We start from the raw sequence: 121,896 nt of genomic DNA, 5'->3' as shown, positions 1-121,896 counted from the left end.
TTGAAGCATATAAACCAAACAAAAATCAATACTTTACCTTTCTACACTTGAATAAAATAAGGGTAATAAAGTAGCAGGCTCACAGTGCTATATAATATTGATCATGGAGTCTTTCAAGATAAATTACCAAGATTTAAAAATAATTCTTGGTAAGGCAGCACTACAGGTTTTTTTATCATTTGCCACAACAGTTTGGAGGAAATACGTGCATCAGTATGTGAGCTAAAATACATTATACTAGGTGTAATTCTTTGTAGAATTTGTCAGTAACAAATGTACTTATAGACCATATTTAAAACAAATACATTTTGTGTTTTTTCTTTGGGGAAAATAATGCAATTTTCATGATAAAATTAATTAATGATAGTCCAATGCTCTTGCAATATATGGCAAATCACATCTATCAGCACAGATTTGCATTCATCTGGAGTCAAATGGTGGTTATTAGCAGAAGAGAAATTTAGGAAAATAAAAAATGTTATTCTGAAGGCATTACTTTTTTAGAAAAAAATAACATTTCAAGATAGGCTTTTTTGGTCAATATTACAGCACAATCAAGTTCTACCTTTGTATTATTTAAAAAATATGTTTTGGAGAGAAGTCTAAGCTAACACATTTTTGTGCTTCAGCTTAAATGGCAACCTTTTGTATGTGGTCATTAAAGGATTGCTTTAAGAGATTTTTAAATTTAAAGTTCATTCCAATATGAATGTAGCTCACAATTTTATTTTCACAGTAAAACTCTAATGAATCATTAGCTGCCATTGAAATGTGCACATAAACCCCTAAATTTTAAATGCTGTTATTGTAAAGTTATTAAACAGTTTGACTCAGAGGACAATGAGACTAAACAGAAAATGGTTTTAGCAGACTGGAAGTGGTGGTATCTTGCTGAATATTATTCTGTAAAATAGATGAAAGCTGTTATCAGACCACCTCACTATAATTCATCTTAATGTGTTTGCTGGCCTCCTAAAATGCTAATTGCCTACCAATACCACAGCAAAAAATACGTAACATTGTAGCATGTGCTTTATCTTGATCCTCAAAGGACATTCTAGAAAAATAAGTCCAGCTGTAACTCTCAAGAATTATTATTTCTTAGCTTTTATTTCTTTTGTAGGAAATCTTTCTATCTTTTCAAGGACACATAAGATTTCTGGAGAAACTTGCTAAAGTATTTGGGAATTTTACCTGAAAACTGGATTCTTCCATTTACACAGGGTTATGTTGTGCTTTGCACCAAGTCCATGGCTAAATAATTTTTTTCCTGGATAAATTACTGTATAATGTGATGATGGCAAAACATGGCCTACAGTTTTCATGCTAATTACTCAATAAACTTGGAGGTAAGGTAACTTTTCTTGCTGATTTCTCTGAGATTAGTGCTGCCAGCTATTTTGGAGCACTTTATCATTTGACTCAAGGGCATCATTAACATTGAGCTCAGGACTGATACTGGTGCCAGAGCAGTCAGAGCGATACCCACAGTGGATGGCACTGGGGTTGGCGTGCTCATAACCTCAGTGCACAGCCTCTGACACAAGTCAGGCTTGGGAGGTCAGATTGTCTCAGGAAGGTGCAGAGCCTCACATTGATCTGCAGGAAGCCAACAAAGCTCAGCACAACAGTTCTGACTATACCAGTTCCTCCTCAAAGCTCGATGTACACACCAACCATGAGGAATCTTTTTACCATTTCAAAGGGGTTGCGTGACCTTTTACAAAGCTTACCAGTGCATACTAAAAGTGTCCATAAAAGGAGTAAGCTATGCAAAGAGTTTTTGCACTTTAGCTAACTGCAAACTCACTCCCCCAGACACATATGTCATTGCAATACTCTGAACGGCAATGCAACGTGCAAATACTTCTTTGACAGAAAACTTCATGTTCCACCAAGATTTAAACATTTCTTCAATGTTTTCTCTTCACAGTGAAAGTGGGTTCAATCCAGATAAGGATTTCTTAAGTCAAAATCCGAAAGCTTACTCACTTTTTCCTAGCAAACATAGAGACTATAAGAAAAAAAATCCAAAAAATTTACCCTCCAAAAGGAAAGTTTCATAAAAGGCTATTTGGCTTTGAGACTTTGATATAAGCCAACGTTAATATCAAATGAAGGAAAGCAGAATCAAAATTTCCAGATTTCTGGAAAATAAGAATTTGAATAAAACCCAACTGAATTTAGACATCTAAATGACAATTTCAAAACTCAAAAATTTATGTAATATAACAGAAACAATAAGAAGGGATTCATGCTATTTTGATGCCCCAGCAACAGCAAGTAAGGAATCTAAGTCTGGTGGATTCTTCATTCTTTTCTAGTGTAACATGCTTAAGAATTTTTCTTTTAAGGTATTTACAGAAATTTTCATTCTTTGTCATTACTATTGGCTTCTGACTGAAAAAACCCCAAAGCTTTAAATAATCTCCACATTTAAAGAAATGAAAATTGAGAGAGACAGACTACGTAGCCAGCCATGCTGATTTCCAGCAATTTTCTGTTGCAAGAGTCAGTTTACACATGAAGCTTTAAAACGAAAGATGAGAAGAAAGAGTCCTTATCACTTTAGGCTTTTGGATGCAATATTAGGGGATGGGGTGGGGGTGGGAAATTAAGTTCCAGTAAGTTTTATAGTCCATTTTTGTGTCTCACAATTGTAACAGATTCAGGTGTCTGGCACCCTGAGCTTGACAGTTAGCAGCTTTTCTTTTTTGATACATGCTTTGCAGAAAGCAGAAATTAAATTCAGGGTTATATTTACTTTTCTCAGCTGGCTAGTTTAATACAGAAGATATTGAAGTAAACAAATTTAAAAAGTCATAGGCAGAGTATTCTATCACATTTCTATTAAAATCACTTCAGCTTCTGAAAAAAACCCCACACTGTACTTTGCACATCATACACTATCATGGCCCTCACATAGCGAGCAAGGGAAAAGTGCCATCATATTCTTATGTAGAAATCTGGTCATGACTGCTATTGCTAAAATCTATTCAGCTCAGATAGTATTTAAGGAATCAAAACTAGTTGCATAAATTTTGACATAGTGTATCCTGATGGAACATGGTTCTGACCAAACTGGAATCAGGCAATAAAATTTAAGTGGAACCTTCTTTTTGACATCATCCTGTTTCAGCATTTCCAGTTAAAGTATCTCCATTGCTATTTCCAAAATTGCCCCATATTTTTCATTCAGTATTATCGGATCAGTTAAAAGATTAAATTAAAATTAAAATAAAGTTAAAATTAGTTAGCCCCCACAGAATAGGAAGGTAACAATTCCTGGAGTGGTTTCTGAAATAATTATATTTAGAGACTGGAAAACTTCCTGCAGTCCCAAGTAACACACCGTGGTAGTGGGCAGGCACGACACAATCTTGAGGCTACATGTTGTTCAGAAAGCAGAGACCACAGGAAATGATCCTTGGCAAAGGCGCTGTTTAATGTAGACGCTGGAGGAAGTTCAACGGAAAACACTTATCAGAAATTTCCGTCCAGAGAGGAGATATGCTGTTTTAAGGGAAAATGCCAATATTACTCAGCAGACCAAGGGCAAAGGAAATAGGAAATGGGCTAGAGAGTTCTCTGAAATAATCTGCCACTGAAATGTGAGAAAACATACTCGTGTGTTGGCAATTCTTTTATTTTAAAGCCTTCCACAACTCAAGATCCTTTTGCAGCATTGTGCCATTATCAGAAAGTTGGTTACTTCCAGTTGAAACTTCTTAAAGGTAGGATAAAAAGCTTAATTTTGTTCCTATCCTGACATATCATTTGCATGCTTATTATTTGAGCCTTTGGAATAACTCACAGAAAACCATGAGTTTATGACGGAAAGAAGACATCTTAGAAACGTCGCAACAGTTGACTTTGCTGCTTTTTACAGCTTGCAGAGAAACACCTATGATTCAGTCAGTCTTTTAGGAGCCTAGATAAAAGGGCAGAGTACACCTCTGCAAAGGGTGTCACCTCTGAGCCTGCCAGTGTTGGGACAAGGGGTGGAGCAGCCCTTTTGGTAGCAAATGCAGAGAAGAGGAAACATGCTCCTCATGCAGCACTAAACCTCTGTGTGGGTACAAAAGAATATTGTGCTTTGAACTGTATTTTTAACCTTGAAATACTTGACTACACAGGCACTAAGTATCAAGAATGCCTTAGTTACAAATAATAAAGCTGATTGTATGAATGAAGACAAAATATATGCTTATTAACATTTAATTATTGGTATTTTTATTGTAATATTATCAAATGAGCAGAACAGTAAGCCCTTATATAGGGAAATATAGTAAAAAACCCTGCCTGCAGCCATATCTTTTATTCTCTGCTTAAAACACAAAAAAACAAAACCTAAAACAAAAAACCCCAAAAAACAACCCCCCACCAACTTTCTCAAAGGTAAAAATGAATGCTAGAAATCATAGCTGCTGCAATTAGAGTTGCATTATCTTTTGGTCTCTGGTATCCTTGAGTTTTTATTCAAGAGAACTTGTAGTAATGCCCTCAGTTTGACAGATGCTTTCCAAGCTTATCTGAAAACACAGTGGGAAAGAGAGAGAGAAGTACATTATATGGAATATTCACACTGTTTAATTCCAGATACCAATATTATGAAATAAAATGCTCTAAATGCCTCAGCGGAAAAGAAAGGCTCCTCCAGAGGGTGATTTAGGGCAACTAAATTAGGCCCGTTGTTCTGAAGTGCACTCAAAAGGCTTATAAAGCTAGGCAAAGTGAATATGTCCTACAACGTCTGGTATCAAGAGTACATAAACACATTGCAAGCCAGGAAGAAGCAATGCGCTAGGAAAATAATCAGCATGATTGCAGTCTTGCACTCAACTGGGTGCTTGTCTTTGTACACCTTCTCTCCTGTCTCCATTGTTCACTGTTCGTATCTTTGCTCTCACACTACCTTCTGGCTTAAACTACAGTACTATGTGTTCCTTACCACTTCCTTAACTTCTAACATAGATAAATAAGTGACTTCATCAAAAAGCATTCAAATAGATAGTGTACTCGGATGCCTAAATGCTTATAACATTTCTGAAGTAGGCTTTAATTTACTGTACGTGAATAAAGTGTATCTTTATAAAGCGTTTCCTCAGTGAGGAAAAAACAGTTTAAAAGTATCTCATTCATAAAACGATAACATCAAAAATGCTAAAATGACCATGGCTGATGCAGATTAACGTGACAGTAAAATAGGAGGAATGCAACAGAATTGAAGAGCAGGGCACAAGTACAGAAGCAATTCAAACTTGTTTTGTTGGAAGAGAAAAGCACAAAGAAATTACATAGACTAGTTGGGAGATGTGATCACATCATCAAGCATTAAAGGTGTTCTCAGTAGCTTTGGTTTTATTTCTGTAAGTCATTTGCTTCACTTTGCAAGACTGGGAAGACTGAGAGGAGTTCCCTGAGCCGTATGGGCGGATCTCTGGGAGCGCGCCGATTGTGCAGGGCATGGATGTGCCCTGCAGCCCTGAACCTGCCCACTGCACACACTGGGGGACTGACTGGAGTGTTATAGTACTGGCTTGTTTTCCAACATTCCTTTGCAAGGAAACTTGAGTGCACAATCGAGCAGGGCACTGCAGTTTCCTCTCATGCAGAAGCAGGATGCAGCAGAGCATGCCTGGGGAGCAGCATGGGGAGTGCCTTAGGAGCTTCTCTGAAGTGTAGACTCGGCCTTTATCGCCAGTGTGTATCACAGCTCCACCACATCTGCTAATGAAAAGGATGTTGAAGTAACATTTATACTGCAATTTGTTTGTTGTTGCTGTTTTTAATTAATAAATAAGTCAAATGTCTTGGCAGGGAGGAAGGAGTTAAAAAAGGGAGAATATATATACATATTTGAAGAAAATAATCCTTCCAAGTTACTTCCAAGTTTCATGACACTTGTATATAATCAGAGAGTTCTATCTTTTTTATACACTGGGTATCTTAAAGCTATGTAGGTAGTGATGACAGCTAACTATTCATATGCCTACGTGAAGTGCGAGATCAGAATCAGATAAATTTCTCTAGCAGAGTTCATAACAAAAAAACCCCACCACCTTGCTGGCAGTGTCAATACAAAGCACTAATCTTGCCTAATTTTCTTACACAGTAGACCTGACCCCGGTTGGATCAGGTTTGGAGACTAAATTTGGGAATATCAAGGGGAGGAAGTTTGTAATCCTCTTCCTATAAATATTGCACAAATAACTGTAGGTTTAGGTTCAATTGTAAGAGCCACCAATCTGCTGGTTTATTTTTAAACAGTTCATTATTTCTACTATTTAATTGTTGGTAGATATATTGTGCCACCTACTGAAAAACAGCCAGTATATTATTGCTTTTTAGTCCTGCAATTAAGAAAAAGATTTAACTGTTTTTGTTAAAATCTCAACTATCTCAGACTGCAACAAGAACATATCACCTTTACTCACACTTGGAGTTTTACTGTCAAAAACCTAACAAACAAAAAATACCTCTCAAAAATACTTAGCATAGAGAAAGATAATGCATCATGTTAAGTATCAGTTTCTGCAAGCACCATATTTAATAAAACTTCTGTATTCATACGAGCATACTCTGAGGCAGGAAAACAAGAACTAAGTAACTACCTGTCTAGCTCTTGGGTAACACCATTTTCCATTTGGAAACTGCCTGTTAACACAATTGCAGCCATGAAAAGCAAGATTCCTCAACATTCTGTCTGTTCTGATGAAACATAATCGATTTAAACCTTTATGGAGTCAAGTATACTCTCTGTAATTATAAAGGGTCAAAATAGGCAGTGATGCTAGGATACGTGAAACAACTGAATCCACAGATGTCCATTTAGGAGAACAAGAAACTCTGGGGGCACAGAAAACGAGTAATCTCATAAGTGAATAAATAATAGTATACAATACACATATGTGATATACAGTTATTATAAAATTCCCAGTTAAACTCTTTTTACAATATGATTCTATGCTATACTCGTACTGAATAAAATACCTTAGAAGACATCATCCTATATTTGTCTTATAATGATACAGCTAAAGTATTTTTAAAAGTATTAAAGGGCACTAAATTGTCATGGCATCCTACACTTTATGCTGGACCAAACTGTGCAACACCTATTTTGCACAGCGTAGCAGTACCTACTTTGCCACAGACTATACAAGGATAAAGCAGTCCTTAGAGTCACTATGTGTTCAACAGCTATATTCAGAAGTTTGACACAATGAGTCTTCAAAACAACCAGATGAGGCAGGATTTAATTATTTGACTTCAATATAAAAAATTAAAATTGCATAATCCAAAGCGTGCAACATTTGAATGTTTTGCTCAGAAAAGGAACAGGATTGTCTGCTTTTTCTCTTATGAAAATATGAAGTCTTTACATCAAACTTTGTTTAGTACATGCTGGATAATTATCTTGTCAAATAATAAGACAGTGTCACTTTTGTTCCATTAGTGAACTGAGGTTACTTAAATTACAGGGCAAACGTCCAAGGAATAATAATATCTGGTAACACCATCCCTTGGAGGATTTTTAGTTTTCTTTTCCTCTCTCTCTCTCCATTGCATATGCAGTGTAGAATTTTTAGACAGAAAGGCCCCCAAATTTAGCCCACAGACTGAAGTGTGAATACCCAGAAGGGAAAATCAGCTCTACCAAAGTCTGTATGTCATATTATATTTACAACCAGATCCAACTGTATGATGACTGGTATAACATAATCTAGATCAGGCTCACTGAACAAGGTCAATGGGATGGAAGAACTGGCATCCCTCTCACTTGCTCTTACTGAGGAATATATACATGTATCTGTTACAGCAGCAGATAGTCTGGCCAACACTGTCATTTCTCCCTGTATGCAAGATCCAACATAGCACCTTTTCTCAAACACTCTGGAGTGTATACTACAAATAACTCTGTACTATAAATAACCTGCAAAAATATGCACTAAAAAAATTTCAGTATCTTAAAGCAGCAGTTTGCCTAGATTTGATGAAACTCTAGGAATTCTTAAATATATGACATTCTCTGAACTGAGCAGTGGGCTAATTTTACTCTGTAACTCAAAGACAACCAGTGCTGGATCAGTATAAATAAAATAAGCAGATAAAGCATGATTAAAGATTACAACATTTTTAAAGCCCTTTTAAAACTAATTTGTAAAGTAATAATATTCATAAATGAGTGGATTTGAAAGTCACTGAGAAAGGGATAAACCCCACTAACTGCAGCAATCCTGCAGATCCTGTTTCTCAGGGCAACCCTGAATTGTCAGAGTGTATTTCATGGGTCTTTGCAATTACATGTATAACAATTTAAATCATGAAATCATTCAGGCTACAAGGGTCTTCTGGAAGTGCTAGCCCAGACAGCCTAATCTTCCTGTTAAAGCAGCGTCAGCTATGGACTAATAGCTAAAATGAAATTTTAATAAAATAAGATATAGAGAGATGTATGAAAATAGCAGCAAAATGATGACATTGCAATAGATACTGTCAGATTTTCAATTAGCAACCTTTAAAAATCGCTGGCACACATTTACCAAAACTAGGGACAAGAATGTTTTCTCTAAAAAGTCTGAAGTCAATGTTTTTCCTCTTTATTTATACTTTTAAGAGCATAAGAATTGTTAAAGAGAACCAACAGTTTACCTGGTTTGCAGTCTTGCAGAGGAAAGCAATATGGTATCACACAGTTCAGACTGAAGTACGGAGACTTGTATCTCTTTGTGACTTATCTCAAACGTAAACAGTCTGGTTTACCAATACTGTAGAAAATACCCCATTTTAGATGCGGTCTGAAAAAGATTGATCAATGTTCCTAGTAGAGTGAGACGTTCTCCCTGTTCTTTGAACTACTTAGGTCATGTGTCTGGGAGAGCAAAACAGTTTATGACTCTCACAGGCAACCTGGTACAAGAGGATTTGGTGTAGCTTTACTGTCTGATACAGCTAGATAGAAAGGAACATCAATGCTCCCCGCCCCCATTCCCCCCCTTCCCCCCCAGCAAAATCCAAAGAGAAAAGCATACTGCAAAGCAAATAAGATTTAAGCTTTTAGTTCAAGGGATTTGAGTATCTTGTGGATAACTGGCTAGCTGAAAAAGGTCTCATAGACATAGTCCAGCTGGCTGGACAAAAATGCACATCGCTCTCAGCTTATCTGAAGTAAAGCAAAAGTTACAAAATAACAGGAAGACTGCGGTGGGAAAAGAATGTTGCAGGTGGGAACAGATAACTACAGAACAGAAACTAGGGGCGGACTTGATATTTAGGTAACTAACCAATAATGAGCTTAACTTTTGTAATATGTATGAGCTAATTATAACAAGGCATAAAAGGTGACTGTAAGGGACAATAAATGAAGTCTGCTGATCGCTCATATTGAGTGACTGTGTCTTCCCTCCGTCGCGACAGTATCTTAACTTTATAAAAATGGTTTTTTAACAATCAGATACTCAAAACTTGTATATTATAATCCAATACTCTCTTTCAGTTCCAATTTTTGCTTTTTTTCACTGTGCCTACTGTTCATGCTGTCAACACTTCTCTGTTTCATTTTGGTGTATCAGCATTTGTAGAATTATAAAAAAAATGTACTGTATCAAAAAGCCTGAGACACAGAATCTTGTATAACAGCTTATATTACACTACATCATAATGGAAAAGAACATGTGACACCATTACCAACTTGCAAGAGCTGATGTAACACACATTAAGTCTCTAGATACCAGGAGGATATTGAAGCTACTCATGGAACACAGCAAGCAAATTGTATGCTATTGTTTAGTGATAGTCAAAAATAATGGTTTACAGCATGCAAGATAGCTCGTTGCAGATAAATAAACTATGATGGCTAAGAACTTTTATATTTGTGAAGATATTTTATCAAGTAAATTGAAATACGATTAGATCCTATTTGAATTTCCATTCTTGTTTTGGAAGGCATAATGAAAAAGTGTCTTTTTAAAAAATAATAAATTTGTCCACATGCCACTTTTGAATGTTGATTTAATCCACTCGTCAATAAGTCACCAAAGTGCTTTTTCATTTTCAGTACATAACTATTCAGTGGGACTTCAGGTTAAACACTTTTGAATTCTCTGAGAGGTGAAAATCACGATGATATATCTATTTACTTCCTTTTCCCTAACAATGTAGTTAAACTAACTCATTTTTCTCAGCAATCCACTGTTTTTCATTCAGACTACAAAAATTCTTTCCCATCCCACTGGCTCCAAACCTTGTCATTCCGAATCACTCAGGACATCGCTCAACATGCCTGCCTGTAGTACTGTAATGTCTTTCTATTCACTGTCTTTCTCTGCTCATTCTCTGTATCAGTCTTGTACAATCTTTCCTCCTTTCTAGCAACTCCTCAAAGGCAACAGGCAGCTTGCAGAGGAGTAGAGGAGTAGGGAGCTGGGACAGAAACGTAACATTTTCTGCACACTTCCCAGTTTTACAAACTCCTAACGGTAGTAAACCATTTGGTATGACTGAAGTGAACAGAGATGCTGAGAGTGGCTGGCAATGAGTATCTCACTATGTAACAGTGTTAGGAAGAAAAAATGCTGTAAAGTTGAGCTGAGGTACAAAACACGTAAGAAAGGAGTTCTACATAACCCTAGAAAATGTCTGGAGGCTTTTTCTGAAACACGGTTTTCAGTATTGTTTCAGAAATTTTGTTCTTTGCTGACAGCAATATTCCTACCATTTGGAGCACAACATTTACTATTCATCTTTTACTCAGTTATTCTGAGTTATTATTATTCTGAGTTATTCTAAGTTATTCATATTTGGTTGTTTATTCATCTTCTATGGATTACAGCCTTTCACTAAATGTCAAGTAAGAATTTGAATGTATAACTTAGTTTCCTAAGTACCTATCCAGTACAAAACCTCTATTAAAGGAAAAAAGAAAAAAAAAGACCAAAAAAAAACCCTGCATGGTTTTGGAGAATAGTAGATCAAAGCTGCCTGTGAAAAGGAATGATGTCTTAATAAGAGAACTGGAATTGCTTTCCAAAGGCCAGTCTTAATTCTTTCTTAAAATTCATATATGGAAGTAAACTCAGGTCATGCTTCAAGTAAGTTATTTCAGCAATTAAGTTATGAAGTCTGAGTATTTATCTAAAAATACTAAACACGTGACCATAAAAAGCTTAAAACTGACTTATTTTAAATCCTAATGCATGACAGAGTATTATTTGAGATATTCAGAAAAAAGGGCCACGAAGATGAATGCAGTATTGCTGACAGTTTGATGACAGATATTTTGTAATATATCGACTTTAAAGAATTAATTTTTACTCTGACTTTGCTGCACGAGAAAAGCTGTAAACAATCTGAGCTCTCTAACTACGCATAGTGCAAGAGCTCATTTATTTGGTCATAAACATTTTCAAGATTTACACAAAGACATCATGTTAGAACTGGAAAACACAGGAAATAAAACTACTATCTCCATTTCCATTCCTAGTAACAAATTCTTTTGCTAGCAGTGAGATCAAATACATAAAATGTGCATAATGTAACCTACTGAAGACACTAAATGATTTAACAGCAAGTTGCGAACTTGGCTCTTTAATACTTATTCTCATGATAAAATTGTTTTAAGAGCTTTTTAGGAAGACTAAGGCTATTTATAATATAAAATATATTTAACTAGGCCTCTAGTGCTAATGCCATTCTTACAAGCAGTATTTTGATAAATAGTGTCTCCCTTTCAGTGGTTATGTACAGCAAAAACCTAAAACTCCAGCGTAAGGTATCATAAAGAAACAAGCTTCTAATCTATCCATTAAATAAAAGATTTCACTGTAACTACTGCATGAGTTTCTGCTCCTACATTCACTTTTGTCCTAGTAGATGCTCCAATTAACAAAAGACAATCTGCGGTTTAAAAGAATGGTGTTCTATCGCTTTTTTTCATATTGTAAGTGTATGCAGAATTAAACTAATGTCCCACTGCTTTCCGTTGTCTGCAATTATTTTACATTCAAACTTCTTTATGTATAGGTTCTTTCCATGGAGAATTTGGCTAGTATTATTAAAGTCAGGTTGATGCTGATGAAGTTTTACCAGTAAAGTGCCTCATCTCAGAATTTTGAAAATTTGTCTTAATATGTTACTCTGGATGATAAAGGACAGGGTCATTTGACAGCCTTAGATATTTGACTTCATTCAAAGTCAGATAAAAATTATAGTAAATGAAGAAGGGTAAAAATGTAGCTGTGTTTCCTTATTTACTAAAAGACCGAAGTAATCTATGTCATATGAAATTTACTTCCTCATTGTAATTTGTAATTCAGTAGCATGTTCATGAAGAAGGGAGATATTTAAGTCCTGTATTGCTTAACTAGATACTGAAAATTATTTTGCTGGTATCTGTTACTGAATTGCTGAAAGAGAATTAGCTTCCAAGAGGAATCAGTTGGAGGCCTTATTTGAAATTCTAAGAAATAAAGCCAGTCATTTAAGGAACCTATAAATTTTCCCTCCATATAATATCTCAGTGATGCTTGTTCAAAATGTATTTTGTTTGAAGAAGTATTTACTAGATAAGAAATAATAATTACATGTCTTTCATCTGTTTGGTTCATCTGCTTTTACAGTTAATTTCTCTTTCAGCATTTTAAATGACTGTCAGTACTCTTCATGCTGTAGGAAGCATTAAGTCAGAATAGCTTTATAAATGTTACAACTGTATTTTAAGAGGGGCCAATAGGGTTGTTATTATTATCATTATGTTGTAACAGCAAAAGAGCTAGCTTACGTTTAAATAGATGTATTCAGTTTAGAAAACTCACGGTTTGGAAACAACTTATTTTAATGTCTTTTTGAAGCATAACGCAGACCCAGGAAATGGCAGCACGCTCATGAAACCATTACCACCTGTCCCATGGTTCCCCTCATCTCATTTGTGCCCTGCTCTGAGAGTTCATTATCATCACACAGAATTAATGTGCTCTGTTCTGCTGAACTCACAACACAATATGCTGAGCACAAAGCTCTGTGAACAGCTCATGGCTGAGCTAATGAATCCAGCCTTTCAGCTGTTCCAGTGTTTACGGTGTAAACACAACCCAACTGTCCCCTTGTCCTTGCTTTGGCAAAGGATGTTAAGCATCAACGCAACACTAACTTCTAAACCTCATCCTGCTCCTTGCAGATCTTTTTCCCCTAAAACCTACTCCTGCTTTTTTGTAAGCTGTCTGGGTTTCTGTACCTCCTCCAACCTGGCCTGTTTTTAAAAGCCAAACAGAAGTCTCTGTCTCAGTAGACCTTTTTTAAAAGCCAAACAGAAGTCTCTGTCTCAGTAGACCTTTGTGTTTTTTAAAGTCATTGTTCACAAGCTTGCTGTCTCTGGAAGACTGTACAACAGTTTCCTGACAGCCTGTTTTGAAGAAGCTTCTCCTTGCTCCAATTTTTCTCTCAGCACCTTGGTAGATTTATTTCATAACTGATTACATTAGTGTTCAATTTAGACACTTCAAACTAAAAAAAAAAAATCATTAGAAAGACTTACTTTCAACCAAATCTTATACAACAAACATTATTACTGCATTGAAGGACAGTACAAACCTGGCAACAACTTCTTTACAAATTATTCTCCATCTAGCGTTATATGCCTTTGAAATTGGAATGATTAACCTGAAACATGAGAACAGACTACTGTTTCTTTCTTGTCAGAGATATAATTTTTATAAATTAACTATAATAGTTTTGGGGGAAACTGTTTTCAAAATGCAATATTTATCTATTTTACTTATATGAAGTTACTTCCAGAAAGTAAGACAAACTTGTATTTGTTCCAAATGCATTTGTATTATTTAAACAAACACTAATAGCTAGTTTATAATTTTTGTGTTTTAAAAAAACTCCAATTAGATTTCACAGCATTTCCTATTTAGAGAATCACACAAGCCTCAAGATACTGTGTTTATAAACAAGGGTACAGTTATTAAGAAGCAGCATCTGCAGGTTATTGTACTGAAATGCACAGTGTAGCTAAAAATCTGTTTTTAACGGTCACTGGAATGAAACCAAGAGTACAGCTTGCCTCCTTGTGGCAAATACTATCAAATAGGTACAGAGGTGTCATTTTTTTCCCCCATTTTATGTATGGTTTAGCGATCGGAAAATGAAGTGTCCACCTCTGGTCTTTTGCTTTGGAACATACTGGGCTAGTGACAGACTTTCTCCTTAACACTACTGACTGTGAAATATTTCAGTACTACAATCACTGCAGAATGACCTTGATGAAAACCAACTGAAAACCCAGGACCACTCATTCATTGCATCCCCTAGAGGACTTTTGTCTACCATTTCAGTCAGCTTCAACTTTGGAGAACATCCAGCTGCTATACCAGGAGGTGGGCAGTGCTGCAAATGGAGCTCCAGGAACCTCCAGTTCATAACATCCTTAAATAGAAAGGCCTTCACTGACAGATACAGACCCAGAGAAAGATGGTTTAAGATTTCTAGGATTATTAGTGCTGTTATCAGGATTGGTAATGCTTCCTTCTGGTTTTCTTTGCATTCTCAGGATTGAAGGAATGGTAGTAAGGGCAAAATTCCTTTTATTCAGCCAGATATATCCCCAAAATAATCCCAGGTAATAACCTGTTCAAGGACAGAAAATCCATCATTTTTTGCTGATGTCTAACTTAAACAAAGCTATTTAGGAATACTTTTGTCTGGAAACAAGCATGGCAATGGACCCGTCCAAATCTCTCCTCACTATTACAAATTTGATGGGCTAAATGAATGCCAGACATAAGCCTACTAGATGAATGCCTACAGAAAATGCCAGTGACTGAGTAAAAATTATTTCTGAGAGCAAAAGAACTGTTCCCTGGACTACGTCTTTGTTTCTTTGTCACCCATCCCTCTTGGTATGCGGGGTGGGGGAAAGATATCAGTGTGTGGTGCATGGGAAAGGGCGAGTCAAGGAAGACTGGAGGAGTCCTGTGAGTACAGGGCTGCTAAAAGCCTGTATAAATATAAAAGCAAGAATGATAATCGGTTATGTTTGGAACATTTAAGTATTTCTTGAATGAGATCCATATGAAAAGTTGAAAACACAAGTCTTGCAAGCCATGAGTTACAAGCCCAAGTCCCTTCTGAAAGATCTGTTAATCAGGAAAGCAACTAGGAGTATCATCCTGAAATCAGTTGAAATTGGATCTCTTTACAGCACAAAACAGATTAATGGTTTGCAGCAGCAGTTATTTCAAAACCCCTTCCTTAATTTCCATAAAGCAATTAATATTCTGAAAGAACGTTGTCTGGTATATTGGTGAAAATATAATTAACAAAATAAACACAGAATTTACATCAGTATTTGTTTTGATAAATAACAAAATGTACTGAGGACAATGTTTTTGGAATAAATTGTTATTTGTTTTTTTATGGATGGCAGGAGTTGGCCTAAAAGCTTGATTATCATTCAGGATTTTAATTACAGCCATAGCAACAAATGCTTGCAAATTCTAACAATAGCTGTTGAGGTTTTTAGTCTTAAACACACTTCCCTCATTGTAGGCATATTTTTTAAAAGTATTTATTGTTTAAACAGCAATCCACCCTACCTTATAGTGCAGGACATCCCTCAGGAAGATCAATAAAATCTTAAACCTAAGGGGTTTGACCAAGGCTGACCAGGAGATAAACTACAGATGATGCTCAGAACCAAAACAGTTTAGTATGAAAAACTAAATTAAATGTTAAAAAATATCATGGTAAAAATATTGCCTCTAAAATGCTATGTGTTTTAAGCTGTGTGGAGAATTAATGGCTTTCTACTCCTGAAAAGCGATAGAAGCCTCTCTCCAACTTGTCTATGGCAAACCCACAGAACATTTCACAGTCACGTACTGTTTCCATGTCTTTTAAATGTCTTTTTTTTGTTGACATCCATAATGATCATAATTTTCAATACTGTTTGTTCTATAGTAAAACCTGCTGAAGTCTAATATGCTCCACTAAAAGTACATTAGTAATTAATTTTCTACCAGTTGATACATTTTAGCAGTGCTTAAAGCATTAATCTTTAGACTCAGATGAAAGTCAATAAAAAATAGCAGGATTTCTTGTATTGGTACTCCAAGATATTTTGTTAGCCATCCTTCTACTTAGTTTGGTTTTGTTGGCTTGAACAGTGTCAATGTAACTAGAAAAAAAATTATAAATAACATTTCTGAAGTCAAGGAGGGAAGGATTTAAAAAATAAAGAAACCCCTGATATTTCCTTTGCTATGTTTTTTCAACTTAAATATGAAACATTTGTTGCTTTCATATGTATTTTCCAGATTGTGCTTAGATCTTTATTCTTGATCTAATTATTTTTTGCCAGATTATGCATTTATAAAATGTACATGGCCTACACCCAGGAATCTCAGAACTACAAGTTCCTTTATTTACTTTTTTTAATAGAAGAATTCAACACCTTTTTTTTTTGGGGGGGGGGGGGGGGGGGGGGGGAGGGCATGTCGTTAAACCAATAGCACCGCACAGTGAAATCTGCCTTGAGTTTCTCTTTTCAGTCCATAAATTTCAGTCTGAAATTAGACAGAAACATAAGACTTTGATTTCCTTCTGTTCTTATACTATTTTTCATTTGCTTTACACCGACCTGCTTTAGAGTTCTTGTTTTATTCAAGTCTGTCTTCAAACTACTGAGCAACTCCGTCACAGGGTATGCCACTGTGAGAACTACAGGATGGTCACTGGGCGCGAGGCCAAAGGTGTCCTCTTGCAGCGACCAAAAGCAGATATCAGGAAAGTGTGCAAGAGCAGAGCAAGCACACAGCTCAACATCCCCAGAGCTGGAAACGGTTTCTTGTGTTTAGTAATCCTAGTGCTTCTCCCTCTGTAAACTTGTCCAATCTTTCTTTAAGCCCATGTTAACTTTTACCATCCCTAACACCCTGTGGTAGAAGTACTACAGTCTAACTCCTTCTCATATACAAACCCCATTTCCCTAGTTCTGAATCAGAGCAGCACACAGTATTCAAGGCAAGTGAACCATGCATTCATTCCTTGGCATAATGTTTTCTTCTCTATTTCTTTTCAAATAATTTCTAATTATGTAGAAAATAATATTATTATTAATGTTAAAGATTTTATCTTTTTTGCCATTTTTGTATTTTCATGGGATTATCATCATAACCCTGGATCTTGCCTCTGTGTAGTAATACACAACTCAGAGCCCATCACTTCATCATTTGGTACTTCTCTGTATTGAATCCTATGTGCCATGTTATTACCCAGTTACTGAGCTTGCTGACTTTTTGTTCAAATCTATAATTCTTCACCATTAGGCCCTGACTTTGCTATCCTGCTACTGAACATCATCAGGAAATGTTAACAACTTTTAATTCAAATCCTTCTCCCAATTGTTATAAATATGCTAGAGAGCAAAGGTCGAAGCACAAAGCCTTATGTAACTACTAATAATTTCCTCCAAGGTTAAAAATGACTCCAACCTCTTGTTTCCCATTTTAGCCAATTATTTATCCATTTATGTACTTTCCTTATCCCATTGCTGTATAGTTTCCTTAAAACATTTGATGATGATCTTTGTCAAAAGCTTTTTAGGAATCTATGTAAACAAGAACATGCTTTCTGAATGCATCAAAAAACTTATGTGTATTTTGGGTCACAATTTCCCTTCTTTCCAATTACAGCAAATTTATTCATGTGTGTACTTATTCTATTTTTGGAAGTAATTCTTCTGACAAAACCATGAAGTACATAGGCCTGTATTTCCCTGAATCTAAAAGGTCTCAATAAGGCATGTAAAAAATAAAGCAGTCTAACTGTGCAATAGGGAGCAGAGAGAATGACAGATAAGCAGCAAAGTAGCGGACTGATTAATAAGCAGGATGCCTGCAGTCTAGTTATACACTGACATAGCTCTCTGTAAGAGTTTTCTGTTGTTAAATACAAGAGGATACGCAGACCAGGAAATATCCAGATGTGACACTTGGAAACAGAAAGCAGCAGCTGTAAACACATGGAATCAATAATTATTGGTGCTTGTGTGCATGCTTAATCTAAGGATAAATGAGTAATCAATCAGAAAGGGAGATGTGCAATAGGTCATAGCAGGTAAGAGAACAGAGGAAATGAAGAGTTGTAGCCTGGCTTCTCTAGCTTATGAAAGGTAGGACTTTCAACACGGTTCATCAGTCACACTGTAATTATTGCTACCTCAGATTCAACATCAGATGAATGTATTTCCATGGCAAATCCAACCCTGAATCAGGTTCTACTGTTTCTTTAAGCCTACCTAGTTTTTTCCTTGAAAAACTTTTTGGAAAAAACCTGACATATTTGAGCAAATGTTTTAATGATACTTAAAATACTGGCATCTAGACACTCTACAGGACTACTGAAAGAAAGAGTTGCGGGGAAGAATGCTATAATTCACTACCAAATGATTTTGGGAGCATCTTAGAATAGTCAAACAGACAAATGCAACTAGAAGTGTTTTTGTTCTGGGCTCTGTCAGAAAGCTGTGTTGCCCTCCGCTCCCTAGCTACAGGGTTCATATTTATTATTTCTTTTCCAGCTTTGTCCATTACTCTCTATTGACATTTCTATAAGCAGTCAACAGAAAGATTTTTTTTCCCCCTTTGTTAGGCATCTTTCCTAAATATCAATTAATATCAATTTCTATTTAGACTTTTTTTTTTTTTTAAGAAATCACTGTCATTTACATTGTTACTCCAAAAAATACTATTGTATTTTAAAATGTCAAAACTTTGCAAGAAATCACTGCTTTCTAATTAGATCATTTCTAAAATGTCAGTACTCATCAGTGCTTCAGCAAATATGGACTGGTACAATTCTCACAGCTCTAAGTGCTAATGCTTTTAGTAGTATATGACTGTCAAAGAAGTCCTTTGGTCATAGGAACAGCTAATCTAGAAACACATTTAGAAATTGTCTCACATAATATTTTCTGGCTTGGAGGCATTCAAGCATACTCCCTTGAATCAAAAAAGTAAATAGGAATCAAGGACAACTCAGCTTCTCCTTTGACTTTCATCTGGACAGGGCTAGGTTCTAATGCCTGAATTTTAGAGAAGATGGTAAGAGATGCTACCTTTGTTAAGATGAAGCTATTCCTGCTGAAATACAATACCTGCTTCTTCTAGTTACAATTTCTGTACCTTTCAGAGAGTTCTTACTCTATCATGTGTGTAAATCAAGTACAGCTTACATATATAATTGAATTAACATGAAATTCTCAACAAATAAAAAACTACCTGTAGTCAGACTTCCGAATAGAACCCTTGGTAGAAATGCAAAGATGGCAAGTCAAATACTTGCTCTGAAGTACCTGAGGTTCTCACTCAAAGTGCTGTTTTCTCACATATCTGAAACTCAGGATTCCTTACCACACAGAAAGATGTCTGACATCTATCTACCCACATCCTACTATAACATTATGAACCCCTTTTATATTCTTTTCGTTTTAATTTAAAACATGTTCCTGAAGAATAAAACCCTCCCTTTTATCGTGCCGGTTTGCTAAGACTGTGATGTTTCTTTCACCATTTATTATTGAAATTTAATAGCCTACAGATGCATCATAATGAACAGTAGCTATATACAATCTATCTTCAGGCTGTCCTACAAGGTGACACAAAGTCTTTACTTCTAAGTTGTATAAAATTGTCTTTCTTACTGAGCTGTAAGGTATAAAATAGTTCATATTTTGGCAGCTTATTTAACATGCTTTGCTAACTTCACAGGCAGTTTTGTCTTTGGCCATAAAGCAGTGTAACTGGAGTCAACTAGTCCCAGAAGGAAGAAAATAACAGAAATAATGATATAAAAAATAGTAAAAATGCATACACTATAAAAAGACAGAAAAGAAGCACTATTTTGTAAACAAATAAATAAATAATCATTTCAAGTTTATGCTTCACTTTTCCTCCTGCAACAGCTCTATCATTCAATGTAATTTGCTGAACGCTCTTGTTATTCTAAGCCACATACCATGGCTGTGTCACAATTTTCCTGTCTAATTAAATAGAAGCAGCTTTCTGACTCATATCCAAAGAGGCATTGCAGCCTTGTTAATACACTCTCACGTGCGCACATGTTGGAAAGGCTTTCACTCTGAAATAGCCTTTTATCTATTCTCACGTGGCTAAGCATCTCACACCTATGTCTGCATTTCTTTTTTGAGAATTCCCCTTTAACCCTTAGTTCTATATTTCATATAGTCTTGAAAAGCAATCCTGAACATTTTCTTTCATGGGAAGTTTTTTATTCTGTATATGACTTAAACTGGAGATTTAAGATTTTGCAGGGGAAAACAAACAAACAAACAACTTGACCAGAAAAAGCAGCCTATAGCTAAATTGATCTGAAAAACTGTTTCTGTTGTGCAAGAGGCAGTATTAAAGAAAATGCTTCTTAAAAGTAGGAGATAAATGTGGAGCCATCTCCATCAGATAAACAGTATATGAAAGGTTATCAGTAAGAAGTAGTATGCTAAGCCACAAAATATTAGACTTAAATGTTCAGACCTGTAATTACGCTTCATGATAAAAAAGGTTTGCTCAAAACTCTTAAAATCTAAGTATTCAAGTAGCCTGTGTATCTTGATTTTCTCTCTAGTAATATCTCAGGGTTTATGAGGATTTTCTCTGAATGTTTAATGTAAATATAACAATAGGTTGTATTTAAAACGGTATTCCTATGAATCTGTTCTTGAAGTTGTAATGGTTTCATTGTATACACAGTACAGCGATTACTGCAAAAATATGACCAGAAAAGGGGGGGAAATAAATGAAAAAAAACCACTTTAATTTTATTACTGGAGACAGTTCATTTTACACAATGAATATTTAGGAAGATCAATGAAAAATAATGTGTAGTCCATTTACTGTTTTAAAACTGAAGTTCCCTACACATTTAAAATACTGCTTTGTATACAACGTCAATATTTTGGAACAGCTGAGTAGCTTTCATTATACACTGAAGAGGCCAAGACTTTCAAACTGCCTGTTTTTTTAATCTTTCGTCCAGGAAGGAAGAATCTGGTATTCAGAACACACCAAACATAACATCTGTGCTTGTAGGTACAGTGCCCAGAAACATTCTCATTAAAAAACAGACCAGAATAGAAAAAGCAGTATTTGTGCCTGCTTTTCATACAAAACTAAGTGGTTAAAGCATTCCCCCCAGGTGTGATGACCTGTTCTGTGCTGCTTTTATCCTGATGCAAAGCCATCTTCCTAGGGAAGGCTTGTATATAACCAGATTAGAAACTGCTCTGGGGAAAACATCACCAGCGTTGCTGCAGCTAGATCAATGCACAATCAAGTGTATTAAATGGACAAGGAAAGAAGCAAGGCTTTCTGCAGTCATGGTGCTTATCTGGGAGAGGTGATGGACCTTTTCCACATTTATCTTATGATTGCTTAATAAAATACAGATTCTTGGAGAGCGGATAGGAACCTACAGAACACTTCCAAGACAATTCTCCTGTCCACTGAATCAAGGAATTACACTTTTCAACTACATACCTACTCTGGCCCAATATTGCTTATTTTTGGTAGCAGAACTGTTTTAATTGGAAGGTATCTGAGACCAAATCTAATCATGTACAGTACTTTTGTAGGAGAGGAGAACTTAAGAATTCCAACTGATAACCAACTCAAGGCTGTGACTAATTACTTACAGTCTTATATGATGTGTCCAAGAAAACAGCCTAACATGTTAGCCAGCATGAGGAAAGAGTTCCCCTGGTAAAACTCCCTCTTAGGTAGCACTCCATGTGTATGAAAGGTGCACTTTGCAGTCCAAATAATATTTAAGAGGAATAGACTTTATCTGAAATGAGGCTGATAACAGCTTCCAAGGAACTGCCTGCTTCATAGAAAAATGAGACAAAACAGCAAGGATTGTTCACTAACTGTACTCTAAATTCACAAAGTGAGATGGAATGGCAGTTAGAAGGTGTGGTGTTTTTTTTTTCAAATATAATGATGGTTCCTAGCTTCAGGAAACTTTGAACATAACAGATAAAATGATCAATCTGCAAAAAATATGTTGACTTTTCTCAGATAATAAACTCCTTTTCCAAAATATTTTTTTTTTTTTAAACTAAGAATCAATGTATCATACAAGAGGATTGAATCAAAGTTCTAACATGGTAGATTCACACAAATATAACAGGAAAAACAGATCAGATTGCAAAGCTTAACTTCAATTTGCATCTTTTGTGCAATTTCCACTTCAAAATCACAGTTTCATTGAACAAATTAAGATTTACTCATTAAGTACCATCAGGTATGAGAAACTTGGGAAATAACTGAGACTATTATGGAAAAAGAGAAAGAAATAATATGCAATCTTTCATATTAGTTAGCATCAGTGTTCAAATCCCTCTGCAGCCATTGTCATACATTATGCAAGTGTTATAATGAACTTGTATACAAATGTTAATTAGAAATTTCTTGGAAGTTTTAAGAACAGGAAGTATTAAGTGAGCTCTTACAAACCACATGTCCTTTTCCTAGCATGACTTACTGACTATTTATTCAAATACAGCTACAGGAGAATCCCCAATATGGATCAAATTTGGATCGCCCTGCTCATGCACTGAAGACTAAAGTTCAGATGTAACTTAAACTGTTACGTACAGTTATATTAGGCTCTATATGTGGCTGATACACCTTAAAATAGTTTTATATAGTTTTCTAAATGTCCATGCCAATCTGTTAGGAAATACCTTTGGTAGTACCTGTTTACCACGTTCTGTTTACCATGAAAAGCTAACTTATGGGAAGCATGACTAACAAAAGTAATTTAGAACTAACTGGGCTCGGTAACGTCACGGTCACCGTAGAGAAAGATGGCTAACTCAGCAATATGCTGGACATATCACTAACAGCTCTATGCTAACTCAAATATGGATTTATTCCTATTTACTAAAGTCAAATACAAACATTCTTCCAACTCAGATTACCAAACTATGTCAGCATGACTTTACTTGTCAATACTTTGCATAGATCAGCACTTCTCACATTCTTGTATAACTGTCCATTTTAACATTTGCCTTGGTCTCATCTAATTTCTTTACTATGCAAGGAAAGACATTCCTTTTGAGTAGTCCCATGAGTGTTAATTACTTGCTTAACTAATTTCAGTAAAGATAGGAGTCAGATATCTACCAGATCCAAAGTCTTGTCCACAATTAATTAAGCCTATGGAAGAGATATTAAAAGCTGTGCTACTGGCTAAATGTTCTCAGCAGTCTATATCCATGTATGTTTGCTGTCCCCACTATCACTGGTACACCAACCATCATCACCGTGAAAAGAGCTTTAGGTATATCTAAAAAGGCTTTTATTTCCTAGGCTTCTTTTGTTTATAGGTGGGGTGTTTGTTTTTTTTTTTAAACAAAGGCCAAAACTAATCAAAGAAACTACAAATCCCAATATATATCTCTGTATCTTACTCACTAAAGTGAAGAATTTAGAACATGGAGATGGGAAGCAACTCAGGAAGCACGAAGCTTCCTGTTGCACATCTGCAGCACATGCCAGTCACTGTTCCAACCCTCTATGTCATAGTAGTATACTTAGGAAATTGGTGTCTGCCTGCTGGGTAATCTGGCCTATAGTAATAAGAAAGCTTTGCAGTTGACACTTGCTTACATTGTAGAAAAAAAAAAAAAAATCCTTAAATAACAATAAGAAAGAATATTTCTGAGTATATAAATTAACTTAATATTTCAATTCTAATCACAAAATCACAAAAAACCTTATAGATCATGTCTACATTTAGATGTAAAAATATTTACAAAGAAAGCAATGAACACAAAGAATAACATACATTTCCATTAAATTTCAAAGCATTGCGTGCCACAAGTTTTAGCATGTTCTCTGCTTTTAAACACATTTTCTCATACATAGAAACAGTGTTTTGAACCATGTCCTTCAGAGAAATCTAAATTAACAGGTCAACGGACGTGTTGTTAATACCTAACATGTTAACATAGAATCATCAGCCCAACCAAACCCAAGGGACTTCTTTAGACTACATGGAGAGAAAAAAAAAGCAGATTTCATTATTTGTGATTTTATACAATGGGTGTGTATGTCTGAATTAAAATATTGCTGTATTATTTCCATCTGCTTATATACTGTATATATTCCTTCACAGACACACTTAATTGACGGAACAATTCTACTTGGCTTCAGTGATTTTATAATTTGTCGTAACCACCTCACTAGCTGTTGAGGAGACAGACTTCTTCCTCATATTGCCAAAACAATCCTATGAAATATGGTTTGGTTTAATTAAAGTATAATTAATGCCTCAAATTTTAATTATTTCTGCTGTGATCTGGAAATGAAAATATTCTTCTGCCAGAATAATACATTTAATATGAAATGGACACGCTTAGTATTAATACCCGCTCTTTATCAAGTTCAGTAATGAGTTCTTTTCATTGAACAGGCAGCATTTGGAAAAAAAAACCCACCCAAACCAAAACCTACAGCTTTTCTGCCTGTCAGAATATAAATGTAGTTGCTGAAAATGGAACTTAATTCATTTTACATGGCTTGTAAAAATAAAACTGAAATCTGTTTTTTTGAATGCTAAAGGCTATCTTTTAGATTTTCCTTTTTATCTAGTGATGTCACTTGGAAAAAATATTTCATGGTTAACAGGCATGGAATGTTGAGTGACATGTTGACATCAAAATATTTTTGCTAAATGAACTTGTTTTAAATTATAATTCTTTTTTGGAGGGATGTGAGAAGGGAAAATTCACCAATGAATTAAATCCAGAGCACTTCTTTCTCTTTAGAGTAGTGATCCCATGTCAGGTTACTTAGAAAATACAGTGGAAATATTTATTACACAAATTGTTAAGTGAACTCATAATTTGGCTGTAAGACACCATCATTGTCAAATATAACATGGTTAACATATGGTTTGCTACTGATGAGCAGAATTTAACAGCTGACAAAATACTGGAGCCGGGGAGGTGGGGAAAAACCCCAGTTCAGTCAGTGTTTACCAGTTTACCATTAGAGAAGCTTATATTTTTCCCTTTCTGAGCTTGTTAAATATTGTTCATTTAGAAAGAAAAAACCTATACCTTTCAAACAGATAAATAAAATAAATTTTAATAGCCAGTTACAGAAATGTAAGATTCTAAAAAAAAAAAATAAAATAAAATCTAAGATCTCCTAATGGCACCACCAGTTATCTGCTGGTGTGCTGCTTTTGAAGATTCATGGAGTTTAAGTGGTGCGTAATCCTTTCACAATATAACAACATGAGACATAGTTCTAGCTGGAGTAGTTAATTCAGGGTTTTTTACTGGCCAGAATTCATGGCTCAAAATTAATTTTGTGAATGGGAAAAATATGGTATTTCTACCAGTTAGAATGAATATGGAATATATAAAGGATTTATAACACACAGTCTTTTCTGTACTAAATCAATGATATAAAAAACCCCGTGTGCTATTGTTACCACCACCTTCCTTTCTTTCTTCTCATGCCTTTGTTTCTGTTTACCTCCTTGGGATTCCTTCATTTACTCCCAGAGGATAAGGCTTAACAATTAGAGCTAAAATGAATTCAAACAGTGACTGTAAACATTAATTCTCCCCAGGTTCAGAATGAAATACCAATATATGTAAAAAAACCTTACACATTCAGAAAAACAGAACTACAAACATATGCAGTGACATGTGCCTTAAAATGAACAGTAGAGTTATTTTATATCCTGAAATAGTTTTAATTTTTGAAGACAGAAAAACATCTTAAATGGTAGTAGCATCATTAAAAACCTGGCAAACTAAATTATCAAATGCTAAATATTAAAATTTATCACAAATGCAACAAATACAAACCTAACACAGCCCAGCAGTAATCTGTATTAAACCCAGATTACCTACTGTCTTTAATAAGAACTTTTCCTATAGGTACTGAATAAATGTGAGAATTGCAAAAATAATTGAAATATTCTTGGACATTTGGTTTAAAACTTGAATTTGTTCACACAATGAAATGCAAATATTACATGGAGACATATTCCATCTGCCTTAGTGTGCAAATGGAAAGTTTTTCTCACCTTGCTCTCCTCCTAAAACTGCTATGGCACCTGAAAATCTTCACTATGTCAGAGCTGGCTCAGATCCCCAGCAGTGAAGCAGCAAAATGCAGGTTCATTGCTCCAAAGCTGAGGAGCCGGGGCCTGTATGGTAAGGGATGGGAACATGCTGAGTGTGAAGCCAAAAATGACACTCAGATAGTCCCAGTGCAAAGTAAGAAGCAATTACTGTTTTTCAGTAAGCCTCCCCAGCTCTCGGAGTCACCAACATAAGTGCAGGCAAAGACAGCGGCTATATCAATTCGGCTTTACAGCGCTCTCATAGGCCACCTTTCACAGGGTTATTTTGCTGTCCCAAACAACCTCAGCCTCTGTGAACCTGATGACTTTTCCCGTCTAAAACTGTGTCCAGAGAGCACCAGAACTCAGCACTACTTTCATGGTTACATGGAAAGGCGAGTGATTGCATGGAAGACACATCTAACACAGGAGACTGCATTTAGAAGTTGTTTTGCTCATCCCCAATGCAGAGGGAAAGACCTTTGCTCTCTGTCCATTATTGAGATGTCCTGCACTTTCAAGCTGTACAGCTACGAATCTCCCAGACAAAACACTACATGCTGTGCCCTGGGTATAGGATGAGAGTTATTGAAACTGCTATAGAATCTTAAATAGCAAATTTTAAATGATAAAATAACTGTTGTTATACACGCATTCAATTATGAAAGCTGCTGGATTTGGCAGCCTTGCATTGGCTCCTATGAGACAACAAGTCCATTTATTTTGCCATGTGTTATTCTATATTATAAACCTCCCTAATATGAAAGACCTCTCTCTTAAGAAAGGCTAAGAAAAGACAGGCTTACCAAGGACTGCCACTCTCCTTTAGATCCCCAGCTGCCCAATGGAGCAATGAAGATCCATGCATCCAGTTTCCTAACAAGCACAAACAAAATTTGTGGTAGAGTGTCTTGTAGTTGGTGGGTGAGCCACTTCAGCTATGTAGTAAACAGCCGATTTTGAAAATGATTAAAAAAAGGAAATAAAAACTCTGAAAGAATGACTGATCTAAGCAATGCAATTTAGAACATGCCAGCCCTTGGCTTCTAATTTTGCTGCTTTATTTAGTGTAAGAAGCCTTCCTGGGTCAGCTGGAGGTTCCCTTGATATTAGGCAAGCAACTCTGATCAGCTGCTGCTGAGCCCCTCACTTTCAGCATCAATGCAGCAGCATGGTAGCAGTATCCCTTATAGCACTGGGACCCCACAGGGGCTTGCCAAATCCAGAGCAGCTTTCAGTAGGCTCAAAATCCTGCAGTGACAAAGGTGAATTAACTCCTCTGCTTACCACTGTTTCAGTAGAGCTAAGGTATAGCTCTATACCTTAGAGGTATGTAAAATTCTATTTTCATAATATCTTCCAGATAATGATTTCAGAAAAAAGAAAAGAACTATTGAACTTTTTTGCAGATTCTGCTTCCTGCAGAATGAAGGATATAAAACTAAGACTACATCTGCTCCTCAATAACTCAGAGAAAATATTACAATTTTGATGACTGCTCATCACTAAGGTTTTTAGCTTCCAAATAGCAGAAGTAAATTGAGAAAGAAATTCAGGTAGAATTCAGGTTTCATTTGTTCAAAAGTGTTTAAAAGTGTGAAATCCAATGAAATTTCCTATCCCTTCTACTATTGGATACCTTCATATCAAAAGTCAAGGTTTTATTTTAATTTCTTCTAAACAGCACATGCAATCAAACAGAAATTCTGCCAGTAATCCAATACATAACCTAGCAGTCTCTCCGCCTTTAAGCAGTAATCTTGTACTAGGTTTGAAAGTTAAATTCCCAGAACTACTCCTCCACACACAGATAAGCCACGGATTTATTTTAAAATATTGAAGTTTTTATATATATAAAAACATATATGAAAACATATGTAATATAAAATACATTAATATATAAATTAAATAATATACATTATACATATATAAATATTTCAGCTTGATAGATGTAGAACAGGAAAGTCAAATGATTGAAAAAAGATAGAATCTTACTGGTAACTCAGTTGACTCCTCTTTTACTCTTGTATTATGGATGAACCATAAAAAACAATGTCATGAGAGGTGGCATTTTATTAAATGGTGCCAATATTAACTAGATCATGAGACAAACAACAAAGGAATTTGTGTAAATATGAACCGAACCTTGTTCATATCATACCACTGAATGAAAAAAAAAAAACATTCAAGCAAAAAAAAAAAAAAATTTTCTTGCTGGCAGCAATAACATCTTATTGGAAGCTTTGATGCTTGTGGCAAATCGTATCAGTCGTCATTAATTAGAATGTCAGTTTTGCATTATTTGACACACATTTCTAGTTGGGGCTTATTTTCTCTGCACAGTTTGACAAGTGTATCACAGTACAAGTATTTCAAAACCAAGAAACAGTTTAGGAAGCAGTCACAGAGAGATGCAGAGCAGTAAGGGATTTGGAATAACTGCTTCACACAGAAGTCTGGAAAGTAGAATGCCAAAATAGATACAAATATTTCCAGAGCAATAACAAGCATGCATACAGAAAATGGTCCTTAAGATGTGGAAACCTGGGATATGAGCACAAGTCATGTAATTAATTCTGTGATTTTTCAGTTTTCTTTGTGGCCAGCACTGTGCTTATTTGTGAAATAAAAGCAAGAAAGAGCAGACGATACTGTGAACTGTAGATGTTAAAAATTGTCTGGACTGAGGATACCTCACTAAAACCAGCTGGCTAGATTTAATAAACATAACGCAGTAGTAAAGGGGTGGCCAACATGCAGCCCTTAAGGTGCATGTAACTCACAGCACATCTTCCATCCCAGCCTGGCACCCTGGAGACGGGTGCAGCTGAGGCTGGTCTGCTGGGCAATCTGCACCTCCTGCTGCGAGAAGTGACTGAGCTAACACTGGCTGCTGAGGCCATTACTGCTGTGTTACCCTGAAGTCTGTGCTAATTTTATACCACAGTGGGACTACTGCTATTATTTCTCAATGCTGAACAAATTATCCCCTCCAACTGACTAATAAGTTGGTGTTGGTCTTAGTCATAGGAAGGTCTGGGAAGGCTGTAGATCAGCTTGTTTGCTCTGAAGCCAGCCTAAAGATCTCCTTTTACTTTGAACTGAAGATTTGCAGTACCTGGTCTGAGGACAACTGTATTGTAACTGGATTCCAGTCTTGACTTCAATTCCTTAAGGACAGCACTGCCCAGACTCATCCAGACCATTATTCTCAATGCAGGAGAAACGAAGATGACAGCATCCTAAATTCAGAGGCTACTCTAGAACAAAATGCATAATCACCCTTCTAACTTAAAATGTCTGAACTGCCTCCACTCACGATAAAATACCCAATAGTTTAACGGAGATGATGAAAATTCAGTATTGAGAGTGTATTCATTCACCTTTATAAAGGAAAAGCTTTTTTTTCCCCCTCTTGTTTTTTGTTGGGTTTGTGGGTTTTTTTCTCTCAGATAGCTGTTCATATTCTCAAGCCACAACCTATTTTTGGAAGGGCCTGCTGAACTGTTTCAGGACAGAACATTTAATACCCTCTAAGGTTGCCTTCACCATTCAACTGTGGATGAACTGGCAGGAGGTTCAGTAATACAGTGTTAGATAATAGGTTGCCGTGGCAACATTTCTGCCTGCTGCCAAATTTTGGAGCTCAAGTTTGAAAGCTGATCTCAAACCAAGGTCTTTTCCAAAAAAATCTCTAAGCTCTTATTAAAAAAACCCAAACACACAACCATATTCCTCTCAAAAAAATTCCATCCCATGTAAAAGAATGCAGTCCTTTCTCCATCATTTACTTCCAGTGCTGTTACCCCAGCTCTTCTGACTGCAGTATTGGCTTCTCTTATATTAAAATGCTATATTTCCACTATGAATTCGCCTGCCTATAAATCAAGCATGCAGTATTTATATACTTCTATACAAGCAGTAGAAGATACAAATGCCATTTCTTAAGCAAGTAGCAGAGTTTAAAAAGCACTTCTTTTCCTGCAGGTGTTCAAAGCACATTTATTCACTGCCCTGTGCAGTCACCTGCGAACCTTAGCAGAATTAAAATAGAAATTTCCCAATAAGTAATTTTTCAGTTTCCTGGAAGTTTGGAAAAAGCAGTAGAAATGGTTGCCTTAATTTTATGGAATGTAGGGGAGTGTGAAAAAACTCTAGACCTATCAGGTTTTATGAATATAGGAGAGAAGGCAGTAATGAGTTAAATTTATAAAAGGCTTTGAATGTCATTCACAAACTGCAGCAATGGCACAATTCTAGCATTACATTCCAACTGTTAGAGCATTTGAATTTGGGTTTCCTTCTCCCAGCTCTAAGTTCTCAAACAGATAATATAAATTTAAACTGCATTGCAATGAAAAATACCCCAATTATCTGCAACAACTCAAAAACCCTATACAGAGAAAGAATGACAGGTGACAGAGTACATAAGGACATTTTTTTTTTCTTAAGAATGTCAATCTCTTTCCGCTTGGTCTTCAAAAAGGGCCCACATTTGGAAACAGCTAAAAATAAGAGATGCAGTTTAACAATCACTGGCACATCATATAAGAAAGCTCATCATCTTCAAAACCCCTCTCTGTGATGGATATGCCTATGGATTTTCTCAGACTGTTCACTGTCAAGCAAATGCAAATATTCCTACATCAAATGGCAAGGCATCTGCAGACCAAAATTTCAATACACACAGTCTGCCTTGCACATCTTGCTTTTTCATGCTAGAAATGAAATGCCTCCGTAGCACCTTTGCAGTGTTCAGCAGTTAGAGAATCCTACACCACAGACTAGCATCACATCTTAGCTGTGATAAGTAAAGGAGGCAGTTTGTGTTCTCTGAAAAGAGGAGCACAAATCAAAATGAATGTGATGACAATCTGCAAAAAGCATGCTCTACTTCATTCAGAAGGCTTCTCAACAGCAAACATACATGGATTCTGAATCCAGCATTTGCTCTTACCTGTTTTTCTCTTTCAGAACATGATGGTTCTGTATCACTAGAGTGCTTCTCTGCAGATAACATCACTATACCAAAGTCATGTAATGGACTACAGGGAAGTTCAATTTAGTCATAACATGAATGGTGAAATCCTACAAAGCACAAGGAAGTTGCCTTTAACAATTTCATGTTGTGCTATATAAACTTTTCACCAAAATTTTTAGATCACTGAGATCTGTTTCCTGCAAAAACAATATAACTGGGACAAAAATCATAAAGCACAACAGGTCTGGCTGATTCATGCATAAAATATAAATCAGATTGCCTCACAAAATATTTTTAAAGAAGTATCTTTGTGAAATACCTTATTCTAGGTGGTTTATCATACAAATACCATTGACTAAAAGCAGAATATCTGCTTTGTTTCATCTCTTTCTGCACTAAGTGCATGCATTATTATTATATATGCTTTCCTAAAGCAACCTGAATCTCCTTCATCAGCTATTAACCGCCCCTCCCCTGCCCCCATCTTTTAAACCACTCAAATCATAAACCTCCCTGATTCTCTGTTGTGCTATGCTTTACACAGAGGTCTTATACTTCCTATAATTATATGTCTGCACATTTCAAATGTGTTTTTTGTTAACAGATTATGGCAACATATTTGAATCTTTAGAGGAAAGTTCAAGGATAATGTTCCAAACACACAAGCAATATGAAAGAAGACTTTTTAAAACTCACATTTTTCCTCAGCAGTAAATTTTAGAAATTATCCTGACTTTAATACCTTAGTAAAAATCTTATGTACTTATAAATTCTAATGACATAGTGGTATCCACAAGTTTCAGTGCTTCCTGCAAATTTTTGAGCATGCAAGAGCTTTATAGATTTAGATCAGAGAGGAAATGACTTCAAACCTCCCAGAATATATTCTGGACTTCAAGTGAAAAAGTCCCTGCAGCATCATTTTAACAATTAATTTGAGAAAAGAGATCAGTAGAAATTTTAGCAGTTTCATTCACAGCTTTTCAAAGCAAAATAAAGTTCACCCTATCCCATAACGGAGCTAAAATTGTGGCATTTTAGAAAATTCTCTCATTACTGATGTAATCAGCTGCCAATGTCACACTGGCATTGTACATCAATTATTTTTTTTTATTTTTCTTTAACAAATGCACGGAAATCATACACAATACATTAATACTGAAGAAAGACATATTTGCCAAAGGAAACAAATATCTTCTAACTTTGGAGATGCTATGTACAAGTTTAACATGAAAGTAGATCATTTATTTGTTAATAAGAGCATGAAATAATAGCTACTTTACTTTTGTGGTCTTGATCATAAGATGGCGAAAATACATCTCGGAACCACTACAGCTATCCTTAATGTGGTTAGCTATCTACTGGAATCATTTGAATGGCTGATGGAAACACACAAAACTTCTGAGGATCTGCTCTTGTACAGCTAAGACTGAGTAAATCAGGGTGTTTGCAGAGCTGTTTCCCATTGGCATCAGCCATCTATGAAAGCACATGCACAGCCTGACAAGCTTGCATGACATTCTTCCATTTGACTAAAAAATGACTGAACGCGTGTTTTTTATAAGGGGAGATATTTACCCAGATGAATTTACTGGCAACAAATTTTTCTGAAATACAAAAGGATATCAGGCAAATATACACTAGTCAAAGAAAAGTGATGTAAAATTCTTCGAGTACCTTATTTTAAGAGTGAAAATTAGGTAGCTTAACAGTTGCACTAATCTGTTTGGATCCATTGCATTATTTTCCAGTAAATCAAATACTGCCTGCCCCCAAACCTTTCCACTAAAGTCACCTTACCCAAAGCCATGATGAAAGCATACTGATGAGACAGATATATTGCATTACTGTCTTTGGGGATTTTCTTCTACTCAGGTGTGTATTCTTGCTAGGTGTTGGTTACACAGTAAAACAGAATAGAGGAGGATTGGCTTTGGCATGTAAATGTGCACTGGGGGCATGGAAACCTTTTGGTATAGTCAATATGTTATCTTTCCCAAAGTACTTCCTTCTAGGATGATACACATATACAAACGAGGACAGTGGTCAGGCCAAATTAATTATGAATCAATCTGCTTTGTGGTCCCTGCTTTAATGAGAGAAGAGTCATGGAGACCAAAAGGATAACTTATATATTGTAGAGCAAAGACAATAGCACATTACTTTTCTAAGAAATCATAAGATTTCTGAAGAGGTTCTTAGAGCCTTAGATCAAAGATACTGAAAACCACCCAGCATGTATTATCATTGTAACTTTTAGACCAATACTGTGATATTTTTGGCAGAAAAATCCCAGAGTTTTAGACATATTGCTTTTGCTTATTAGGAACAGAGTTATGTTTTATCTGTGGCTGCACAAACCCACAGACCTGATTTTGTACCTGTACAAGAGCAGTGAGAAATTGAAATCTACCCCAAATACTTAAAAGTAACAGCAAGTATATGAAGTATCTTGTTACTTTTACCATTATGGCTGATAAAACAGAGCAAAATGTGTTCTATAGTTGTTGAGTACATGGTAAGCTTACTTCTCTCCATCCAAAAATGTTTTCACAACTGTGTGTAAGTAATGAGAACTGCACTGTAAACTAGCCAAGAAAGCAAGTGTGAAAATTACAGCTTTGTAGCACAGCTTCAGTAGAACAAATAATCACTTGAAACTGTGTATCCCTGACATTTTAAAATACTGTACGACATTTGTAAACCAACAGTCCATACCATGCGATTAAGAAATAAGACATTTGGCAAGATGTATGGGTTGGGGACAACCCACTGAAACCTAATAGGTTTTTGACAGGACTGGAAAAGAATGGAACCAACATAATGACTACAGCGGTGGACCATATAATTTCCTGACTAAGGAATTTGACAAAAAGTTTTTATATTACATTTATTTGCTTTAAAAACAAGCAATTCAGGAGACTGTCTCAAACTCCAAATGGAATTATTTATATTAGTTAGGCTATTAATGGAACTGTGTGGATTACATAACACAGGAATTTCCATATAGTTGTGTTCCTATTCTTCTGCTAAACTGAAGAGGTGGGAAATGTGCACTTAGCCTAAGGGGTAAACAATATAGGGAAAAAAAGAGGACTTTGAGGAAAAACAGGAAGATCAAGAAAATAAAAGAATAAAATATAATGCCTTGAGCCAAAAAAAAATGAAGTAAGGAAAGAGTTTAATCATGCTATGTAATTCAGTACTGAAGTCTTTATAGGAATGACAGAACAGCTGTGCACATAAGAAAGAAAAAAAAGAATGTTTAGTTTGCAGTTAAAGAAAGCTAGCCTGTTGATAGAAAATGTTACTTCAATGCTGTCTCTTTTACAGAGAAATGGGTGATCTATTTCAATTACTTTAAAGCTTCCTAAAAAGAACGCAATGTAAGGACAATTTCGCACTGACCTGGACTAGGTGCCTGAGATCTTCCTATTTCAGGTTGCCTCATTAAAAATTGAGATTGCAGCTCTGATCTATTTTACATCATTTTACACTGCTGACAGAGTATTTTAAACAGGCTTCAACAAAGAATCTAATAATTTTTTCATTTCTTTTTTCCAAGCATATTTTTTTAATTCTTGGTCTAAAATTATTTCAAATCTGTGCCTCTCAGCCCCCAGGAGGGCACATACAACATTCCTAATGGGGCTCGTTTCCACTAGGCAGAGCCTGTTTGCATGGTGATAACTTCAGGTACCACACAAGCTGTGTCCATTGGCTTGAAAAGTCTCTGAATTCTGCCGCTAAAACCCACATCCCTCTTTCTGAAAGACTCAGCTGAGATGTGTCCTGCACTGCAAAGCTCTCCATAGGTGTTAAGTGCTAATTGACAAAACCTGAGCTGAGCTGAGTAGCAGCAGCAGTTGATGAACACTAATTAAAATTTGTAAAGACTAGGACAGACTATTAGTTTTGCCTCAATCCCTCTTTAATTCTGTATTTTGCTGCTTCTTATCGGTTTCACGTGGTATTATGTGTGAATAACGTCTCAAACAGTTCTGTGCACAGCTATAAAAACAGTGACACAAAGTAAAGCTGATCCTTAAATATCATAGTGGCACCAAGTAAAACTACTAGTTCCTACACGTTGAGAATTCAAATGCTGCATTTGTTCTAAATATATTCTTCTTTGTCCTGCTCAAACACAGCCAGGCAATGAGCTTGCAGTTTGGTTTTCAGGAGGCAATGCCCTGCAATAAAGCCTTCACAGAGTTTCTAGCATGTATAGCTCAGGGTGCAGCTCTTCCGCTGTTCAGCTCTCAGTCTTGCAAAAGCTGATTTGTGTGTCTATCTTAATGAGTTAACTACATGCTGGCAAAGCATGTCATTTGCTATAGGTAGATGTTTTTGCAGGATTCAAGAAGCCTCTATTCCTTGCTTCCTGTGGAGGGGGAGCAAGGCCGTTACACACCTGCTGCAATGAAGGGCAAGAAACTGAGATGCTGTGTTTCTGCCTCATTTAGGCTCTTGATAAGGAACACTCTCAATGGTGAAGAGCCCAAGATCCTTTCCAAAGGTGTGCCTCTGAACAGTCCCCAGGACAGGGCCCACACTGACCCCAGCACTGAGGAGTCACTTCTCCGCAGCATTGCTGCACAGCAGGGCCTTCCCTCCTGCCCCGCTTTGTGCTCCAACTATTGCAGTTATTTCAGGGAACAAAAAATACCAATATTCTTCTTTTCACCTTCCCTGCCAAGTTTCTATTTCTGTCACCTTCCCCAGGCTCGCCACAGAGCTTCCCCCCACCCCGGCGCCGTCAGGGAGGGCTCTGCGGCCTGTCCCCTCGGGGCCACCCACCGAGGCTGCCTCAGTGGCCCCGGCTCTCTCAGGCAGGCTAACGAGAAGCGCTGCATGAACCAGAGGCCTCTGCCGGGCCGCAGCCCCTGGCCCTGCCTATGCCCAGCCAGCTGCTCCCAGCTGCAGGGCCCCGCAGGCTCCAGCCGCACGGCCTCGGGGTGCTGGCGGGGCAGGGGACCGGGTAATGTCGAACCCAGATGTGTGACAAAAGCTAAAAGGGGCAAACCTGGCATCGTATGTCATATATGGCGAGAGCAAGTTGGGTACCGACCAAAGAGTCTTACCAAGAGGGAACCAGAAAGTATCAGGAAGGTGTGATTTCTCCTGAAGGATGCTGAGGCAGTGGGCTGGCTTTGTGCTTCCTTTACTGAAGGAGGAGGAAAAATATGTCCAAATGTTTGCAACATGTTATTAATTGCAGAATGTGTGTAATGTACACACAATCCAAAACTCTGTTGTGTGATAACATAATGAGAGAAGAACTATAATTCTTCAGAACTCTCAAATTCAATTAATCATAGAATCACAGAATCATTTAGGTTATAAAAGATCTGTAAGATCATTTAGTCTAACCATAATCCAAAGATCTGTGCCAAAAAGAATAGAATAGAATTCTAAATATCTAAAAGTGGACTGGATAAGAAAATATGTCATTGTCATCTGTAGAAAGCTCAGCTATACATCTTGAAGCACTCGATTAAAGTCTGCAATCTTCACATAGTTGAAAAACACATCAGAAGATCCACCATCACATAACATAGATATGCTTAATAAACTTAAAATAGCTTACTGTCTGAAATAAACTACTTTGCAAGATATTGGGGGGAAAACTTATTTGTTTCTGAAGGAAGGATGTTCTGAATGGAAAGCTGATACGCAACACATTACAACAAATCATTGAGGTACTCAACAGACTGCATAGTAGCTTGTTTTATAAAAATGATATTGTCTTTGTTATAAAAAGGATCTCTTATTTTTGGAAATTTTTTTGTACAAAATTTTTGGGTTAGTGCAACAGATACATTAATTGAAGTTAACCAATACAGACTGTATATATTTACAATCTTAAATGTAAATTAGAAGTTGCTCTGTGCAAGTGAATTTACTTGTCTCCATTTTCAGACATAAACTATTGTAAGAATGAGACTTACATGAGTTGAACTTTACTTCCAGAAACACTGAATATCTTGGATTCACCCCAGTTCAGTATTGAGTGTAAGAGTACTGCCAAAGAATTTAAAATGCACTCAGGTCATCAATTTGATTATTAGCTGTATTTTTTATTTTTTATTTTTATTTTTTTTAACAAGCTTTCCTTCACTAGGCCTTAATTGATACTCCTGGAATAAAATACCTAAAAAACCCAACCAAAGTAGAATTAACAAGTTTCTTCAACATTTAATGCTTCATATGAATGTATTATAAGCATATAATTATATATATAAAAAACCTAAGAAGTAAAATAAAACAGAGAAAATAATTTCAACGTTGTACAAAAATTTTTGAGCAGTTAATGAAAATATTGATAAAAATAAGATACTTAAGTTAAAGAATTCTCCACTGTAGTACCAGGTGAAAAGGCAACTATTTTTGCAGGTTGTTGCAGAAAGAAAATAATTCTTATACTGGTGTAAAAAAACAGGCTGAGTAATCTTCATCTTTTTACTAAAGCTTCTTGGACTTCATCAAGTCCATGAAAAGAATATAAAGATCCTAATATATAAATGTTGTGAATCACACAACAGCTTTTTAGAATTTCTGTATTGCTTTCTTTGGAAGATAAAATATGTATTATTTTCAAGAGGACTATATGTCCTAGTAATACAGTAATGCCTTTTCTGTGGCATGTACTTGCTGTTATGTGAGAGGTCTGCAAGCCAGAATGATTAGACTGTGTCAGGCAGAAAAACAATGAGGTGTGTTCCAGCATACAGAAAGCAATTTCAGAGGGAAAAAAATACCTAAGTGGATTAGCAAGAAGGAGTTATTAAGTAAGGAGAGGCAAATAGCTTTTCTTTTCCCACTGGTTTCTCCCATAACATTTTCATTAACATGAAACATAACATTATGAAATAAAGCATTAAAAAAAAATCAGCAGCTAACAGTGATTAAGAAGCAATCATGTGTCAAAGCCTTTTCTGTATGTTTCAAGGTAAGCTTGTATTTTAAAGCATTTGGAATTTCATAGGGATGTTTTTTCCTGTGATCATTAATTCCACATTAACACCACCACAATTACAGACTTTGTTCTTTAAAGTCAATCGTATTTTACATTAAAATGGTGATAACATTCCTAAGCGTTCACTGCATCAAGAAAGTGTGAAGCCATCAGCTACTCACTAACAAGAGGTATTATCAGTAACTTCATTTAGGAAACTCAGTAAGCCAAAATGCCAACTGTCACTCTGTGTCAAGTATGCATTCTAAAATGTGTTCTAAAGCAAAGCAAAAGTACCTTATGACCCCTGCTGTTAAAACTGAGACTTCAAAACTATTTGATGTAAACAGCCTTTTAAATTGACATAATCAACCAAGAGCATCTCTTGTTTGTGGCATATGCTAAACTATATGAGTTAGATATTACCAATTTATTTCAGCAGAAGTTTAATTTCAGGAGGCTTGCTAGGCTTAATTTCTTCTAGAACAGTTCTCTGGTAGTTTATTTGCAATATGGTTTAATTTATTACAACAGAGCTCTCTTTGCTATAGAATTTCTATTGTTAATGTATGCAGCTGCAAGTATTTTCCTTAATTGAAGAGAAAAGGCCAACTTCCATTGCCAAATCTCATCAGTATACATATATCCATCAAATATGGGCATTTCTGTTCTGCATCCATTTGTACAGTCTGTCAATGGACCTTGCAGGAAATGGTGCTACCTGGCACTATCACAGAGGTACCAGAAATTCCTGCTGACCGGTACAGTACTGTAGGATTGCTGTCTTCCAGGTATGGAGGATAGACTATCTGCATCTCAACTAAAACTGAGCTGGAAACTTAAAATGGAATTAAAGCTTTTGTCATAAGGACTCCTCGTCTGCAGCTTTTAGCACAGAAACTTGGATTGTTATACCTACAGATAATCTTCTCACGTCATTGATGTCTGGCATGGCACAAGTCACAGCAAAATTTGTGTTTAAGATTAAGAGATATAGGACTGGATCAAATAAGACTATTGACGAGGCTTTGAAAAAAATTAAAGACAGTCTAATCTACACTGAACCAAGAGATGCTATTCTCCATCACACCCCTGTCCTAGCCTGTAACTGGATTTTTCAACGATTTTATGCTAAATAATCAGACTTAATGTGCTGGCTTCTGTTTCTCTTTCAGCAGGCTGTATTTCTCTCTTCCTTTGGGAATCTGTCATTAATAGGCTTTGCCTCAGAATACTGTATGTTATATTCAGTAATCTGTGCTTTCTGGAGGTTTCCTGTTATTCTCTCCCTGAAATGTGCTATCACTTGAAAATTTGACCACTATGTTTTTAGTACCTTTTTATTATTAATAAATATATGTGAAGATAAACCATACTGTATTTTACTATCGGTTCGTTGATTTTAATCTTATAATGCAGTAGTCATATGTACAACATCTATGTTTTTTCCCCAGAAAAATATGAAAACATTACTAAAAATTTCTTGCAAACCAAAATATACATGCGTAGCCTATCTATTCTAAAAATTGCAAACATGATTGAACCAAAGATTTTTGCATGAGAAAGATAGTACTTGAATGGTTTAAATATGGGTTTGTATTTTTATATTCTGGGCTAGCATCACAGAGTAAAAGTTCAGCCTCAAGGCGTCTTGGCAGCTGAGAATAGCTAGATCCAGGCTGAACAACAATAGTAGTGAGATGTGGATCTCTATGGCTTTTTGTCAAAGTATAAATTGAGTTATTGTGTGCTTTTACAGGTGACATGGCCAAAACGATAGTGTTGGGATGCTGGGAGACAGTTTGCTGGCAATATCTGTTTACAGCACTTCAGATGAGCTTTGACTGTGATGTTTATAATCATATGATTTTAAAAAAGTATTCTGTCCCTTGCATTCTTATGGCATCACCAAGGAGAGATCAGACATCTGGGAAAATTGGTAGGAAATCTGATGTCAACTGGGATGGAAACTGAAGGTAGAAAAGGTTGATGGATTATTAAGCTACAAAAACTCAATAGTAACAGCCTCAAAATTACTTGCCTTTTAAAAAAATGCCATGCTTCCCTGTGTTAATCTGAAGGCAAACCAGATGGTATACCAGAATACCTTGTTCCACACTTGTAGGTACAGCAAGCCAGCTTGTGTGAACTTGAGTATGTGTCTATGTTCGGATCAATATGTGTGCTGGAGGTTAGAGAAGTCATTAAGGGAGACAGACTGGAAGTGACTACCTTGGACCTCTCAAACACCTGCTCCAAGTCAGGTCATTTTTGCATGAATAATCAAAAAGCTTTGTAACCTCTGATGTCAATGCTTCAGAGGACATGCATGGCCATGCATTCTAAGCATTTTTTATTGATGTATACAATGCCTTTCATGAGTTTCAGAAGAAATTTGTGGGACTAAAAACCAAATACATGTAAGGTTCATTACATCCTACACTGCACAGAAGTACAACTGCCTTGAAGACCTCCTATCTTGGAATTAAAGACAGCATTTCTTCATTTATTAGTTTTTAAGGGACAATGAGCAAGTCTCACATTCAAAAACTTACCAGAGAAGGCTGACCTTGGGAATAAACCTTTATTCTGTCATGGCTTTGAGATGGCATATGATACAGCCCTATACTGACAAGTGTCCAATCTAAATACGAGGTTTTGTTGAGAGTATGCCAGATCTTTTCCATACTCTTTAATAGCCAATGATAACAATTGGTGGACAAATAAGGGTTGTTATTATCAGTAAATAAGAAGAAAATTTAGGTATTTTCTACATGAACATAACTATCATCATTGTTTTACAGTTATGGAATAGATGTCATCACATGCTAAGAATCAATGCTGGTTTCAACATGTTTGTTACATGTAATAAATGGTTCCATCTACTGTGCTACTACTTACTAGGTAAGTAGTAGTCATCTTTTACTCAGCACTCATTAGACCACATACGGCATACTGCCAAGTTTGCACACTCCCTTCCCAACAGCACAAGAAAGATACTGATAAACTGAAGTGAGTTCACCAGAGGGTCACCAAGATGGTTAGGAGCTGAAGCACTCACCCAAAGATTAAAGTCTGAGGGAACAGGGCTTGTTCAGTCTGCAGAAGACACAGTTTCAGCAGCCTCGCAGTGCCTACAGGAAGGTCATCAAGAGGGCTGAGCCAGGTCCTTCACAGAACATGTTAGCAGGAGGAAAGGTAACAGTCAGTGGGCATAAATTAAAACAAGGCAGGCTCAGACCAGTTATAAGAAAAACTTGTTTACTATTAGGACACTGGAATTGGTTTCCCAGAATTGTTCTGGTCTCCATCCTAGAGGTTTTCAAAATGAAAGCATATAAAAGCTTGAGTAACCTGCTCTGACCTCGTACCTTGCCCTGTGTTGATCAGAAGGTTGGGCTAGAAAGCTCCTGAGTTCCCTTCCAAACAGAATTATTCTGTGACACTATTGCAGAAAAAGGTAAAGATATGCTTTTCTGTGATACAGCCTATTATAGGTTTACATAATAACTATGGTGTTGTTTTGAGTATCTTCATAGCTCTCAGCACCATGTCTTCACAATCATGTTTTGTGGGTAATTGTTTTCCTTTTTGATTCAAATGATTAGTAAAAGAAAATAGTTTATGCCAATTCACATAGGAAGCAGTGTAGAGTTAAGCTGATAGTATCTACTGAAACAATGCAGATGTACTTGCATTTACTTCAGTTTCTATTTCTAATAATTTCTTTTGTAAATTGGAAACACTACCATCAGAAAGGACAATGTCATCTAAGTAAAATGGAATCAAAACATACAGCAACAGTTTGATTTTCACAGTATATGCCTCAATTTCCAATTGCTTCGTTAGTATATTTTTCCCCCTAAGGAACAACATTTTACATGAACAGCAATGAAGACAAACTATATTTAGATCATAGCTGCCTACCGAATGTTCAAGGGTAATGCAATATGGGACTAACTAGTTCATTCATGCATTTTGCCCATGACTTGTTCAGATCTATTTTCTTACAATAGAAAGGATTTGCTTACTTCAAACTCTACCGAAAATACTCTTGCAGAAGGTAATTAAGGGCCAGTGACAGAAGAACAAATATTATTTGTTCTGGAGTACTTGAACTAGTAGAATACTTCAAGAATAAACAAAACCAATAAAATACAAAATAAAAAAACAAAGAAACAAACAACCACCCACCCCAAAAAAACAAAACCAAAAATCAACAGACGTTTCCTGACTCCACGGTAGACGCATTAGGATTCAACTCTGCACTTATTCCTAGGACGTGTGACATCTGTGTGCTACTTGGGGTTAACAAGGGAAAAGGGCTGTTTCCTGCATTTCTAAAACTCAAGACATTTTTCCAAGTACTTTGTGCAGTTTCCCAAAAACAATTAAATATAAAATAATCAGTTGTGCTGAAAACAAAAGCTTGCTGTCCCCTCACACTACAAAGATGTGGCATGCTATATGGAGAGTTTAGTGATGTCAACACATTTCTTTTATGGGTTGTCATTAACTACTAAGTAGCAGGGAGGGCTGGTTTTATTTGGTTTATTTTAGATGTCAACAGGGGCAACAAGGCATCTTACACAAACTGCATTAAACAGGTCAAACTTGTGGTAATGTTTGGAATAAGAAATATTAGGGGCAAAACAAGTGCTGTAGCTTAAAAGATGAACTTTCAAGACACTGAGTTCTTACACTAGGCAATTACTAGTAGACTAATGCTAGAAGTTACACTGAAACAGGTAGTAACTAGTGAGAAGTTCAAATGAATAAAGCTACTTGCTTGAAATCTTTTGTGACAAAGGATTTATAATCCTTGATGTGATATATTTATTATCTACTACACCTATGAAATGGATTATATTAGAATAATATAGAATACTTTTATTGAACCCTCTGCCCAAAAAGAAGAGAAACTATGTCACTATATCACTCCTGAACTGAACTTGGCTTACTGATGATGGCTTCTACTACCTCCTCAGTTCCTTGAGAGATTATCCTTACATTATTTGCAGTAGCTATATGGTTACATCATAGCGTATCACACAGTTACTTAACAGCTTTATGCTAATAACAAAAAAACTTGATTGTCAAGATCCCACTCTTACTTAATTTAGGAGCTTGCTTAGGATACAGTAACACTGTAAACATTAGTTTTAATCTATATAGTTTATATTGACTGTCTGTGAAGTGACTGATTAGTATGTTGTTGATGTTAAAGCCATAAACGGTGCATGTCATGTTTATATCCAAGTTTCCTATTGATTTGTAACAGCATCTCTGTCATAATGTCTTTTTATACTGTGTTCTCCGTTGGTAAATGACCCTACTCATTGGCAGTAGGAAACATTGTAAAGAAATATTTTCCCTGCATGTCTTCTCTTTCTTTTTGGAAGTCCAGTTTAAGGTGTTGGGTTTTTTCCTGTTACAAATACAATGATTAGTTCTGTATTCAATTGTTTTGATTTTGCATAGAAGATATTTCATTTTGAATAGTTTTCCCAATTTTAGGTCATACATATTTTCGTTCAACAAGATTAATTTAACAACATAATTTATTTTAAAATCTGTCAGAACTTCGAAGCAGAGACCTATCCAGTCAGACAAACAATACTCTTAAATAATTAAGGCTAGTATCTGCAGACTATGGAGTTTTGCTCATACTTATTAGTAAAAGTCAAAAACAGAGCAATAGGAATTTTTATAATGTCATACAGTAAAACAGCTGTTTCTGAGATGTGCAGAACAAAACATATCCCAGAAATTTAGTTCTATCCCTGAAAAGCAAACCAGTATTAAGTTTCAAATTTCACCTTGGAAATTTCGTAAGGATTTTTTCATCTTGAGTATACTTAAAGTTATTTTAAGACAAAAGTTTCTTGTCTAACCCACCTGGAGAAATGCATTCTTAGAAATGGGCTCTTAGAAAGTCAAAATGCACCTATGAGCTTTCTACTCTACATATGATAGTGTGCAAAGCACCATTTGTACATGCAGCACTACAGATTGCCTTTTGCTGGTTCTGCTAGTCCTTCTTGATAGTTGGAAGTGTTACTTTTCATAAGGAGCAGATTTTCTGTAAGAGTAGTAGTTCTGTATAATTTCTCTTCATAAAAATTCCATGAGTTTATACACACGCTGTATCAAGAAAGTCTGCAGACTTCTTAAGTAGCCAGGGAAGGAGCTGAGGAAAACCGCCCGCAGCATACCTCGTTCCAAACTCTCATACCAGCTGGCAGAGATTTAGAACAGTCACTGCTCCGGCAGAAGGGATGCAAGTGTGCAGAAGGGCTGTGTTACAGCTGTACCACATACCTGCAGATTAAAAAGATGGATGCTGCAAACTGGCAGCACATTTACAGTACCATTTTCCCTCTTAGTGCTGGACAGGGTGAGAATCACAGAATAGATTAGGTTGGAAGAGACCTCTGGAGGTCATCTGGTCTGTTGTAAACCTTCAGGGAAAAGATAAAAGTTAGAAAAGATTGTCTAAACTGAACAGTATATTTAACTGTTCAACACAATACCACTTAAATAGTGCTTTGGAAAATGCTATGTTCCTGTTTCTGAGATCTCTCAAATAAGGCATCCAGAATCAGTAATTATTTTGGAAAATTCTGGCCCTAACCCTTTGCCACCTTTCTTCATTATTCAAATCTGTTGGCATTTATCTTTTCTCTCTCATTTACCTCAGTCCCTGGCAGCAAAAACCATATATTTTGGGGGACTGAAAAGGTTCATTAGCTTTGGCAACTGATATGATATTCTTGTATACAGCAGAAGAACAAATACGATAAAAGGCTACTTTCCACACTCTCAATAAGTTCATAACCATTATTAACTTTTTCTACCTCTTCCATCTTACAGTGTTGTATTTTTGTTCCTGATTCTACCAGTAGGTGATAAATAATGTTACAATTGGCTTTTCTTGGGAACGACATTTAGAAAAATCAAGAAAAAACATCTCAAATTTTACTAAATATTATAAAAATCAGTATGAAATATTTTTAATACTCCTTTGCATCTATCCGTAGTTTTTCCACTTTTTTATATCTTGTTCTTGACCTGTGACAGGAGTTTCTTTTAAAGTCATGTGTTTGAGCTTACTTTTGCTGCACTAGTATCATCACTTTCAAGTCCTTGTTCACATCCTTCCCAGTTGGCTGTGAAGTGGCTATTTGCTATTTCACTCTAATATTCTGGTTTCATTTTGAGAGTGACAGTGTTCTTCCTGTTTAGCAAGATCTTAATCAGACTTATTTATACCAGGCTTACTTCTCACATTCTTTTTCCTTGGATCTTGTAGAAATGCTGTAATTTTTTCCAGTTTTGGCATACAGCTTTGTAGGTGGGTTGCAATCTGTAGTACAGTTTCCAGTTATTTGAGGAAGCAATTGCATTTAAATGTGTCAACACTTTCTCTTAAGTAGATCAACCCTACTGCCTCCTTTAGTAGGAAGTATCTAAAGCAACTGATTGTCTTAAGCTGAGTTGCATTTGCTGGGATTCAAAGTTTTCTTTTAAAAAAAAGTTGAACTCTCCTGCAGATTTTAAATATAGCTATTTGTTTTGGGTTTTGTCTTGTTATTTTCCATTTAACTTTGACTTCTGTTAATGTTGGTGCTGTGCTATGCAGATGTTTCCTGGAACATCTCTTTTACAAAGGATGGACTAATGGGAATTCTCTTGAATATTTTCAAAACAGTGTAATAAAAACATTCAACTTCTTCTTTTTATCTGGCCTCATATGCGAGTACATAGGCTGAGTACACAAACTATGAAGACCCTGTAGAATACAGTGTTTGGGTAGAGAACGTACAGCTTTTTTTCATAGGACTTTAGTTATCAAAAATCTGTACATATGTAAATCTTACTATGATGTTTTCTCTAAATGCAAGCACTGTAGAGTATACAGTATTGGTATGAGCTTGTATTAACTTGTCTTTCTAAAGAATGTAATGTCAGAGTAGACACCAAATATCTTGAAAAATATGAGGAACCATTCTTAACCTTCTGTGCTTAGCTTGCTTTTTTGATTGTCTCACTCAGCATATGCAGATTTGTCCTATTTGGGTCAGTGAGCTTGGCATTGAAGACCTCTGGTCCAAAGCTATGCTTGACTTTTATCTAATAAAAAAAATCTGCTTTTTCTGGTCTGCTTCACATCCAGCAAAGATCTACTTCCTTAGCACTTGCTAGTAACCTATCCCTTGCAATACTCCTGGTTTCAGAGTCTGCAAATTGTATCTTTCTTGAATTATTCTACGAGAAAGTTAGATGATTCCTTTTTATTATTCCTTGCGAGGCTTGTGGGAACAGAGATTTTTCTAATAGGCTTTTCATACATGGACTGAACGAACGGCTCAGGGCAAACAGAAAAAGAATAAGAAATCATTTGCTATGTCTCTTTTGAGAGGAGAATAAACATTATGTTACTGCCTGAATATATTCCACTTGCTTAAATTCTCAAAAATTATTACTAAGTTATTAACTAGAAAATCCAGACCTTTTGAAATGTATTAGAAAACTCCTTACTGTAAAGTGTTTTGCTGGCAGATGAACATGGGCAGCAGCTGTAGCTAAAAGCAATTTTTGAAGCCTATTTTAAACATGGTTTATGATGGAAAGAAAATTCTCAATTTCTTCTTACGAGTAGTTTATGACAAAAGTAATTTTATCATTTGCTAATTCAAATATTGTATAGGTATTTACACTTGTAATCTTAATATTATTATAAACATCTATTTAGACTCTTACTATTAAGACCTTTCAGATTATCTAGTAGTTCAACAAGTTTATAAAAACCTTTTAAAATAATGCCAGATTTCCCTCTAGATGCCTGCCTGCCATCATATTTAGTGCAATTTCCTAATCTGATCAAAGATCTTCCTCAAAAGCTCATACCCATTGAATCGAATGGAGGTTTTTCAGAGACTAGAGGCTTCTTTTTTCCTCAGAGTACCAGCAAGCCTCCCGTGGGATGAGCAATTAGATACCCTCCCCAACTGCAGGCAGTGATACCGAGCTGTTTTGCTACCAAACAGGAGTTAAGGTTTCTAGAAATGTATCTCTTTTTCATAACTGACAACCACATTATTTTTACTTGGCTCTACTCATTACACAAACATCTCAAAGACTCCCTGGCATGTCACACAGGCAGAGGATAACAGGTAGGAAGGGACCTCTGGAGCTCATCTAGTCCAACCACGTGCTCACAGCCAGTCCAGTCACAGCAGTTTCACAGCACCAAGTCCTTTTGCCATCTCACTTTCTGTGAGGAAAGAGATGTCACAGCATCTCTTGGCAGCTTCTTCCCACCTGCTTGATCACCCTTATGAGCAGCAAGTTTTCCTTATATTTGATCAGATTTCCCCATCTACCAACACATGCCTGTTGCCTCTAGGCCTGTCACCAGCACCTCTCAAACAGCCCGGCTTTGCCTTCTCTGCGTGCTCCCACTAGGGGCCTGAGGGCAGCAATAAGCGGCCCCGAGCTTTGTCTTCAGAAGGCTGCACAAATCATATTCTAGCAGTCTTCCCTCATCCGTCATGTTCCAGCTGCCTGACCTTCTTGATGGCCCTGGATAGACTTGCTGTAGCTCTGTAGCTCTAGAAAATTCTGTTCTTTGGAAATTTACAACCATGGCGGGGGGGGGGGGGGAAGTTTCCATGGTGGATATTTTTCTAAATGACACCAAACATATTACATTGGAATGGTAATAACAGAAAAATAATATCTTTTCACATTTAGATGTTTGAACCCAGCCAGAGATACACTGAAAAACGTGTTAGAGATTTATAAAGGAATTGTCAAGAAGTAAACACACTGTGTTCAATTTCAAGGAATCTTAGTTTTCCCACCAGAAGATAGATCTAAATGATTATAAGCAGGTATGTGGCATATATATGTATAAACAAGGTGCAGCTTTATGCCACACACCTGCTTCTAATCATTTCAGGCCTGAAGTTTTGGATTATCAAATCACTTACACTGCCCTAGTACAGCAAATTGAAATTTTAGCTAGAATGGTAACAAGCTGTGTGAAAAATAATCTACTTATGCGCTACCTGAAACATATTCTGTGCTGACTCAAGCTGATTTCTTGAGCAAGGCAGTCTCTTCAGCAAATGTCCAGTTTTACTGTTTTAATTTTAGCTAGATACACTGTGAAAACCTGTACTGAGTTAGTAGGAAACAGAGTAATTCACAAACAGAAGTACTGTTTGCACAGTTCAAGTAAAATTCAAGGAATATGCTTTTGATGATAGCTTGGAGTAAAGGATGACTTCTGCAAAAGAGATTTAAGGAAAGCAAACCAACAGAAGCTTTGTGACATGATAAAAAAATATGAACATGGTAAAAAAAAAATAAATGTATCAGAGATGTTGCCAAGAGGAGCTGACAGAGCTGCTGAGATAGCTCAATGACCTGATTAAGATAGTAGCAAGAAGCCATGTTCTCTGTCCACCTTTACAAGATTTTATATAAATTATTTTATTAACTTGGTATGTAGAGATATACCTCCTTAAATTAGACCTCAGACTGCCATGTAGGCAATCCTGAGGAATATATATATAGATACCACTAAGTCTTATTACTTTTATGACATTGAAAAGAGTAACACCCATAGGCATGCAGACTGAAATGGAAAAGTGAAGAAACATTAAATTAAATATTACATAGCTGTAATGCAAGAAAAAATATCTGAAATATTTGGCTCTGCAGAAAATGTCAGATTGTTATAAATGCTTCATCATTTAGGTGTGAAAACGTCTTACACTGAGTAAGAGAGGTTACTGTATGTCCAGAAGTCAATGGCCAGCATTTTCATTTATTCATTCATTCCCTACAAATTTCTGAAATTTGGGAGCAACTTCTTTATTAGCCTATATTCTCAACAAGCTTAAATTGAAACCCTGTATTAAAATTACAAACAGGCCTTTATATACCTCTTCTTAATATAACGTCTTAGAAGTTGAACAAGTTTTCTAGTTTCTACCCATTCCAATAACACAGAAAATGAAGTCTTTTAAAAATATGTTCCTTTAAGAACACTTAACAGCCTGATATTCTAACACAGCAATCCTTCTTCTATTTCATTCTCAAGTAAATATTACAGAATCCAATCCATCTTAATGAAGCACTGCTAAACAGAGTATTACTTTTATAGGGAAGCTGCACTGATTTGGGATGGCCATGCATGACAGTGTGGCAGTCTTTGCTCTTGTGTAAATCCCAGCACTGGGAAGGGCAGCGGCAGAGCAGGGTGGTTCTTGCAGCAGAGCTGCTGGGACCCTGAGCCTGGTGCCTGAGCATAAGGCAGCCTTTGCTGGATGTCACGCGTGACTTTTAACTGAAGCAGCCAGGGCACACACAGGTTCCAACAACTGCTGCAAGAACAGTAGCCTGTAGCAGAGGACCAAGGTCAGCGACAGGAGCAATTACGCCAAAGCACTGCAGTAAGGCTTGCTGGGGCTTGCATTTTAGCTCCCACTAATACTTTATTTTTTCCTATAAGAAAAGGCTCTTTACCTGCAACCAAGTTTTTCTTTTCTGTCTGTCATAGACATTTATCCTACTATCAAAGCCACATACTAATGTACATTTTATTGCCATAGCTCAGCCTCAATGCTCTATATAGCAATAAACATGCATTGGCTAGGTCTGTCAAATATCTTTCCTCAGCTCCTTCCTTTCTGCCTTTTCCAGCCATTCCTCATAGGTTTTCTTTGTACGGTCTTTTCTGTCCCTCTATGTATCTAAATAGTATAATACCTTTCAACTATTTTACTGCTCTTCACTTGTCCTGTAATTTCTCTCACATACATCCAGTCCATGATACTGCATATCATTTGCTTGAATACCAGGAACAGGACAGGAGCTTGACAGCCCAGTATGAAGGTGGATGATTTCTCAGTCCTGTCCCCTCATTTTGCTTTTTCTTTTCGAAACTGTACTTCATTATTTCTCTGTTTGCATTGTATGCAGCCAAACAAAAAAAAAAAAAAAAAAGCAAAGCAGGCTTTAGTATTTGAAGATTCAACATCCCATCAGTAGAGTTTAGGAAAAAAAGAAGAAAAAATGACAATACAGAGAGAGAAAAAGGAGGTTAAAATGGGAAGGTCTGAAGAGGAGATGTAAGATGTATTGGAAAGGGGTACCCTCATATAGTTGTGAATCCTGTTTTACTGACTCTGTGTTACAGCCTTTTTTATTTCTGCACAATGCTTACATGATCTTGTATAGATCATCAGTAGCAAACTGTGCAGAATATAACATAAGAAAAAATAATCCAGTCCTTGATTATTTTCAATTTGCACACGAAAACATTCTGTGTACATTGTATCAAAGCACACAGGGAACAGTTCTCATGATCCTGCCTATTAATGAATGGATGGCATTGGATATATTTAATCTATTAAATTTGTTGAAAACATGTTACAGTGTACACTATCAAAAGAAAGGTGTTTTCTAAAAAAAATGAAAAAAAACCCCAACCCCCACTCATTTCACCATCCGTGAGAAATTAAGAGCAGGATGGCAGAGGGTGTTTACACAGGCACTTAGCCAGGAAACACTGTGTTTTCCACAGATACAGTCGTTCAGGGAGCACATCTCTGATTTTCATGAGCTTCCTCCCTCTGTTCTCATACTCCTGTAATTATATCAAGAAATTTATCTGTAGGTGAGAAAATACATACAGTTCTGCACAGTGTATTCTAATGCTGCCTCTTTCCTTTAGGTAAGTGCTACCACACTGAGGCCATTTGTAGGAATTTTACACAGCAAGATAAACAAATGCAAACAGCTTAAGGAAACACACGAACTGCAGGATAGTTTCACAGTGAATCGTTACCAAAAATCTCCGTAAGACAACTGTAAAAGAATTCTCTGTAAATCTTCTGTGAAATGCAGCATTGCTTGTTAGCAGGCTTGATGGAAAACCTCGTGAGATAGAAAGTCTTGTCACTTTATTTGTATGTGCTTTCCTGCATCTTAACTTGCAGCTTCGGATCCCTTAGGATCATGTGAGGCTCGGTTATATATTAGAGAGCTGTGCTATAGTGCTGTGAGTGTGTAAGCCTAGCAGCTGGGTAGTGTTATGGTTGCTGCTTTCCTGTGCTAAGCTGATTTACTTGTTTAAGGTCTGACCTCATCATCCTGTCAGTATGGATTCCCACCTATACAGTTAGCAGCAGCTTAGCATCGGCTTGAAGAGCTTGCAGTATATTAATCAGAAGAGAGAGGGAGAGAGCTACCGGTATTTGTTCTTTTGTTGTCTTTTCTTAAGAAGAGGAGTTGAAACACAAGAGATAACAAAGAATCTATTTCCTTTCTAAAAGAATAGGCTTTTGTCTTTTTTTTTTTTTTTTTTTTTTTTCCTTTCCTGAAAAAAATGTCCGTATCTGGAAAGAAAGAGTTTGATGTGAAGCAGATCCTGAGGCTCCGCTGGAGGTGGTTCAGTCACCCCTCGCAAGGCTCCACAGGCACGGGGGGCTGCCATCAGCAGGAAGGATATGAGCACAGAGGGACACCGGTTCAGAACAGGTTGAAGAACCACTCTCGGGACAGGAATGGGCTGAAGAAAAACAGCAGTCCTGTCCACCACAATATACTGGCACCCGTGCCAGGTCCGACCCCAGTGCACCACCGATCTATTCAAACCTGGCATCAACAAAATCTCATAGAACAGCTTCGATCAAATGAAGATATTTCCAAAACAAGCTCAGAGGAAAACTGTGTCAAAGAAGATTCAAGTAAAAACACACAGGAGTTGCAGATGATCACAGAAGAAAATTCAGATGAATCTGCAGAGAGGTAGGAGTTTTAAAGTCTGCACTTAGAAAGCCCTACTTCTATACAAGTTAATCACTAAAACTGTCTTCTTTTTTTTTTTTTTAACCAATGTTCCTGACTGCGTTAGTCTCACTTTATATAGGTACACACCCACACTCAAATGAATAGGAACACATTCACATTTAAAAAATGAACAGGAACATTGTCATGAAATTTTGATCTTTGCTTAAGATACATAACTATTCCATAAAAATAAAATCTGTCAGTTGGTCAGATTTTCTCTATTACAATTTACAGCATATTAATTTTTTTGTCTTGATTTATTATGTTGAAATGCAATGAAAAAATGAGCCTTCTAAAATATTGTCCTCATTCTGACTTTATCAATGGGTGCAACTTTGACAAATGGGAACAGCTGGAGGTGCACAGTCTGTGTGGTTGCCATCGAGCTGTCAAATTTCTCACTGCTTATTTTTACTGCCTTCTTGACAAGTATAATTAACCTTGAACTAAGTGGAAAGGAAGCATCATTACTTGCTTTTTTAAAAAGGTTTGTTTGGAATCACTTTCACAGTTTCTTTAGTATACTAAGAAAAATACTTTCTGCAAGGTCAGCCGAAAAAACATTACAGCTATGAGACCTTAAAGATATAAGCACAATGAAAGAGCTATTTTTAAGGTGTTAATACCCAGAAGAAAATGTTAATACCACTTATTTGACCAAGCAAGCTTTTTAATTTTGTTATGGGGTTTTGTTTGTGGGTTTTGTTGTTGTTTTTTTTTTTCTCAAGACTGATTTCAGTGTTATTAGTTCATACAGCAACAATTTTGCCTTACCTTTACCCCACCTTGGACTCAAATTATGCATTTATAATGTGATTATTTGCACCATTTGTTGAGATTGCCATTAGTCTTTGGGAATAATTTAGGTTTCTTACATTGTATTTAAAAACAAATCTATCTTACTTGAAGTTATAGTTTCTCCCAGTAAAACTAAAGCTGACAGTTTGTGTATTTTTAGCAGTTATTATTCTTCAAGTTATACATCTGGTGTAGGGAACATCTGCAGGCTAAACAGAAAGATGTATTTCAAAATGTCATTTTGAGAACAGTACTAGTAGTCAATATGTACTGCATAAAATTATCACACAATAAAATCAGTGAGGTATGAATGTGGTAGTTCTGTATGTTTACTGGTGTATTGGTTTGTAATGTGTAAGAAGCAGACTCTTAGTATAACATTTTAAATGACAGTACAAATTTCCTGGGGGGTGGGGAGGGGGGATAAAGTAATTTTAGGCACACCTTAGAAATAAAGTCCATTTCATTCGAAGAAAACAAGGAACACTGAATAATCAAAACAGGATTCTCTATCGGGTGAAGAAGGTGGTAAAAAAAGCGTAATCAATTCAGTTTGGAAGGTAATAAGACACTGTCTTCTAAAATAAGATATGACATTTTCTCCAGCTACATATAAACTTTCTGCTAAGACCTCATGATGTTTAGTGCCTTCAAATTCATTCAGATTTAAGTTCTACTCATGAGCTGTTTAAATGTACAGCTTTTAGAAGTTTTGCGTATGCGCATATCTTATAAATGGAAATGCACATATTTTATAAAATATTGTATTCAAATAAATGCATTTTCTGTAAAGTTATCAGTAAAGGCTTTTTATGCATGTTGAGGTTAAAACCTATCTTAATGCCTTAAAAGGCTGAATTTCTTAGAAATTGTTTAGAAAATGATTTATGACTATTAGTTTCTCTATAATCAAAATTTTATTTCAATAAAATAAAATAAATTTTTAAAGACACCTTCACATATCTCCATTTTCTTAAATATGTACCAACAGAAATAATTAAGGAAATCACTGTTCTCTTGCCCTATAGCATCCAGCACAGGCCACATGAATTAATATGCTAATTGACTGAGTAGAAACGAAATATTGAGAAGAAGAAATAAAGAGAAGCAGCCTTATATCAATATCTATCTATAGCTAGTTGCTGGATGTATTTTCATGTCTTCAGAATACCTAATCTTAAACATTTCAAATAATCTTTTAAAGTCATTTTGGGCCTCATTTTTGTTTGGAAGTTCTAAATATTCACAATCAATTGTAATCAATGGGATCTGCTAGTAATTAACACATCTGAAAATCAGGCATTTGCAACATCCCCAGAGTCCACTTCCTTACACCATTACAGCCGCTGCATAACAAACTATACAATTATTGCAGCCATATGCTCATTCACAGTCTTACCTGGGGACACCAAAGAATCTCATACAAATGAACCTTTTATTCTGTAAAAGAAATGACACCTTCAGAGTGTTGCCCCTAATCCAGTGAGTGCATCTGTGCCTGTAGAGGTCCCGCTTGCAGCTGGGCTCTAAAGCAGGGCACTGCTACCTGTCCCTTGGACACTGGAAATAGTGGAAGAGGGTAGAATAGAGTCTTGAGCAGACTATGAAAACAATTCCTACTAGCACCTTAGTGCTTCCTACAAAAAAACTTTAGAAACGTGAAAACAATATTAGTTTTCCCAAAAAAACTTGAGATGTCTTTTTCTAGAAACCTCAGGACTTAACGCTTTCAGTGATACACACAGAGCACCCCGGGGTTTGATGAAAATAAGGGTTGTTCATTGAGGAGGAAGCTAAACAAGAAAGTTCCAAACAACAGTTCCATTCTGAATATACTATCATCAATACACTTGTTTCTGCTTTCTTCAATCTTGTTTGGTACTCCTGTACTTTAAATAGTGCAAGACCTAAAGGAGCCCTTCTGGCCTACAAGTTTGCTCCTGAATGATGTCCTGTAACACATGACAAAGTAAACAAGGGCTTAAATGACCAACACTCATTAGTTTTGTAGTAACAGTAGCCAGTTAAGATGTGGCCAAACATAACTGCTACGTGCAAAACAGACAAATACATTGCTTATTGGCACAAGGTTAAGTCAAGCCTCCCACCGTGCCTGGGGACTGTCTCATCCAGTGTGGCTAAGGGAACATACTCAACAGGTACCAAACAGTCTTCTAGAAGCATCTAAAATGACGGGCCTTGACCTGTTATAAAATGCTTATAGAAGCTGCGTCCATAGTTTTGAAAAAGGCTGAGCAGTGGACGACACATGTTTCACTGACTTAGTCTGATTCTGACCATCCTCCTTGAATGAGGGCTGGGACCTTTTCACAGGTGAAAAACAGAGAAAATAGCTAAAACCTGCATAAATACCAAGCGATTTTGTTTGTTTGTACATTCTTTTTCCCACTATATAATTTTATGGCATTACTGGCAATGTCAGAAATCTAAATCAGTGTGCCGAGCAAATGAAGAGCAAAAGCCTTCAAAGATTTTAGGTTTGGCTTAAAGTAAGTAGGAGCTTAAATGAGTTCCAAGACAATGCATGGTAAATAAACTGCGAATTGCTTCTGGTTCAGAAGGCATGGTTGTGTATTTTTGCAGACTTTAGCTACCTGATGATCGCCTATGATCTCCTCTAACTGTCTGGAATCTTTTGAGGTTCAGGGTCCTCCATCAGGCAGACCTTGAAGCAGTTCCATTTCCTTCAAAGAAAGTGATCTGGCAATGGTCCAGAGACATCAGCAAAACCTTGGAGATTTGCTAGATTTTGTTTGGCAGTTGACAAAAAACTTTGCTCTTGTGTGCAACGTGTGAACACACACTTGTGCACACATAAACAGAAAAAGCACAGGTACCTCCTAATAAGAAGGATCTATGATCTTGAATTACCTTGATGACTTCCCTTGATAACATTTAGACTCACTGGCATGACTGTATTGACCTTTCAATACGAGCCCTATGCCTAGTATTTATTAACATTATGCTATATTTCCAGATCAATTTATGCATGTTTATTAGGAGATATGTTATGATTCTATAATATACTATTGAAGACCATGTGTGCTGGTAAAATATGCGTGTACCTCTTTTCCTCGTTGACCAAAGGCAGTTATATTTCAATGCTGAATGTAACTCCATTTATCATTTTTCTCTTACGCATTGTTTTAATTATATGGCTGAAAAATTGCTGACAAACTCTAGTTTGGCTGACAAACCTTAGTTTTGCTAAAGATATGTGCTTTCTAATTTCCCATATGAGAAAAAATACACTTCTAATTAATTTTAATAGAATCTTTTGATGTCATAATTCAAACAGTTGGTACTGATGTACATGGAAACATATCTGTGAGGATTATCCTCCTAACTGAGGCAATTTTCTGTAGCAACAGTTTATGATGTTCAGTTATTTTGATAGTTCATCTTAAGACAAGAAAACTCTTCTGATTATCTTTTTTTTTTTTTTTTTGTCAGCCATATGGAAATAGCTGACAGACCATTTCCCTTACTGTCTCTGACATAAATATATACGCATATACATATACATAACTATTTCAGATATTATCTCCTATATGAGGGTTTTTCCTGGAATTCTGTTTTTATTTCTGGTAGCACATAACAGCCTTGGTTCACATTCCAGTGTGAAATACAGGTACCACAAGGAAAAAAATACCCCTTTAATGGTTGCAGTATCCCAGGAGATATGAAACAGGTGGAAATGAATAAATCAGTGTGCGGTGCCTGACCCCAATTTCTTGCACATATGATGCCATTTTTTTGGTTGGCTAATGTGGCACAGATCAAGGACACATGCTGTCATGTTTCCTTCTGCTTAGCACTTTTTGAGGACAGCCATTACATTCATCACATCCTCTGAAGTTTGCAACAGATACTCACTGAAGTGATGTCTGCTTAATTTTTCAAAACAAAAGATCATTTCCAAAGAAGAAAATGTGATAAACTTTCTGGTGAAAATAAAGCATATAAATTACTTTATGAAATCACTAGTCAAACCAGTCAGGGAGCGTTTTTTGCATTAAGGGTACAGTTCTGGGTATCCAAATAAGCAGAATCCTACCACTGATTCATGAGAATGACTGACAATGCATTCAGTAAATGGAAGGGCTACGCTGTATCCTTTGCAGAGAACATGATGAAGCGCTGCTTTCAGAGTGGTACATTGTGACACTATTTTCCCCTCATGAGTAAGAATTCAGTTTAATGCACCATCTCTGATGCCTAAGGTAAAAGTTCAGAAATTATTATTCCTAATCTCACATAGCATCAGCCTTTATTTTTAAATGAAAACATAACTGTTCCAATTTAATTTTCACTAAACCTCCAACATTTTGAAAAAAAGCTTTAAAAAATCTTAACATTAACAAATAAAAGGTTTACAAACATAATAAAGAACACTGGACATCAAGTCATATGGCATGCCAGTCCTTCTTTGACAAAGTTGGATCAACTGTATTTAGGTGCTTCCTTGGTTACCTGTAGCGCAATTTAAGCTCATTATTTCCTTGATCTTTCCCCTATGGATATAGATAGCATATTACTCCCCTTATTCTTCTTATTCCCACACTATTCTTCTTTACAGCACTCATTTATATTTGAAAACTTCTGTAAGTCTAAAAGATGCAATTCTTGCAGTCTCTTTTTCAGAAGTCCAATGCTAGACAACTAATTTTCATTGCTCTCCTGACTTTCTCCAGCATGTCTGTCCGTACTTGCAGTACTGTGGTCAGATCTGAGTATGTTCTGGTTAAAGCCTGACAATTCTAGTGTAGAGGGCAGGATTACTTACATATCATTCTGACTAAAAATATGCTGGACTATCCTGCTCGGTGTTCTTTTTTTTTCAACAACATGGTGCTGTTCCTCAATGCCCAGCTTGTGATTCATGTGAATCTCCTGACCCTGTACCAAGGACCTGTTCCCTAACCATCTGTACATTTTTCCAGTCATTTGTTCCTAAATATAGTACTTTGCACAAATAAATTCCATCTTATGTTTAACAGATAATGTCTCCAATTTACTGATTTAATATTCAGTTTTGATCCTATGCTCCAATATAACTGCAGCTCTTCTCGGATCAGCCTGATCTTTAATTGTAATAAAGTTCCTAGCAAAGCTTTTTCTTTATTTCCTCCTCTCTTCAAATACTTCAGAAAATTTATGAAAAGTCATAGTGGAAAGTTCAGTGCAAAGTTCCTTAGGAACCCAGTTTGATTTAGCTTCCTATTTATCAGTGAACGACCGATAATTCCTTTAAATGGTATCAAACCAGTTTTGCACCCATTTCATAATGGTTTACTTCAAACAGTAGTTCAGGTTGAACTTAGTACTATCTGATATGAGACTGTAACAAAAAATATTCTCACGTCCAAGATTCAAATGCCAACTACTTCTTTTCTGTTCTCCATAATACCTTCTGCAACCTCTCAATGAAGGACTGAAATTTGTTTTGACATCCTATGCTTGACAAATTCTTGCTAACTCTTTGTATTCTTTTTCATTTCTAAGTGTTCAAAAATAGTATTACTTTTACACTGAGAATTTTGCAAGAAGCTAGAGCTAGGAGAAGAAATTATGTTTCTGTCTGGTAGAGAATTTTACGGTTTCTTTAATACTTACAACAATATATACTTCAGTAGTGTATTTTAAAAAGATGATTTTATGCCAGTCTGCTGTGGATAACCAAAATGCTTCACTGCTACCTCAGGGACAAGCAAAAACCAATTGTCTTCTAAAGATGACCTTTAAATAAAGGTCAAAATATGGATTTGAAGCTGGAGACATTTGAAATGGCTTATTAAGATACTGTAGCTGATCTCCTCTCAGAAGTGATGCTTGAAAGCTCATGTGGCCTTTCAATGCTTTAGTGCAGTGGAAGCGCAGTTTGCAGCAGGGGATTGAGGGCGATGTTCTAGGCAACGATGGCTGGGGAGCACCCCATTGCCATCCCTGAGACGCTGCATCTGCTACCAGAGATTAGTTGTACTTACGAACTGAGCAAAGGCACATGTAGCACATGAGATAATTAGTGACGTTAAACTGAATTTTAATAGCATTTTACAGCAATTCACTCATGACTGTATGGAAAATGATAGGTGAGAGTAACCAAGAAAATTTTCCTTTGGTATCTCATGTTTGCTAAGTCTAGAAAACTTGTGAAGTTATAGTAAGTGGCATCTAATGCAGGATTAAAATCTAAGGAGAATTGCCTTTTCCCAGAAGTAGATAATTCACAAGGAGGGATACGACTTTTTTAGGCCATGTGTGAATGTAATGAGCAGTGACCAAAGAAGTCATTCTGACTAAACAAATGCTGTTGCCTCACACAAGAGCTCTTGGTACAGGAATTAAAGTCAATATGTCTCAAAGGCATCATCAGCAGATTTTATTCATGCTTTTTCCATTAAGACATCTTATGAGGAACCTGAAAAAGCATATAGCATGTGAAATTAAAATTGGTTGAAACAGTTATTAAAAAATGAAGTAGGTTTGTATTTTGAAAATAATTTTATATTTAGCCTGTGGAAGGAGTGGCTATTTATGCATAAGATTTTTTTTTCATAGCTACATAAATAGAATCACAGAATAATTTAAGCTGAAAAGGACCTCTGGATGTCCAAGTATAACCCTGTCCACCCACCCCCCACCAAGTATAACCCTGTCCACCCACCCCCCACCATAAAAGCGATAATGAGAAATAATATGATTTACTAAAACCACATAATATTTCACAGGCCTACATTTGAAATGTATAGCTTTCAAAGATGAATTATTACTGGCAAAGGAAAAAAATGTCATTTAATAGTAATTTAAGAAACTAGGACAATTCTATTCATTTCAAAACAATTTCTTTATGATTCAATTATCTTCTCATTTCCACTCCATACAGCTCGCTCTTAGCAAAGACAGCTGTTAAATTACTTTTTAAAGAGTTATTACTGTTCTTAAAATCACTTCTTAATGTCCCCAGAAAAAGTTAAGGAGATGATTAAACACATGCAACTGACGCAGAGCAGTTTTTACAGCCATACTGAGCTTATGCAATTGTACGATCAACAGGGAATCGTACGATTGTTGGAGCATTCTTGGGAAGGGGGGAGAGAGAGTTTGCTTGATTTGAAAGTTATAGCTAGACAGTATTCTCTAAGAAATGTACCATTTATTTTCATTGTTGTTTTGTGGCTGAATTGTTTGCTTTGAACTATTTGAAATACCGTAATGAAGAATATTACTAAAATCTTTCACTTTTAAAGAAGTAATGTGATTTGTTTGTTATAGTCAAACAGCTAAGGTAGCCCAATATATACAAATTTAATTTAGCTCCTTTCATTCTGCTAGAATAAAATGTTACTATATTTAGAGAATGATTACATCCAATGATAAGTATAAGAATATAGCTTGGGTATGGCAGACCTATAGGCATGCAGGCTAAATGAACACCAAAATGAAGCTGAAGCACTGTTGGGATTCACAGAAAGAGCTTAAGGTAAGTATAGGACATAGACTTAAAACATAATCTCTAAACCAAAGCTAAAAGAAAATTTCCTCTGTGAAATCAGACTCTACCTCAGTGACTGTCGTCAGCTACCCTGGCACGAGAGCTTCCCACACAGCTGACAGCAAATCTTCTCCCAGTCCGCCCCCTCCCCTCCTTTTCCAAGCAAATGCTTAATAGTCAAAACTCAACTCAAAGCTAGTTAAAACAGATAGAACAAGACCTTAGAGCCTGGCTCTTTGCAACAAGTCTACCCATTCAATAATTATTAGCGTAAAACATCTTTCCCTTCATTCTAGTAACTGTTTCCATTCGATCCAATAAGTCAGGATACTTCACGAGAAGTCTGCTGCTCACAGGTCACAAGAAGGACAACTAAAAGTATTTCAAGGACCCTACCTTGTAGCCATTACTACATTTGAGGTTGAAATATATGATATGGTATCTAAATGACTACAGCCTAGAAATGTTTTATCAGGAAATAGGTGCTGTACTCTCATGCTGTGTGCTACAGTTGGATGAGGCTGCCTTATTTATGAATGTATATATATATGGATACATGAAGAGGAATAAAAGTTTGCTTTGTAGTTTTCTCAACTAAAACCCATTTAGGATAAACAAATATATTTATTGGAAAGGAAAGCAATGTGTGATACCTGGTTTATTCTTCAGGTTTGCTATACATATTTTGAAATTTTTTTGACAAGATTCTAGATATCTTACCTGTATACTAACATTTGATGTAATCAATTTCAAGACCTGTCAGCCTGCTTCTAACTTTTTAAATGTATGACTTTATGACTAGTTGTATTAGGATCTGGAAATCAATACCCATGGGTTATGTCTTCAATTTGTTGCTTGCTTCTTATATAAACTCAGAGAAATTACTTAGCCTCTTGTCACAGTTTATTCCTGGTTAAGATAACATTTGGTACCTATTTTCCTAAGGCCACAGTAAGAACTGATGAGTGTTTTCAAGTGTCAGAATTTGCCTGCAAATTGCTATTAAAATGCAAAGTGGAATACAAGTACGTTATGATTGATGCATTATACTATATAGTTGCATGGTTTATCTTCTCATTATAATAATATCACAAAAATCAAAGTCTACTGCTTTAACTAGAAGTTTCCCATTACAATAAGCAGTAGAGACCACCAATATACTTACAGTACAATATTTTGTACACCAAACAAAGGGAATACATTTGATAAAGTGGACAGCCACTGTCACGATTGGCTATGCTTCAGTTTACCTGATAAATTAGAAGTCAAGGGAAGGGAGGCATTCTTGCAAGAAATGAGCATTTTCAAAGCCTGTACATTTTAATAGAAGTTGAGAAAATGAAGAACCTTTTTGAACTGGGCAAATATACCTAGATTTAAATGGAAATTGTGAGCAAACCACTAAGAAATCCTAGGAGTTGGAGAAAAGCTATTTTAAGCTATTACATATGGTTTGTGTTGCTAGGGAAACCTCTTTTACAGTGTTCATTTAGCACAGATGCTCAGGAAAGCTCTGCGTCTCCATGTCATACCATTTCAGAATGCTTCAGACTGTGAGGGAATAGAGAAGCACATACACACACATGCAGACAAACATGTCTGTGCCATTTTTCTTAGGCACGTTGTACGTCTTTGGTGGAAGTTAGTTCTTTTTGTTTCTGCCATGACCACGGTGATAAAAGCTTTGCAATTAAAAAATCTCTGTCGCCAGACTGAGGATATTTGTTAAAACATTAAAACCATAGATTTTGATGTATTTAAGTTCCCGTTTTAGACAGTCATCTATTTGCCTTTACCATATACGTAGTGAAAATACAAGACGACCAGCTCTGGTGACACTACTTCTGGCCAACCATTTGACCCTGGGGCAGATGCGACTTGCCAAATCATATCATATAACCTGCTCCACGCAGGCTTTAGCGCCACAGCATCCTCTGCATTGCCCCTGTATCTCGTCAGTGCCCAGGCAGGAGAGAGCCTGGAAGGCAGCTGCCCTCTGCCACAGCTAGAGACATGCCTGCCTTTGCTGAGCAGGCAGGGGGCCGGACCCAGAGCATGAAAATGTGCGCTGCCTTTTCTTCTCTTTTTCAAAGAGCAACATCTCAACTAACTTAGAAAACACAGGACTTGAGTTATTGAAAAATAATTACTTTTTCAAATTTTGCATTATTTCAGTCTCTCAGTTTTAGAGATCTTGCGTATAGTTTGGGCAATGGCATGTAATTACTGTATACCACTATCCAGTGTTGGACCCCACTACAAAGAGAGTGCATTCTCACTGTCTGTCCAGGCAAGGTACCTCAACTGCACTGAAACAATTCAGGAATTCCACTGTGTGAATCGTAAGCCCGGCACAGGACAGAACTGCACATACTTGCAGAATCACATCTTGGGGACATGTGTACGTGCAGTCACATAACAGGTATATAACCGGTCTCAGGAGCGTGCTGCAAGCTCAGGAAGCAGCTTTTCAGAGTTTTATTGTTGGACCATACGGTATGCCAGGAACCAGTATTTTGAGTACTAAACTTCTAAAGTCTTGAAGTTTTACTTGCAATTAAACAATTACCTGTAGTTTAAACCCCTCAATAAAATAAAATTATTAAAAAAACAGAAAATGGATTTATAAGAAAATACTTTTCAGAAAGATAAAACTTAAGCCCATCTATGGATGTGCTACTAAAGGTTCTTGACTTTCATTTATTCAATACACCAAAAAATACTTGCTGATAAAGAAGAGAATAAAGATAGACTGTGAACAAAAAAATATTGTGTTCTACAGTTTGAAATTATGTTCATAATGGATATATATTGATCTGACCAAACTTTAACAACTTTAGTACCCAAACTGGCCAGTGTTCCCTATTTGTGAACCATACTGTTATTTACATACCAGAGGGTAATGTAAGAGAAAGAAAGAGATAGTGGGTCAGAGATCTGTAGGATCTTAGCAGTACCAAAGTTTAGTTTAGGCTAGGTAGTAAAGAGGCAGAAAATGATTCTTGCTACAGAGTGCTTTAACTGGAGTAATGAAATCCTTCAGTTACTTCAGATGTCACAGCCACAGCTTCCTGCAGAAAGTTCACTATTTTGTCCAGTACACTGGAGAATTGTGTGCTTCTTTTCTGGGTCATGAAGTGTAATTCAAAACATATGTAAACACTGAACTATGATTATATCAAGAGTTTTAAACCAAACATACATAAATATCTTTTAGAACAATACCTTGTAAAAAACATTTAAAGATTAAAATGCTTGTTCTACATCATGATTTTTGTGATGGTCTCAGGACATTCATAGAAGACTGCCTCCAGTCTCTCCACTGGTCAGTCAGTTTACAGAAAACTACATGTAAAGCCAGAAATTCCCTCCTACACCATTACTTATACTTCCCCAAAACCCACTTCTGCATGCTAGTACAGTGGCTTAGGATGGACTTTTGATCTTTCTGTCTGAGATGCTTGACCTAGTAAAATCATCCAGCAGTGCAGCCAACTCCATTTCCTGATATAGCTTGTCGTAGTGGATTTACAAGCAGTGTAAGACAGCTGCCTGGGAAGTTACAGCCTGGTGATCGTGCAGTAGCCAGGCTGTTCACTCAGAACACAATGAAGCAGTGAGAAAAGCACCAAAAGGAACAAGATTGTAAGTCAGGACTAATTTTTTATCTCTTTTTTTTTTTTTTTTTTTCGTTTTTTTGTTTTTTTCATTCACTTAAAGGATCCCAAATTTGTCTATGAAAGAAATACAGAGTGGCTTTGTGTTACAATATACCAATGAAGTTGCTCAGCATGAAGCTCCCATGGGATGCCACAAAGCAGTAGAGCTCATCTGTGCCTTTTACTCCCTCATTCAATATGTAGCTCAATTACTAGTTAGCTGTTTAAAGCTTCCTTATACTTCTTCTCTTAGTGTTATAATGAATTTGAACCTGAACTTAACACAATTAGTAAAAGAACAAAGTCAGGACTGGAAGGAAAGTTTGGCTTGTTCAATGGAACAGTAAAGCTCTGACACATTTACTAGCATGCTACTAAAGCTTTTATTCTTCATTTGGAATTATTTCCTTATATATTTTTAACAATACATCAGATTGATACGTCATCTTTGACTTTTCACAAGTTGTTTTAAGTCTCTACAGTTTCTAGAACTTCCTTTGTTGTTCCTCATAAGCCAAGCCATGAAGCGAAGAGGCTGTTATTTCACTTTTACTGGCTACTGCTGTGATATTTCATGAATCAACTGAAGTTCAAACCCACAAATTTTTACCTTTTCTAATAAGTAGCTTTCAATCATAACCATATTTTAAAACAATCTTGGAGAATACCATAGCCAAAATATAAAATTTCTAATTTCTAGGCTCCTAAACTTTTAATCTGTTGCTTTTTAATTGTATAAACTGTAACTGATGTATTTCTGGTTTTCCTATACCCCAAACAAACTCTTTCAAATGCAAGACCAATTTCTAATGTAGATTACTTGGAGGAAAGACTTGCAATATGTTAAGATGATCTGTACACTTGCAGCAAGATATAAAGGTAAGACCCAAGCAAGTAAGGGTTCTGACTCAGAAGCAAAATAAACACAGTTTTAGCTTTGCCTGTTCAACTTAATGCAGGAGCCAGCTGGAAATTAGGACCATGCATAGCAATCAGTTAGCTGAGGGGAATGTGCTCGAGCTTGTAGGTCACTAACCCTGGGAGGACAAGGAGTGTGAATAGACACAACAACATGATGAGTCATGCTGAGAGAGCATAGGGGAGTTGGGGACGGATGGCACCAAGGATGGCGCCAAAGAAAGGTAACACCTTGCTGTTAATTGATGGTAGTTAACCACCAGTCGGGGATTGCCTAGTATGCAATGCTTAGCTTCAAGAACCAATCTGTTTAAAACACGCAGGTTCTGAAACTATATATAAACTCCTGTTTCTGTACAATAAATCAACATTTGCTTGCATCAAGCTGCGTCCCGTCTCTCCATCGCAGCAATTTAATACATCAAATTTCACATTGAATTTGGAGGGAACATTAATTGTATTCAGTAAAGGGGTGTTTAGCAGACAATGTCTAGCAGAATTTGAGCAGGAAAGGCTGACCTACATTTAAAACATTTGATTAACTCTCATTTGATCTTCTTGCTGGTGGAAATATGGTCAGTAGGAACGCAGTACAACCCATGTTATGATATTGCACAAAGACTAAACAACTAATAGAAGTTTTCTCTAATTATAAGAGGAAACTGTGAGAAATTGTAAAACTTACCAAAAGAGAAGCTTCATTAAAATAATTCCAGAGAGGGGAGCATTAATGCTTTCAGGACAACCTTAAAACATTTAGATGGCAACAGGTAAGTGTTGACATTAATCTACTTAAAGGATTTTACTCTCCAGTTGAAATCCTTATTATTTATACTATTACTTCTTTCCAGTTTTTTTGATCACCAGGAGTCACAGAACCATAAGATCACAGGGTAACCTGGGTTAGAAGGAATCTCAGGAGGGCTCCACCCCAGTCTCTGCTCAAAGCAGGGTCAGCTGTGAGTTCAGCCCAGGTTGCTCTGGGCTTTATCCTATCAGGGCTTGAAAACCTCTACGGACTGAGACTACGTGACTTGGTGAATAGTTTGAAGGCATATCTTGTAACATGTTTTCACTGAAACAATGCAGGTTACAAACAATCTAAATAATCAGTTCCTTCTTCAGGAGGCATAAAACAAATCTAAGGAAATATTTGGGTTTTCTATCAAGATTAGTTATGGTAGTATGCTGTTGCATGCTTCATATAGTTATTGCTGTATTACGACCTCAGCAAAAGCTGTAATACATATTTTATTGAATAAATGTGATAAAATTGATCTTTTAAATTTTGTAAGCTCACATTATAATGCAATTTTGCCTCCCTCCAACCTAGAATAATGAAGAATACAGGCACTCCAGGAAAAAATCTGTCATAATACTACTGTAAGCAATATTTTCTGCAGTTTGTATCAGTTCCACTTGTACTTTTCAGCCTTTCTTTATTTTTCTTTTGGTTTCATATACTGCTTTTATTTAGATTTCATGGTTTTATTCCAATTCAGTTACAGTGAGCTGACATTGACACAGACCCTGGCTTGTTGGAGCAGTTATCACTGTTATCTGCCAGAACAAATGCCAAGTAACCAATGGCATCAAGAGTACAGGTTTTCTTAAGATGTTGTCAGAAATAGTGTTAAATACACTTGGTACTGTCAAATAAAAGTAAACCCAAAAGCCTACCTATTAAGGTTGTAAAGGCAATTCTCCTTCTCTTTTACAAAGACACTATGGACTCATGAATAGAGGTTTCCTTAACAAGCAATTATTGCAAGTTGCTGTCTCAAACCTCTGCTCTTCTCAGCAAGCATGCTAGATGTTCAGTGGACATTAGTTCCTGAAATTAGCAAAAAATCATATAATAATGAATACTAAGGTATTTCTCAGATATTAAAAAAGTGAAAGTCAGTGACCAAGGATAAAACAGGAGATAAAGCGCAATAGTGTACATAATTTATAACATTAACGATTCCTTCCGCTATATATGGAAAGGTATTCAGTGTATGTTGGTTTTATTATACTGACTTGAAAGAATATCCACTCGATTGAGCCAGGTATGAATACAGCAGGCTAAGTTGTTTTAATATTGTTCTAGACCTAGATTTGAGTCATGTATTCTGACACAGAAAACCAGAAGGTAACAACTAGCTGAGAATAATTTGGTATCAGGATACCTGTACCTATGAACACACAGAAATATTTGGCTATTACAGAGGGAAACCCTCTCAGGGTATAATTACACAGTCAAGACAAGGGAGGAATTGACCACAGGTGAAATTATGTAGCTAACAAAACCTTAGGAGTAGAAAACTTCAGTCTACCTCTCAAATGTGCTTCCTGTCTGTCAGGCTGACCATACCTTTATACACATTCTCTCTCACTCTTTTCTAAGAAATCTGTAATTATGATGGCGCACACTGGCTAAATAGGTTACAAATCACACCTTTTTTTCCATTGCAGCAATGTTTTGCCTTGAATGAGGTATCTAGTAGATCAGTTGAGTCAGGTGAGGAGATGTTTTGGAACAAACTTGTAGAATCTTACATGACTGGGGAAGTGTCATGTACAGTGAAATGAAATGTAAAGTGGTGACTTCAGCTGAAGTGGGGATTATCATATTTTTTCCATTTAAGTGAAACATAATCTTGTTATTGCTTAGTTAGATTCTAAACAGATAAAAGTAGAAAGGCAAAGATGCAAAAAAGGAAATGGTCCCAGAAAACAAAAGAATGGAGTCCCTTTGCATTTCGTGAAGTAGAAAAAAGAAGATGCTGTGGTAGCGGTTTGTGTTTTCATAAATCAAGATGTCTTACAAAAAACCTCACAGCAGTATCCATATACAATTAGCTGCAAGGCTCAGAATGATAGGGGCAAGGGTAGTTGCTATTGAGACTGTTACACTCTGGCTTTTCAAAATTCTGTTCACTAGAGATGGAACCACTTTACATTTACATTTTTCTTATTCTTGTACCTCCCAAGCTCCCCTTTGTTCTCTCTTTGCCAACCACAGTGAAAGGGGACAGCATAAAGCAGGTTGCCTTCCCTACAATCTCTCCCAACAGGAGTCTTTCTGAAAGGTGCTTAATGAAGAAACATGGATTTATTTAATTTAATCTGGCAACAGTAATGCTTGGATTTAATTTTTCCATTGGCTTGTATTTTGTTTTCTATGTCCTCTAAATAAAAATGCCACAAGCTCATGTCCAGCATTTAGTCATTACTTTTCATTTTGTACATGACAGCTTGAGATAGTGCTATGTCATGCCTTCTGGTCACATCGTTTTTTGTTCTTTAGAAAGATGCTATTAAAATATCTAACAATATTATCCCTAGCTACAAGAAAGTTGAGCAAGAATTAGTCAGCCTTGTTGCATTTCTCCTTCATGACTTTCAGTTTCCCTCCAACATAATCATATAATACGAATGTTAGATTAGAAATCATGCGTTGCTGTGACAACTGCAGATTGCTTCTTGTACTGTTGGAGCCTGTGTTCATAAAAACAATGAAGTATTCCTCATGGTCTACATTATGGCACATCTTGCATGGTAAATTTCAATGTATAATGACTTAGTATTGATTTTCTTGTTTGTCTTACAAAAAATGGATGTTAATTAAAATATGGTTTTGTTTAAAAATAAGTTATATAGCAATATTCACTGTGGCAGACATACAATATTACCATGCAGGGAAATACTTCCTTCTTCTGCAGGAAATGGTTGAATCAGTGTGTTAATGGTTAAGCGTGTCGGTTCAGAGGAAAGGATAGGCTTTTTGTTGTATACTAAATAATGACTAGAGGCCCTAAACATCACTGATATAAACAACATCATGGGTAATGTCTTTGTTTTCTATGAATTTGCTGCTTCCTACATCAGCATGTAACCTAGTATTTCCTAATCAAACTTTTTAAGTTAGTTTAAAAACATCTATTGCTATCAGTGTATGAAAATTGATTTTATTACTGATGAACCATAGTTACAGAGCAATATTCAATTTTTGTAATTCAGTTTCTCTAATTTCGTTATTCTGATAAGGCATCTGTTTAACATTGTGTAGTTATAAAGGTAGTTATAAACGAATGGCAGGTAGACTTTAGATTGATTAATTCTAGATTAATTTTCAATAGTTACTTGTAATCTCAAAGTATCTACTTTAAAACTTTCTATTTATGAATAGTAAGATGGTAGCTATTATATACCTGCAAACAAAGAATAAAAAATGAACTCAAATATGTTTATGATTTGAGAAAAAAGGCACATGGATATTTGAGATAAGCAGCACCCACTATGTTTGGCATTATCAGAACAAAGGTTAATTTTAATATGGTAGCATACATACTCCTATCTTTTTACCTGAAATGTTTAACTTCGTTATTATTCTCTATTACATAACGTAAATGAATACAGTCTTAATTTTCCTGGAGGATGATGTTTTGACTGGTAATTTAAAATGGCATTCATTTAAATGATTTGTCTGGGACACTCACTTCATGACTGAATATAGACATATAACTATTATAATAAAATAGTTGTATAGTTATATATAGTTATATAAATAGTTGTATAGTTATATAAATAGTTATATAAAATAGTACTCATGGACGTACAGGCAGTGTGGTCTCCAGAATGATTAGATACTACTAGAGCTCCAGTATTTAAGAAAATATCACATGCTGTGGAAATAAGTGTTCTTAAGTCATACCATTATAATGTTTACAGTAAAGTTTCATATTCACATTAGTCTGGATCAGGAAAAGAATCATTACTTAAATGGAAAACACCTACTGTATTACAAATCTTGACACTGACAGGTCACTGTGATGAAGTCCTTAGTTGTACTGTGTAATCCAACGACCACCAAATATCAGAAGAAAGATTGGCTGGTGTTTGTCCCTTTTATTGTCCCTTTATTGAATTCAACAATTTAAACTGGCTCTCTAGAAACCTCTTTGTTCAGCCTATGGATACTGCACTTTGGGCATCTCCCTCAGAGCTGTGGATTTTACTCCCCGTGGAGCTGCACTGCTGCCTCGATTCCTTCTGGCCAGACAGAGTGGGCGCTGCATGCAAAGCCACGGAGGCTGATAAGACTTGCTCCATGGCCTTTCCCAACCTATCACTCTGACTTAAGAGAAGTGGAGGCCAGTTGACTCCTAATTTTAATGTCTCTTGAAATATGTGAATAGGTCTGCAATACATTGCTGAGCAATTTTCAAAACGGGGCCCCAAAACTCAGGAACAAAATCCCATAGATGGTGACTCTTGGATAGGCATTTACATAATAGTGAATTTTTAAAATGTTTGTCTTCAGCAGTTAAAAGCGATTCACTGAGTACCATAAAGCAAGCAAAGAAGATCTGGACCAGTTCTTACTGTGCTTTTACATGGTAATAAATTACAGAAACTGCTTTCTATGTGCATAGGAATAACTCCTTTCTTAATTACCTGCATAAAGCAAATTGCCAGCATAAAACTCTACTGTTGACATAAGATGTCAATAAAGGAATGCACGAAGCTTTCAACAAACTGCCTTGCTAGGAACAAAAGATCAACAGCTGAGGGAGTACACATGCCAATAAGAGCAATGTGCACCGCAGTGTGCCTGGAAAATAATTTTATAATTAACTTCCTCTGTTAAACACCATAAATATACAATTTCCAAAAGAAAACAGATTACTGGGGAGACTGTTTGGATCTACCCCTCTTTGTGACATGAAATCATGATGTGGCCACAGCTGACATGAAGCATAAAGCACTGTACACAGCGCTCAGGGGCTCTGCCACTTGCCTGCAACCTCTTTTCCAGTGGAATTACCCCACCACATACGTGCTTTCTATTCATAGGAGAATTCAAAATATCATAACCCAGATTCATCCTGCTATGAATCATAATGGCATTCATCTGTATATTATCATGTCTAAGGGGAAGAACAAAACTCAAAACAGCTACAGTACTTCGAGTGCCGTGCTGAAGCTCCTGTGTTTGGTGATATGAAGACTTACACTTGTAAACCCAAACGGGAAAATTCATTTTAACTCTTGCCAACTAAAAAGGTGGCAGGTTTGTGTTAACACTAGGAATAAAAAATTATTAAAAAGAGGTAGTTTCAAGATCTCCAAGTTCTAAAGGAATTGTCAATTTAGCTAGGTTAGAAGTCAGCAGTCTCTCCATTAACTTAAACAATTATACATTTTAATTGCTTATTCCTTTTTCTCCACTGTTTTCTGTCACTACCTCATGTTAATGTTACTACCTCAGCAGTCATCAACATATAGTACAATTTTCCATACTCTTTTGGATCAAAGATTTTACCCATACCCTAAAAAATTCAATACTATCTTTAGTTGTTACATTTACAAAGAATAAATAACAAAGAAGACAACTGCAGTAGAAATTTTAAGGCAGAGGTTGGGGCAGTTACTGACATGGTATAATTACACCAGCAAGCAATTAGTACAGGTGCACCGGCTTTATATCTGTGTTCAGAAATAGCTTCTTAACTGAAATATTTTTCTTATATCTCAGCCAACTGATGTGGTTTATCTCTAACAGATGCTGTGGTCCTATGATTTTGCATAGGAAAAAAGCATCTCTCACTGTCCAACGCCACGACATTGCCCAGCAGGTCAGAGCTCAAAGGAAAGAGTCTGCCTGTGTGGGGGCTGTCTGCATTTTTCTTGAATAAGCAGAAACAAATGAGAGGGGAAAAAAAATATAGGTGAGTTGCATTGTAAATATTGCTGCACAAACAAACTGAATTGATGAAGTTGCAGTTTTGTCTGATACCTTGTCACCGCTGAAGCACATACAGCGCACCACAGAGCTGAAGTCACATCGGTGCCCTCAGCTATGATAAAGTCCTTAGTATGTCAAATGTCTCTAACTGGTGTCCAGTTTGCTACTGATGGCTGGAGCGATGTACAGTGCAGAGGTAAGGTGATCCAAAATCAAAAGGTGTAAAAGACACAGATAACTGAATTGTTACTTGATTAAACTGAATTTTACAAATATTATAGTAGGTAAACAGGTACCAAAAGAGAAGTGGTCACCATAAAAATATAAACAATAGTTTATCAAGAACAATCAAATTAAAATACTGCATTTTATCACCTGGTTTTCATGCAGCATTCTGCTCCTAAACTTCCTTACTATCAGGTTTACTTTCTGTTTTTTGGCCATGGGCACATGTAATAAGGCACTTCAAGCACATACTGAATTTTAAAAAGGACATTCATGGTAAATAAATGACATTTATGTTTTGTCATGTTCTAATTAAATAATAAGGACAATGGATATATCCTTTATATACTGGTTAATGAAGAGTGCTGTGCTGATTAATGAAGAGTACTTTATGAAGACAAAAAAATCTTAACATAATTAACAAACATAAAGAATTGTAGGGCTGGAATGAATCAGAAAACTCATCACATCAATTCTCCTGACCAAAGAAAAGATGAAATCTGACCTCCACAGCACCATATTTGAGTCACAGCTTATTTGGTGTCCAGTATAATCTAGCAGTTACCTCAACCGTCATTTCTTAGCTGGCTTCATTCGAGTAACAACTCACACGCATGTGTTAACAGGTCTTTGCCTGAAGTTCAATAAAGACAAGGACAGAGATGGGTCTCTGAATTTAAATCCTGTTCCCCAAAAGTTTGTGACTTGCTATCATATATAGATGTAATATTTAAGCCCTGTTTTTATCATATGCTTGTCTGTAATAAAAATATGGAGCTGCATCAGAAGCAGAATTTGCCTGGAATATTCCAAATGTCGTGTGCCTTTGAAGGTGAATCTCTGATAAATTTCAAGCGTAGCTATTCAAGTTATTCATATCTTTTATACTTATTACACTTAAAACATGCCAACCTAGCTTGATTTTGAAAATGTCATGTGAAATAGTGTCAGAAGTCATCCAAAAGTCAAGATGACTTCTGACAACTAATGTTTTTCTCCCAGTAAGCTTTGTTACCTTGTTAAAAAAAAAATAAAAATTGTTATGACATGATTTGTTCTGAACAGCCGTGCTGGCTGATATTTATCTCCTTGTTATTGTCTAGATGCTTAATGCTTTCTGATTACTTCTTCAACTTTTCAGTTTATATTTCCTTTTTCAAAATTTCATGTTTCTTCTTTTAAAAAAAGGTACCATATTTTCACTGTCCTTACAGGAGAACGCTGAAATTATTTCTCCTGGCTTTCTACCTAAAATGAAATTCATAGAACTCAGCTACTTTGGAATCATTTAAATATAGATTTATCTCTGCCCTCTCTAGGTTAAGCCATGTTATTAAACCATTATTACTGATGCTAAAGTTGTTAAGACAACTCAGCATCCTAGCGAGCACTAAAGCAAAGATGACATTAAGCAATTGGGATTATAATTCTTCATTGATAATTTTACCTCCTGACTGAGTGGGAATATAATTCCTTAGTCACCACAAGGCTAATGCACCTCTGGAAACTTTTTTTTTTTTTCTCAATATTCAGATTTTGCTTGTTCAAACCTGTACACATATAGAAAAGAAGTATTTCTCTGTCTTCTACATGCTTCCTCTCTGGGTAGGTTCACGTGAACCTTGAGTTTTCTTAATGTGTTGTTCTCAACACATTAACCCACCCCACATAGAATATGATATGACAGGTAGACAGAGCCACACTAGCACATTTGCAGCTAGCATGCCCATCTTTGCACCACAGTACATAGCATCCCCTACTATAATTCAACAAAAAGGCATCAGACTCAAGGATATTTTTCTTGACTTCTTTCTTTAAGATACTTAAATTTCTGTCTTTAGTTCACTAATCCCCAGTACTATATTCTGAAGGTCAGTATTTCAGTTCTCTGCAGCGACAGTTGTACAGTAAGGAAAACACATAAATATTTTTCTTTAAATTTAATTTTCCCTTCCATAATATACTATAGCTACCATGTTGAATCAGCTGCTGAAGATAAACCAACAATTATAATATCAACAAATTTAATGGAGCACTTATTTTTTGCTTCCAGTATTTTTCAGTCTCTAAAGACCTTTGTCTTTGAAAGATTTAATTATGTTAGTGGTATTTCTGCTGCAGTTAAAGGTCATTCTAGAAAATGTGAAAAAATTACCAAGGACTGAAGGAAATTATTAGACTTTAAGTCCCTTTGTAAATATTTGCAGCTTAAAAATGATTGCTCTACGCATAAATACCCTATGGAAAATTATTTATTTCAAGAAACTAGTTCTGTGTGTTTGCAATAGGGATGGTTGAGTATTATTTTAGATGATTTCTGCAAGCTTCAAAGATAAGTGCAATGTAATGCATACTCCAGTACAATACTTGGAGTGGATATAATGAATCTGAAAAAAGATATTTTTGAAAAAATACTTTACTGGAAAACATTAAAGAAAGCTTAAGAGGTAAATAGCAAAACTTGAACGTTAAAGAGTATGAATTTGGCATCAAGTAGCTGATGCAAAACTAATGAGCATATAATCCAATTTTGCAGTTTCTTCATTTTCAATGAAGCATTGAAGGAAAACAAATGAAAAAGTATAGTCATTAAACTCACTGAGACAAATTAAGTTTTGTAAGCTGTAAACTACAAAGGATACACATTATAGGTGAACTTGATTTGCCCCTTTTTCTTTTTTTAAAAAAGAAAAGAATATGCATTTGAAATTGTAACAAAGAGCTTCAGAAGAAAGCTAAAGACTTTATTGCACTGATTTGGTATGTCTTAATGTGTTTGCAATTTGCCCAGACAGAAACATGTGTGCACCAGTATGTGTGCACTATGCTCACGCGCAGCGCGCCTGGGGATTTCAGAGGCACCAGGTCTGCTGTTTCTCCGGAGACATATACATACACCTCCGGGCTGCTGTACCACACCTATACCAGAAATAACGTGTCTCTTCAGACTGTGAGTGATTGTCCATACCCTGTGAGCCTGGTGGGGCCAGGCCTGAAGGAGTACATGGAACTCTGGAGCATGGGAAAGGCATCAAATACACTGGGGATCTAAAGGTTCCTGACATACCAGTGCCCCAAAGATGCCATATTCCAAACGGGCTGTAGGATGTCTATACATGAAGCACAGAAATACAGAAAACTTCGTCTTGATAGATTTTCAGACAGAAAAAAGAGATATGTCTGGAAAAGCCCCGGCACATGCTAGCTATACCCACCATGATTTTGTTCTGTGCCATTCTGAAAAGTGCTGACGTACCGTATTGCAGAACACAGAAAACACTACTGTGTCCCAATTCAACATTATGTTATAATTTGATTTCTACTTGTTTCCCTTGAATTCTGATTAACTGTTTAATGAGGTATGATCTTTGAAAATGTAAGATCTAATTTATCACTTTTTTCTGATAATATTGCTCATTCAACCTGATTTACCCATTTTTATTTCTATATTTTCTGAACTGATGTTCAGTTGTGAATGTAATCCCACATTCTGCTAAATGTAATATGTTAATTTCAATGAGATTTTATCTCTCCTAGTCATTTATGAATATGCATTAACTATATCAAAGACAACCAGTAGATTAAGTCAAGTAGCTGCCATTATTTCCTAGCTGGGCTTGGAAATTTAAGATGCTTTACCTTTTAGTGATACCTGATATTAAACTGAGGAAACATTTTTATAAAAAAACCTTTCACTAAAATAATGCTGAAGATTGAAGCATTTTCAAGACATCATACTCATGTATATCAACAAATACATTACTATTTTACTAAAAACCATATGAATATAAACCCAAATAATTTTCTAAGAAAATATCAAAAAGGTGTTTTGATCTGCAAAATAATCTATATCAAAAGGCAGTAAGAAATGATGTCTTAAAAAAACAGCATGGGTGTTTGTAAGTGGGACAGCTAACAGAATTTTGGAGTGGGAGGAATATATTTATAATGTACATTTCCATGAAAAGGCAGAGAAATTAGTTTGTCTTTATTATTTGCATTCAGATCCTAAAGGCTATATAATGTACTGATTTCATCACCTTCTAGTTTGGTAATTTGTCTAGAATTATATGGTCCTTGTCAAGTTGTCTTCTGATTAATTCCTATTTAGTAATGTAATTTAATGTACAAAGTATGAAGAGAAACAGAAATAAGACCTAAAGACATGTATTATCCAAAATTTCATACCACAAGATATTTTAGATATTAGTATCCCAGGAAAAGAGGGGGTTTTTTTATGTTTTTTATCGGTGAATGATCAAGAGGCTGCATTCATTGCACCGACACTGTGCAAACAGTGCATCTTTAACACAAAACTGATAGGAAGCAGAAAACTCAGTAGCACCACCAACTACAGGTAACTGCAGTAAACTGCCATTGATGTCAGCCTTAAAAATGAAAACCTGCAGATACCAAACGGAAAATATGGAAGATGGTGTCAGAGTAAGACAAGATTATGAGCGCTTGTTAATTTTAGATATTTCTGTACTGCCATTTAATGAAAAATTGTATGAAGAATGTAACCTGCATTTATAATGCCACACTCAGTGTGCTGCCTGTTTCCCTTGCAGGCTGTCAACGACCAGCAGCTCGCTGCTTGGCATGAACACCAATGGCTCCTCCGATGAGTATTTCCAGTCTACAAACCACGCAGAGCAAACTTTCCGCAAAATGGAAAATTATCTGCAACAGAAGCAGCTGTGTGATGTTCTTCTTATTGTTGGAGACCAAAAGATCCCAGCTCACAGGTACATTGCCCAATATTGTTTACATGGCTTCAAAGCCTGAAATTTCCAAATGCTAGGCCAAGTTATGCCTATCCTGTTTATTTATGAATGAATGGTTACTATAATTAGGACATCAACCAACAACAGAATAAAATTATGTGAACACTGTTTCATATTCATTATTTCAAATAGAATGAAATTCAAACCTGAACCTTTAATAATGTCCGTCTTCCCTTCTTGCTGCTGTCAAACTATTGTGAGATCAGTGAAGAAAATCTGCCCAAACAAGCACTATGGGAGAAAATTAGATTACTAATTACCCTTTTAACTTTATTGCACACTACTGCTGTAAGATTTGAGTCCTATGCTAAAGATAATGTTTCCATTGCACACAGAATTTATGATATAATAATACTGAATTTGATGCTTGCTATTGAGATATGAAGTAATTTGCAGTCCTCCTAAAATACTTTTTATTTTAAGGTTGGTTCTCAGTGCAGTGTCTGATTATTTTGCTGCAATGTTTACTAATGATGTACGTGAAGCAAAGCAAGAGGAGATCAAGATGGAGGGAGTAGACCCTGATGCGCTGAAGGCTTTGGTGCGCTATGCCTACACAGGTAATTCTTCCTCCATTACCCACAGCGTTGTTGTAAGGGCAGATAAAGTTTATTCAATGCATACATAAGTGTCACTTCTTCCTTTTCATGCTAATACATGAATACCTGCATAAATCATGCATATGTAACGTAAACCTTTCTCTAGAGAGGATGAAAAAATATAATTGTTTTATATAATTTATTCTAGAAGATATGCAGAAAAGTTAACATATACATTAATACTGGACACCTGTCTCTAGATACAAATTATTTCAGGAATTTTAAAAAGAGAACATATTATGCCTGTTGCCCACCTTATGCAGTGACACCCAAGAGTATCCGATGAACCTTCCTGCCACGGGCAGCTACAGCAATGGTCTGCCAGGGTGGCACTAACTTGGCTCACTCAAGGCTCTTGAGTAGGAATAATCACAGGAAAACAGGAATATGATCACACCCACAAGCAGAACAACTTTTACTATGAGAAAGTGCCACCACATTCTGAAAAAGGTGTACTAATGTTCTCTTGAACAATTAGATTTTATCTTAATGAAATTAAATATTTTACCTTAATACCAGAATATGTAGCTTTTTCCCAGTCTGTTTTCTCCTGTTTTCAATATTTACCCCTGTATGGCTGAATCTGGAATGGTTGAACCAAAGAGCCAAAAAGACCAAGTCAGAGCACTGTGAAATCCCTTTCATCTGCACTCTAGTGAGCAGGGGAAAATGCTGTAGAACGTGACCAGGGTATTAGTCTCTATTACAATTAGAAACATTCAAAGTTATGCACATTGCAGAAGTCTGCACGTTCAGGCATCTGACAAGCCTGCGAAACACTTTCTCCCCTACCAAGCCAAATGGACCAAAAAGGTCCAAATCTCCAAAGGAGAAGATTACTCTCCCAGGAAGTAACAACACTTAACTGACCAGAAAACCAGCTTTCTGAATTTATGAACATTTATTGGTAAATAATCCATCCCCTCAGCTAACTGCTCTTAGCAAGAACATTCACTAGATCCTTGTCATCTGCTGTCCCACCCAGGACATTGCTTGTTTGCCTTTGAATGATGCTGACACGGGGAGGATGGAAGATGTATCAGAGGCCTTTATTGCTGTTCTTATAGTACTTTAAAAGGCATTAAAAGACTGGGGTTTTTTAAAAAGATTAAAGTAAAGCAAAGACCCTATTATATTTGCCATATTAGCATTAGCATAAATTTTAAAAATAGGAGACTTCTTGACATGCTAGGTCAGGGACTTCTTATATCTGGACTGTCACATAGAGAATTCTCAAGAAGGCTAAGTAATCTGCAACCCAAATTGGAAGCATAAGTTTCTATACACAAAATAAAACCTGTTTGGAGGTACAAATAAGGAGATAAATACAGGGGGTGAGAGGGAATGCTGCAGAACATCTACAATGCAGTGATATTGGGACACTGAAATAGAATATATTCCCTGAGGAAATAGATTAGTACAAGTGCAAAGGAGCTGGGTGGTGGGCTACTTATTATCCACATACATCTCAAAATCATCCCTCTTGATTAAATTTCATCTCAGTTTACTTAGTGCAAAGCCATATGAAAGAACATATACAGCAGTACTAAAGCAAACGCCAAACTATGAAATAGTATAAGTTTGCTTGTGAAATCAGGATTCCCTCTTTGCTTTGAGCCATTATATTGCAATCTGTATTTGCAGGAGCATGTACCAATTTTGCTATATACATTCAGTAACTATTCTGAGTTGTATAGTAAGAACCAAACCCAAACATTGCCCTATTCTGCACCCTGCCAGCCCTTCCACATTTTTTGCAGAAGCTGGAAAGTATTATTTAAGATACAAAGCAAGGCACATCAGGAAGAGATGGGATTGTGCTACGGTAAGATTGCTGGAGACTGCTATAGAAAACAGAATTTTCCCACTGCCTCTGTCACAGGTTTTCATGTGATAATAACTAAGCCTCTAAACTAAGTGCTACTTTTTTTCCTAGGTAATGAAATATAAATGTGACTTTCAGAGATAAGAGCTATAATTTTCAGAATTGTTTACATATTCTGCTGCAATAAATCAGAAGTGAACTTTGGACAAGAAACCTCTACAGTTCTACTCCGATGATAATTTTGACTGTAATCTCTCAATACCGCCCTTCTCCATGTGTTAAATGGAGACGGTGTGTATCACCCTTTCACAGAAGAGGCTGGAAAAGAAATTAATGTTTCTGAGGCGGCTGGTGGTTGTAATGATAAATGGAAAATGCAGCCATAAAAAACCCCCACAGTTCCTTTTTCAGAATAGGATCTTAGTGCTGCATATCAGCTAGGGAATTGAGCCATCCACTGGCGAGATGACAAGAATGGAAGATCTTATTAAATTAACACCTTTCAGTCTATCTATGAACACTCGGTAATGGAAGAAATCGGGTTTCCTGCACACACTGCTGGCATTTCCTCTCTTTTGATACTGAAGTTCTTGTGGGTAATATAAACTTACGATATATATTTTTATTAATTGATATATGAATTTTAGGACAGGCTTTTCTCCGATCACACTTGTTTTATTTTACTTTTTTTCATGCAAAATCAGACCTAATACTATTAGAACTCCAATAAAAATGTCGCAAGCACTGCATTCAAAATCCACCAAATCCTTTAAGTTTGTTAAAATATATGTTTAAAGAGTCCTTCAGCAAGAAAGGAAAATGAATTTGTGCATTACAGAACACTTCTTTTCAAAATTTTACAGAGGAGGAGAAAAACTGAGGAGTGGGAAGCTTTAAAGTAATAATATAAAGAAAATGACTGAAACCTAAACTTTTTTTTTTTCCCCCCCGCTATATGCAAACTGCACAGGTATTCTAGAGTTAAAGGAAGACACTATAGAAAGTTTGCTAGCTGCAGCTTGTCTTCTCCAGCTCTCGCAGGTTATTGAGGTATGCTGCAACTTTCTCATGAAGCAGCTCCACCCATCCAACTGCCTGGGGATTCGCTCTTTCGGAGATGCTCAGGGCTGCACGGAGCTCCTGAAGGTGGCACACATGTACACTATGGTAAGAGGAACAATCTAACTGCCTTACAGTGACAATGCTAACAGCAAGTGTGAACACTCTCCTGGAAAACACACGGCCTTTGGGACTCGGGGCTGCTGTGGTGGTGCTGCTCTTCCCGTGCTGGCGGGGTCAATTCTGTCGAGTCCCTGATGCAGAGACATCTCTGCCCAGCTCTGTCTCCAAAGGGAAATTTAAGAACTGTGACTGTTACAGAAGCATTGGAAGGAGAGAAAAGCACTCTTGGGGGAAAATAAATAAATAAATCAGTTCTGTTTTTCCCCCTTCTGAGTTTTGCCTTTTAGAAGGACATACTTACTGAACTTAAATTTGCAGTATGGTGGGTATGTATTTCTTCCAGAAAATGTAATAGGGCCTTAACATGGCTAATGTCAAGATGCAAACACCAATCGCCCATTCTTAGGCTTTTGATTCAACACAAAGAAAATTCTAAAGCTGATTTTAAGGTGAGACACACATAAAAGGACCCCAAACAAAGAATTTATGGGAAAGGTTTGGAATGCTGAAAAGAAGCACATCCCTGACAGAAGCATAATCCTCCTCTGGCTCAAAGCAAGAAATGAATATTCAGAGTGTGGGAAACAGAGAGGCAAGATAGCTTGCTGTGAAACTAAATCAAGGGATAAATATTCAGGGCAACAAGATGTGCTATAGCAACTTTAAACTCAAAAAGAATAGCAACTGCTACAGCTAAACAGATATAAAAAGAACTACTTGTTAGGAGACACATGGCAGCTTTATGCTTGAAATATTAGTGTAGTATGTCGAAACGAGTTTAGAGGCTTCATAATGCTGAAAGCATTCCAGCAAGAGACTGCACACTTCCACATGCTGAAATAAATGATAGTGGCATGTGCAGATTGAACGCACTGGTGGTGCTCCTTCCTGTCGTACCAATGAATGGTTCGCTTAGCAGCGATCTAGAGTCTTTTTATATTTTCAAGTTTGGAAAAGGGCATTTAAGGTAGAAGGTCGCTCAGCCTCTGTATGATAGTGCTGTCCTTCCTGCTCCACAGCTTTTTATACTCAGCCAAAACCAGGAACCTCCCCCCTTTGCTCCTGCCTCATTTCTCCCACCAGCCCCAGCACAGGGGCATCAGCTTTAAAATTTATGGTCCAAACTTCCGCAAAACTGAAATAAAATCGTATGGTGAGATATATGATTTTATGATGTCAGGTGAGAAGAGAGCTTTTTTTGTTTAGGTATTTTAACCAGGAAAACCTCCAGTTTTCCCCAGGAGTTAGACCTTTACTATTTTTTAGAACAGTGTGTTACAGAAATGACAGTTGGGCCTTTACAAAAGCTGTCTAATGTGAAGTAAGGTGAATCTATGAGACCCAGCAGTACTGTGCATATAGATTTTACACTATTTCTTCCTGAAACAGCCGGCAGCGTTTCCACCTCTATAGAACCACCTCCTGTATCTTGCGTGCAACACAGATCCAGAATGCAAGGGGACCTTGCATGTCATAAACCCACCCACCAAGTTTGCAGCTGCTGACAATTTAGAGACAGAAGAGGAAATCTGCACCTCTTAAAAAATCTTAAAGAATTTTTTTTAAACCCTTGAAGTAACATTAAAAAACTTTGGAGAATAAAAGATTATAACAATGCACACACACACAAGTGTTGTAGAAGAGGATAAAAACTCCATTCAGTTTTCTTGCATGCCAACCTCAACCACTTGTAAATGTGTACATTAGGGGAAAGACTATAAATCTGTACTGTAAATGTAGAGACCATGCACATGAACTAGTAGTATAAAAATATTTTTAGAAGACAATCAGCTATAAACACCACATCCATTCAATAAAAACAAGCACAATGGAGACCTTTCCCTTCAATTACTTTGGCCATTGATGCAAAGTATTAACAGTTTCCTGCCTGGTGTCTTGCTGTGCAGATAGAGCTCATTCTGATAAACATTTTGTGCTATATTTGTAACTAAATGTGGACTGGCCTTCCTGTCCCTATTCTCTGAATGCCACAAAATATTAAAGCAGGATATGCGTAACAAAGCAAAGTTAACATCTCCTTTAATCACTGATACTTCTATATTTACATCCTTGGCACTCTTGAAAGGACCTACAGAAATCTAAGACACTACTGAAAACAAATAATATAAATATCAGTTAATAAAATTTCTTCACCTGCCTTATTTCAATCTTGTTCCCAAATAAGATGTATTACTTCCAGATAAATAAAAGGAAATGAGTATTTCAAATGCAAACATTAATTCCTACACGCATCTCTTTGCAAGTAACATAACCCCCCCATCTCTCCTAACATTTCTTTTTTCCTTTGGATTTAGCACAAGCAAGCATACTTAATATATTTTAATATAAATTCTAGTATTGTTATAACTTGACTGTACAATGTATTATTTTTATGAAAAATAGTTCTTTGAAAGATTCTAGGGATTTAATTTTCGTGGACATTTCTGGAGCTGGTGAGTTTTATCATAGCAATAGCTTAGAGACTGAGACCCCTTTATTGGGACTCATCCAATTTTCTACTGCTTGACAAGTACTTTTAGAAAAGTGTGTTTCATTTCCCTCGCTCTATTACCTGCTACTAAGAGTGGAGACATATAGCCAACACCCGGCACAGCTCATTGTAAAAGGATCAGAAGGTTTCAATGTAATTTGCTTAAAACTTTTGAATCTGATTGTAACAGAACTTACACAGATTACTGAATGCCTGCTTGGCATTCTTAACATTCATATCTTCAAACTGTGTTTCTATTAAGCTGCAGTGTTAAGATCACAATGATGGACAAAACTGTCAGTGAGAAATCCCTAAGACAGGACATACCGACAAGAAGCCTGACAAACATGTCTGTAGGCACGGTGGTGTGAAGATGAGCATTATTCTTCAGATCTGCAAGAGTAAGACAGCAAAAAGCAGCCAAAATGTGCCTTAAATGGTAGAAGGAGATTCATTGATAATTAAAATATATTTTGCATTTCCCTATATTGTAGAACAGAACAGGAATGAAATTTATGCAAAGCCTACATGATCTAAGAAAATGTTATTTCAAGGTGTGAAAATGACCAGTGCATTGATAAATATATATATATTTTATTTTATTTTCTTCTTAGGAACACTTCACAGAAGTAATTAAAAACCAGGAATTTCTTTTACTCCCTGCCAATGAAATTGCAAAGCTCTTGTCTAGCGATGACATCAATGTTCCAGATGAAGAAGCCATATTCCAGGCGTTAATGATGTGGGTGAGGCATGATTTGCAAAATCGGCAACGAGACCTAGGAATGCTTCTTTCTTATATTAGACTGCCTCTGCTTCCACCTCAGGTATGGATGTGAAGGGCGAAGAGGGAGCTTAACTACCAGCTGAAAGGCTTGCCTCCACCTCAGGCATTGCTTAGACAGAGAAAACAATTCTGTGGAAAGGTTCTGGTTTTGGCTGGGGTTTTTTGGTGCATTTTTTGCCTTTTTTTTTTTTTTAATCTGTACAGTAGATATGCTTATTATTTGTCAACAGATGAAAAAAAACCCCAACAACCCACAATGCCTGTGTAATTACTAGACTCAGAATTACCTGTACAAAAATACCAGTCTAATGGTATTACAAAAGTACAGTGCTCCTGTGTGGGTCGGCAACAGTAGTAGTTTTCCTCTAATAACACAGCAGCTTAAGATACCGTGCAAAGACGTTTAGATTTATCAAACTGCAGGACAGATAAAGCACAATACTTATTTCTTTATTGCCATAAAGTATAGACAAAAATTAAAAGGTCTAGACTATTGCTGACTATTCTGAGCGGTGACATTACTTGTCCTTTAAGACTGAGGCACTTCATCGAATAAGCATCAGAGATGGGCGTAACTGTTTTACAGTAAGCTGACACTATTGTATCTGTGTCATAGAAGAATCTATATATCTTATCAGAAAAGCTTATGGGAAAATCACGACTGTCAGGACACTACAGCTACTTTATGGAACTCCATGACTGAAGCTGCAAATATTCAACTTTGGATTAGGTATCAAAATAATATGCATTCAGAAGGTGCAGTACTACATTTGCAATTTTAACCTTTTCTGAAGGTTAAAAGAAAGTTTTTGAAAAAATAAAGCAAAGACATCATACTTAAAGACTTTTTTGCCTACCTTTATATTGTTTTGCTTGCATTAAGGCAGAGTTTCCAGCAAAGCTTGAGTGAGCGGTGAACTGAAAATGAGTATTTGTAGCTACAAATACTTTAATTACTAAAGTACATAGAATTTTAATTATTTCTATATAAAAAAGATTCTCACTTTTTGTTTCTTAGTTACTAGCCGACCTAGAAAATAGTCCAATGTTTGCAGACGACCTGGAGTGTCAGAAACTTCTTATGGAGGCTATGAAGTACCATCTTCTACCAGAAAGACGGTCCATGATGCAGAGTCCTCGAACTAAGCCCAGAAAATCTACAGTGGGTGCACTTTATGCTGTAGGAGGTATGGATGCCACTAAAGGTAAGTTCAGAAATTAATTTAATTGTATTAATCAATTGTATCACATACACTGAGAGAATATCTGAAAATTATTTAAAGTTTTCTGTTAGGAAAACAGTGATTCAGGGTGAAAAAGGTGGGGGGGAAAGCCCCACAGAACACAATCCCATGTGTTAGATGTTCTTTCTTCTTACAAGAAGCATATGTTTGTAAATGATATGCATGTATCTTGAAGTGCAGACTGAAGAAGTTTGATTCAGATGGTGATTTTAAAAAAAGTTTTGTCGGTAGTTGTGCATGCAGTTTGACGATTCTTTTAATGCTGTTTTAGAACCCTGTGCTCTTTTTTGACAAAGTTAGAAGGCTGGAAAAATTTTTAAAGAGGAGGAAAATAAAACCAAAAGGCATTACTGAACTATAGAGAGTTCTTAGCTAAAGCTTATCAATCCTTACTGTAAAATTTCAGATGGGAAGATTTGTACTTTTTCACAAGTGCTACAGTACGTGCAGCTTTTTTTTCAGGAGTTCATACACAGGGATTTCTCAGATTTGTGGCTGAAAGTTAAATGTTTTAAATGTATTCCAGTTTTTATTATTTGATTTTCACAACTGCAATCAGCTTACAGCTTTACACATTACAGTATTATATTTAGTAGGCAGTATATTGAATCATTTTCTACAGGAATGTTAACTTCAAACCCACAGCTTGGAGCCAAAGAATTATAATTAGTTTAAAGTCTAGCGACTTGCTGAACAGTATTACTTTTAGCTGTGTGACTTCACTTTTAATAGAATCACAAAGAAGCTAATCCATTACATGGTTTGCAAAAAGTTGCTGATGACTGTTTTTTCCTATATGAGAGCTCGTGCAATGCTACCTTTACTATCTCTATGCAATCAAATCAAGTGCAAAATACACATTCATCGCCATCACAACATGAGAACATGCATTCCTAGGACAATTTAGCAAAATAAAGTTAAACTGTATCAATTAGCAGAGTTTAATTAGCAATACTATGAATTATATAAAACAACCAAGAATTCAAGGTAATCATTAAGCTAACTTCGACTGAACTAAGAATAAGATTTTCTGATGGGTTTTTCTCAGTAAAGGTTACGCACAAAGGGCTGTTTCAGTCAACAGCTGCTCTTCCCATTGGTGCCCCCTTTACTGATCACCTTGGAATGAAGCCAATTGTTTGAACTTTCGCCTTTTGATGGTTAAGAAGAACAGCACTTCCTCTCCTCCCTGCTGTCCTCTACAGCTCTGACTCATACTTTGAGCCTGCGCTGGATTGTAAAATAAAGGAAACACCACCTAAGAGCCTGGGATGCACTGGAAGAACAGCTCTGAGAAGGGAGTAACTTACACCTCTGGCAATAATGCACTTTCTGTGATAAAGAAAACTGGCAGGGAACACCAGGTTTGGCTTTGTGCTTATCTCAGGTGGTATACGAAGTCAAATCTCAACTTCAAGTGATCAAAAGAAGATCAAAGAGCTACTTTTGGGCTGGTATTTCGAAAAATGTGAATGTGCCCAAGCCACATTAACTTTAAAAACCTACCTTCCAGCCTCTGTAAAAATTGCAGCCTACAGGGTATATATGAACACGCTGTATACCTTAATGTATTTTCCCTGTTTTTCAGTTAGTGTGCGAGATACTTCTTTTGAAGCTGAGAACTTTGGGGCAGTCGCGTATTAGCATAGAATAAATGAGAAGGAATCAAAGCAAAGAAGAGCAAACAGACTAAAAAAAAAAAAGGGGAAGAACAGTCAAAGAAATGCAGTTTCTCAGAATAAAAGAAGACAGGAGAAGGGAAAAAGAATTTTTTTCTTTTATTGAAGATGGATCTGCTGGTTTCTTTCCCAGTCTCTGCATCCGGAAAAACATGTTAGAGGAGAGAAAAGATATAAGGATATTTCACTAAATGCATTAAGTCTACCACATGATCTCTAACAGATTTCTAAACCAGATGCTACCTTTCTTTTCTGCTTTATCGCATGGTGGTTTTGCTGCTGTAAATCATTCTTTAGCCACTAACTGCCTATTGTAATTCTCAAAATACTGCTTCTCTCCTCTCAAATCCCAGTGGAGGAACAGGCAGGAACTCGGCTCCTTTTCTCAGCTGGTTGCCTTCAGCTGAGTGAGGCTGACCTCCAGGGTGCTCTGTACCTGCAGCTGGCAATTGCCTCTTCTACCTTGGCCGTTACTCAGCCATCCCCCCACTGTGCTAAATCAGCTCTCACCGGAGAAATCACCGCTGACGAGTGACCGATGGGGCCAGCGCATGGCAAGGTGTCAGTTTTGAATGGCACAGATCTAGGGCCTTATGATTACTTGCAGCAAAAGCATGGCTAGAATTTCAGTGACCTGAAAAAACTGAAAATACAGCTTATATATTACAGCAGACAAGCAGTTACTGCAAGGCTGCTGCAAAGATGAAGCTCAGGGAAGCTACCTGTGGGAACCAAATGTGTACTCACACACAACTAAGGCTTCTACCTGTCTTCATCATAACAAGGAAAACATCCAAACTATTCATGAAGAGGCATGCCCAAATCCTAAGACAGACACCTGGACCCATTTTCTGGTTTTGATCATCACTAATGATTTAAGCACAAACATGGTTAAAGTGTACGTCGTTGTGAGGTACCATATTCATAAGGATATTAAAAAAGACCCCAAAACTCAAACCATAAACCCCCTACCCTCATGGTATTTAAATAACAGGTTTAATTCATCTCTAAAATTTTCAGTATTGAAATTTTGAGGGCATTCAGTTCTGCATCTTCTTGCCCCCAGTTAATTCTCATAGATTTGACAATTATATATGCATGCAATTAATGTTAATGCAAGCTTTCTCTACTAGGTTCACGTTTCATAGTTGAAGTTACCAAGGAGCCACAGTTAAAACTCCACAGACAGTATTTCAAAATTTTACAATTTAATAATGTTTTGGGTTGTACCAGCTACCGACTGCTGTGTACTGATCAGTTCATGGCCATCTCATCATAATTATGTTGTTACAGGTACCACAACAATTGAAAAATATGACCTTAGGACTAATAGTTGGATACAAATTGGTACTATGAATGGTAGACGATTACAGTTTGGAGTTGCAGTAATTGACAACAAGCTCTATATTGTGGGAGGAAGAGATGGTCTGAAAACTTCTAACATAGTTGAATGTTTCAACCCTATCACCAAAGTTTGGACTATAATGCCTCCTATGTCAACACACAGACATGGCCTAGGTAAGAGGTGCTCTTTCTTTGTAAATGCTTGCATTGCATACAAATGAGTTTTCATTGACAAAACTACAGTTGAGATAATTTTTGAAACATTTGATAACACGTGGCAATATTTGTAGTAGATATTTTTCAAAGACAGAGTTGCCTATTGCCATAATTTTATGACAGTGATATGTATTAGTGTTCACCTAACTTACACTGGTCTTCCAGAGTTAATTTTAATTTTAGAACATTTCAAAATATAAGCAACAGTGAAAATTATCTAGTCTTTATCCAATTTAATGGTCGAGAGATATGTTTGTGATACAATAACTATTTTCAGTTTGGCTTTTTTTAAAATTACGACTTAAGTTAAGCCCATAGGTACCGAGCACCTCTGAAAATCAGATCAGAGAACTACCCACACTGAAAAAACCATTGTGGTAAGGAAATAAATACAACTTCGCTAATGTTAATGTTGTAATTATAAGTTTTACAGAGTTCTGCCATGACTTGGTATCTATGGGTCATTACTGCACAATAAACCTTTCTATTATTCACAGTGAATGAATAATATGAAATCTAGAATTTATTTCTGGAACTAAAAAAAGATAAGGATAAGCTTACAGTTGGGGAGACTGCAAGGAAGGGAATATGATGATTTCTGAATGATTTATATATCACTGTTCTTACGAAAAAGCTGGCTTCTCTTAAGTTTACAGCAACAGGTATTGCTTGAAATCATTGGTAAGTTCAAATGACATAGAATATACTTATTTTAATGAATAATAGAAAAAGATTGATCCAGAATTTTTCAGCAAACCTTTGTGACCTATATTACCTGCTCCACTGCTTTGTGGAGAATGTATATATAGTGTAGCATTTTTACCAGCTAGCCTGTCAAATTTATAAAAGCAAATACTAGTAGGTGGTAAAGGGAAAGAAGATAAAACAGATTAAATAATTTTCATTGCAGTCTTTACAATTACCAACTGCAGGGGCATAGTTTTGCCCAGCAAGTAGTTCACAGAGCTAAATCTGATTGCTCAAAGTTTGGCTTCTACCTGTGCATCAGCCTGGTTTGCACAGCTGCCTTACACTTACAGCTCCTATTAGCTTCATATGATTTAGTGGAGAGTTAGTGCTTTTGAAAAAATCAGGCCATGTATATTTAGGCCTGAAAAAGACAGATTTAGAAAACTTTTAAGCAGCCAGATTCAAACATTTTGCCTTACCTAACAAATGAAGCAAACAGCAGCAGCAGCAGCTCCCCAGAGGGGAAGCACCAAAGCCCTTCTCTATGGAGGGGGACAGAGACACAGGGTACGGCCACACAGAGCTTTGCAGACAGCCAGGTTCACTCTCTGTGCCCCAAGGGCTACAGATACAAGCCCAGCTCTTATCCAAAAGGGTGTTCCCCTTACAGGCATTGAAATGTTATGGTGCTTTAGCCAGTAAGGACAGGCAGCTACCCACCCGCTCAGGCTCCACGCTGGCAGGACTACAGAACTTCAGCTGCCTTGGAATATGTGGTTGGTCTGGGAATATTTTCACTTCCAGGCTCAACCTTTGCCATTCTTTAAAAGAACAACATTGCTTCTCATTTAGGGGCTCAAGTTTACTCCAGAACAGGTCAACAGAAGTGGAAGAGATGAAAGTCCTCCAAGAAGAAATCAGAACTAAAGAAACTTTCCTCTAACCTTTTGACAAAAGACAATGCTTATTCAGAAGAAGACTGTATATGAAGTATTTTTTTATCTTTGGCTTATTCTGCCAGATGACAAGGTAGCTTTTAGATAGTTTAATACCTGCTGAAATGGCTTTTCTGCATACAGGGAATTAAAGTATGAAGTTAATACAATATTGGTTACTGAAATTATTAGATACTGTAATTTGTCCCAAATTCTGCCTTTTAAGGAGTAGCAATGCTTGAAGGACCAATGTATGCTGTTGGTGGCCATGATGGATGGAGTTACCTTAACACCGTAGAAAGATGGGACCCACAAGCACGGCAATGGAATTATGTTGCTAGCATGTCAACCCCTAGAAGCACCGTAGGGGTTGCAGCATTAAATAGCAAGTAAGTCAACAGGAAAAACTCTCTTTGTTTTTTTTCATTTGCTTCCTTCCTTGGAAATATAGTTCCTTAAATTTTCTTTTCAATCTTATAGTAATTAATCACCTCAAGAAAACAAAGAAAAATATACAAAAATAAGAAAGGCTTTTCCTCTGTTGTGTAGTAAACTGTTTTCAAACTTGCAGTCATGCTTTAAACATATTTCAGCCCTTCTAAGTTATAGCAATTTGAAAATGTTATTACATGCATATCAGAATTTTACCTAGAATATAACTTCTGGGTATATTAGGTCAGCTACTTTAAAAAAATATTCCGAGTTTATGTTTAAACTTTAAAATCTCTGTGTCTAAGTACCATGTGAAAGAACATGTACAGAAACACTCAATCCTCTGCCATTTTACAGCTCCCACATGCATCTACAACTTTAACATACAAGTTCACAGTCGAGAATAATTTTTAAAAAGCTAAAGGTATATGGTGTGTTCAATGAAAGGAAGACAAGTCTAATAATTAGGTATGGAATAAATAGCCTTCCTTCTATAAGTCTTATCTTACCTAGATTTATTCTGCATATGGAATAAACAGCCTTCTATAAGTCTTATCTTACCTAGATTTATTCTGCGTATGGAATAAACAGCCTTCTATAAGTCTTATCTTACCTAGATTTATTCTGCCCTTCATCTATTGCTTAAATACACTGAGATCATGCATTCACTGTACATTGTTTTTCCCAATAAGATTTTCAAAACTTATTTAAACATCCTCCTAAGACACTAAAGCCACTCAAACACTTTAACATGGGAACAGGCACACACATTGATCCACTGTGTAACCTGCAGTGAACAGCGCATTACACCTTGTTGTACATTCCTATTCGAAAGCAGTTATATTTCAGCACGAGGAAGAACAATTTGTAAATGAATGCCTGGCAGAATTCTGTTTTCCTTCTTCAGGAACATAGTCTGGTGCTGGAAATACAAAATCCTTGCAAAAGGCCCCAGGTTATGTTGCAGAGCATGGCTTGAGCCAAGCTTCTTATTTAAATCTGTGGAAAGCTCTTAGCAATGACAGTTTGTAGGGGCTGGGAATATTACAGTTGCAGGCAGACAACTGCATTTATCCTGAAACTTTATCACTGGCTTCCTTGTTCACTTCTTAAATTGCAGAGAAAGAGAAAGATAAAAAGCAGAAACAAGGATGTCAGCAAACAGATATTTGCAAATGCAAAACCTCTTCACATACAGGTTGGGGTTTTGCATTCAAAACTGACATGATTTTAATTGTTAACTCAAAAGTCCAAGAGAGGCAGAACTGCCTGTTCAAGTCTCCACTGTATCTTAGAGGAAATGTTCTCAGCATAAACTTCACCAGAAACTCCTGTTGGTACCTTCCACAGCAACATGCAGGAAACCACTTTGTCAGAGAGGAAATCCAGCCTGATCCTGACTCTGTTCTCAATCACTCCTGATAGAAGCTGTCTCCAGCCTGGCTTAAATCATGTCTGTTAGTCTAGTGATGTAATTTCTGGCATACCAGGGGAAGCCGAGATCAGACGTCCATCATTCAGTGCTAGCACTACAGTCTATCCAAGCAGAATGCTTCTCCTTTTCCTGTTTCCCTAAGTCATGCCATATTATTTTTCTATTCAGCTCCACCAGAAAAAAACTTTTAAGCTTCTGTGGAGCAACACTTTTTGACCAGTAAATGGTCTATTGAAAACATTAGTCAATAATGGTATATTTGTTCTTTTCCTTAGAGAGTGGGAAACACTACCATGTTTCCACACATGTTATGGAAAACAAAAAATCCCAACTGATCTGTTTGCCTATACAATGATTTCCTCTCTCTGTGAAAGCTGTATAAACAACTAGTCCGTATCTAATGGCATGACATGAAAAAACAAATCAAATCCTCAAGCTTTTTATGGGTCAAGTGACAAACTGCACAACTGAACTCTCCTGTCTTCCACTCGCAAACATCAGAAGAGTGAGCCAGAAAAGGATTATTCTAACAGTGGTCAAGAATTTTCTAGTTACATTATACAGGATTGGTCTAAAAATTTTTGCAGTCACTGGAGAAAAACAGGCACTTCTGAAGCAAAATTCAACAAAAAACAAATCAATGATATTTTTAGGTGACTTACTCTGGACAAGTCCATAGGTCTCTAATTAGTTGCACTAAATAAATTCAATTTCATGGCAGTAAGTAATAGCCAGGGTTTGAAAGGGACCTGATCAACTGGCACACACTGAAATTGTTGGTCTGCTTGTGGGTTATTATCCCAGACTGTATGCTGTTGGTGGTCGAGATGGGAGCTCCTGCTTAAAATCCATGGAATGTTTCGATCCGCACACAAACAAGTGGAGTATATGTGCTTCGATGTCCAAGAGAAGAGGTGGTGTTGGTGTTGCAACGTACAATGGGTTTTTATATGCTGTGGGAGGTCACGATGCACCTGCTTCCAACCACTGCTCTCGGCTTTCCGACTGTGTAGAAAGGTAAGGAATTTTTTTCTTCCCTTTTTGTTTTACCTTCCAGGAAGGAAGTACAAAATAATTTATAGCAGCAAGGGAAATCTCTTCACAATTGGAATGTATGTTTGTAATACATATACTTTTTGAAATAATATTTTTCCAATACATTTCCAATACTCTTGTGATAACAAAACAATTAACCCTCACAGTCAAACTCCTTCCGCTCTCCCTTCTGTTTGAGCTGCCCAGGAGCCAAGTAAAGACAAGTAAAACAAATTCAGTATGTGGCCTTTTGATTTTTCAAGTGCCAAACCCCAGGTTTGGGCTACTTGTGTCATAGGTGGTAGGAACTAAATACTTCCCAGTTGTTTCTTCCTCCAATGATTTGGCTGATATTGGCCAAAAGGTTAAAAATATAAGAAATATCACAGGATATTCACATAAGAATACCAAACAATTCACAGAAGAATATCAAACAGGAGTAGTAACTACACAGGCATTTTCTGATGGAGAAAACTGATAGAAAGAGCCTTGTTTCTGTAAGAAACTATGTTGCTATAGGAAGTCAGGCTAAACTTGTTTCTGTAAGAAACTATGTTGCTATAGGAAGTCAGGCTAAAACATACGCCATGGGTCTGATTTTGCAAGCAAAAATAAAAAAAAAAAAGTAAAGGCACACTGAAGAAAACTACTTTAGCTTGAATTCACACTTTAGAACTAAATAGTGCATTAATACGTTGGCCTAATGATTTTGGTAGCACAGAGTGTAAGCAGTGAAATCCTGGTTTTATATCCATTTCTCAAAGTAATTACCTTTTTTAAATGAAAATACTGTTTATCTGATCCTTATTTAATCCCATTTCTGTATTCTCCACTGATAAGCACAGTTCTTAAGAAAATGCAAATTCTGGACATTTCTTTTTCAGAAAGTGTCGTGTGTCAAATGTTGCTTTGCCACTGTGTGGCATGTGGCACAGTGTAGAAGGAGAAGAGAACACTTGAGCCCTGGGTGAGAGGGGAACACGATGAGTGGGGGCAACTCGGGCTCTTCAATGGGCCCTGGGCACCCATAGTGACACCCTTGTGTGCTTTGGGGGCAAGAAAGGGAAACTGAGCCAGTATTCAACTCCTTGTTGTGAATAACAATGGCTAAGTTTTGTTCTCAGTTAGATGGCGTACAGTGGGAACTACCCTGGAATTCACTTGAATTTATATTGGAAGTTGACTGAATACGTATCGAAATGAAATCAACACTGATGTAAAATGCTGCCATACATTTTGCATTATAAACTTTCATCACCTATATGAAATATTTAACTTCTACAGTGAAATTTTCTGAACTCATGAGTCCTGGCAAAAAAGAGAAAACAAAAAATCTTAATGGAGAAAGAAGGATATACTGAAATTAACTGCTGAGTCAATTGGTGGCCATGCTATCATTCCCTCCAGCATTATTTTATGTTTTAAACTGTATTAGTTGTTTAATCTGATAGAAATAGAGAGACTGTAATAAAAAAGTGAAAATATGGGCATTTTTCATGTGCTTGAAGACCCCTCTAGTGGCTACATTGAATATTTAATCCCATTACTTGTAACTATACTAGTTCATGGTGTAAATAGAACTACAATACAACAGAAAATAAAACAAATATCAGCAATTCAAAGATGAAATATATTTCTAAAATGTATTTTTCTAATTTTGATCGTAAAATATCCTAGGTATGATCCTAAAACAGATGCCTGGACAACAGTGGCCCCCTTGAGTGTACCTCGGGATGCTGTTGGAATCTGTCCTCTGGGGGACAGATTATATGCTGTTGGGGGCTATGACGGCCATACGTACCTGGATACCGTGGAGTCCTACGATGCTCAAAATAACGAGTGGACAGAGGTAATAGGAAGAATTGCCTAACAAATAATAGGATTTTTTCCTGCAGACAGGAAGAATTCTATCTGAATAATGGGACAGGGGGTGAGGGGAGAGTGGTGGATGTTGTTTACCTTAACCTCAGCAAGGCTTTTGACATTCTCCCACAACATCCTCGCAGGTAAGCCCAGGCAGTGTGGGTTAGGTGAGTGGGCAGTGAGGTGGGCTGAGACCCGGCTGGATGGCAGAGCTCAGAGGGCTGTGAACTACCTGAAGGCCTGGAGCTTGCGGTGCTCCCCAGGGGTCTGTGCTGGGTCCAGTCCTGTTCAGTTTGTCAGTGACCTGGATGAGGGACAGAGAGCACCCTGGGCAGGTTTGCTGATGGTACAGAGCTGGGAGCGGCTGACACCTCAGAGGCTGCACTGCCATTCAGCGAGACCTGGGCAGGCTGGAGGGTTGGGCAGAGGAACCTCATGAAGTTCCACAAAGGTGAGTGTAGGGTCCTGCCCCTGGGGGGTGGGGGATGGGCAGCCCCACGCACCAGTATGGGCTGTGGCTGCCCTGCTGGGGGGCAGCTCTGCGGAGAGGGACCTGGGAGCTCTGGTGGGCAGCCAGTTGCCCATGGGCCAGCAGTGTGACCAGGCGGCCAGTGGGACCCTGGGTGCCTCGGGAGGAGCGTGGCCAGCGGGTCGAGGGAGGGGATCCTGCCCCCTGCTCTGCCCTGGTGAGGCACATCTGGGGTGCTGGGCCCAGTGCTGGGCTCCCCAGTTGAGGAGAGCCAGGGAGCTGCTGGGAGGGGCCAGCGCGGGGCTGGGAAGATGATGAGGGGCTGGAGCATCTCCCCGGTGAGGGAGGGCTGGGAGAGCTGGGCCTGTCCAGCCGGGAGAGGAGGCGGCTGAGGGGGGTCTGACCAACAGGTACCAGGGGCCTTCAGGGCGGGGGCCAGGGGGACGGGGCCAGGCTCCCGGCAGTGGTGCCCAGCGACAGGACAAGGGGCACCGGGCACAAACTGCCACACGGGAAGCTCCTTCTGGACACGAGGAAGAGCTTTGTTCTCCTTCGCTGGGGCCGTCCCCACCCGCCCGGTGGCCATGCTGTGCGGCGCCCTGGGAGGGCCGGGGGCAGCCGCGGGCTGGGCTCGGTGGGCTCCGTCCAGCCCCCACCACCCTGTGTTACTGTAGTGGGCAAAACAAAAATTACTGTCTCGCAAAATTATCACCAGTTTTGTGAAAAAATGATATATTAGGATGCAGTAATACTGTAGTCAGGTTTTATAAAATATTGGTTGCCTTTTCTGTGAAATAACTGTACAGAATTTTTCAGCCTAAAGGCTGGAGGCAGTGCACGGCCAAGGGGGTCATGTTGCACCGATCATTTTGTGCTTGAAGTGCCTACATTTGCTGTTAGAGCTGACGTGTTTGCCGGCAATGCCCTCTCCTGGAGGCACTTTCCAGTTTTCGTGTTTATGACCACCGCAGCGGAGACTAAGAGGAAATATTTAAAACTGTCAAGATCCTTTTGTAGCTACACAGTCCGTGGGATTGGAACATGGGATGTGTAGGTTTTTTACAAAACTTAGGAGTAACAGCAGCAGCCTGCACTGCTGCAATTCTCAATGGCTGCTAAAGCCTTTTCCCCAAAAAACAAAACTGTTTTTAGAGCCCTAATTAAATCTAACTTTTTTAGCAGTAGATTAATTTAAATAAACAAATTGCTTTCCTTTAAACCTTCAAATAACTTCTTCTAGTCCTATCCATAGGAATATACTTTAAAAGTTTCCTCTTTCTTTTCCTTTTGTTTTTTTTCCTTTTTATAGGAAGTTCCTGTCAATATTGGGAGAGCTGGAGCATGTGTTGTAGTTGTGAAGTTGCCCTGAGATTATAAATATTGTGAAACTAAACTGCGTGGAGTTTCGTGAAGACTGAGTCAGGAAGATAAGAAACCTTTCCCAAAAGCAGTACAGACTATACGCATCTTAGCAGCCCTCCGTGATAAAGAGTACTTATCTCTAAGCCATTATGCTATTAGAGCACAAAAGTGTCTTCCTGCATTACAAAAATCAGAGAGTTTTGCATAAGTGAATTATTTTACTATGCTTAATACATAACAATTCAATAATATGTTTAAATGGTTCCAGTTTGTTACAAAATTGTATCTGTTATTTATAAAATGCAGTAGTAAAGTGATAAACGGGTGTATAAGATTTCATAAACTTTTTTCTTTTCTATGTTGGCAGGAACACTGACATTTATAAAAAGAGCTTTTATATTTTAAGCAAATGAAAATAAATAAAAGAGAAACACCTTCAACAGAAAACTACACAAAAGGAAATATTTGTCCATAAATATCACTGGCAACAGAATAGTCTCTGCAGAAGTAACTTCATTTCTATATTCAGAAAATAAAATACTAAATAAATTTTACAATCAAATCGAAGAAGCATAGAATGTGGTTGCTATTCAACCGCCAGTATTACTAGTACTGTGACAGAATACCCACTTTTAGCAGTATGTTAAATGGAATAGTGCAAGTTAAGAAACAGTAGGGCTAAGGTATCTTTATGTTACTAAGTATGTGCCAACAGCAAGAAATCTGTTTTGTCAAAACACAATGCTAATATAATTTGCAATCATTTTCACAGTGCATAGATAGGTGATATTTCAATTCTGATCAGTGTGTCAGCTTATTCATGGATTTGTCTTTGCCCACTAACCATCTGTCAGTATGCGTTCAAGTAATTTGACTATTCTTGCGATAATCACCATAATATACATTTTAAAACAATTATATAATTACACTCCTTGAATATAACTTACAAAATGAAATTTTTATATCATATTGATATGACAGTCTTTGACCTCAGCTGAAGATTACCAGCTTTCTCTCATGTACAGTAGAAATATGATAAGAAAAAACCCACATCCACTGTGTAATGTTATTTACCATTTATATAAGCACGTTTATGTTTTATTTGAAACAAATGGAATGCTAAGAATCAAGAACGGGAAAAGAATCACCTGAAAACAGCACAAAGTATTCCACATGCATGATATTTTCTTTTTGTGTGCCAGTTTCTAATGAGGGTTTTGATTTGTTTTGCATTCATTTGTTCGGGTTCTTTTATATAATTTCAAATGCTGAAAGTGTATTTTAGAAAAAGAATGTATGTAAGATATTCCATGCTGTAAAGCACAATATTTGAAGAGTATCTGCTTAGGTGTTTGTTATGTTGTTGTTTTGTCAGTATCAGAAAATTCAGGACAGAGATGAAAATTCCCTGAACATATAGACTAACTTTCCTCATAGAATACTGTGTTTTCAGAATTCAGCAATATGCTATTTTTAAAAAAAAATTATAGTATTAATCCTATTGAATGCTTCTAAAGATGAAATCTCATAAGCATATTTATAAAAGAAAAATGTTTTTAACTTTAAAAATCAATTATGTTTATATATAGCATGCTACATTCAAATAAACTTTAATTTCTCTGCTAAGAAAGTTTAGACTATATTTTAACAACTTTGTGGTTTTTTCAGGAATAGAAAACACAGCAGTATCAATCCCATTCTTGTACTCTAAAAGAACAAAAAATCCTGTCTTAGAGCCCTTACTGCATCTGGTCCACATAAACAAAAATTTACCTTCCTTCTAGCACTTGGTTTTAGAGGAAGTTCATTTTTTTTTTCTTTCTTAGAGTCACAAATAGTTACCAATACTGTCATGTCAGGGTGCCCTTTCTACGAAAGGTGCTGCCCCTCCCCCCCGGCCTTTGACAAACCTGAGCTGATCGCCTTCAGAAGGCTGAGAGCATGGTACAGTTTAATATGATTTCTTCTGGGGACATTACATGAGGCTACCATGCAACAAAACCAGTGTATCAGCTAAGAACTACCTTCATTTAGTTGTGAATTTCTAGACCAACACAGAAATCCCTTGCTAGCTTGGTGGGCCAGAAACAAGCTTTATTGCATGACTGTTTTCATTTTGTGTGCATTTCTGTGGAGGGGACCCCCCCAAAACCAAACCACCCAAACCAAATCAAACACCACCCTATCATCACAAAACAACAGAAAGATACAAGCAAGTGGGAAACAAACCCTAAACCAGCTATGGTTTAGAGACCATGGGTTAGAGAATTCACATCAGAGGAAGTTATTTTTATTTCCCACCAAATCAATAATCTGAAGCAAATGCAAGGGGGTGTACTACCAGGCTTGGCAGTGAATCTGCATGGTAAAACATTTGTGAGTATGAAGCAGATGCTAATTTTCTCTCTCTCTTCCCCTGTCCTATAGGGAGCCTGCCTCACCACCTACATAGAACATCTTTTGCATCAAATATGTACTTTTAAACATTATAAATAAAAATACTGACATTTTTTCCCTATTCATGTCCATCCCTGCTTTGGTTGTGCAACAGCCATGTATGCTTTTTTTATATAAATAAAGACCTGTGTGGATCAGAGGAAGAGGGTCACTACTCTCATCATTCAGGCTCTAAATCACACTTTTCTCATGTTCTTCTATAACAGCGCATCACCATTTCCTGCAACCAGTATGACCTTGCTTATTTCACTTGTTTGGAAAGCACCAATATTGAATGCCCGTTTTTAAAACTCTAAAATACAAATTATACAAACAATGTGGAACGTAAGTGCAAGAGGCACATCAGAGTAAACACTGGTAAACTGCCAGTAGCAAAGGGTCTTCCTCATAAAGCCTCTGCACGGAATTTGAAATTTGCTTGGGGTAAAAGGTGGCACACAGCCTCAAGTGAGAGAAAGCAGGCGTGGGGCCTTAGCTGTGTGGTTTACAAAATCTAAAGCCATATCTAAAAACCTAATCAAGTCTACAGTAATGAAAGAAAATAAAGGCTTGAGCACAGAAGAGGTGAGTTTTGAAGAACAGCAGCTGTGGGTGAGTACTGTAATGCAAACACACAGGGCCAGCCTTTGAGAGCTGCATGGCTTGCAAAGGTTAGAACTGCAGAGATGACAGAATTCCCCTGCCTTTGTCCCCTCCTTCAGCTTGCAATTTTTATGAAATGCTTTATCAGTAAACAAGGCATGAGACACCTAGAATAAACATCTAGATAGAAGCAATCCTCTTAAAGTTATCTTTAAATATACTACCATTTCCAGTTTAATATAGTCTCAAAAAGAGTATTAGAAGAAAATTACACTTTATGTATTTCTTTACTGTTCTATGAAGAAATTGTGTCAAGAGGTTTGCTTATTTAAAACATAGTGTAAGAAAGAAAAATTGTTGCATTCTTTTAGCTGGCACCATGCAGCTACATTTATCAGCTTGACAAATCTCCCTACCATGAACCACAACCTCGGAGGCAGAGTATGTGAATATTTGCATATGCGTGTTGTGTGATGAGATGGTCTACTAATTCCTACGGCAAGGCTGTGGTAACTATTACACTTTTTAAATTCTAAGTTTAAGATTGTATCTTGTTATAGAAATACCACGAAGATAAATATGGGTAAGGGGAAATGGGAAAAGATGGGAAGGGTAGGAAGCAGAGAAGTCAGAGGGCAATCTGAATGCAACCTTATAAAGTGGTCAGCCTGAGGAACAATGGATTTTAAAACTACATGTGGACAACTAATTCTACATGTTCCTCTCCTTGAGTGAAAACTCAAGCTTCAATCTCTGTCTGAAGAGGTGGTACTGAGAGATCTGCTGTTAAGGTGCCATGGAAATCAGGAGTAATGAAGTTTCCATTTCTTTCCAAGATACTTATATGTGCTTCTGTACAGCTCGGAATCAGGTCGTGCACAGGCTGGCAACCCCGTTTGGAGCTATTGATATGAAAGTTCATTTCAAATTGCAAAGAATAAGAGGAATATTACACACTCACATCTGGAATTGATTTTTAAATAATTGATTTTAGGATGACATAACAAGAATTACCATGAGACTAAAATCTTAAGTGTTAGAAAGCATCAAAATAAAATTTGAGCTGGTACTTGAATTTAAGCAATAAAATAGCACAATTTAATTTTCTAGAGAAAGCAGTACCTCAGTGTTTTTAGTACTAAAGTTTGGTTTAGGGGTTTTTTTCTTCCACATTATTTGTGCAGCAGTGAAAATTCATGTGAAAGGAAACCAGCAATTCACAAAAGGAAACTGGACACCTAACAGGAAGAGAGAAGAAAAGCAAACTGGAGAGAATTTGGAGATGTTTAGACATTATTAGGTGAAAGGAAACACTAGAGATATTCTCTGATGAGGTGTCATCCCTTCACATTTCCTCTGTTTCTCCAAACATGAGTAGGTGCAATAGTTAAGTAGCATCTTTGCTTGTTAGGTGCTCTGACAGCTGCACGTCCAGCTGGCTCGCCAGCAGGGCGTGGGAGGGAGCCATCCTCTCTTATCTCTGACCTTGGACTGCTCAGTGCTTTTCATCAGGACTTTCACTGGCAGAATGATTATTATTTGTGCTATTTCTTTTTTCTTTTCTTTTTTTTTTTGCCCAAATCATTGTGTTTTCTTTCTTTTTAAGCTCTGGCCCTTAAAGCACCTTACTCTTCTTTAGACTGGGTGATAATCTTTACATGAAATGGACCAGCAACTGTATTTTTATAATGTGATCTATGGGAAGCAAGGATACCACTGCCCCTGTGAAAGCAATTCTGCGCAAGACTGAAGGCTGAGCTTAACCATTATGATATCTCTATGTATCTTCACCACTATCATGTCTCTCTCTTCATTAAAGCTCTGCTGCACCGTTCGCACATGGAGTCATTAAAGGTTACACACCTTTTCTTGCTCATTCCCACCTCCCAGAGGACTTTTTTTTCCTCCATCACAATTCTACATATGCAAAAAAACCTAAAAACTCTATTCTCTTGTGCATGAATAATCATATTTATGGAGCGTTCCGAAGAGGACGACACTAACTTCACACTATCCAGATTTTAACAAGCCAACCATATATGACTAAGAAGAAAATATATCCCCCACTTTTTGCTTGGGCAACTTATTTGGGTAAGACTGTCCAGGAATGATCTTTTAAATACAGTATTTTGAATATAGATTAATATTTTATACTTAATAGAAAAACTACATCTGAAAGTGTTTGCATGTTACTGCAGCAGGAAGTTTAAAACAAGACATTTTCCATTCCACTTGTCCTTTTCGTTGAGAAAATGAATCTGTTTCAATCAAACTCAATGTCAAAAAAGTCTCAATTTACAGAAAACACACTGAAGTTTAACCCAAACTATTTCTGCATTTTCAAAGTTACAAAAAGTGTTGAAGAACAGGGAGTGGGTATGAAGAATAGGCTAGTTTTGGGCAAGACCCTGTGCATTTGGATACAAACCCAAAAGATCAGCTAGGTGACTAAGAATTTTGGCTTTTCAAGGCAGGATTTTCTCCATCTTATATTTACTGTCCGTTATCTCTTCTTGTGCCTGTAATTTAAGTGGCATTCCCTGACCCATTGGAGAGGCAGACTCTCACATTGTCTCCTTCTTTAAATGTAGGCAGAAAAAAATATATATTAAAAAAACCACCCAAACCCAATCAAGCTTGATACACAGAAACAATAACAAATGGGAGTGCCTTTGAACTGTCAGATGACAGACTGGCATTCTGTTAGCAGATTATTGCTTTACCTTCTATTCTATAGATAAACTCGGTAGAAGGAGACTGTCCCTTTTCCTGAATAAATTTCACAACAGAAGTTGAGTAAATTCCAGTAAATTACAATAACTACTAAAAGTCACAACAATCAAAAGAATGCTATCTAACTTTAACTGCAGTCATCTGAAACTGAAATGTCCTCTGATCTCCTTCCTTTGAGAGTGAAGCATCCTTTAGAACAGTTATATGACTGATATATACATATATTATCAAAAAAACACACTTGTAAGGCTTTCATCTTTAACTAGGTTTTCTCTCTTCTTCCAGAAATGTACTTTTCTTCTGAACTTTACAAATTCATAGGCGTATTGTTTTCAGTTTTGATGTTTATGAGGCCAACAGAGGTACCTTTCTTGTAGGTACTTTCTGTTTTTTATTTCTCTTGTTTTTCTATAACCTCCTCAATTTTTGTCTCACTTTTAAAACTGCTGCTCTTTGGCCATGTAATTTTCAAATTTTCAAGCATCATAAGCATCTCTCTATTCTATTGCAAAATCAGTTATTACAAAAATATTGCAACACCCCTATAATATATTGCCAATTATATAGCCCAGAAACTATTTTGGGCTATTTTTTTATTTTTAATTATAGTAATTAATATTAAGAGCAATACTGAAACCCCGAAAAAAATAGCAGACAAAAATATAGTATAAGTTTTCATTTCTTGCATAAAACATTTTTGCTAAACCACAATCTTAACTGATCTGTGCTAGATGTCTTAGAATTGAAGAAGCTACCCAGAAGGACTGGGTAGCCTACGTTCAAAGCTTATAGAAACAATGTCAGTATTTCTTCAACCTGTGCAGTAACGTGAGATCTTTTTATCAACAGTGTGGCAGATACTGCATTTCCTACAGAGGATTTTCTCATTGTGGATTTCCTTAGAGTTACTTGATGGCTGTCAGTAAAGTTTTTAATTAGGGAAGACATGAATCTGTTAAACACATTCTTAATAATAAGTAGTTCTTAATAATGTGAGCCCTCTAGCTCAGCAAACTGGATAAATTTGCTCATGATGTAGTGCCTGACAGGCAGGTACTGAGCACTGGGGTTTTGTCCTGTGGAGTGCACAGTGATGCAGACAGCTCAGGACTGACAGTTTGCAGTACAGGCTGTGCTCAGAAGATGGTGCTAGGCAACAATTTTTAGATAATTCTGGCCTTTATAAGCGAGTATGAGGCTACTTCATAGTAGCATTTTTCCTTTGACTGTCAATAAACACTTCCCTACTTTGTAATCTCCAGGGACGACTACAGTTTTTAGTAAAACTGTTTTCCATTCCTACACTTTCACCATGTGCACAAACACACAGACCTTTTAAAAGCAAATTTGGAATCAAAGTTACAAGAAACAGCAAAGCACCTTTTGTGAACATTTCCAAGGCACCAGTTGGCATCCCTGGCCCGGTGCCACTCCGGTGGTTTTGGCACACTGGAAAAGTTGCTTGGTTTGCATTTTTCTGAGTACATATCACGAAAACCATTTCTGTAGTTGCAAAGGCTCAATATGAAAAGCCAATGGCATATGGACGGGCTGATGAAGAGGAGCCTTTATTTTGCCCCCGGCCCATTAGCCCACCCCAGCTAGCTAGCCAGCCCACACAGCCGTGCCCTGACCTGACCCAGGCTTAACATTGGAGATGCAGTTCCTGAGACGGGCTGTCATCTATATATCCCTGTCTTTTAGAAGAGACATGTTTTCTAAGCAAGAAAGTTCAGAGATATTAAGAACCTAAGTACAATACGAAATGTGTTTTCTTCTGTTTCCCCATTTTCCATACTAGGAGAATCATGAAAAAGGGACAAAGGTGAACACAATGTGCTTTACGTGAAAGATAAGGAAACTTCACATAATCCTAATGGTTTTTTCAATAGGGTATAAAGCAGGGCATCATCTCTTCTCTGTAGCAGTGAACAGAGATACTGTTCCCAGAGACTGGATGTAGCTTTTCCAGGATTTTCCAGCAGTCTCATCTCATCTCGCCTCTCTGTAAAACTACTGAGCTGCAACTTGCTTTTATATATATACAAATTATTTATCCTTATTACCTGGAACTAAGGTACAACTTGATGACATTGCTTCTGGAATTCAGAAAGAGGTTCTGAAGTACAACATTTTAAAAAAATACAGCTTATTAATTATTTCTTTCAGGAAACAGAGACCAGTTTATCACCTTTATACAGTATATAACACAGCTGTAATTACAAATAAATTTAAAATATGTTGGGGAAAATTACATATAACACCACCTGAAAACTACCCTTCCCCCTGCCATACATCAAAGAGATAACTGTTCATTACCGAATGACTTGTTCTGTCAACTCAAGATAAGTCCAAGCTCAGAGATTTTTGACTATACTCTATCTGGGCAAGTTAAAACACCATAAATGTATTAATAATCTATTATGAACCACCATTATTATATGGCAAAACTTGCTTTTGCTTTTTAGGACACCTTCGCCTCCCCTCAAAGACATTGCCTCAATAATTACAGCTGTGGAGCAAAAGAAATGCCAAAGGTCTTTATTTCTGGGGTGCAAGCTGTAGAGTTGGAAAGAGATCCAAAGATCCAAATGGATTCAACACTTTATCTTTTCAAACTGCTCATTCTCCAACTGGTCCCTTTTAAAAGCTAGCGCTAATATTTCAATGCAACTGTTTACATTGGCAGTCTCGGTGGCTGTCTTTTCATCCCTCTCCCCTCCTCCCATAACCAACCAGCAACTTTGTTCCAATTTCTTTCAAAATTTGGAAGCATCATTTTCCTAGAGAATGCCTAGGTTATTCTACCCATTACCTGCTTCTCTATTCTCACAGACTCCTTAAAAACAAAAGTCCTGCCCTCAAATTCCCCAAACCTCTGCATGCCAGCTGCCTGTTTTTCTTACCTTGGAGTTTTTCCTTCTAAAGATTTAGCTCAATAGTTGTATGACAGTGCTTACATGTAAAATCATGGAAGACAAAATAATGCCAGTTGTCAAGAAAGCAGTCCAAATAGGAACAGTTTTAATTTCAAGCATTCAAATGTAAGTTAATCTTTCTTAAAATAAAGATAAAATCAGCACTTCTAGATGAAAAAAAAAGCCAATGCGTACAGCTACCGAACAACTGATGATAATTGAAAAACCACATTCTGCCCAAGACATTTCTGATAAGAATTGATTATCAAAGACCTCATTATTTTCTTTCACTCTACACTGTTTGTATTGAACAATAGTAAATAAAAAGTCTTGTGATGATTGTGTCTTTACAACTTCAAGTATAACAGTGATACTCAGAAAAACATGTGCTTGTTAGATTCACAGTTGGGAAAAACAGTTCATCATATAAAGAGAAATTCATTTTAATCACAGTCAGTAATCAGATTCTTTTGTGAAAAAGGAGGCCTGCAGCTGCTAGATGGAATCAAACACACTTTAAAAATAAAGAAAAATCACTGTGGCATGTTTTTCCCAGGCAACATTATACACACTTCGTTAACAATATTCTATAAAAATGAGAAAGATTGGAGAGAATAGGTCAGGAGCCAAAACAGACACTAAAGAGCAGGTTCCCTCCCCCCTCCAAACTCTAGAGGGAATAGATTAGAAGAACTCTGAGGAATCTCTTGAACTCTATTTCATCTTTTAAATACAGAAAAATACAATATAAAAATCTCATTTGATGATTTACTACACTGAAGTAAAAGGACCATGAAGCAGAGGAGAGTCAATGAAGCTATAAGAGTATTCAAGAGTATTCGTCACTGACTTTTTTCCTGTTTCCTTCCTGCCAACTAGATATTTTTGTCAGATCAGAAACCAATGTGGTGTTTGGAATCTGTTTCAATCTATATTTAGTATCTTAGAGATGAAAATTTCATATATATTCCTATTTCAATTATCTAGCATGAAATAACAAAGGAGTTAAAATTCATAGCGATTAAACACAAAGAAGGTTTTTATTTTATTTTAGCCACAGAGGATTTAGGGGCCTGAACTCATTCTTGGTTAAAAATCAACAAAACCCAAAAAGTGATTAAAAAACAACAAAAACCAAAATAGGATAAAATTTTCTTAAATTTTAAACATCAGTCTCTATGAATTTCACTTTACATATACTTTGTCTGTTATCTCCTTGTATTTGTTCTCTTTTGTTCACAGTCAAACATTTTTTTCTCCTTTTTTTTTTTTCTTTTTTTCTTTTTTTCTTTTTTTCCTCACTAGGTTGTCATCATAAAGCCCTTATAATTCTCTCAGGACTGTCAAGTTTGTTCAACCCTCAAGAGACAGATGTAACGCAAGTTATATTACATATGTTGGCATCTTGTCATAAAGGTACTGTAGCTAGAGATGAAAGTAAACTTTTGCCACAGTTATTTCAGGAATATTGTTTGGAAACTGATTCAATAATTGTCACTATCTTGAAAGGTTTATAGTCCCATAATTTATTTATATAGCATTTTTTTTAGTATTGTTTAAAACAAAACCTTCCCAGGGAAACAACCTTGAAATGTCTTTATGTAGTCTGATCACTTATTTTCCCTCATAGTAACTATGGGGACAACCCACTTTTTTCCATGTAGTACAGGTTCATGTCATCTCCGAATGGTCGGCATTAAAGCATTAACGACATTAACAGACATACAGCCAAAGAATTTATAATGAGCCCAGTATACCACACACAGCCATTGATGCATTGACCACTGCAGCATGTTTTAAAGAAGTAAAAAGTTAACTAGGAATCAAACTATTATCTATTTGGCTCTAAATGTCCTGTAGAGTCACACTTTTCATTCTCAAATTCTCATTTGAGAGGAGGCGCTTGTAAGAGGCTAAAGGCAGGATTTTGTAGTTGTGCATAGATATTGATTGCTAGTTACAAGCTGTTGATTTGAGCATGAGACTAACTTGTTTTTCAGATGCTAGTTATAGGTTTCCAGAGGAAACTGCACTTGAGCCCAATGAGTGAATAAACAGTACAATATGATAGATGTAATGCCTCCAAAGGGAAATAGAAAACAACTTCTTAAAAGCAACAGTTGAAAGCACTTTTTTAAAACTTACATGTTGCTAGAATCCAGACTTAAAGGGCTTGTGAGAGTCTAAAAGTGATTTGCAAATTAAAAAGTATCTTCTGTACAGTGTTTTAAAAGTTTCTCTTTTCCACTGTTACAAGTTCATTTGCTCTTCTGTTACAAACTGCTGTTAAGTGAAATAAATTCAAGCTCTATGGTTCATGGAGAAATAAATCTCTGTTATGTATATCATACCATGCCTTAGCTTTCTGGTAAACAGATTTTATTTTCTAAGTTTCATGACCGACAAAAAGTACAGATGCACTTCATAAAACAATAACTTAATTTTAAACTAAAATACCTGGAAGACATGTATTCTAATGTGGTGATATTTTTACTTTTTTGGCAGCCTACTGCCAGCCTCATCTCTACATAAACTCGTTATGACTGTGACTGGAACTGATTATAGACCAAAACTCTGCTCCCATACCTAAGTAGGTCTGTGGCTCACCTTTCCAATTTGAGGTATAGGTAGATTGTTGGTGCTAATTGTAACCAATACTAAAATTTGTCACCTTTATTTCTGTAAAAAGTTATGTATTTCTGTATAGATTAGCTAAGAACAGGAGAGGGTTTTTTAGTTTCTATGATTATGAACCCAGGTCATGACGACTGAGGTCTTGTGTAGTCCTTCTGTGGGGTGCGGGCTAATTCTTTAGACAAATAGCTGTAATTTCTGTTATCACACAATGAAAATATGTAAATGTAGTATCTTACTGAAATTTCACCTTAACTTAGGAAAACTTGAGATATTACTTTCATATTGGTGCTTTGGAACCATAAACTGAAACAAGCAGAGCTCATCCAGTGTAGAACTTTCTAACTGGACTGAAACCAAGGACTAAAGAAAAGCATCCTTAAAATGGGCATGTACCAAATACATACCCAAACTGTGTGTATTTGGTGGCATTTTCTAGACTTTGCCTCATAGAAATTGAGTTATGTTACCATGATGAGGTCTGCTGCCCCTAGCCAGCCTTTCTGCCCAAACATGAGAAATTAAGGCAACACAGCCACTCGTCCAACAGCAGTGTTAAAAGACCTACACTTTTTATTAGAGACCACGTAATGAGATTGTTGAAAATAACGATGTGTATGTGAGATGAGGCTGAAAGAAAAAGGGAGGAACCAATAAAGCAAACTTAATGAACTGAAAAAAATGGACTCCAGGTGATAAATTACCTGTATAATGTGTATATACATACCTATACATATTACAGTATATGTCAGTGACTACATGGCACATTTTACACTCTACCATGACTCTTTACTCTATTTCCTACCACAGTATTTTATATTGGCAACATTACTATGATTTCCTCCCCCTCTACTGAATTTTAAACACCCTTTTGAGCTAAATATATTGTGTCATAGTTTCTGTATGTATGTGTAAGAGAAATATAAATATGTTTTTAAATTTTGAAAAATGGATAATTAGATGCTATAGTTCAGTTCTCTGATGTTTTTAAAGTTAGTTTCTTTATATTCTGATTAAGATATTTTCTTTGACTTAAGGAATTTCTCCCCTCCAGAGTTTTCATAGGAAGTGACATTACTAGAGATTAAAAGATGTAAAGATGTATATTACTTCTCACAATCAGTCATCAGCTTTTCTACCCATATCGAGCCCCCCAAAAAGTGTGGAGAATAAAACCTGTTTTAGAAAAAAAAAAAAAAAAGTGGTGGATCTCAAAAACTTTGTATAGGTGTAAATTCCTAAATTAAGATTACTGTCCTCTGAAACTGTGCCAAAGGAATAGAAAAGTGTAACAGTCTCACTGTGGAGAGCTAACAAGGATTAAACATGAGCAAACAAGCAAATTAATTATCTGAGAAGAATCAACAAACAAAAATACGATATACCTTTTGACTTCTAATCTTTTATTAGCTAATACTAGAATAATTGATCATTCAAGATGAGATAAACTCTATGTCTGAAACCATTCAATAAAAGCAAGAAAACACTCAATATATTCTGTAATCCTTCTGAATGAATGACTTTGGGTTTGCTTGCATCTCACTTTTAGGAAAAGTTTGTATTGCGTTAAATGTTGTATCTTTAAAACTCCCTACAACTTGAAACTCCTGGCATTTCACCTCTGTCTAGTGGCATGCACAATAGTCTTGTAATTCAGTACAGACAAATTTTATTTTTATCTTCCCTCAGGTGAGATCTCAGGAAGTCACACAGTCTAGCCAGTATATCTGTAATGGTACTTCCAGTTATTTTTACAAAGAAAATAATTTTTTTAATATGGTATTGAATTACAACATCAGTAACTTAATTTCAGCTTGAAAAAACTACCACAAACAGCAGACTGTTTTGTTGATAGTGTAAAGGAAGAAAGAGGAAAAAACTGTATTTGAACACAGGAGAAACTGAGGTTTCGGTTGTACAGAAAGTTTGAAACAGGTCTGAAGCAGCATTTTAAATGAAAGAAACAGATACAGCATATCCCTGACCACATATCCATTACTTTTAGGGGTTTTAAAAGTTTAAAAGCTTCTTATGTGTCTCAATAATAACAGATTTAACAGCAGGAAATGATGTTAGTGGGAAAAAATAGATGCATGCAGCCCTTAAAAAAGGCAAGTACTGTCTGGGTATGGTAATTTCACAGTGGACTCCTATTTCTTTGGGGGAGAGAAGGGGTGGCCATTTACTCAAAATGCTGTGGTGGATGCACTTGATCCCCTTAACCAGACTAGCAGAAGTTTGGTACAGGCTCCCAAGGAGGTAAAGGCCTGAGCTGTACCAAGGACCCCTCCAGGTAACCGGCAGAAGAGCAGGGACACCGCACGTTGACACACATGGGCTTGGAGCGCTGGCCTTGCCGTTAAGGCATGGATGGTGGGTGGGGCTTGGGACTCCTCGATGAAGGAACAGAGCAAGCTGTGGGTACAAGGAGTCTCACGCGTACCTTGCCACTGTATCCAACCCGACTGAGACAACCACTTAGTCCCATAAATATGACAGCCTCGTGGGTCTTCCCTGAGGTCTCCCTGCTTGCCATGGCACGGCTGCAGGGCAGTGATCTCCCCTTGGGCTGGGATGCCCCTCGTGGTTTCTCCTCAAGGCAGAGAGACATTTTTATCAATGACAGCTCTTTCAATGAGTTGAATTCAAGCTTTCTTGAAATTGCAACTGGGCTGTGTGCCAGTGATTCTCCCCTTCGGCTGGGATGCCTCTCAAGGATCGACATTCCTTACCTGAGACCAAGAGATCCTTCCTCACCCAATGCAGAGAGACCCCTTATGCACAACAGATCCTTCTTAAGTGAGAGACAGCAGGCTAAATTAATACTAATGAAATCCATGCAGTTAACTCCTTTAGACATAAACTGTTGTCCAAGTCTGAGAGTAAGATTGGACCTAGCCGCACCTAAGCTCCCTTAGTAGTGTAGAAAGTAAAGGGGTCTACCTGAACCTCCTGACTCACTGGGAGGGTCTCCCTTAGCCTGTTGCATTTCTGGTCTCTGGTGTAAATCATCCTAACTTGATTCTAGGTCCGTTTGCCTTTCTATGTTTCCTCCAGTTAGTAAGTGACAGAGTGAACCTTGCCATCCAACATGGTTAAGCTGAACTTTTACAAATTCACATTAACTACTTTTGCTAATCCATTTGACCGTGATTCTTTGAGCAACCCTAAATCACTCATCCATGAAAAATGCTAATGAAGAACAGAATTTGGTTGGGAAGATAACTCATATTAAAACTTGATAAGCTTATTAGGAAATTTTTAAGAAAAAGTGGTTCTTTCTACCGCATATTTATTTATTTGGACTGACTTTCAGTATAATGATGATTATATAATTGAATAAATTCAAACTGCCATGAAATCTTTCTCATGTTTACTAAATGAAATTACTTTTCAGTTACCTGTTAACTGGAAAAGTATTACTATGACACTGGGCTATGATTCTAAGCCTGCTATATTTATTTATTTATTTATTTATTTATTTATTTATTTATTTATTTATTTATTTATTTATTTATATACCTGTTAAGAGCTGGAATAGCCACTGGGCTTCAGTAGCCTTTTGTTTTGAAAAGAGAAAAGAAGAACGATTAGTGCCACAAGAAAGTAGGAATGTCAGAACTTCAAAAATCTCAAGTTCTTTTAATGAAATTCTTCAGTTGTCTTCACCACTACCATGCTCCTACATTGTACAGTACAAGCATACAGTCTTTGTGGTCTTAAACAGCAGGAAGGGACAAAAGAAGATGTTCTCATGGCTTTTAAATAAGGGGGAAAGAACAACACAATGAATCAAATGCGAAATGAGCCATGGTGGTGTTCTGCACTATTTACCAACAATCGAGGTTGAGGGTTCTGCACCATTCATCTTCAACATTCAGGCTGCATCATAAGATAGATAGCCACCAAGGAAAACTATAAACTCTATTATAAGATGGCTACCTGCTTTAAACTGTTAGATATACATGCAATTTTTGAAGCTCAAAACAATAAATTGTTTCTAGCACAACACTGTTTTAGACATCCTTAGAGAAAAATTCTTCCATCAAATGACTTTATAAATCAACATACCAGTCATCTGGGAAAAGCAAATAAATCAATGGCCTCATTCTAAAACATTTCTGCAAGGTAAAAATCTGAAAAGGTCAGAAAGTGCTAAAGATTATCTTTACAGTCACAATTAGGGAGTTTCTCAGTATTGCTGGTTATTCAGGCTGAGTGTAGCTGTATCAGTTCCCAACAGCTGAAGACTTGGTGCAATGAGCCTCTTTGCTTAACAAAGAGGCAAACCACTGCCCCAAAAGAGTTAAGTGCACTTCAATATACAGACATAAGTAGTACATATGTGTCTTTTTAAATAAAAAAGCTTGTTTTGTTAAATTCTGCCAATAATTTGGGGAATCTGTAATCCAAAGCCTTTAATTACTGGTTGCACAGATCAGGATGGACAGCTGGACATGGATGATCAGTCCTTAGGGGCACTTGGAAAAATTAGGAAAGTTCGAAAAAGGCCACATTGGTCTTTACATTTGTTTTACTATGTCTGCAGAGCCAACAGGCCCATAACAAAGGTGTCTGGGGACATTTTGGTCTGCTGCAACCTAATGACATCAGTGGGAATGCAAGAGAAAAGGAGCCACACTTGTGCTGTCTATGAAAGACACAAAAAAGTATCAGGCAAACTGGCCCAAGGCAGGCTGAAACCTTAATTTGTTAGCTCGTACTGGTTAGTGGCAGATACAGGTCTGTATAATCAATGAAACAAACATTAAGAAAGGTGATATTTGTGTCCTATGCAGGCTGTCCAGGAGTGGGGGGGGGGGGGGGGGGGGAAATCACAGGGGAGCACTGAGGTTGAAAGAGACCTTTGGAGTTTGCTTTCCTGCTCATGGCTGCGTCAACTACAGCAGGTTGCTGTGTCCAGCCAGGTTTTGAATATCTGCAAGGATGGAGATGACGCAGCCACTCTGGGCAACCTATTCCAGTGCTTCACCATCCTCTTGGAAATACATAAGAAAAACCTTCTGTGTTGTATAGCCATGTGCCTGAAAAACCTGATCTCATTTCAAATTTGTCTACTTTGAAAGTCTGTGACATGAAGTATCCTGTTACTGCATTAAAACCCCCTATTTTAAAGAATTTCCACACTTCACCAAATGTTTCTTTGGTCTTGGTCAACACTGAAGATGTTACAGCCTACAAGGAAAGAAACTCTCACAGTTCAATGATGTCATATCATGATGCCAGGCTATGATGCTACAGGTATTAATGCAAGCTCCAGAAAGTACAAAATTGCTGTAACATCAGCTATAATAAAATTGGCAGATCTGACCCCTAATGTACTAACCTTTCTAGGTGGCCATAGAAAACTGCCCATACAAAACCGGAGCAAGTTTAGTGGCTAACTCCTAATGCCTCCCCATCCTTCTGTGTTAGGATTGCACCTTTTGTACACAACAATAAGAAAAGCACAACAGCTTTTAAATAAAACTATAATTTATACTTATGTACATGAAATATTGTGAGATTGTTGAGTTTGTCTTCACAAGGAAGGGCAAATATTTTTCTGAAATCCCATTGTTGCCTGAACTCCTGAATTATCAAACTCTGATTTAGTGTTTATCTATATGTTAAACAAATACATGCACAAAGTTTACATCAAGCTGACCCACCCTCTACAGCTATCAAAACTGATGAATGAAAGGACTTCTAATGAAGGGAGTCAGCCTGGGAAGCAAAGAACAGATGGGGAAAAGAACACGGTTACCTAAATTATGCAGAAAGCAGCCTCCAAGTGAGAAAGTTCTGGCGGCAAGACGAGACAAGCTAAGGTGTTGCAGCCCACTGAAAATTAGTTTAAAGTAGGATAAAGGTAACTGTGGTAATGGGAGATCTCGACCTCCAATTCAAATAGCGCCCACACACACCTGAAAGAGGACACAACCCTGCTTGGAGAGCATGCGTAGTTAGTAAAAAGCTTCAGTAGTGCAATCTGAGGATGCGTACTAATTTCCATTAGAAGTGAGAAACTTGCAACCAACCAGTACTGTGTGTAAATGAAAACAGATATATAATGTACTATGAATATGCAAGTATTCTACTGTACAGAATGTGCACCCTTGAGTAACATAGTGTGCATGTTAGGAGGAAAAAAACCCCATGCACCCAGAGCTGCAGTAAACTAGCATGGGCTTCCTCAGCCATCACTGGGTGGCTACAATTTTCGGTAACGCCATGAAACAGAAAAGGTAATAGCACACGTAGCCTTAAAGAGAGGTTACTGAAGCGTTAAGTGTGTTATTCGTATATTTATATCAGTTCTTTCTCTTACTCTATGCCTATTACACAGAAATATAATTGCAGCTTAATAGACTTTTTATGAATAGTATAATTTATATCAAGTGCAATTTTTAATGTAGACTGAGGTTACTTTTCTAAAAAAAGGTAAATTAAACATTTTAAAGAGTAAAGATTGTAAGCAAATGGAAACATAATTCAAAGCTGGAGAAGAATTATGCTACTCGTTGGAAACTGAAAAGTACTAATTTGCATTTCTGTAATCATTAATAGGGGTTATGAGGTGTCAATTATGTTCCACGTGTGACCTTTTTAGTTTCTAGGTAATGTACCTCAATTAATTGTCTGTGACATCATAAAGCACCTTTTTCACTGCACCATGACTATGGAAAGCAATAAAATTCTTGCTCTGCAGCTGAAGTATGAAATGCACAACTGACCTTAGCACTCAGCAGTAGCTCAGCTATGCTAATGCAGACCTTCTATTGGCATAAATTACAATGCAGTCAAAATCTGAGTGCTCGGCTAGCGCTTTCCTAGTTCATGGTATATTTTTGTAAAGTCACAGAAATGACCACGCTTTGAAATAGCTGTTTCAGTCCGCTGTTGAACTGCATATTGATAATTCTTCTTTAATGAAACTGAATAAGCAGCTTTAAATTTCAGTGTAGAAATTGCTATGAAAGGCAAAACTGATGGAGTTACACTGTTCCTTTCTTAGCAATATAAATCTACCAAGAATCTTGACATTGACAGGCATGATTAACACAGATTGATGTACAAAATCAGATGAGTATCATGTAATATTTTCTGCCCAAGAGCCTTATGCTGTAAATACAATGTGTAAATGTAATTTTGAACTAAAATCCATCATTTATTCATTCAGTATTTTTCCATCATTCATATGAACAAATTTTCATATGCATTTTTCTAATTTTTAAAAAATAACCCAACAACCTTAAACCAAACTTTTTGGATCAAGAAAAATAATAATTTTTTCAGCTTTCAAAGTTATTCACTTGCAAAATGATACAGAAGAATGAAGAGGGGAAAAAACAGGGGATAGAGAAAGTCTGAGAAAATGCTGAGTGGTAAAAAACTTCAAAGTTACAGCAGATAAGATATAAGAAACCTCTGTAGCAGATCTGTGTCTGTAGCAGGGTGTTGTGACTAGAGGGATGATCTATACAGAGAGGGGACCTAAAAGTCACTTCTGCTTTCAGAATGTTTGAAATGTTTTGTTGTGATTTAAATTTTAGATTGCAAGATATTAACAGACTCCAGTCATTAAATGGTAAAGGTAATTCAGTAATCATTTATTTTTTCTAAAAGGTTTTTAGGAAGCCTAAATCATAGTCATGCTATTTTTTTAAAAAGGAAGACATTGTGAAGAAGTGAATAATTATAAAAAAAAACCCTGAACTTTTGTCCCCCTACTCCCCAGCAATGTACTACAGAAATCAAAAATCTAATCCACAAACAGAAAACAACCTAAATCCAACGGAATGTTTTATCTTGCTCAGCTTTCTAAAGCTTCAAATAAATGTTATATGTAAATATATTTTCCAACCTGACAAAGCCAAGGTATAAGAAATTCTCTAGGGCTTCAAGCAAATGTTTTTTAATGGTAACAAAACCTCTATGAATCAGTGGTGATATCTCTAGAGAAGTTAATATGCATCGCAAAGATAGTTTTTCAAAGCCCACCTGTCAGTAACAGTTTTATTTTGTTTTCGCTAATTATTGACCCACATGTCCACACAAAGACAGACATGGCAGAGGGTTTATCTCAAGTTCAGGATCACAAGACTACTCAACAATTTCATAAAATATGTACTGACATGCACATAAATTTGGCATTACTGGAATTTTAAGAATAATAAAACTGTATCAAGGAGTTGAAGTACAAACATCAACATTTCATAAAAGCTTCAAACATTTCTATGAAAACTAACATATGCGTGCACATAATAAATGTGATCAGTATCTATCCAGATTAAAACAGACTTCTCTGCAAAACTTTTTTTTTTTTCAGACATTTTGGCCTTAAGATACAAAAAAAGTTAAAAATTGAGATGATTCCAATATTAAAATATTCTAAATGTCTGATTTTAGCTGAAATGTATTTAGCTGCTTTGTAAAACTGCTTTTTTTATATTTGAGTCCTTAGTCTACCCAGTCTATATAAAAAATAGAATATACTCATTGTATATGCAATGTTATGGCTCTGAAAAAATGCAAACATATCAAAGTCAGATTTTTGTCTTTCCTTCCCCCATAATAGTATTCAATCAGCTACACTATAAATAGAGAATTATATTTAGGACTATACCTGAAGCACTCTCAGAACTAGTAGGTGAGTAGTTCTAGTAGCTGTAACAGAGCATTAAGTTTTGTTAAAATTTTGACTATTAAAGCAAGATAACACAGATACACAAAAATGTACTTTATGTACTCAAAAACTGCTTGGCATTTCTGTATAGCATACTTATTTTGCCTTGCTTGTTCACTGTTATAGCACAACGTACACCACATTGGGCACAAGCTCTCTCACTGGTAAGTCTTTCTCTGTGTAACAAATAAAATTAAGTGTATTTACTGAGTTGCTTTATGAAACAGAAAGTTTCCACATGTTTCCTGTAATAAATAGTCTGGTCAAAATTGAGCTATTCTCATGAAAAAAGTATACAGCTGCACTGGAAAGAATAGCCTGTTGATTTAGTGGGCCCAGTACTGACCAAGCTGCTCACTTTGAACAGCTCCAACAACTTCCAGGCTAACTTTTCCTCCAAAACACTGCATGTGACATTGGAAAATGGGTATTTTTTTAAACGAAATCAGTACAGGTACAGTAAATGATGTGTAAAATTGAGTAGAAAGATCTTCATTTTTTCTCCATATTTATTGTTGCCAACTATTCTTAGGGACTGACAGAGCATTCAGTAGAAGTTTCCATCCATCTGTAGCTTGTTTTCATTAAACAGTATAATTTTATGTCAAAGGAATTTATGTTCTGTTCTGATATGCATTATGCTATATATCTTGGATATAATAAAATGGTTTCTGATCACCAAATTTTGAGAGAGGTTCATTCATTCCACTTACCTTATTCAGAATATGCCCTTCGATTCCTTCATAATAATTTCTGAAGCTTTTCTTCTAGGGAACGATGATTCTGCTAGTAGGATAACCATGAATCTTGAACTCCTGGTGATAAAGTGGAAAAGTTTTTATTAACATTGAAACTTAAACATTTGATTACTTCTAATTACAACAGTTCTGAAGGTTTTATTAGATTATAATATCTCAAGTGAAAATACGTACAAATAAATCATGGTTTTGTGGCATTGTCACTTTACAGACACAAATAAAAACAGACGTATATAAATGTACTTAGAAGATGGTTAAAAAAATAACATGTGCAACAGAATTTGCATTCTTATTTGTCAAGAATTATTCTAAACACATAAAAAAATAAATTTCTAATAAAAGTGCACCTGGAAAAGATGTAATAATTGAGGATAACAATTTTTTTCCAGAATTTGGAAAGGGCAAATATGGGTGTTCCAGAGAAAACAACCAGTCGAAGAGATCAAGGTAAGCTGGCAGGCAATGGCCATAACAGATGGGGATACTTGTTCAGGGGAAATTGTAAAAAGTAGTTAATGGTGATAGAGTAATTATTACTCTGAAAGGAAGTTTCAAAAAAATGTTTATCTCAATAATTCTGGTGAAACATCAATGCTACATTTTGAACTGCACCACAATACTACTTATGCCAGATATGAAATCAAGGAGAGAAAAAAAATAAAAAAAATATGATGTGCAAATGTTACGGAATTACTTAATTTGTCTAAAGCAGGTTACTTTGGCCCATTATTAACATGTTTTCAGAAGTCTTCTACATTGAAATCAATTTCCCCAGGCAAAACTATTGCCAGAGTTATACGGTTAGGGAGTTTTCCCTATTGTCTGAACCCGTAGTGTTAAAACTCAAGGTAAAATTTAGCTTATCTGGGCACAACGAAGAGATTACCACGTTGTTTTTACATTAGCAATTATTTAGGTGTCTGAAATCTGTTGCATCTTGCATCGCCCTTTCAGGCTTCTCCATTTTAATTTCCAAATTACTTCAATTTTATGATGTAGATCATATTTTCTAGGTATTTAATGACTCCTGCTCCCCCCTGGATTTATTCCAAATGTAAGGCACCTTCCCTGAAAATGAAAGATAAGTAAGGCTTTATAATCTGCCTCAGAAATGCTAAATCTTACAGGTCTGTTACAAGTCCAGTTATAAAATATTACTTTCCCCAGTACAGAGATATTACTGACTCATGGTCAGTTTGTCAAACAAAATAATCTCTAGATCATTTCCTGGTGGGTGCAGTGGTGGGGTGGAGAACCACCAAAAACTACTTGGCCAATTGTTCCCCAACTGTCTGTTTTTCACTGATTAATTCTGCTGAAGTGTGGTGGTGTGCATTTAACATATTTAGCATATAGAACAGCTCAACTGGGTTCAACCTAAGCCCATGTCAGGGTATCTAAACTAGTGTGCCCTCCCCAGTGATTGCAAAACAGATTTCTGGGGGAAAACAAGATGTATGTACGAGATACTACATTTCATATTGTTTTATTCTATTGTGCACATTGCTAATGAAAAATAATGAACAGAAGCAGGCACAAGCCAGATGCTGTTATTGTCTTTCCTTCTATTTTAACAGTGAACAACAGAGCAGGTAATAGTGCCCATCAGTTTTGCACCTGCTCAGTATTATCCTGTGCTAGACCATACTTACTTTATAAAGCTTTACTTAACAATCTATTTACTGATGCAGTTTATCTGCCAGGTAAAGTACAAAACACATTCAAGGCCATGCTATGAGTAGAATAACATAATTTTGAGTATGCTGAATATCAAAATATTTTTCATTCCAATTTTATAAAATATTTTAAAAGTAATAGAACTACTTCATTTTATAAACCACTTCAAAACTTCCCTTTGGGTGGCTGGGGAAGGAGGTGGCTGCCCAGCTCTTCTGACAGCAAAAGGTATGTCATTAAGATGACATAGGGTTTCTTTCCAATATATTTTGCTGTAAATGCAAGTAATTCTGGAAATTAATAGATCATTAAAGTAGTACATTACCTACATACAAGAATTTGAACTAGTTTGTGTTATCTTTTCAAGGCAGTTAAGTATATGATGTGTACCCAGTACCAATGATTCTGAATTTATATCTAGATTTATATGTGCTCAATACTCCCTGTACTTTCAGACACACTTACTAAAATAAAGCTCTCCTTAGGTAAAATACAAACATATGCCAGATAATTTGTTTTAGTTTTCCTTTACATTTTAAAGTGATTGGCTTCTTTGGTCACAGATAGTTTACTGCACTACGAATTTTTTTGTATTAAAAGTTTAATTCCGATTCTTTAAACAATCTAAACTGGTAGGCAAGGAAATTCTTAGCATTTAGAAGTTTTCCATTTCTCTTCCATAAAAGCTTAAGCCTTCACTAAGCAAATAGAAAAAAAAAATAAAAAACAACCCCAAACTTATGGATTTGTTTCTTTTTTCCAACTATACAGTATGAGATAATTAGCAAACTACCTTAATTTGTCTTAAAAGAAATCAAGATTTTTAACCAAAACAGAATAAGATTTCTTTTTTGTGACCATTTCCATGACACCACACACATTTGCACTTCCATGTTTATGACAGCCTCACTAGCCCATACGTAAGGATCCTTCAAGGTATGCAATATATTTAAAAGCATGCAGAGGAGAGAAAAGACATCTCTCAAAAAATTCAATGGTTATGAACTCATCTTTGATGAGAGGTGGTAGTGAGAAGACTTTGTTGCGATGGTGTTACTATGACATTCTACCAAGGTATTTCTGAAAATTTGTAAAAGAGAAGGAAAAAAAACCCAGAAAAAGCAACCCCACCTTCCTAGAACCTGGATATGTTAAGCAAACCATGCACTGGACATGGTAATCAAAGACCTCCTGGAAGACGGGGCAAGGACATGGCTCCTTCCTGAGATGGAGATCTGGAGGAAAGAGGGAGGCGGCTTTTGTAGCTGGGAAGTCAGAGAGCCTGGTGCATTCCAGGTCAGGGCAGCTTAAAAGAAGGTCTTTGCTTGTGCTCTTGCTTTTCTGTTGAAGGAGGAAGCAGCAGCTGCTTTGAACACTAGAAATCTGAGAGAAGGTTTGAGTTTAACCTGCAGTAAGGTGAGTGCAAATAGACTGAGATGTGAAAGCAGCCACAGAGTCTTCAAGTCTAGTCTGTTAATGCATTTTATCTTCTTTAACGTTGTTTCATTATCACAAACCCCCATTTTAAATAAATCTGTATTTTAAATCTTAAAACTTGTCAGGTGATAGAGATGAGCATGAATTATTCTATCATGCAGCAAGGCACGCAATTCTTACAGAGGGGGGCATCCTTAAAACTTGTCTGTTGATTTGCTTAACAGTTTTCTAGGCTTAAGTTTTTATAAACCACATACTGGGTAAATCAAGACACGCTTCCCAAAGATTTGCAAAGACATTTGGGAAACATGTATCAAAGGGCTCCAAAGAGGAATAAGCGTCTTCAACAAACACCCTGTCACCTTTTGGCATGTTGCAATGGAGCTGGGGAGCACGCCTGAACTCTGAGGCTCCCGACAGAAGGATGACACATGACAATGACTGAACAAGTACTGGTTCTCCTCCACTAAGCAATCTATTCCTGCATGCTGTGAGCCTCTCGGAGGGTTCTGAGAATGTTGTGCTTTTCTATTGTCAAGAGGTCCATCAGGAACAAAAATTCAGTATAAAAGACAAAATAAAATAGTCATGAAATGTTTCTTTATATTTATTTGCATAGTTTTAACCACATTCTTTACGTATTTAGAAATTAATTAGCAGCATTTCAAGGCTGTTTTGCCTAACTTGCTTGGTAAATCACTTCAAGTCAGTATCAGCCAATGAAAGAAAACAAAATAAAAAAGCCAGATGTGAAGAGCAAAAAATTACTATCTGCTACTTTGAACTTCAAGAATCATTCTGAATTTTAGTCACTCTCAGTACAAGATATTGATACACATGTAAGATCATCTGCTGACCTCTAACGTTTCTCATTCACAGCCTGTACTACGATGTGAGAAGGGAAAAGAAAATAGAAAAGATGAGGATGTTTTTGCAAGCAGTTAAAACTCGCTGCCCAAGTTGATGGCTATCCCTGCGAGAGGAGGCAGGCCGGTAAATTTCTCCTTCATTGACTTTCCTATGAATAAGCACGATCAGATGGTGCTTCTGCATAGGTTATAAATAATAGCTTCTTTTAGGCCCATATCATTTAACTGCAGGATGCCCTAACCATCTTCCCTGAGGGCTGGAGATCAGTTCCTGAAGTTTTAGGGGAGCCATGTGTATTCACCCGAGGATTCGCTGGGGTGAAGGCCAAGATGACAGCAGATGAAGGTGGTCTGTAAACAAAGCCAGCATAACCGGCCACTGGGCAGTCCTAGAGGCAAGGCAGTGCTTGAGGAGTAGCTATCAGCTTTGAAATCTCTCCTACCTTTCATTGCTTGTAACTGCACGTTTCAGTCAACTGTGCTGCCATTCCAAATGATCCGACTAATCATTTGATGAAAGACTTCGTTCTTCAAATCTGATCCTTTTAAATAGAAGGGCTTTGCAGACTGATCCTACTTAATCAACTGCGTACTTACAACTTTAATTGTGTGAATACTACTAATTTAATTCCAAAATCATTAGTGAACAATTATCTTATTATTGACTATCACTTATACGCAAATCACCCACAGATCCTGATCAACTTTACAGTGCAGATTCCTGTTAAGGGTCATTAACACTATTTTCATGTGCTTTGTGATATCTCTATTTTTATTGCAGCCATAATGAGTGCTAAAATTCATAGCAATGAAGCAAGATATTTTTTTCAGTATATCATGATGACTTTTTCAGAAAATATCCTTGAACTTAACCCAGGGATTAAAAAACCTGCAACCTTTTATATTCTCTATCCCATTTTCTTAGAAAGAAAGTTTAAAAAAAAAAA

The 121,896-nt window shown here is 36.7% G+C and overlaps 1 protein-coding gene across 3 annotated transcripts; it reads left to right on the top strand.

Annotated features, from left to right (window-relative positions):
* The first annotated feature begins 3,566 nt into the window (after positions 1–3,566).
* Positions 3,567–97,835, top strand: KLHL4 (kelch like family member 4). 3 transcript variants are annotated; one of them, XM_055727512.1, is made up of 12 exons: positions 3,593–3,734; positions 51,530–51,929; positions 76,392–76,568; positions 77,031–77,167; positions 80,002–80,198; positions 83,319–83,531; positions 84,510–84,696; positions 87,708–87,932; positions 89,826–89,988; positions 92,271–92,483; positions 94,179–94,350; positions 96,143–97,835. In XM_055727512.1, the coding sequence occupies exons 2-12, from the start codon at positions 51,892–51,894 to the stop codon at positions 96,200–96,202; spliced, it is 1,782 nt and encodes a 593-aa protein (XP_055583487.1). In that variant the 5' UTR covers positions 3,593–3,734; positions 51,530–51,891; the 3' UTR covers positions 96,203–97,835. The 3 variants fall into 3 exon arrangements, with proteins under 3 accessions (XP_055583486.1, XP_055583487.1, XP_005435890.2); XM_055727511.1 differs by lacking the exon at positions 51,530–51,929 and having other exon boundaries at positions 3,567–3,734; XM_005435833.3 differs by lacking the exon at positions 3,593–3,734 and having other exon boundaries at positions 51,493–51,929.
* Positions 97,836–121,896: the final 24,061 nt, after the last annotated feature.

Source organism: Falco cherrug, chromosome 15 (genome assembly GCF_023634085.1).
Source record: "Falco cherrug isolate bFalChe1 chromosome 15, bFalChe1.pri, whole genome shotgun sequence".
NCBI lineage: Eukaryota > Metazoa > Chordata > Aves > Falconiformes > Falconidae > Falco > Falco cherrug.
The sequence above is the reverse complement of the archived record's forward strand: the minus strand, read 5'-3'. Positions and strand labels throughout refer to the sequence as shown.

Excerpts from the sequence above, each read along its gene's own strand:
- KLHL4 (XM_005435833.3), top strand. The coding sequence starts at position 51,508 with ATGTCCGTATCTGGAAAGAAAGAGTTTGATGTGAAGCAGATCCTGAGG. Across the intron at positions 80,199-83,318 it reads TGGCACACATGTACACTATG|GAACACTTCACAGAAGTAAT; the intron begins GTAAGAGGAACA and ends TTTTCTTCTTAG. Across the intron at positions 92,484-94,178 it reads CTTTCCGACTGTGTAGAAAG|GTATGATCCTAAAACAGATG; the intron begins GTAAGGAATTTT and ends AAAATATCCTAG.